Source organism: Pelophylax lessonae (genome assembly GCF_965119305.1).
Source record: "Pelophylax lessonae genome assembly, chromosome: 11".
Classification (NCBI taxonomy): Eukaryota; Metazoa; Chordata; class Amphibia; order Anura; family Ranidae; genus Pelophylax; species Pelophylax lessonae.
The window spans coordinates 70,796,278-70,916,834 of NC_138778.1; the positions used below are offsets into that span (position 1 = coordinate 70,796,278).

Genomic DNA, 120,557 nt, shown 5'->3' on the forward strand with positions numbered 1-120,557 from the left:
AAAAAGTTAAAATCAGCTACTCACAAACATGCGTAAAGGTCAAGCATTTCAATTCCATAAAGCAGCATCTTTGTAGGAGTCCAATATCTCGTAAAGATGCAGAGCTGACGCGTTTCGAGGCCGTGCCTCTTCCTCAGAGCCTCAGAGAGTTTTTTTTATCTAAAAATGTTGCCAGAACCAAAGACCAGAGCAAGGAAATAGGTCCCTACTCCTGACTAGGCAGAAGAAGAAAAAAACTTAGTGGTATAGCAAAGAGAGGGAGTATTTCCCCTGGGACTGGCCATGGGTGTAGCCAGAGTTATTTTCTGCCTTGTGTCCTTCTTCTGTAGGGGGCAGTATAATCCAAAGGTTATGAATATCAGGAGCTGTGTCTGTCAATGAACGAAAGAGAAAGCTCTATTTGTGGGTAAAAAAAAAAAAGACATCAATTCTATTTGGGTACAGTGTTGCACGACCGCGCAATTGTCAGTTAAGGTAATGCAGTGCCGTATAGCAAAAAATGGCCTACTAATGAAAAAAAGGGGGGGGGGTAAACCTTCCCGGAGCTGAGGTGGTTAAATATCTACATCTATATTTGCTAATTACATTTGTAGTCTGTGGTATTGCAAAATGGTTGTGCGTTAGCGTTTACCTTTAGAATGCAAGTTTAGGGGTCAGGCCTAGCTGAAAGAAAACAATGCACACGCACTCTCTAGAAGAGACTTTATTACAGTAAACAATTACAGAACGCTAAATGGTGGCAGTAAAATGCAAAACTGAATATTATAGTACACTACACATGTACATTTGTAAAAGAAAGAAAAAATAAAGTAGCTGTTGAAATGAGACCAAATGTGTATATGCTAATATTCTAATGACCTTAGAAACATTATGTGCTACAGGGCCATGCTGGCCACTTGTGCTGTTTGATTCATGGTTTTTCAGTTTTTTTTTTTTTTTTGTAGGTCGTCCATCATTTGGCATATTTGCTCTTGGTATGGCAACAAAGGACAAGTTCCAAGAGCTATAATGAATGAAGTGTCACCAAGGCACATAATTGGGAAAGTATCTGTTATTTGTACCACTGTCCTGATGCAGGCTCTTTCTTCTCTAAATCGAAATCTTCCAGCTCCTGCCAAGGTTTTAATTCTGGACCTGGTAATACCACTGTCTGCAAAAGAACAAATAACCACATCAGTTATTCAGTAAAGCTGGCTGAATTTCATGTATGATGCATACAATTCTTAAAGTGTCACTAAACCCAGATCAAGAAAAACTCTCATTACATGCTATATAACAGAGTGTTCATACTGACAAATGCAAGAAAGGAGAGAGCGGCGCCAGCTTAGTATAGTACAAGTTTATTTAACACTGTTAAAATTGGTGACTCACTGTCCGAGGTTGGGTGAGACCGGTACACAAAGACTGTTAGGGTCATCCATCTTCCTCTTCCAGGATAGTGGTCATAGGAGAAGGTGGTGAGGTTCCAGAGGTATAGCCGAGCCGCTGTGGGGCTGCTAGTTGTCACTGGCCGCGGCGGAGCATGCACAAATAGGGGTTGCACGCGTTCAGAGCATCCGTGCTCCTTCGTCAAGCATCGCCTGACGAAGGAGCACGGATGCTCTGAACGCGTGCAACCCCTATTTTTCTCCTGCCAGGAAGTGATGTCATCAGGGATCAGAAGTCGGCAGCCGGAGCCCTGTTGTGCATGCTCCGCCGCGGCCAGTGACAACTAGCAGCCCCACAGCGGCTCGGCTATACCTCTGGAACCTCACCACCTTCTCCTATGACCACTATCCTGGAAGAGGAAGATGGATGACCCTAACAGTCTTTGTGTACCGGTCTCACCCAACCTCGGACAGTGAGTCACCAATTTTAACAGTGTTAAATAAACTTGTACTATACTAAGCTGGCGCCGCTCTCTCCTTTCTTGCATCTCTCAGGGCTTCTCCACGCTTCAGCCGGCTGCCGCGGACTATAGCTTCCCTACAGTACCAAACTTTGTTCCCCCCCACGCAGCCCCATAACCCCCCCCCTCCCATCCACCCACATTCCTTGTACCACCTTGGGATATTAGAAGAGCGCCATGACACCCCCCACTTTCATGTTCATACTGACAAAGCCACTAAAGCATTTATGTGTAGAGTAAAATATACCTGGTTGTGCCTGCCTTTAGCTGTCCCTCCCACCTTCTCTGTCCCGAGTACAGCCTGAGATTGTGTAGGTCAGCTGTTATTTACTGAGCATACTCCTAGTTTCAGTTCCCCTCTAAGCTCTTAAAGGGTAACTCCACTTTCGGGGGGGGGGGGGGGGGGGAATTAGCAAATAAAGAAAAAACAATATAGCGTATACAATTGCGACACAAATCATATTGTAATTGAATGTTATTAAAAATGACCTTTCTTTTTCAATCTGCAGCTGTGGTAATTTTCTAAAAATGCAATGCATAATGGGTTACCAGGAGCTGTTCTGTACACAGAATGTGTACTGACCACACCCCAGAAACATTTTCTGCTTGTGTGATTGGCTCACCAATTTTCCCAGAATTCTGCCTAAGATACGTCAGCCTAAGTCAGTGGTTTAGACATTAATGGCTGTGTGTTGAGTTATTTTAAGGGGACAGCAAATTTACACTGTTATATAAGCTTTACACCATGGGTGTCCAACCTTTTGGCTTCTCTGGGCCACATTGAGTGTAGAGAAATTTTCCCGGGCCGCATATAAAATATATACTATAGTTAAGGTATATAAGTAATAAAATGCCGCCGTGCCCTTCCCACGACACCCCACCCCGTACTAATTTAACACAACTAGAGGATAATCAAATGAAATGGAATCAGTATACAGAGGTTTACTTCTTCTGAGAGATATTAAAGGAACACTCTAACCATTATGACCACTTCAGTGATTTAAAGTCATGGTGGTAGGAGTCAGAAACACTGCACATGCTGGGATATTTACAGTTATGTGCTGGGGGATAGTTGCACCCCTAGCACATGTGACTTAGGCAGCCAGAAAATGTCATGTCCTTAATCATACATGTATGAACAAGAACATGACATATGACAAAACACAACTACTGTAGTTATTGAAAAACATATTGCAAAATTTTACACACGCTAATGCACAGACCTTTTCTACTTATTTTGCAGACTGTTGGCGGTTACTGCTGGTGCAGTTACTGCTGGTGGGTAATGCTGGTTGGTACTGCTGGTGGATAATGCTGGCGGGTACTGCTGGTCATGCTGGTACTGATGGTCATGATGTCGGGTACTGCTGGAGGAAGCAGCGGCTGCAGTAGAGAGCAGAGCCGCTGCTTCCTGTATGGCTCCTGTCACAGGCGGAGGAGGGGTGCATTTCATATCACTCCGCCTGTGACAGAGCCAGAACTATACAGGAAGCAGCGGCTCTGTCACTGACTGCAGACATCCTAAGTCTCCCGCGTCAGCCGGGAGATCCCACGGCACTTGCAGCCTACTGCGTGCCCATCCAATGCAGCCTAAACAACGCCCATCCAATGCAGCTTCACCAGTGCGTGCCCATCCAATGCAGCCTCATCAGTACCCATCCAATGCAGCCTCCCCAGTGCATGCCCATCCAATGCAGCCCAATCAGTGCCCATCCAAAGCAGCCTCACCAGTGCATGCCCATCCAATGCAGCCTGATCAGTGCCCATTAAATGCAGCCTCACCAGTGCGTGCCTATCCAATGCAGCCTCACTGGTGCATGCCCATCCAATGCAGCTTCACCAGTGCGTGCCTATCCAATGCAGCCTCACTAGTGTATGCCCATCCAATGCAGCTTCACAAGTGCGTGCCCATCCAATGCAGCCTGATCAGTGCCCATGCAATGCAGCCTCCCAAGTGCATGCCTATCCAATGCAGCCTGATCAGTGCCCATCCAATGCAGCCTCACCAGTGCATGCCCATCCAATGCATTCTGATCAGTGCCCATTCAATGCAGCCTCACCAGTGCCCATCCAATGCAGCCTCACAAGTGCGTGCCTATCCAATGCAGTCTCACTAATGCATGCCCATACAATGCAGCTTCATCAGTGTGTGCCCATCCAACGCAGCCTGATCAGTGCCCATACAATGCAGCCTCACAAGTGCATGCCAATACAATGAAATATAAAATGCAGCGCTGTAAATTAAATCCTGTGTGTGTACTATAGGAACACAAGTTCAATTAAGGATAATATTGTGGAACAGTCCAATCCACCAAAAACACCATGGTAATTGAAGAAATCCGTCAACTTGGTACTGGAATAGTGAGAACCTCCACCACACGTAAAGTGACCAAATGGCCTCTTACCAAATACAGGTGACCAATGCTCTCACACTGGTCGCCAAACGCTTTTGCTCAAAGCAGGACGGTCAGCTCCAGAAAGTGTCAGTAGAAGCTCCCAGGATCCATAATTCACCTCCCAAGGACAGGATCAACCATGTAACGTCCCTCTCAGATATGAAATGTAAAGACAGGGAAAGACCATGGTGCAGTATGTTCCAACATAAAATTTTATTTAAAATTAGGCGCACTCACCACATATAAGAGCATAAAGGACCTTCAATGAGAAATCCAACAACCGCTGAAAAGCAGTACGTTCAATCCGGCTTGTGACGTCGACGCTGGTGACTCCGCCTACATGTTTCGCAGGCAACTGCGTCATCGGGGGGGAGTGAGCGGCGTTACGGATGTCTTTTAAATGCTAGTCGGATCCGGAAATGCAGGAGATCATCAAACATGCCAATACAATGCAGCCTGATCAGTGCCCATCCAATGCAGCCTCACCAGTGCATGCCCATCCAATGCAGCCTCACCAGTGCGTGCCTATCCAATTCAGCCCATCCAATGCAGCTTCACCAGTGCGTGCTCATCTAATGCAGCCTGATCAGTGTCCATCCAATGCAACCTCACAAGTGCATGCCCATCCAACGCAGCCTGATCAGTGCCCATCCAATGCAGCCTCACATGTGTGTGCCTATCCAATGCAGTCTCACTAGTGCATGCCCATCTAATGCAGCTTCATCAGTGTATGCCCATCCAATGCAGCCTGATCAGTGCCCATACAATGCAGCCTCATAAGTGCATTCCTATCCAATGCAGCCTGATCAGTGCACATCCGATGCAGCCTCACCAGTGCATGCCCATCCAATGCAGCCTGATCAGTGTCCATCCAATGTAGCCTCACCAGTGCATGCCCATCCAATGCAGCCTGATCAGTGCCCATTAAATGCAGCCTCACCAGTGCGTGCCTATCCAATGCAGCCTCACTGGTGCATGCCCATCCAATGCAGCTTCACCAGTGCGTGCCTATCCAATGCAGCCTCACTAGTGTATGCCCATCCAATGCAGCTTCACAAGTGCGTGCCCATCCAATGCAGCCTGATCAGTGCCCATGCAATGCAGCCTCCCAAGTGCATGCCTATCCAATGCAGCCTGATCAGTGCCCATCCAATGCAGCCTCACCAGTACATGCCCATCCAATGAAGCCTAATCAGTGTCCATCCGATGTAGCCTCACCAGTGCATGCCCATCCAATGCAGCCGCACCAGTGCGTTCCCATCCAATGCAGTCTGCAATGAAGAGAGAGGAGAGCCGCTGGATTACAGAGCGGGGATCTCCCGCTTACCTGGCGACCAAAGTCATACGAAGTCCTGCCTCCTGGACCTACTCCTATGATAGACATCACCAATGTGCTGTCTATCATAGGAGCCGGTCAAGGAGGCGGGGCTTCGTATGAAAGAGGCGGCTGGGTAAGCAGAAGATCCCGCTCTGTTTGTAATCCTGCGGCACTCCCCCCGAGGCAGCCTCTGCCTACAGTTAGTTGGAAGCCGCTGTGGCCATGCCCCCGACTAGACTGACTTCCTCCCCAGCAAAAAAAACAAAAAACTGTCAGGTGGCAGTGGGCCGCATTGCCTGCAGTCCTGGGCCGCATGCGGCCCCTGGGCCACAGTTTGGACACGGCTGCTTTACACTCACTTCTTTACATTGTATTTAAGTGTCATTTCTTCAGTGTTGTCACATGAAAAGATATAATAAAATATTTACAAAAATGTGAGGGGTGTACTCACTTTTGTAAGATACGGTGTGTGTGTGTGTATATTATATATATATATATATATGTATACACACACACACACTACACCCTGAACAAAATTATAAACCCAACACTTGGTTTTTGCCCTAATTTTTCATGAGCTGAACTCAAAGATCTAACACTTTTTCTATGTACACAAAGAGGCCTATTTCTCTCAAATATTGTTCACAAATCTGTCTAAATCTGTGTTACTGAGCACTTCTCCTTTGCTGAGATAATCCATCCACCTCACAGGTGTGGCATATCAAGATGCTGATTAGACAGCATGATTATTGCACAGGTGTGTCTTAGGCTGACCACAATAAAGGCCACTCCAAAATGTGCAGTTTTACCGTATTGGAGGGTGACCACCATTTGCCTCACGCAGTGCAACACATCTCTTTTTCGCATAGAGTTGTTCAGGTTGTTGATTGTGGCCTGTGGCTGTGCAAAGTTGCTGGATATTGGCAGGATCTGGAACACGCTGTAATATACGCCGATCCAGATCATCCCAAAACATGTTTAATGAGAGACATGTCCGGTGAGTATGCTGGCTATGCAAGAACTGAAATGTTTTTGGCTTCCAAGAATTGTGTGCCTTGCAACATGGGGCCGTGCATTATCATGCTGCAACACAAGGTGATGGTCGTGGATGATGAATGGCACAGTAATGGGCCTCAGGATCTCGTCACGGTATCTCTGTGCATTTGAAATGCCATCAATAAAATGCACCTGTGTTCGTTGTCCATAACATACTCCTGTCCATACCATAACCCCACCGCCACCACGGGCCACTCAATCCACAACATTGACATCAGCAAACCGCTCACCCGCACAATGCCATACAGACTGTCTGCCGTCTGTCCTGTACATTCATCCGTGAAGAGAACACCTCTCCAAAGTGCCAGAAGCCATCGAATGTGAGCATTTGACCACTCAAGTCGGGTACGACGACGAACTGCAGTCAGGTCGAGACCTCGATGAGGACGACGAGCGTACAGATGAACTTCCCTGAGACAGTTTCTGCCAGTTTGTGCAGAAATGCTTTGGTTATGCAAACCGATTGTTGCAGCAGCTGCCTGGGTGGCTGGTCTCAGATGATCTTGGAGGAGAAGATGCTGGATGTGAAGGTCCTGGGCTGGTGTGGTTACACGTGGTCTGCAGTTGTGAGGCCGGTTGGATGTACTGCCAAACTCTCTCAAAAACGCCTTTGGAGACGGCTTATGGTAGAGAAATGAACATTCAATTCAAAACTTTCGACATCTGTTGTGTGCCGTGGGATAAAACTGCACATTTTAGAGTGAATAGTGGACCGTTCCAGGCGTCATCATACCCAGAGCTGGCTGAATAGACTGGGAACAGTCCACGGCTGTACGTGGGGGGAGCGATGCGTAGAGTAAGTAGTGCTGCGTAGAGGAGGAGGCGCTGCGAGAAGCCGGAAGCAGGAACTTGTGTGTGTGTGCGGGCAGGCAGCGTGCAGTGCGTGCTGTGTGCTGAGAGAGGAGGAGGAGAAGGAGCTGCGGGAGGAGCCGGTGCGGGAGATCTTGGGGGGAACCGAGGTGACCGTTGACTGAAGGGGTGTATCATCTGAACGGCGGTGGCAGCGGCGGAGGACCCAGAGGGACTGAAGGAGGACCAGGACGTGAGTAGGTGACCGATCAGCTCATCGGCCGCTGGGGGGAAGTCAGATGGAATAGTTTGCGACTGTGATTAACTGTAACTGTACTGTGACTGACTATAACTGTAGGTGTAGAGTAGTACCTGAGTATTTGTGAGTACCTATTGGTACCTGAGTGTGAGTACTTATTGGTACCCGAGTGTCTGAGTACCTATTGGTACCCGAGTGTCTGTGAGTACCTATTGGTACCTGAGTGTCTGTGAGTACCTATTGGTACCTGAGTATCTGTGAATACCTATTGGTACCTGAGTATCTGTGAGTACCTATTACTACCTGAGTATCTGTGAGTACCTATTACTACCTGAGTATCTGTGAGTACCTATTACTACCTGAGTATCTGGGAGTACCCGATTGTCTGGGAGTACCTGTGAGTGTCTGGGAGTGTGAGGGTAGCGGAGTACCAGAGGGTGAGAAAGTAGAGTTAAGAAGCTAGGAAACAGCCACACAGGACAGACTTAAATTACTGAATCCTCATTAGATTAGATTAGTAGGTACAATGCCCGGCGGGAGTGGAGATGCGATTCGGTGAACATCTTGTGGCATGTATACGTCCGTTGATCATGCAATCGAGGGCGAATACAGATGCCCAAAATGTAAGCACGTTGCTTCCCTGGAAGCTCAGGTCCTGAATCTAGGGAAGCAGCTGGCAACACAGACGAATGTCCATACTGAAGGAGAGCTGGGATCGTACCCGACAGGTGCAGGCCGGGGCCTGCACAGAAGAGGGTGGAGAAACGGAGGTGCAGGCATCAGAGCAGAGTAGATGGGTGACAGTTAGGAGGTGTAGAAGGGAACAAGGTACGGAGGCCGGTGCTGTGCTGGAGCACCCCAATAAATACGCCCCGTTGCGTGATGTTGGGGAAACCAGTCAGGGACCAGCATTGCTGGAGCAGAGCGACGCCCCTATCTGCCAGGGGAAGAACTCCTCCAGTGAGGCCGGGAGAAAGGGAAAGAAAAGACAGGTGCTGGTGGTAGGGGACTCAATCATTAGAAGGACAGACAGTGCAATCTGTCACAAAGACCGTGGGCGCCGAACAGTCTGTTGTTTACCGGGCGCTCAGGTTCGGCACATCGCGGAACGGGTGGACAGATTACTGGGTGGGGCTGGGGATGACCCAGCTGTCATGGTACAAGTGGGTACCAATGACATAGGCAGAGGAAGATGGAGAGTCCTATAGGATTTCAGGGACTTAGGCGCTAAGTTGAGGAGTAGGACCTCCAAGGTAGTATTTTCAGAAATACTACCTGTACCTCGAGCCACACCAGAGAGGCAGCGGGAGATTAGGGAAGTTAACAAGTGGCTGAGGAGCTGGTGTATTAAGGAGGGTTTCGGGTTCCTGGAGAACTGGGCCGACTTCTCAGTCGGCCACGCTCTTTGGTAGGGACGGATTTCACCTAAATGGAGAGGGTGCAGCTGTACTGGGTGAGAGGATGGCCATAAAGTTAGAGGGGCTTTTAAACTAGGTGATTGGGGGGAGGGTACAGATCTAGAATTAGCCAGCGGGGAGCAAGATTCAGAGGGCACAAATGGGGACATTAGTGGTAGGGTCTCTAGAGTACCTAAATCCAAGGTGGGTATGGGGAAAAAAAATCACAAGAACAGCCTAAAAACAACAACATCAAACGAGGATATATGCAACCGGTCAAAATTACGAGGTTTGTATACCAATGCCAGAAGCCTGGCTAATAAGATGGGAGAGCTGGAGCTGCTGATGTTTGAGGACTTAGATTTTGTGGGGATAACAGAGACTTGGTTTGACAACTCTCATGACTAGATGGTGACCATTCAGGGGTACTCCCTTTATCGCAGAGATAGAGAAGGTAAAATAGGGGGAGGGGTATGTCTGTATATTAAGAACAGTGTACAGGTAAATTTGAGGGATGATATTAATAATGGAGCTATGGACGAGGCAGAATCCCTATGGGTAGAACTTAAAGGGGAAGGCACTATAGGGAGGGTAATATTGGACATATGTTATAGGCCCCCCAACCAGAGGGAGGAGGGGAGGCGGACCTCCTTTTACAGATGGGATTGGCAGCAAGGATGGGAAATGTCATAATGGAGGACTTTAATTATCCAGATACAGACTGGGCAGAAGGAACCGTGCATTCAGCCAAGGCTCAGCAGTTCCTAAATGTTTTGCAGGACAATTTCATGGGTCAAATGGTGAACGCACCGACAAGAAACAATGCGGTACTTGACCTACCTGCTTACGGATATAGAAATACGGGGCAACTTAGGAAACCGTGACCATAGGTCAAAAAGTTTCAGTATTAATTATAGTAATAGGAAACACAAGGGTAATATAAGGACACTGAATTTCAAAATATCATATGGGATAGAACCCTGGGAACAAAGAACACTGAGGAAAAATGGGAGTGCTTCAAGAGCATACTAAACAAAGGGATTGGCCAGTGATTGGCCAGTGCATTCCAAAGGGAAATACATTTAAAAAACTAAACCCTGGGTGGCTAAACTCCAACATAAAAATGCATATTAATACTAAAGAAAAGGCCTTCAAAAAATACAAGGCTGAGGGGGTCATTGGCAGCATTCAAGCATTACAAAAAGTGTAATAAGAAATGTAAAGGCGAAATCAGGACGGCTAAAATTGAACACGAGACACATATTGCGGAAGAGAGTAAAAAGAACCCCAAAAAATTCTTTAAGTATATAAACAGTAAGAAAGCGAAGCCAGAACACATTGGCCCCATAAAAGACAACGAAGGAAATTTGGCCACAGAGGACAGGGAAAAGGCGAAAGTGTTAAATAATTCTCTTCAGTCTTCACAAAAGAATTCGGGGGGGCTACACTAACCCAGCTTGTAAAGCTAAAGTAAATAATACACCTCAGGAAGTACCGCCATGGCTAACAGAAGATAGACTTAAAACTAAACTAGAGAAACTTAAAATAAATAAATCACCGGGGCCGGATGGCTTGCACCCGAGGGTTCTTAAAGAGCTCAGCCAGGTGATTGCCAGACCATTATTCTTGATCTTTAAGGATAGTCTACTGACGGGTATGGTGCCTGCTGATTGGAAAAAAGCCACAGTGGTACCAATATTTAAAAAAGAGCCGAGATATATCCCGGGTAACTATAGGCCAGTCAGCCTAACATCAGTAGTCTGCAAGATTTTGGAGGGGATGTTAAGGGACCACATAAAAGACTTTAATAATGAAAACGGTATTATTAGTAGTAATCAGCATGGATTCATGAAAAATCGTTCTTGCCAAACCAATCTATTAATCTTCTACGATGAAGTGAGCTGCCACCTAGATAAAGGTAAGCCTGTGGATGTGGTGTATCTGGACTTTGCAAAGGCCTTTGACACCGTTCCCCACAAACGCTTACTGTACAAACTAAGGAATGTAGGTATGGACCATAGGGTGAATACCTGGATAGAGAACTGGCTCCAGGGGAGAGTCCAGAAAGTGGTGATTAATGGGGAGTACTCGGATTGGGCAGGTGTGGAAAGTGGGGTGCCCCAGGGTTCTGTCCTGGGGCCAATCCTGTTTAATTTATTCATAAATGCTCTAGAGGAGGGGGATATCTAGTACAATCTCAGTATTTGCAGATGATACTAAACTAAGCATGCCAATATCTTCTATGCAGGATGTGGAAACCTTACAAGCGGACCTGAACAAAATAATGGGGTGGGCATCTACATGGCAGATGAGGTTTAATGTTGAAAAATGTAAAGTAATGCACTTGGGTGCCAGAAACCAGAAAGCAAGCTACTCGCTGAGGGGGGGGGGGGGGGACCTCTGGGTGAGTCTAAGATGGAAAAGGACCTGGGGGTACTGGTAGACAACAGGCTTGGCAGTGGCATGCAATGCCAAGCCGCTGCAAGCAAAGACAACAGAATACTGGGATGTATAAAAAAGGGGATTCACTCCAGAAATAAAGAGATTATTCTCCCTCTCTACAAGACTCTGGTCCGGCCACATCTGGAGTATGCTGTCCAGTTCTGGGCACCGGTCCTCAGGAAGGATGTGACTGAACTGGAAAGAGCCCAGAGAAGGGCAACAAAAATAATTAGGGGAATGGAGGACATCAGCTATGAGGAAAGACTACAAGCACTGAACTTATTCTCTCTGGAGAAGAGAAGCTTATGGGGGTATATGACATCAATGTACAAATACTGTACTGGCAACCCTAGCATAAGGAACAAACTATTCAGAGAAAGGAAATACAATAAGACACGTGGCCACTCACTAAACTAGATGAAAGGCGGTTTAACCTTAAAGTACGTAGGGGGTTCTTTACTGCCAGAGCAGTAAGGATGTGGAATTCTCTTCCGCAAACAGTCGTATGAGCAGGGAGCATCCAGAGGCGTAACTAGAACCTTCAGGGCCCCGATGCAAGAAACCATGAAGGGCCTCCCAAACCCCTGGCCGGGGCCCTTCCCTTCAAGCCCGGGGCTTTTCCCACTAATCCTGGGGCTCTTTACTCTTGTTGCATGGCCTTTCATTATGGTCCCGCAGCAGGATCCTTTCACAAGTTCTGCAGTGGGCCCCCTTCCTGCAATCTTGGGGCCTCTCCACAGTGGTGCAATGCCAGGGCCCGGTTGCAAGTGTGACCTTTGAGATCCTGGAAGTTCACCCACTGGTTTGCTACTGGGCCCCCTGGAGCATGGGGCCCGGTAGCAATTGCAACCCCTGCAACCCCTGTAGTTACACCCCTGGGAGCATCGATAGTTTCAAAAAACTATTAGATGGGCACCTTAAAGACCACAACATACAGGGGTATACAATGTACAGTTAACAGCAAACACACACACATTATAGGTTGAAACTGGATGGACTGATGTCTTTTTTCAACCTCACTAACTATGTAACACTAGCAATAAAATTATTAATACTTTGTACATGCTTGTTGAAGGCTAATGTTTGCAGCCTCAAATAAAAGGACAAAGATGCACAGGGCTTTATGAACAGCAACTATTTAGAAATCTTTTATTTTATTTTTGGCTGATCCTGGGTTCACACTTGTGCATTGTGAACACTGCATGTGATTCCCACCACATTCCTGTGCAAATAGAAACAAAATATTCCCCACGTACACATTCAAGATAACCGGCAGTTCAGTGATGCTGGGTGCTGTAATGACCATAGGTTGGAAACCGTGGATACTCAAAGTGAAGAAATGTCATCAGCAGACCAGGGATCCCTCAAAATGGTGAAAAGCTTTATTCCATGGGCACATAATAGATAGGTGACTTGCCTGATGAAGGGGCCCTGCATAGCTCCGAAACGTTGCTACATATCTATTATGTGACCATGGAATAAAGCTTTGGACCCTTTCAAGGAATATTTGGTGTGCTGATGACATTTCTTCAATTAGAGCATTCCTGTGCAAATCACATGCAATGTCGGTGGGGTGTGATTTCAGCTATACATTTTGTATGGCTGAAATCGCATCCGCACCAAAATGGTGCAGGATCCTTTTTTCCCCGCACAAATAAATCGCATCGCATAGGTTTTCACACCCATGCAATGCGATTCTGGCAATCGCACTGCATTTTGTGATCTGTTTCGAGGGGTCGTTAAGATAACATTGACATCTGCAGCAGCTCGCATGGACGCTGTGCAACTGCAATGCGATGCGGGAAATGCACAGGATTCGCTGCATTTTCCGCATAGCATAAGTGTGAACCGGGGCTCAGCCACAAAATTATTGCACTGCCAGAGTGAACTAGCTCATGAACCATACACTAAACATAACATGGAGGCCTCTCTCATGTTACCTTTACTTACCTTAACAATGGGCTCCTTAGGTGGTGCCCAGGCAGGAACGATTTTGCCATGCATTCTCCATGCCCCATATGGGTTCACCAAGTGACGTTCAAAAACAACATATTCTAACACGTCCCGTGGCTTGTCCTTTCCGCATTCAACCCGGCCAAATCGATCATAGATTATTAGGGTCTGTAATCACAGTTTAAACAGCAGAATGCAAGCAAAGGAACAGTGAGTGAAGTAAAATGATTGCTTATTTTCTATTCACTATAATATGTTCTAGGCTTTTTAAAAAGAGAGCAGCTAACTAATTATTTGGCCCTGAAAATACTTTGATCGCAAAAATTACAAAAATACAATAGGACAGTCCAACAGACTTTGAGCCTACTCATACTATGAGTGGGCTGAACAAAATAAATAACAGGATTCCTCCCATCTAAACTAAACAGATGGATGACTCTACCCTGCTGGCTTTTGTATTCTGACAGTCAGTACCTGTCAAAATACTGCTGACTGGCTGCAGTTATTGTTCGGCCACCCACAGATCAATTCTCATCCTATTCAGCAGGAATTGGATGAAATTTGATTAGTGGATGGCAAGCTCAGCCTCAGAATACCTCAAAACACATTCCTCCCTGCTAACCTTTTCTCAGCTAGTCTCACCGCATGCTCCTTTCATTTAAAGTGGAAGTAAACTTTTAACATTAAAATTTTACCTATAGGTAAGCCTATAATAAGGCTTACCTATAGGTAGTATAAATATCTCCTAAACGTGCACCGTTTATGAGATATTTACTGTACATGCAGCCAGTAACATCACTGGTGCATGCGCTCTGAAGGAGTGGCCACCTGTGCCGTGAACAGCAGCTCCCGCGTCACAGATACGGAGTCTGCAAACCCGAAAGCAAGACGGGTGAAGATGGAGGTGGCCTCCAGCGATGACAGCGCATCACTGGAATGCTAAGTTTTACATAATAATACGCTAATTCCCATGAGCTATCTTAGCACCACAATTAGCTGCAAGACATTATATTGATTACTTTTTAAGCAGATAAGTACTTCTATCACACTTGGGAAACACTAGGTAAGCTGTCTCTGCATTGAACACCTTCACTGCTTGGGCTCCCTATACGTTAACCGAGGTATGTGCTTTGATTATCTGATCACAACTATGGGATTGGGGTGCAAGCTGACACCCCAGTCACAATGTCTTTTTTTGGAAACATTGTGGTCATCACTTTGACCAGGTAATCCAAATTAGGGCTGCAACTAACGATTATTTTAATAATCGATTCGTTGCCGATTATTTTTTCGATTAATCGGATAAAATCATAAAAAAACTCAATATGCCTTTTTTTTAATTTATTTAAAATAATAATGAACAAACAGAGAGTTAGTGCCGGTTCACACTTGTGCGGTTTGCGAAATCGCATGTAATTCGGAGCGCACTGCTCCTAAATTACATGCGATCCACATGTGCGGATGCGAGTTCAGCCATATACTTTGTATGGCTGAATTCGCAGCGCAACCACAGTAAACTCGCACATGAGGCTTTTTTTGAGCCGCCTCAGAATCGGATCGCACAGTGGTAAGTGGTTCACACTTGTGTGATCTGATTCTGTGCAAACTTGCAGATCGCACTGCAATATGCAATTGCAACTGGGCGTGTCGTTAACTTTTAATTTGCACCCCCTGTGTATCGCATATGGCAGTGTGAACTGCCAGATGTGCGGATGCGATGCGGGAACACGCTGCATATTCGCAGCGTTCCCGCATCGCACAAATGTGAACCGGCATTAAGGCCATCGCATCCACACATCTGGCAGTTCACACTGCCATATGCGATACGCAGGGGGTGCAAACTAAAAGTTAACGACACCCCCAGTTGCGATCGCATATTGCAGTGCGATCTGCAAGTTCGCACAGAATCGGATCGCACAAATGTGAACCACCTACCACTGTGCGATCTGATTCTGAGGCGGCTCAAAAAAAGCCTCATGTATGGCTGAACTTGCATCCGCACATGAGATCGCATGTAATTTAGGAGCAGTGCGCTCCGAATTACATGCAATCTCGCAAACCGCACAAGTGTGAACCGGCTCTTATACCAAAACTTTTTTTTTTTTTTTTTTTAAATTAAGCTGCTATATACTGTAAATAATATAATAAATGCTTATCTAGAGAAGAGTTAATATTCCTTATAAAGTGCAATATTATAATAGAAAAATAAGTGAATAAAAACGTCCATGTCAGCCATAGATATGAAATAGGCAGCATAGAAAGACCCCCTATATGTGTTATATGGACGTTTTTAATCACTTATTTTTCTATTATAATATTGCACTTCATAAATAATATTAACTCGTTTATCTGGATAAGCTTTTATTTTGTTTTTTGGCGGGCTGCATTGCATGGAATGGACACTGTAACTAGTACTAAGCTCGGCACACTCACATTTTGCTGCTTCTCCCTCAGCTCGATATGACTCACTCCCTCACTGACTCAGCAAGAAGGCAGGGAGCAAAGGAGGGGGGAGGAGGGAGGTCACGGAAGCCGTGCTGCGAGATAGAGACAGTGAGTGCACACTGCATTTTCACAGAGGAGACGGAGCTCGCTGACAGTCGGGGAATGTCAAAAAAGCAGCACAACTAATCGACGGAGCAACTAATCGATAATGACAATCGTTGACAACGATTGTAATTATCGATTATTATCAATTTAGTCGATTAATTGTTTCAGCCCTAATCCAAATAGCAACTTGCCTGACGCCGCTTAGGCCATCCACCTATGACGGTCTTACTTGGCTACAGGTATATATACTATTATTACATCATGCAAATTTGAATAGTTCTAATCACTAGATGCATTGGTCAATTACATACTATATATTTACATAAAACTCCTTTCTCTTTGGCATTTTAGTGTTATAAGGGCACAGGTGTTACACACCAGCCCTGGGTCCCTGTGACTCGCACAATATAGTTGGCTTGTGAATTGCACCATGCAGTTCCCTGCAACATCCTTCCAACATTGGCGCCTGTCATCTCTATAAGCAGTACCCTATCATCAGCTACATTCTGAGTTGGTATTGGAGAAAATGTATACATACCAATCCCTCACGGATACGTGAGTACTGCAATGTACAGTTATACGCAGCATTATACTGCATGCATTGTTTACATCTTGACATATTGTATTTACATTACATTGTTCTCATTTAGATATATATGTGTGAATTGGGATACAGCCTATAAAGAAGGACGTCACCCCCTTTATGTCCGAAACATGTCAGGCATAATTCACATTCCATCACCATAATCTAACATTCACAATATGTTTTTTAACATTTTATATACATATTTATCATCTCTTTCATAGTGACATAATCTGTATTGTGTACTTTTCTGTATACCTTTTTATATAAAATTCTTGAATAAAATACATTTAAATTTTATGTATGGTATTTGTCAATATAGTCCATGAGGGGGCATATAGGACATTGGCCTTTTCCTTTTTTCAAACGTAAGTTTCACATAATGTGCTAGTATGAGATGCATACTAGCACAATATGGCTTTACCTTGCAGGTAAGAAAAAAAAAAAAAACCTCCAGTGGTTTACAACCCGCTTTAACTCATCTACCTGCCACCTCTATCTTCAGATTTATCTGTCCAACTTGTACAGCACTAAAGCCCTGCCATCTTTCTTGTGCCTTAGCTCATGCCATTCTTAGGGCAGGTTCATAGCAAAACGCAGTGCAGGAAAGGTGTGCTTCATGTGCATTTCCCAAACCGCATGTGAACGCACTACCATTGTGATCTGCATGCAGGTGCCAATTAATTGTTAATGCAACCCCAAACGTAGATTGCAAATGCAGCCGTATCTGAAGCCACCAAATTGTATGCTTCTGCAGTGCTTGCACTACTTTTTCCGTGATTCAGTGCGATCTCCAACCCATTCAAATGAATAGGCAGTCAAAACTGACTGTACAGGAATGGGCGCATTTCACTGTGAACTGGTCCTCAAAGTGTATTTCCCATTTTGCAGTTATTTTGAGAAAACCCACGTTTGTTTAGTATGTGTCCCTTTTTGCAAAGCATGGCAAAAAAAAAAAATTTTTTAAATATTTCTACCTCAGGAGGTGGTGTCATTGCCTATGAAAAGGTTTTTAGAGAGAGAGACTGTCCTAAGTCTGTTCTCATTAACATACTGCGCATTGCAGCCTCTACACATATAACCTTTCTGTTAGGACAGACAAGTGTTCAAACCTAGTTACAATTGATAAGGATATCTGAGAGGGTTAATTATGGCAAACACCGCTGCCGAGCCCTCTCAAAAAGTACCTAGGCTGGAAGGTCCAAAATTGAGCATCTAAAAAAAAAAAAAATAGGTAAGCTGCAATTTTTTTTTTTTTTCAAGGTATGTTATGTGAATGGGAACATGTAACAATCATAAAGTAGGTTTTATCCCAAAAGTGGAAATACAATAGGTTCCAACACCATCTTATGCCCCACAGTCTCATTTCCCCCTTATTGCGTTACAAATCATTGTGATATACTGCATATAGATATTCCTTTTACTAAATATTAAGTACTAAATCCATTTTTTTAAACAAAATAATTCTATATTTTTCACTGTTTTTTTTTTTTTTGACATGCATGTTATTGGAGCCCAGAATTGGCTGCATACCTCTACCATGAACTAAGCTTTGGCAAAGAAAATGCATTCTATCTTTGAAGCGTTTGAATTAACCTCCACCCACTGTAGTTCATCGCTATCACACATATACCAGATACCCTACACTAAGGAGGTTTGTCACTCACCTGCTTGCTGTGCATTCGAACAGTCACTTGACCGTAAAGATTTCCCTTAGAGGCCATTTCAGGGCATCGGACCTGCACGACTCTGGGAGGCTCAAGAGACTCTACAAATGACCAGTGTATTGTGCGATATCTATTACCTCGCACCATTTCCTAAAAGATGAGAAATAGAAAATAATCTGGAAGTTAGAGAGCTATCGAGAAACAAATGTATGGGTTAGCATTACATGCTGCATTGTTTGTTTTTTCGCAATCACAATATAAACTTGTACCTTGTAAAGGAGGAGTTGGTTTTTGTTATTTTAATAATCTTTTAGCACACATCTGCCTGAGCATGGTTAGCCTCCCCACTTGTAACATAGTTACATGGGTTTATGTGTATCTTTGTAGCCTTTGCTGTATCAGGAAGGTTGTTGGGTCTGGTCTCTTCAACCACCTCTCCTACAGTTGCATACATTTTTGTTAACAACTCCTATATATTTGATATGCCAGGCTTTTTTTTTTTTTTTTTTCTATCAACTATTTCTATAACTGGAATGCTGGTGGAGTAAACAATAGCCAAAACACTATGGTGTCTAAAATTTCCTAACAGTACCTAAATAGTGTTGGGCATTTCTGCACCATATGTACTATGGTGTCTTGCCCTATTTCACATCTAGCCCAGGTCGGCGATTGCCTACGCCCCCAAAAGTATAATTTTTGTGGTGTTCGGCTAGTTCTGTGCAGAATGAATAATAGGTCAAGTTTTTGCATAGGTGAAGTGGAAGGTTTAGTTACCTGGTTACTATAGTTTGAGCATTTGATCATTCAGTTTGTCAATGGTTCTAGGTATTCTTCACAGTCTCTTCCACAGAGCAGTGTATGAACTAGGGTTACACCCGATGACGTCAGTACGACGAAACATGTAGAGTGTGCACCGCATCACTTCCGCTTTTGTTGTTTGGTCGGCTTGGAACGCAGATCGGGTCGGTGGAACGCACGCCGTTCACCACTACACCGCTAGAGAGGACCTTGCGGCTCCTAAGCCTTATGAATGATTGTTACCGCTGCTATTTATGTGAGTACCTGTTTTTACCTTTGATGCAATAAAGACTGTTAAGCGATATTTCACTATTGGAGGCATTTTTTTATACATGTCCTGGGATGGCTTTTATGGAGTACTAAAGCTGGGATATCCTTACCAATACGCCAATGAATTGTGACCCGGGGAATCGTAGCAATTAAAGTGGACCAGGTGACGGGACCCCTCTTCCTTGGGAGCGATCCCTAAAATATCGACCTGCGCTCTACCCCTGTGCGAGGAGCTTTTTCTGGTAAGCTCGGTATTTTATTAGAAAGGGGAGCACCGGACCCACTGGACAGGGGAGCACCAAATTTTCTCACCCTATAATTATCCACCCCGCGGCACCAGGGATATTGGCACCTTATTATAACTGTGGACTGTTAAAATTGTATGCGTTTTTGAGGACTTTTTTGTGCATCTTTTTGAGCATTTTTTGACCATATATTCCTGCGCATTTCTTCCATTGGCACGCTATTGTTTTGGAGGCATCTTATACAAGGACACATATCTATATTTGAGTTTTTTGCATCTTATATTTTTTATTTTTCCACCACCATTTTTATTGGTGCACTCAACTTTTTTCTGTGTACCCCACTAGGTCCTCTGACCCTTTTGGGACCGAGACCACTGTAGATCACTTTTTCGAGCACCTTACACTTTAGTCACTTAGGCCACTTTAACCAATATTTCTGAGTCATTTGTTTTACTTTTTCTATTTTGGCTTTGCACTTTATAGGGTATTTATTGCACCATAATTTATCCGGCTCATTTCATATCAATTTGCACACCTATACACTTAAAATCTTGCTGGCACAAGTATTATTTCTTTTTTTCTATAGTGGTGCTTACCACCTGTGTTGCACTATCTATTAACGTCACCTTCTCACCCTCACTCGAAGGGCACTAGTTCTATTTATATATTTTTTAAAAGGTGTTTTATGTTTTATATTTACGCTACCGTATAGATTTTATGCTCACGTATTGTTGTCCTTTATAGGAAAGGTTTTTATACCATATAATTGAATTTTACCTTCCTTTTAACAATCTGGGAATCAGTATACCACGTATTTATTTATATATTTATTGCTTTTCATTTCCTGTTTTTTTCCTATTTATTGCAATCCATTTTGTGATATTCACACATAGTATCTCCCAGTATTGATACAAGCACCTATTTCATTTTATACACATATTGGCAGCGCCAAGCACTTCCTTCTTCTTCCACATGAACTAGGGATCGACCGATTATCGGCAATGCCGATATATCAGGGGCCGATACGCACTTTCCCCGATATATCGGAATCAGCCCGAGGTTACCGATAAGTGCTTGTACCGGAGTGTTGCCTGCAGCTAGAGGCATCACCCCGGTACCGGCGTCCATAGCCGACAGTCGGCTGTCTGATCGGGTCTCCATTTAAAAAACCCAGAAGTGATGTCATGACATCACTTCCGGGTACTCGGCGGCAAATTCAAAAAAATGCGAGCATTCAAAACAGCTAAACTTGGCGTTTTGAATGCTTTTAAGTGCAGAGGAGGGGTTTGGGGTCTTTTAGATCCCTCCACCAGAGTACCTGTGAAAAATAAAAAAAAATTAAAACATTTTAAATGTTCAAAAATATCGTCCGACAACGATATCCGATGACCAAAATATCGGTATAGCCACTAAAAAACGACATCGGTCAATCACTAGTATAAACAGTTAAAAAGGGATTTTGAGTGACCTTAAAATTGTTCATCTTTTTTTTTTTTTTTTACAAACAAGGTTGCTCTTTATTGAAAAAAATCAAAATTAAACAACAGTATACAACAAACGTGTAGCCATTGGCCAGCATCGTAGACAGATGGGAGAAACCAGTGCGCTAGTAGCGCCCGAGTAAGCGTGGTGGGGAAACATTGCATACATACAGTAACAGAAAATACAGAGAGAAGTAAACAGGTACAAAACCGGCAGACAAGGGAGCCAAATAGCAGCAAGGAGAAGTGGAGCTAAACCGCACCCATCCACCCGGGGCTGCCAAATCTTTTCGTATTTGTGGGGACAGTTTCGATTAATGTAAGTAAGTTTGTACAGAGGGAGAGCCCCGTTCACAAGGGCCACCCACACAGTCAGCGTGGGGGGGGGGGAGGGAGAACCCCAGCGAAGAATGATTTCCTTCCTAGCATAATACAGCAACAAAGAAATCATCAGCCGCGAGTACTTAGAGCGTCTAACCTTATCAGGAATGCCCAAGAGTGCCAGCTTCGGGGTGCGTGTGACAGTGAGATGGAGACGAGTGTTCAGGAGGTCAAACACAGCACCCCAAAACTCCTCCACCCGTGGGCAAGTCCAAAACATATGCAAGTAAACATTTAGGGCAGTCGGCCAATCTCGTAGATCCATTCTGTGCAGTCTCAGTGGAGTGAAATAAATTCTGTGCAGAAATTTAGTATGGATAAGTTTGTCTCTAGAGGCAATAACCGATCTGGTGCCATTTCCCCGGCAGTCCTCCCATTCCTCCCTATCTAGGGCAGGCAAATCCGAAGACCAGCATTGTCAAAGACGCTCCAGGGCAGGAGAGTCCGTAACCAACAAGGTAGCGTAAAGGACAGAAAGAGGCTTAGGGAGCTCAGCCTGCGCGAGCACATCCTCCACACGATCGGTCTGTAGGACCGGGGTGGTTGGGAACAGGGCACGAACCGCATGTTGCAGCTGGAGGTAGCGGAAACCTATCCAGTGAGGCAGGGTGAAGGAGCCACGCAAGTCCGGAAGCGTGCGAAGTGTGCCAAGTGGCATAATGTCTTTTAGCCGCTGGATGCCACATCGGGTCCACACCTGCGGATCAGGAAGCATCCGCAAATGAGGGAGCGACGGGTTGCCCCAAAGGGGCTGATAAGGAAGTATTAGGCTGGAGAAACCGCACTCTGGCCACTTGCCAAACCGGGAGAGTAGTCCTGGTGGGGAGGGGAAGAGACGGATAAGCACCCGCGCCACGGTAGGCCAGGTTGCTGAGACCCGCCAGGGAGCCCAGACAAGCAGCCTCCAGGCACGTTGTCGCATTTGACCTAGACCCCGCAAGCCACCAGTGTATGGTAACCAGGACGGCCGCCCAAAAATAAAATTTGAAATGAGGAAGGGCCAGTCCCCCCCCGAGGACACCGAGAGTTGTAAAGTAGAGCGCGCCAGCCGGGGATGCGAGCCAGCCCACAAAAAAGAGCAGATACAGGCGTCCAGGTCACGGAAAAAAAAAACGGCGGGGATCCACAACGGGGAAGGGCGAAAATCAAAGAAATTTAGGCAAAAAAATAATTTTGATGATGTTAATGCGGCCCACGAGAAGTCGGTTCAGGATAGGAGCAACATTGCGAGAGAGGTTATCTCTGGGGTCTTTAGTGATCTTGACACCCAGGTACTTAAATTCGTCAACCTACAACAAAGGGGAAGGGACCGCCAGGGTCCTCGCATCCGGATCCAGAGGGAACAAAACCGATTTGGTCCAATTAATACGAATCCCCGAAAACCCGCCGAAGGATTCGAAAATGGCCAGGGCAGCCTGAAGGGACGAGGATGCATCAGCTAAATAGAGCAGGGAATCATCGGCATACAGGGATACCCTTTCCTCAAGGGGACCAATCCGCCAGCCGCGTACAGCCTCCGAGGAGCGAAGCAAGGCCGCCAGGGGCTCCAACGCCAGGGCAAAAAGACCCGGCGAGAGAGGGCACCCCTGCCTTGTCCCCCTACCCAACGGAAAGGCAGCAAAATTGTTCATCTTTAAGTATGGCACAGTACATAGGATTTCAAAGAAAATGTGATTTCTGACGCATCGTAAAATCCATTTCTCTGATGTTCAATTGACAGACACAGCTCCTGGTATTCATAACCATTGGGTTATACTGCCCCCTACAGGAGTAGGACACTAGGCAGAAAATAATTCTGGCTACACCCATGGGCAGTCCCAGGGGGTATACTCCTCTCTGCTATAGCAACTCAGTTTTGTCAGGAGAATAATAACGCTGCAGAGGGGTGGGTGCTGTGTCCGTCAATGAACATTGGAGAAATGGACGGTAAGTCAAAAATCCCTTTTTCTCTTTCGTTCATTGACAGACACAGCTCCTGGCATTCATAACCATTGGGAGGTCCCAAAGTGGTAAACATAAGGGGTGGGAATAAACAAAAAATTCTCAAGGCTAAATATTCGCTAACCAGGCAACAGGAGCTCAACCAAACAACTGAATCCCACCTGAAAAAAAAACAATACACCCTCAAAGAGGATCAGGGTCTCTTAAACGCCAGCCTGCAAAACCTTGCAGCGAAGGAAAGTATCCGCAGATGCCAACACATCCCCTTTATAAAACTTTGTAAAAGTGTGCACCGATGACCAGTTTGCCACCTTGCAAACCTGCGTCACTGACGCCTGATGACAGAAGGCCCAGGAGGCACGAAGCGCCCTAGTAGAGTGCTTTTTTGACAGGGAAAGGAGGAACCTGACCCCTGATAGAATAGGCCTGAACCACCGTCTGTCTGATCCATCTGGAAATGGTTGCAGAGGAAGCGGACAACCCTTTTCGAGGTCCATCCGTGAACACAAAGAGTCTGACTTCCTGAAAGACTCTGTAGCTGCTAGGTACACCCTTATTGCCCGGACCACATCCAAGGCATGCAAAGCAATTTCATGCAAATGTTTAGGTCTGGGACACAGGGAAGGCAACACAATGTCTTCATTCAAATAAAAAAATCAGAGACAACCTTTGGAAGGAACGAGGGACAGGGGTAAAGAACCACCTTATCCCTGTGAATCCCCAGGTAAGGTGAACAACAGGATAATGCCACCATTTCCCGAAACCCTGCGCGCAGAAATGATAACCACTAAAAAGGCCACCTTCTGAGACAATGTAAGCAGGGGAATCTCCCTAATGTTTTCAAAAGGAGATCCGAGCCACCAAGAAGGAGCGAGGATGAACCCAAGACACTAACACCACGCAATGTACGTCTTCCATGTCTGATGGTAGATCTTCCTAGAAATAGATTTCCTAGCTTTCAACAGGGTAGGAATCATCGGCATCTGGCGTTCAACAGCCAAGCCATCAAAGCCAGTGACTGTAAAGCAGGATGGAAGATCTGTCCATGGGACAGAATATCCTCCCTGAGAGTAAGGTGCCAAGAAATGCCGGCGACCAGCCACACCAGATCGGCGTACCAAGCACGGCGAGGCCAGTCCAGAGCCACTAAGATGACCGTAATCCCTTCTGCCTCGATCCTGCGTAGAAGTCTGGGCAGAAGCTTGACAAGAGGGAAGGCGTAAATCAGGCAATACGGACCCCACGGGTAACCAGCATGTCTGTGGCATCCACCAGAGAATCCCTTCACATGGCCACAAACCTCTGCACCTTCCTGTTGAGCCGAGACGCCAAAAAAGTCCACCTCGGGGGGTACCCAAAGGGAGACAAAGCTGATGAAAAATCTCCAGATGAAGAGACCACTCCCCGTGGATCAACGCCTGCCGACTGAGATAATCCCCCTGCCAATTTTCCAACCTGGAAATGTGTACGGCGGAGAGGGCTGGAACGAACCGTTCTGCCCACCTTAGAATGCCTGCTACCTCAAGATCTGCCAGGTCACTTCTTGTGCTCCCCTTGATGATTGACATAAGCCACGGCCGTGGCATTGTCCGATTGAAAGCGCACTGGACAAACCTGAAGATAATTCGTACAATGATCAAGACACAGTCTGGTCGCTCAGAGTTCCAAGACATTGATCGGGAGTGTGGACTCTTCCAGAGTTCAGATCCACTGGCAAAATGCTTGCCGAGGACGCCTCCCCAGCCAGACAGGCTTCCATCCGTGGTGACCACTGTCCAATACAAGGGGAGGAAGGATTTTCCCAGCCAAAGCGTCAGAGAATGAAGCCACCATATCAAGGACTCCTTCGACTCAGCCGGATCTGATATTCAAGAGACTGGGGAGTCTTGTCCCATTTAGTCAGAATTTCCCTTTGCAGGGACCTCATATGGAACTGTGCAAATGGAACTACCTCGAAGGTAGACACCATCAGGCCCAGCACCCACATGCAAGTCCGGAGGGACTACCATCTCTTGAACAGCAGGAGATGATTTGCAGCCTGCAATTTCTGGAGTTTGTCCAGAGGAAGGAGCACTCAGGCTAAGGCAGAGTTCAGAGTCAGGCCCAGATAGTCCAACTTCGTGGAAGGAACAAGAGCAGACTTCTGAAAGTTCAGAAGCCAGCTGAACTCCCCCAGAGTCCGGATTATGAACTCCAGGTTGTCCACAAGAGCAGAGGGAAACACCGCTCGCAAAGGAGATTGTCCAAGTAGCTCAGTACCACAATCCCCCAATGGCGTAGCAAGGCTAGCACTGGGGTTAACACTTTTGTGAAGACCCAAGGAGCAGAGGCAAGACCAAAGGGTAATGCCACAAACTGATAATGCTCCTCTCCCACAGCAAAGCGGAGAAAATGCTGGTGACTGGCACATATTGGAATGTGAAGGTAGGCATCCTTAATATCTAAAGGAGGCGAGGAAATCCCCCTGAGGCAGGGATGTCACCATTGTTCGAATAGACTCCATTCTGAACTTCTGTACCCGCACAAAGCAGTTTAGCGCCTTGAGCTCCAGGACTGGACGCACTTTGCTTTCTTTCCTGGAACTGTGAACAGTTTGAGTAAAAACCCTGAAAACTTTCTGAGATCGGAACAAGGACAATCACCCCCTTTGCCGGGAGACCAGAATGAAACTTGATCTTGCAGCCGGACCGAATGACTTCGTCTTGCACTAGGGAAGTCCACGGGTGCAGAAACCAGTGAAGACGTTCCCCCACCATGCTTCAGGAACCTTGTCCACGGGTCTGGAGAAGCCCGATCTTGGCTTGCCAGACCAGGTTAGTTTGGATCCACCTGAAGAGGCCCTGAAAGGCTTCTTAAGAAAGGCCCTGAAGAGTCCTTGTCAGTCGACCTTGAGGGACCAAAAAAAAAACAAAAAAAAAAAAAAACTTATGAGCTGGGGAGGAAGGCCCACGTCTACAACAAGGTTCCTTGCCCTTAGTAGCTTGCGGAAGAAAAGTACTCTTCCCCCGTGAGACCTGTAATGATGTCATCCAGGGTAGCTCCAAACAGGCAATCTCCTTGCAAAGGAAGATCAGTCAAGGCCTTTTTTTGAAGTCTGATCCGCAGACCAGCACTTGAGCCAAAAGAAACGCTGAAGGACCACTGTCGAAAACAAGGAGGCGAGCCACATCCAAAGAGGCATCACAGATAAACTGCAGCCCCTGGTCACCAGCTTGGCAAAGGCGGGGGGGTCTAACGCCTAGTAAAGCGCATAGGGACCACACGGGGACGCTTTGGTCGTCCCAACACTTTAGCGACAATTCTGTCAAAATAGGCAAGGAAAAGGAAACCCCTTTGCCGCTCTGGATGGCTCGTGAGTGCAAAAGGGTACCTGCACCTCCATCGCAGCTTCAGCTGCATCCTCCATCTCCAGGGTCTCACGCACAAATACAATCAGTGCATCCACTAGCGCCTTTTCGTGTGCGGTTGCAGATGTGGAGGAATCATCCCCACTATCAGAGGATTGCAGAGGCGTGGTTGCAGACCCAGCAGGGTGACCCACGTCTGCGGCGGCTGAATCATATTCAGAATCTGATATATGAATCACCAGGGGGACCCCACCAAAAAAGTGCAATACACTGCTAAGGGACAAGCCCCACTGCGCTGGCAGCACCACCAAGTCGCCAGGCACAAAGCACCAAGCGATCCTCAGCAGAGAGGGAGAGGACCCCACCAGACTCACCACTCACAGAAACAAGCACCTGCAGCCATCAGGATAATCTACACTACAAGTGTGGCTATCAGGAAGTGAAATGATACCAGAAGTCAGCATCAGGGAATGAGGGGCTCCCACTGCCGAAATCACCGCCCACAGGGCTCCACTGTCATGACCGCCGATATTTTCAATGGTAAACCATAGTAAAATGGCTGCCGGACTACACAAATATGGCCGCTGTGTATAGAACACACAAGCTACAACAAAATGGCGGCACCACGAAGCATACAGGGACCGAAGATCGGGAGACCAGGCCTCAGGACAGATCCAGGCAGGATGGGGAGCTCTGGCAGGAGCGCTCACCAGGTACAACTCCCCCCCCACAGTCGATCGTCTGGTCGCCGGCAGCGCACCCCCCTGGCCCTCATCGCCAGTCAGTGCCCTGCCCCCACCCCAGAAAAGTGGCCAGACCACCCAAACAGCCCCAGCATATGTGGAAGAGGGGGGTGCAGGATGAGGGCCTTGGCAAGAGGGGTGCCTGTGGGAAGGAGGGGAATCCAGGGGTCTGACCATCCCAAGGAGGGGCCTATGTCCACCCCAAAACCCTTCAGGGGGAAAGGGGGGGGGCAGTTATTTACCATACCAGGAACCAAGCGGGCACTGCTCCAGACAAAACCCCTCTCTATTGAAATGGGGGGGGGGGGGCTGTCAGCCAGGAGGAACTCTGCAACTCGGGCCAAGACCCGGTCATATGCAACCTTGTGAGGTGTTTAACTCACAGGCCAGCCCTCGTCCAGTGAGGCTATGTCGCGGCCGACCTAGTACAGAGGTCTGCACGTACGCGCTGGCCAGACTGGGGTGACCTTTGGATCTACATTAACCAGCCTGTCGCACCGTCCGGCAGTTGATTGTAGATCTAACATGAAAAATACAGGAGGAAAAAAATTTATATCCAAAACATTTCTGCCAGAACCAAAGATCCCAGCAAGGGACTAGGTCTTTACTCCTGACTAGGCAGAAAAAACTGAGTGCCTATAGCAGAAAGAGGGAGTATACCCCTTTGAACTGCCCATGGGTATAGACAGAAATGTTTTCTGCCTAGTGTCCTACTCCAGTAGGGGGCAGTATAACCCAATGGTTATGAATACCAGGAGCTGTGTCCGTCAATGAACGAAATAGAAAATGGGTTTTATGCTCCCACCCTCAGGTGATTAGCCACAGGCAAAAACCTTTGCTAGGGCCGCCCCCAGATCATATCCACATAATCCCACCAACTCAGGGAGGCTCCAGTTTTTTTGGCAAGCAATAAGTCATCAAGATCTGGGGTGTTACTCAAGGATAAAAAAAAAAAAAATTACCAGAAGTCAAAACTTCTGTTATCTTAATTGTACGATACAGGACTTTTATTCATAGACCACTGAAAATAGCCAATAATGAGTGGGCAACAACATCGCAACAGAGAACTGCCAACGGGCCCACAAGAAACACAAGTGTTTAACCCCTTCCTGCTGCCTATACAAATACGTGAGTGTCTTTCTCTGGCCACCCTGGCCCTTGAAGGGTTTTCCTTTGTCCTGCGCCTTGAAGGCACGAAAAGGACCTCTGGTTTGGTTTAAAGGAAGGGCCCCGCTTACCGCGGAAGAACTTACCCTTAGGATTCTGGGGTAGCAGAGTGCTCTTGCCCCCAGTGACACCTTTAACCAATTCATCCAATGAGTCTCCAAAAAGACGAGTTCCCGCATAAGGGATGTCAGACACCTTCTTCCTTGAAGTCTGGTCGGCGGACCAGCTTTTTAACCAAATCAATTGACGGTTAAGCACCGCGACTCCAGAAAGGCGAGCCGCCAAAGGGGCCTCATCCAAGGCCGCATCACACAGATACATGACCCCATGGTAAATCTGGTCCACCATCTCCAAAGTAGTCAGAGGGGCAGAATCAGCCACAAGGGTGCGTTTTAGCGCCTTAGCCCAATCTGCCACAGCCTGACAGAGGCGAAAATAGGTTTTAGCACGGAACCCGCCACCATATAGGAATGGTGGCCAAGGGATTCCAGCCTCCTATCCGTAGGATTCCGGAACACCCGTGAATCCTCGGTGGGTACCAGAGTGGCCCTGTTCAACCTAGACACCGTGTGATCCACCTTAGGAGCCACAGTCCAGCGCGAATCCGTAGGAGACGCAAAAGGGTAACGGAGTTGAAACCGTTTTGGCACCACAAAATTGCGCCATTGTTCATTCACAGTTTCATGGAACTCAGCGGGGCAAGGAAACACCTGAGCCACCTTGCGGGATCTGCGGGTATCAAAAGAGGACCGCTTGCCCGGAGGATTGGGCTCATCCTCTAAATGTAGTGTATCTTTTATAGCAGCAATCAGCGCAGCCATTGTCGCGCGTTCCTGGCGGACCGGCGGTATTTCAACCCGCGGCGGTCGTTACACATGTCTGCACCCACAACCACATACCTAGTGGCACTCAGGAGAGGGACCCCCACATAGCGATCCCGCTGCAACAGCGCCCACGCAGGGACCGGGAGTAAGGGAGCCCCAAAAGACACACAGACATGAGGGGATACCACAGACCATCAGACTGCCAACCCCAGACAGAGGCCCCACACAGAATGTACTTACCGTACCCGATGGCGTGGGTGCCTCTCATCGACGGGAAACCTCCCACCCCAGGCGGTGGGGGTGCCGTCAGCCAAAAACACAGGACGCTAGCAACGCACGGAACCGTGGGTGAGACGTCCAAGCGAGGTGGCCACCTCGCAGGCTTTCATCCCTGAGGACAGGGACAGGTCATTTGCGAGGCCAGGGCGTACACATAGCCTGCTAAACTCTCGATGGGGGGCTGGGATTCCATAAGGCCCTCTGTCCTGGAACACCAGGACGACCAGTGCGACTCCCAGCTCCGCAACGCCGTCGTCATCCGAAGAATCGACTAACTAAACGCTGAGAAATAAACAGCTAGTAGTATAAGAAAACACACTGGAGAAATAAAATCATAAAATAGAAGAAAGGCTGAGACTGTAGTCCCAGCACAGGGAAGCCTATCTTACTCCTTAACTAGGCAGAAGACAAACTGAGTTGGGATGGCTGATAGCAGGGGGGGTATTGGACCAGTGGGACAGCCCCCATAGGTGTGTCTATGTAAATTGCTTTGTTTTTAACAAGTCGTATGCCTAGCTTGCTCCTATGGATAAGAGTAGGGCTGCAACTAACGATTATTTTCATAATCGATAAGTTGGCCGATTATTATTTCGATTAATCGGATAAAAAAACCTAAAAAAAAAGTTAGCGTATAATTTAGTTAATATTCTTGAATATCTATATGCAGTGGTAAATATAACTATCCAGCTTTATAGTTGGATATTTAATCCACTCTGAGACAGATATATTTATTATTAGAGGTTTTAAATGTGGTACATATCAGACTCGGAGATCGATATTTTTAAAAGACCTAAAACACTGTTTTGCAAATGTTCAGACCGGAATGGTATATAATATTCATGACAGACTCCCTTATTAATAGGCAGGTAGCTGGATACAAGCTGCCTGCACCTGCTGTCACTTATGCTGGCCATACACAAACTAAATTCTTTTTAGAAAATTTTTAAAAACATTCATTTGATTTTTCTAACCATTAGTGGGGTCTATTCGGTGTTAGTTGTCAACCACAGTGACAGGAAAATTTGAAGGAGCAGAATAGAAAACTTCTCGATCAAACAAATCTTCAATAGTGTATGTGGTTTTTACTCAGAAGTTATATTCTTTTTAAAATTTATTGTTAAAAACAGGTTGAATTTTCAAACAACACTCGTCCATTCAACAAATTTACAACATTTTTTTGACCAAATACAGATGCAAATATTTTTGTCCAAAAATCCAATACATGTATGGGCCGCAGAAGACCTTTAGTAGCAGCAGTATGCTTTTTTTTTTTTAATCACCTGTCATGATGGGGTTAAAAAAAAAATCTAGCCCTTTATAGTAAAAAAACAAAAAAAACAGCAGATATCGCTACTGTAATATAATTATAATTTCTACTGTGAAACAGTGAAAGTATTTATATCTTGTGTATGTATATAAAAAAATATGCCCAGAAGTCAGATATACAGGATATTTTAACTGGGAGTCAGACATGAAGCTATATGAAGGGTAGAGGGGGGGAAAATAAAATTGTTATATTAAAGTAGTACTAAAAGCTGAGACTTTTTTTTTTCATGGATATAATAATTTTAAATATAATGCACAATACTAGCAAACTTTTACTTTAAATGTAATTGTAATGCCTTATATCACCTCTAGTCTATCAGCCTTCACCTTCTCTGGGTTCAGATGCTCATCTCCCCTGCACAGAGCCCTTAAAGTGATTGTAAATGTTGGATTTTTTCTTTTTAACAAAAATCTTGTCATACTTATCCTCTGTGTAATGATTTTTCACAGGGCAGCACTGATTCTCCTCTTCTGCCCCCCCCCTTCCCCACGGCACTTCTGGCCCCTCCTGCCTTCAAACTGCCCCATAGGAACCAGCAAAGTATAGTAGTGAACAGAGTGTCCCTATAGCAAGGTAAAAAAAAAAAAAAAAAAACTCTGCCTTTAGAATCACTTGGTTCCTTCTCTTTCCCAGGACTACATTTCCCATGAGCAACAACAAACAAACACAAGGGCGCACCGGCCTAGTGCATTATCATTTAGATGGTTTATTTAAAAAATAAGATTAAAAATACTTACAAACGAGTTCTTGTTAAAAGCATGTCACAAAAGGAGCGCAGTCCTCAGTAAAGGTATCCGAGGATGAGTAGTCCCTTAGATTCTTGAAGGCTAACGCGTTTCGAGGCCTAGCCTCTTTCTCAGAGCCTCAGGCTATGAATCTAAGAATCTAAGGGACTACTCATCCTCGGATACCTTTACTGAGGACTGCGTTCCTTTTGTGACATGCTTTTAACAAGAACTCGTTTGTGAGTATTTTTAATCCTATTTTTTAAATAAACCATCTAAATGATAATGCACTAGGCCGGTGCGCCCTTGTGTTTGTTGTTGCAGTGTTTCCAGACTTCCCTGGTCGTGTAAGGGGCAGCAAGGCCGTAGCATTTTTCCTGGGTTGACGTGTCCACAGCTACAGAAATACCTTTAATACCTTAATAAGGTGGACTAAAGTTCACACCACTCCGAGCGCAGGTCACGGGTGCTTTGCACCAAACAACTGTATGTACTGTTACATTTCCCATGAGGCATTGCTCCTCACACTTTCACAAGTTCTCTGCCATCTACATACATGTATGGACGGTGTACTAAGCTGTATGTGCGTTGCACTGTATTTTCTGATATGTAAACAAATAATGCGTTCTGTATGCAGGACAACTAAACGGCTGACCGATTAATCGATTATGAAAATAGTTGACCTACTATTTGTTATATTGGGTAATATTGACTATTACCACCTTCTAAAGCGCTCTGGTCTCAGCCTTTGGTGATTACACAAGTAATCATTGAGTGAGATTTTATTCTAGTATTTTCATAATCGATTAGTTGACGATTAATCGATTAGTTGTTTCAGCCCTAGATAAGAGGTCAATACCCATTGGTGAAGACTGTATGAGTGGACGGCGACTGTCAGAGGACGTAAGAGAAAACACTGTTCCTTTAATGGATTAGCTGCAGTGCACGTCTTACTGCCCACCAATTATGGGCAAAAGCAAACAGAATCCTGGGCACTCTATTGCACAAGATGCTCCATATGAATCCTTATATAGTGCTTCTAAATCGGAGACCCACTGGGATTTCCAAACACCAATTTACACTCAAGACCATTGTCCGGACAGCTACAAAGCAGAGGAGTGCAAAAGCTTGCTATCAGGAAAGCTATTCCTGTCTGAGGTTAAATCTCAGATACAATGAACACAACTTCATGAGATGGGCATTCACTTTACTTTTTACGACTTTAAACGTCACCTTAATGAAATATGATGAATGATACCCGCAGATATCGCTAATTAAAACGGCGAATCCTCAGTGGCCACAACACCTTCTTTCCCCTTGGCCTACTACACATTAACCTCTCTTCTCTTTCCCTGAATCTCACAGTCTCTTCCTCATCACACTTCTTCTGTAACACTTTTTCTTTAAACCCGTAATGTTTATGTTGTTAGCATTACATGACATTAACATCATCAGTTGTGACCATCAGATACCACCACTGTTACCATGGTTCTAATGTTCATGTAGAACGTATGGTATTGAATATATAAACTTTGTACTGCCTTTAAGTTGAAATGTCTAATAAAAAAAAAAAAAAAAAGAAGAATGAATGAGAAAACATGTTAGCTGGAGCTTTCATCTAGTCACCAGGTGATAATAAATGAAATAAATAAAAAGAAAAAAAATAAATATGCCACCCCATCTAAGGGCAGGCAAGTTGCAATAAGACATTTTTGTTTTAAGGTTTAAAGACATGTTAAAAAGGGAGTATGCAACTTTCCAACCATTCAATTCTCTTCTTTCCGTTTTGGTGTGCTAAATATACAATTGAAACAGTTTTGTTATACATGTTCGATAAATGCAAAAAAAAAAAAAAAAAAATCTGTTAACCACTTAAGCCCCGGAAGATTTTACCCCCTTCCTGACCAGGGCCTATTTTGCAATTCGGCACTGCGTGAATTTAACAGACAATTGCGCGGTCGTGCGACGCTGTACCCAAACTAATTTGACGTCCTTTTTTTCCCACAGACAGAGTTTTCTTTTGGTGGTATTTGATTACCTGTGCGATTTTTTGATCATGTGCTATAAACAAAAAAAGAGCGTCAATTTTGCAAAAATAACAATATTTTCACATTTTTTTTTATATGAAATTTCCCCAAAAAAATGTAAAAATCAAAATTTTTTAACATTTTCGGCCAATTTGTTTTATGCTACATATGTTTGGTAAAAAAAAAAAAAAAAAAAAAAAAAAAAAAAAAAAAAAAAAAAAAAAAAAAAATCGCAAAAAGCGTATTTTGATTGGTTTGCGCAAAAGTTTGATTGGCTGTGGCTTGAGGTGTATGAACAGTGATCAACGGTCCTACATAGTAGAACCGTATGATCACTATTCATACACAGGGGAGAATGATAGGTGGCTTGTTTACATTAGCCGCCTGCCTTTCTCCCGCTCCAACGGACAATCACGACATCGGGTCCGCCGGTCACACGCGCGGGGGTGCCGTGACCGCGCGGGAGCGCACCTCCGGCAGCGCACGCGCGCTCGCTCCCTAGACCCTCACAGGCTACCGACGTAGTACTACGTCGCTTTGCCTGTGAGGGGCTGACCGCCGCAGAAAATAGTCGTACGGCGGTCGGCAAGCGGTTAATCCTGCTAGAAATTCAGCGAGCTATTCACTTCCAGTAATGGGTTCACAATGCTGCACTGAAAATCTCAAACAAAATCATCCCTGCCCAATATATTTCTGTGAACTATAAAATACTCACCCCTGTGTTAAGAAAAAAAGGGGAGGTATTCTATTGTTCTAAGACTTCCTGTTCTAGGGTGATTACGCTGCTATTCCACAGAGACAATGCAGTGAGAGCGTTGTCATGCTAGAGAAAGAAGTGTGTAACTGGCAGAATCACCAGGTGATACTGTAGGGGAAGGCTAAAAGAAAAAAGAAACCAAATACAACCACCACAAGGTGGACTGGTATGCAGCAATATTAAAAACTTTTGTTCTTGGGTTCAGATACAATTTAACCACCTGCTGAACCCTCACAATAAATATACTGCATGAGGGTCGCAGATGCAAGCACAATCACATACCTGTACGTAAGCCCTTTCTTCCGGATACAGTGACGCGTGTGCAAGCACTCCCTGCCAACCCGTGCTGTAAGTTGGACACAGCACGAATTTGGCAGCTAATTTCAGCCAATGATTTTGGCTGAAGTCAGATGAACGGCCAATCACACATAGAGTCCTGTGTTGACAAACACAGAGAACTCTGTGCATAGGATTGGTGTTCTGGCTGTTTCAAAGCAGGGAGAAAAAACAGCCAGATGGAGCAAAAGCAGCACACATTAGACATGGTTAGCCGCACAGTTAACCCCTTGATTGCCCCTAGACGTTAACCACTTCCCAACCAGTGTCATTAGTACAGTATTATCAACGATTACTGTATTAGTGTCACTAGCAACGTCAGTGACCCTCAAAGATAGTGTCTGTTAGCGGTAGACTGCCTGCCATCCCTGCACAGTCCCACTAGAAGTCGCTGATCACCGCCATTACATTATAGCATCTATAGCTGCTTAAATTCCAGTATATATACACACGCTATAGAGATTGTAGACGCTACAACTTGCACAGACCAACTTATATACACTTACTGTTTTTTTCTTTTTAACCAAAAGACATGTAGCGGAATACATTTTTGCCTCAATTTATGAGGAAATTTGATTTGTATTTATTTTTCAATTGGACATGTTGTATAAAAGAAATGAGAAAATATCAGGTTTTTCTTTTTTCAAATTTTTTGGTCTTTTTCAAAAATAAAAAAACCCAGTGATGATTAAATACCAACAAAAGAAAGCTATATTTGTGTGAAACAAAATCATACAAATTTAATTTTGGTACAGTGTTGCATGACTGCCAGTTAAAGTAGCACAATGCTGCATAGTAAAAAAATGGTCTGGTCAAGAGGGAGGTAGAACCTTCCAGAGGTCAAGTGGTTAAATTACACACAAGCTTGTTTACATTCTGATGCTGTGCCACATCAGTATTTACAGCAGTAAAAGGGTTAGGAAAAAAGTTCCTCTTTAAGTTTACTTACAGGGTAGCAACGCTCTGTCACCAGAGAATGTAACTTGTGACGATCAAACCTAGAACAGTAGAAAAATAAAAAAAAGTTTACCACAAAAGCTTTTTTTTTTTTTTTTTTTAACACAGTTATTACACCATAAACTGTAACCAAAATCTCTTAAAACCTTATGCTTTTTATCCTCCATTCTGTCATAGTCGGAATAGAAAGTATTGGGGACATGAAGATAAAACTGCAGCCAGGCTATGGGCATTCAAGCAATTACGTATTCCTAAGCAGCAGTAAGTAAACTTGAGGGCCACTGTCAGCACTTTACAAACTGTGTGCAGCATCAACCACAAACCATACAATGCTGTGTACCAGTAGCGGGACTGGGGCTTCCAATCTGAGATGGGCTGAGTTCTTTTCACAGGAAGCCTTGTATTTTTATCAATGAATACTAGGCTTCCTCTGATTAGCAATGTTGGAGATCATGTCGTCATCTGCCCACCGTTCCAGCTATTCAAAGGAAGCCAAAATACAAGGCTTTCTATGAATGGATGAGAAGCAATCCACCCATTTCAAGTTTGATCCGCCAACAGATCGAAAACCCCCATACTGCTGTCAAAACAAAGAACTGTATCCTGCTTGTAGCTGACGCTACATATAGTTTATAGAATGCTGCCAGTGGCTGCATCAATTAGTAAAGGAAATTGTGGGCAACTTGGCCTAAACAAACTAAAGTTAAAGTAAACCCAGGGTTTGACTTTTAGGCTCCATCAACATTTAGCATTTTGGGATCTCAGGCAGTATCGCTAAAATTCTGCTCGCAATCTCAAACCGCACTGCAATCGCAAAACTATGTTCCGGTGGCATTCATTTTCAATGGCACCTAAAACAATCTGCAGTTTTGCAGCGATTATCGCGCAAGCAGAAACTTTTTGAGCAACAAGCTTTGTGCGTTGTGGTTTGCCGTGCAATAATCAGGACAAAATTGCACCACATTTTAGGTGCCATTAAAAATAAATGGTACCTGTACATGCATATTACGACTGCAGTGCGATTTGATATAGGTGGCACAAATGCAGAAATTCTGTCTGAGTTTTTAAAATGCCAAATGTGAACGGAGTCTAAAGCCCAACTTCAGAGTGGACAGGAAAATTCAGATGTTCAGCCCCTGAGAATCAGGTGGCTGAACATGAAAAAAAAACGGGGGGCTGAAAAAAACCCAAAAAACAACAGTCATCCTCAAACTTGCCAATACAGCTAAACCTCTTCCATGTTAGATTATGTCCAGCCTCTACTAACCCACTTTCTGTGAGTCAAGTGCATGAAGGTTCTGTTCAGCACTACTCTTTAACATTTAGAATCTGCCCACCACCACACAAAGCAAGGTGATGAAGAGGACCTGTGACATCATAGGGTGGAGAAAAGTCACATGGAAGAGATGTCTAGAGCTTTTTTTTTCCCCAAAGAGGGAAGTGGCCGGAGATACAGAGCCTTGACTTAGCCTTTACAGCAGTTCTTTAGCCACAGCATACACTTTAATTTTAAGACATTAGCATTATATAGCAATACAAACTATAGTTATTGACAATCCAAAATAAGTTTATTGAAAAATCTCCTTTTATATTGGGAAAGATTGTTGCCTGTCTGCTGGCCATCTCTTTCCACAGCTTTCTGGATTCCCTGCATGCTTTGCAGCTTTTCTCTGCTGCGATTCCTGTACTAACTCCCCCTTTCAAAACTACTCTAATCAGCACCTAAGTAGTTCAGAAGGCAGGCAAGGCATAGTGAACATGTCAAAGAATTCAAGGAGGTAAATATGTGGGGACTCTTCACAAATTAAGTTTACAAACTTCATCATTCAGATTAGCACGAGTAGGCCAAAACCATTACATCACAAAGTGCAAATATAATGATTCTTAGATTGTAAGCTCTAATGAGCAGGGCTCTCTGATTCCTACTGTATTAAGTGTATTGTATTAGTACTGTCTACCCTCAAGTTGTAAAGTGCTGCGTAAACTGTCGGCGCTATATAAATACTATATAATAATAATTTTACATTTTGACCATAAATAAATAGAACTAAAAGGCAAAGCTCCCCCCCCCCCCCCCCCCATGGTGAGCGATAACCCCCGTAAAGTTTATTTTTGCCATCTGAGTCCTATTGGGCAGATTTCCCATCACCTTCTGTCCCACAACCAAAACAGGAAGTAAACAAAAATCCCTCCGAAGTGAGGAAATCCCTGGTTGTCATCAGGGTCACCAACTAGTGTCTCCATTGGAAAATATCCACACTATTCCTGTTTTAGGGACAACCCTAATTCAGGATTTTCTTTTACTTGCACTTTCATTGAGGTATACTTTATGGATGGATAAATTGTCCCACAGTGGCTGTATCTACAAAGGACAAAAGGAGGATTATTTTAACCCCTTCACACCGACGGAACGCAAATCTGCAGCTTCAGGGGATTGTACCGCGGTGCAGCTAGAGGCATTACCCAGGTATCATTGTTTAGAGCGGACGGTCGGCTTTCTTGTAATGACAACTGATGGGGCTCAGCAGCAGTCCCACCAAGAGACCCGAGTGACCAGCCAGAACATCCGCCGGCTGGCCGAAGACCCGAACAAAGCCGGCTTTGGCTCTGATCGCTTCTCCGACATAAAATCTCAGAAGCAATGTCATTACATCACTTCCGGGTACTGGAGCCTTAAAAGCGTCAGCTATATTTAAAAAAAAAAAAAAAAAAAAAAAAGAAGACCGCAGATCCCTCCATAAAGAGGACCTGTCACTGCCCATTACGGTCACAAGAGATGTTTACATTCCTTGAGACAGCAATAAAAGTGATCAAAATATAAATAAATAAAAAAATTTAAATGGAAAAGTGTAGAAATAAAAAAAAAAATGTTAACAGTGCCCCGTCCCTCCATGGTCGCGTGCAGAAGCAAACGCATATGCAAGTTGCACCCACAAATATAAACAATGTTCAAACCACACATGAGGTATCGCCCCAATCTTTAGAGCGAGAGCAATAATTCTAGCAGAAGACCTCCTCTGTAACTCTAAACAGGTAACCGTTCATAGGCGTTGCCTCTGGAGCTTTTTAAGTACCGTAGTTTGTCGCCAATCCACGAGTGTGCGCAACTTTAAAGCAGGATATGTTAGGTATCTATTTACTCAGCGTAACATCTTTCACATTATCCAAAAATTTTGGGATAACTTTACTGTTAGTTTTTTTTTTTGTTATTTATGAAAGTGTATTTTTGCCCACAAAATTGAATTTAAAAGACTGCTGCGCAAATACCATGTGAGATAAAATATTGCAATGATCACCATTTTATTCTCTAGGGTCTCTGCTATAAAAAGTATATATAATGCTTGGGGGTTCCAAGTAATTTTCTAGCCGGATGACGGAAGGCCCAGGAGGCACTAAACGCCCTCGTAGAATGCGCTTTAACAGGGAAAGGAGGAACCTGACCCTTGATGGAATAGGTCTGCACCACCGTCTGCCTGATCCACTTGGAAGCGGTCACAGCAGATGCGGCCTGCCCCTTACGAGGTCCATCCGTAAGAACAAACAAAGAATCAGATTTTACCCCGAATCGTCCTGACCATATCCAAGGAATGCAAAGAAACTTCCTTAGGATGTTTCGGCTTAGGACATAAGGGCAATACAGTATCTTCATTCAAATGAAACCCCGAGACAACCTTAGGAAGGAACACCTGACAGGGTTGCAACACCACTTTGTCCCTATGAATCACCGGGTAAGGTGACCGACAGGACAATGCAGCCAACTCCGACACCCTACATGCGGAAGTAATAGCAACTAAGAAGGCCACCTTCTGCAACAGAGTGAGCAGAGAAATTCTTGAATACTTTCAAATGAGGCTTTTGAAGCACCGACAGTACCAAATTGAGGTCCCACAGAGGCACCAGGGATCTCACCAGTGGAACCAGATGGCGAACTGCCTGCACAAAAGTGTGAACCAAGGACATCGGCACCAATGGTCTTTGGAAAAATATAGCCAAAGCGGAAATCTGGCCCTTAATGGTGCCCAGAGCTAAACGCTGATCCACACCTAGTTGTAAAAACTCCAACAGGCGAGACACAGAAAAGGAATGGAGAGAAACCCCCCGAGACTCACACTAAGTAATGTACGCCTTCCATACTCGATGATAAACCTTCTTCCTGGAAGTAGATTTCCTAGCTTTCAACACCGTAGGAATCACCGACTCAGACAGCCCTCTGTCCTTTAGCACCTGGCCTTCAATAGCCAAGCCGTTAAAGCCAGCAACTGTAAAGCAGAATGCAAGATTAGTCCCTGAGACAGAAGATCTTCCAAGGGACATCTGCTACCAGCCTTACCAGGCCTGCGTACCAAGACTGGCGAGGGCAGTCTGGTGCCACCAGAATGACTGGAATCCCTTCAAACTCAATTCTGCGTAGCAGTCTCAACAGAAGTTGTATAGGAGGAAAGGAGGAAAGGCATAAATCAGACGATACTGATCCCAAGGGGCCACCAGGTTGTCTGTGGCGTCGACCAGAGGATTCCGAGATCTTGACATGAACCTCAGCCGCTGAGTCTTCCAACTTTAAAGTTTCCCGTACTGACACAATTAGGGGCCTCAACCAGTGCTTTTTCATGTGCAGCTGCGGAGGAGGAGGACTCATCCTCACTATTAGTGCATTCAGCGTGTGCAGACACAGACCCAGTGGGCTGACTCTCGTCTGCGGCGAGGATACAAGTGAAGGCGCGGGGGGGGGGGCTTCTTGCAAGGCCATAGCTACCTTGGATACAAGTGACTGCAGGGCAGACAGAGACCCAGAGAGTCCTGCAGCTTCCAGGAGTGGGTCAGGTGGTGATACACGCTCCAGAGGCTCCATTGCCAACAAATGTTTTTTTGGGAGGTTTTTTCAAAAAATGGGAGACCCCCTGCACCATCACAAGAATCAGTGCATCCGCGGTGCTGTATACAGCAGAAGAAGGATTGCATGCCCCAGAGACTCACCACCCCAGAGCTGGAGAGTGCCAAACAGCCTGCCACACTGCAATGAAAAAGGAAGAGGAAGCGCTGACACCGACACTAGCGGCCCCCACAGCACATCACCACACTCAGACTACAAGAAAATGGCAGCCGTTATTCTCTATGGGAAAACCCAAAACATGGCCAGTGGACTACACAAACATGGCCACCAAAGCCAGGAAAGAATAGACCATGGCAAAATGGCGACGCCACGTGGAACTGCACGGGATTCGGGACCCCACTGGACCCCCCACCCCGCAGCACCCAGTCCTGGCACCCACCAAAAGGAAGGCCGACAGCGGCACCCACCCACCACTCTATACGGCCCAGCACCCGACAAGCCCCCCTACCCAATGCACCCTAAGAAGGGCTAAGGAGGGGAGATAGGGGGCAGGTGAGGGCGCCTACGCGGGAGAACCCCGCTGTGGAGAAGGAGGAAGAACATGAGGGGGAGGGAGGACACAGGAAGGGACCTACCATCCCAAGGTAGGGCCCGCGACCACCCCATCAATTCCGGAAGAAAGGGAGGGGGAAACTACTAACCACACCAAGGCACCAGGCTGTACTTCCAGCAGTCCACCGCACCATCTTGGAATGGGGGTGCTGCGGCCTAAGGTACGCTGTGACTCTGATTGTGACTTCTGTCGTGACGAGGTCTATGCAACCTCGCGAGGGGTTTCACTCGCCGGCCAGCCCCCGTCCAGTGAGGCTATTTTGAGGCCAACCTAGCACGGAGCTAATAGTTGCGTCGCATTTACAGGCCAGACTGGGAAGATCATAAGGATCTAGGATATTCAGTGTTTCACCCAGTCCGGCTGTTGATTGTAGTTCAAACAGGAACAAAAAAAAAATTAAAGAAAAGTAAAAAATTCCAATTAAAAAGGAAAAAAATGCCAGGATCGCAGATCCCAGCAGAGACTAGACAGAAAAAACTGAAGTCCTATAGTAGGAAGTGATGGTATACCCTTTGGGACTGCCCCAGGGGCATAATCAAAAAGGTTTCCGCCTAGTCCTACTCCTTGAGAGAGCAGCATAAAGCCCAATGGTCTAGAAGACATGGAGCTGTGTCCGTCAGTGAACGAAAGAGGAAAAAAAGGAATTTTTGTAAAATCTTACCTGTAAAATTCCTTTCTCTGAGTCCTCCGACAGTCGCCGCCTCTTCATATTCGTCACATATGGGGTATTAGACTTTGCTCCGAAGGAGTAGCTAGGCAACAGAATATGTTAACATTAAAGCTTTTAACATATCCCACCCTCAAGGGGTGGTCCCCTCAGTCAATACCCTCCTACTTCCTGCAACCATATCTCAGTTTTAGTGGAATAGCAGTAGAGTATACAACCAAACCCCAAAAGAGGGGCGGGGGCGGCGACTGTCGGAGGACTCAGAGAAAGGAATTTTACAGGTAAGATTTTACAAAAATTCCGTTTTCTCTTACGTCCTCCGACAGTCGCCGCCTCTTCATATTCGTCACATATGGGGACGTCCCAAAGCAGTGCAAACATGAGGGGTGGGAAACGCATCCGCGCCGAAAGGCAACGCAGTCTCCGCATCAAAGAAAGGAACCTTACCAAAGGAAGGAACCCAGCTGGGCAACAGGAAAAAACAGGTGCTCAACAGGAGCAACAACCCAGGAAAAGACAAATAACCAGGGGATAAAAAACGTATCCCAACAGCCAGTGGTCCCTACAAGGGACCCTAGGGAATCGCCGCACTAAGAACCTTGAGGCCAAAAGAAGCATCCGCCAATGCCTGAACATCTACTTTGTAGAATTTTGTGAAAGTGTGCACGGTCGACCAAGTCGCCGCCTTACACACCTGGGCTACAGAAGCCCCATGACGACAGGCCCAAGACGTACTCAGAGATCTAGTAGAGTGTGCCTTCACAGGCACAGGGGGAACCTTCCCCTGCAAAGCATAGGCCTGTTCAATGGTCTGCCTGATCCATTTGGCGATGGTAGAGGCCGACGCCGCCATGCCCTTCCGAGGACCCTCTGGAAGAACAAACAAGGAATCCGTCTTTCGAAAAGACTCAGTCGATTTAAGGTAAACCCTTATCGCCCGAACAACATCCAAAGAATGCAATCTCACCTCCTTTGGATGTTTAGGCTTCGCGCACAGCGAAGGCAAGACAATATCCTCATTAAGATGGAATTCCGAAACTCGTTTCGGAAGAAAAGAAGGATTAGGTCGCAAGACCACCTTATCCAAATGAACAACCAGATACGGAGACTTGCAGGACAAAGCTGCCAGCTCCGACACTCTGCGAGCCGAAGTGATCGCCACCAAAAAGGCGACCTTTTTGGACAACAGAGACAACGAGATCTCCCTGATCTGTTCAAAAGGAGCACGTTGCAACACAGATAGAACGAGATTCAAGTCCCAAGGGGGCAGAGGATCCCTCCTAGGAGGAACCAGATGCCGCACACCCTGAACAAAAGTGCCAACCAAGGAGTTGGAAGCCACGGGACGTTGAAACAGAACGGCCAGCGCAGATACCTGACCCTTTATCGTAGCCAGAGCCAAACGCTGATCGACACCCGTTTGAAGGAAGGACAGCACTCGGGAAACCGAGTATGTGCGGGGAGAAAATCCCCTGGACTCACACCAAGCAAAATAGGCCTTCCAAGTACGGTAATAAACCTTCCCCGAGGAAGACTTCCTCGCGTTGATCAAGGTATGAACGACCTCTGGGGAGAGACCCTTCTCCCTCAGGACCTCGGTCTCAACAGCCAGGCCGTCAAAGCCAGCGACTGTAAAGCAGGATGGTATATTGGACCTTGAGACAGGAGATCGTCTCGAAGAGGCAGACGCCACGGGGTGTCGACCGCCAGATTCACGAGGTCTGCGTACCAGGACCGGCGAGGCCAGTCCGGTGCCACAAGAATCACCGTGCTGCGTTCCGAGTGTAACCTGCGAAGGAACCTGGACAGCAACTGAATCGGTGGAAACGCGTACATCAGCCTGTACTGATGCCACGGGGCCACTAACGCGTCCGACGCGTCTGCCCGAGGGTCGCGCGTCCTTGCCACGAACCTTCTCACCTTGTTGTTGAGACGAGACGCGAACAGGTCCACATCTGGAAGATCCCACTTCGCGCACAACATCTGGAAGACAGTCGGGTGGAGAGACCACTCCCCCTGATCCAGGGTCTGGCGACTCAGATAGTCCGCCTGCCAGTTCTCCACCCCCGGAATGTGAACCGCCGTTATCGCCGGGACATGAGTCTCGGCCCAAGTCAGAATGTCGGCCACTTCTCGAGCCGCTCGGGCACTCCTGGTGCCCCCTTGGTGGTTGATGTAGGCCACCGCCGTGGCATTGTCCGTCTGCACCCGAACCGGGCAGCCCCGCAGCCGGTCCGTCCAGCGATGAAGACAGAGATTTATCGCACGCAATTCCAGAATGTTGATCGGAAGGGAGGACTCCCCCTCCGACCAAGTCCCCTGGGCGGACAGAACGCCCAGAACACCACCCCAGCCCGACAGGCTGGCATCCGTGGTGATCACCGTCCACGAGATAGGACGAAACGACTTGCCCCCGGACACCATCGGGGACTGGAGCCACCACAGAAGGTCTCTTCTGGTGCGATGACTCAACGAGATTTGAAGATCCAGAGACTGAGGTCACCCGTCCCACTTGGACAGGATCTCCGCTTGGAGACCCCGCGTGTGAAACTGGGCGAAGGGAATCGCCTCGAAGGCCGAGACCATCAATCCCAGACATCTCATGCACGTCCTTAGAGACGAGTGCGGAACGTCCCTGAGGGACCTGACTTCCTCCTGAAGAGTTCTGAGTTTGTCTTCCGGCAGGAAGACCTTCGCCTGTACCGAGTCCAGAATCATTCCCAGGTAGGGAAGACGAACCGACGGACTCAGCGTCGACTTTGGAAAATTTATCGTCCAACCAAACTCCTGTAGAGTTTGCATCGTGACAGACAGGTCCTCCTCCAGACCCTGGCTGGTCGCAGACCGAACCAGAATGTCGTCCAGATACCCCAGGACAGAAATGCCCTGGGCCCTCAACAATGCCAGAACCGGTGCAAGCACCTTGGTGAAGACCCGCGGACCAGAGGCGAGACCAAAAGGCAACGCCACGAACTGGTAGTGATCCTCCGCAATGGCAAATCGAAGGTACCTCTGGTGACCCTCGAAAATGGGGATGTGAAGATACGCATCCTTCAAATCGATGGAGGCCATGAATTCCCCCGGAACCAGGGCAGCCACCACCGACCGCAGGGATTCCATGCGGAACTTGCGAACCCGCACAGAGCGGTTCAGAGCCTTCAAGTCCAGAATTGGACGAACCTTGCCCTCCTTTCTGGGCACAGTGAACAGATTGGAATAAAACCCCCGAAATCTGTCCCGATGAGGCACCGGAACCACCACTCCCTGAGCCCTCAGGTCCCGCACCGCCAGGTGTAGGTCCCGCAAACGCTCTGGAGACAGTTGAAGATTTGAGGGAAAAAATCTGCTCTCCGGCCGAGAGAGAAACTCGATCTTGTAACCAGATCGAACGATCTCCTGAACCCATCTGTCCCGCACACGGGCCAACCAGGGCTGAAGAAAACCGAGCAAGCGTCCCCCCACCCCAACACTGGGTGAGGGCACCACTTCAGGCCGCACTGTTATGGGCTGCGGATCCGGATTGACCGGACTTCTGTTTACCAGACCAGGGCTTCTTCTGAGAGCCTTGACCTTTGAACGGCTTGCCCTTGTAGTGCGGCCGAAAGGCACGAAAGGACCCCTGAGGGGGCCGAAAATTAGCATGCTTCTTCCCAGAAGCCCCCTTAGCCTTGGGGAAATGGGGCAAGAGAGTGCTCTTACCACCGGTGATCCCCTTAATCAACACATCCAAGGACTCCCCAAAAAGGCGAGACCCATCATAAGGCAGATTGGCTAAGGTCTTACGTGAAGACTGGTCCACCGACCAACATTTCAACCAAACCAGGCGGCGAGACAACACCGCCACGCTGTGCACACGTGCAGCCAACGGAACCAGGTCCAGGTCCGCATCACACAGATACACAGATACATGACACCCTGGTGGATTTGATCCACCATATCCAGGGTCGCCGGCGAGGCCGAATCGGCCACTAGGACGCGCCTAAGCATCTGCGTCCAACTTGCGATCGCCTGGGCCGCCATGAGAGAAGCAAACAGAGCCTTAAGCATAGAACCCGTAACAGAATAAGTATGACGGGCAAGAGACTCCAATCTTCTATCCGTGGCATCACGGAACACAGGGGAATCCTCTGCAGGAATCGCAGTGGATTGGTTTAAAACCGCAATTGCGTGATCCACTGGGGGAGGCACACACCACCGTTCATCAGTGGAAGGCGAGAAAGGATAACGCAGCTTGAACCTACTTGGTACAGCAAAAGGTTTGCGCAGATTGCGCCATTGTTCCTTAACAGCGCGCTGAAAATCATTATTGCAGGGAAAAACCTGCGGCGTCCTGCGTTTTCTCTGCGTCCCATAAGCCGCCAAGGCAGCGGGGGGACACACTTCATCCTGCAAACGCAGCGTTTGCTTTATGGAAGCAATCAATTCATCCATGATTGCAAGCTCTTCAGGCGAGCCAGGGGGAGAATTATCAACCCCTTCAACTTCAGCCTCCTCCTCGGACCCCACTAGATCCAGGGAGGAGCGGGACCCCGATAAGGAGGCCCCCGCCATAACAGCCCCATCACCTTCACCCTCAGAATCAGAGGAAAGAGCAACTCTGGGTCTTTTAGTAGATTGAGCAGCCACCAGCATCTGCACCTGAGCAGCAAGGCCAGCCACAATAGTGGCTAAATCCCCCCCTGGGGGGGAAACAGCGGTCCCCTGGCTTTCCACCAAGGCGGTAGGAAATTTGCCCTCCTGAGAATCCATTGCCCCTATAACAAATGCCGGATAATAAAGGGTTAACTGCCCCTTTAATCAAGCGCGGCGAGCGCAGCCCACCGCACCGCACCGCACACAAGCACAATGAGACCCCCACAGAGAATATCAAACTTAACACAGGCAATGGATAGCAAGAACAGAAGGATAAAACCTGAGGAGACCCTCGCCGCTGCTGCTGCCTCGATCGGTGTTCCTGGAGAAGAGGAAGTGATGCTGCCAGGGCGCTCTATGAAAGCCTATGGGAGGCTACAAGAAAATGGCCGCCATGCATGTAGAACATGCGGCCGGAGCGAGTGTAGGCAAAATGGCGCCGTTTGGCGCCGAAACCGCCGCTCCACAGTACAGTAATGCACACATGTCATCCATGTATAAAAAAAACACATGTCAGATCGCCGCAGCGATCGCTGTATAATGCCCAAACATGCCACAAAACATGCCCCACAGCACACAGCTTCTCACACTGACAAGGCTGACACACACAGTGTCACACAGCTCCCCCCCCCCCCTTGCAGCCCACAGCATGCAGCCGAGAGATAGGGAGACAAACAGTGTGAATAGAGGCAGGTTACACAGTCCCAGACTGACACCCCCCCAGACAGACAGGTCCCCACATAGATACACTTACCTCACATGGCGTGGGGGACCCGCACAGGCGAACAAGCCGCTGCACATGAGGCAGGGAGAGTCGCATACAAGACGCACAGAATGGGGGTTAAGAAACCGCACAGCGTCCAGTGAGGTAGCCACCTCACCAATCATCCCTGCACCGAACAGGGATGGGTCGTTCACTGTGCCAGGAGCGTTACCTGGCTGAACGCTCGATGGCAGGCTGGGAAGCCACTGACCCACGACCTGCGAACAGGGGGATCAGCCCGAGACCCAGCCCGCATGATCCTCTTCATCCGAAGAACTAACTAACGCTGACAAAAAGAACAGCTAAGTAAAGGTAGAGAGAAAACTCAAACAAAAATTCAAAAAAGAAGAAAGAGTCTGGGGCAGAAAGCCCCAGCACAGAGAGAGCCAGCCACTCCTGACAAGCTAGACATTAAAACTGAGATATGGTTGCAGGAAGTAGGAGGGTATTGACTGAGGGGACCACCCCTTGAGGGTGGGATATGTTAAAAGCTTTAATGTTAACATATTCTGTTGCCTAGCTACTCCTTCGGAGCAAAGTCTAATACCCCATATGTGACGAATATGAAGAGGCGGCGACTGTCGGAGGACGTAAGAGAAAAAAGGGTTTGTTTTTTTTTAAAAAGTTTTTGCTCTTTTTTCACTAAGGCTGCATTCACATGTCAGCGTATTGATCGCGGGCAGAATCACCACGATTCTGCCCGCGATCCGGAAATCATTGCAAATCGCGGGACGCATGTGCGTTGCCCGTGGTTTGCAATAGCACCCCAAACGCTGTGCGATGTTGCCGGTATTTCCGCCTGCCGAATCGCGGTAACATTGCGCAAAAAAAATCGCGGGACGCATTACGCTCCAAAGAAGCTCTTGTACTTCTTTGGAGCGTAATGTGTCCCGCGATTTTTTTTGCGCAATGTTACCACGATTCGGCAGGTGGAAATCGCGGCAACATCGCACAGCGTTTGGGGTGCTATTGCAAATCACGGGCAACGCACATGCGTCCCACGATCAATATGCTGACATGTGAATGCAGCCTTATATCGCAAAAAAAAAAAAAAAAACAGTGGTGATTAAATAGAACAAAAAGAGCTTACAGACACACTGAAACCTATAGTAAGCACCCCCAAGCGCTTAATGAGGACTCTTATCCAAATAATATAAACTGCAATGCTGCTACTTAACAAAAAGTTATTAGTGATTATTAGTGATTTTATGGTCTTTTATGATATTTTATCCAGTTTTATAATTTTAGTGTAAATTTTACTGTAACATTATTGTATTTTAGTTACCAGTATGGCATATTCATTTTAGATGTGCCCACATATTTATATTTACACATCTTGGAATGTATGCTATTAATTTAGATGGAGTGACTGGGTGTGTGAACTGTGCTTCACCCCAGCCTTCACCTTGATTTTATTGATTATTTATTGATCATATATCTATTGATCATACATGTAATCTACTGCTTGTGACCTGATAGTAATTTATCACTCAGTAATTTATTACCTATTAATTGAGAGGTGTAAGACGCTTATTGTATTTATTTATGCTCTCTAGTTTATGTATATATCACCTAGATACACAGATCTGTATATTCAGATGTCGATTTTTTCTGTTATCAGTGAAGCATAATCCCATTGGTACCAAGTGCCGCCTTGCTCGTATTATTCACGGGAATGTGATTTGTTAGTCAATGGCCCTTTTACAACCAGTCCCGACCGTTAGTGCATTTACCGTGGTACGGTGAAGTTATGCTCTACATAACTGTTTACAGGGCAATATTTTGATTCCGGGTGCATAGGTGAGGGTGGCGGACTAAACGGAAGTAATTAAGAGGGTTGCTAAGACAACTGAGTCTGTTGTAGTCCAGAGCAAGACGCACGTGACCAATGGAAGCTGACGTACACCCCGACTCCGCCCTAATTGGGCGGAATGTTGGAGGTATTTAGGTTACCGCCGAGCCGTCATGGTCACGCCCCCGGTGAAGAAGTCGGAAGTACGAAACGCGTCGGGCGTGACCAGGCGGCGTAACCATACTTGCAGACTAGGAGCTCAGGACACCCGGACGGCGCGCGGTCCACGGTGTGGAGCCTGGACTTGGACTCCCAAAGGGTACCCTCCTCCTATTTCGTTATATGTGGATGTTCTATGGATACCATGTGAGTTGATTACCTATTTTGTGTGTGCAATAAAGTTTTGAAACGGTATCACACTAGTGGGATATTGCTTTTTCTCCTTATATGGCCTCACAGATGAGGAGTCCACCAATGAATGGTACTCATTTTTTCATAGAGCAGGCATTGAATTACAAACTCTTATCCTCAAAAGGAAAAAACGTAAAATGGAGATTATTAATGATAAAATTAAGGAATTGCAAAAAAAGATTGAAAAAGTTCAGGAAACAGCAGAGATTAAAGATTTTAATGACAAAACTAAGTCCAAGTTGGATAAAATTGATAAAGAAACACAACAAAAGAAAGTGAAGAAATTTAATAGGGACCTTAAAGACTAAGTCTAATCAGGTATATTGTTGGCAGGCGGATCCAAGCTTGTTTGGAGCCACCTTTCCTCCCCCCCAGTGCCCCTGGGGATGAGCTATCTGGAGCTTCCTTGGGCGAAGCATCACATGTGGATGAACCTAGAACGCCGAATGTGGCAAATAGGGTTCAGGTTCGACCAAACACCCCCTTTGAGGTACCACAATGGACAGGTCCCCCGAGGAAGGGACATCAGAGGGAACGGGGTAAGTCCCGTGGTAACCATAGGGGGGCCATGAGAGGTTATCCCCAACCTAATTATGTCAGCACTCAGAATTACTATCAACCTTTAAGTGGGCGGGATGGTAATGGTGATGGCACCCCACGGAATCAACCTTTTTTAGGGAAAGGCAGGGGCAGGGGGAGACATCGGACCCAACCCCGAGGACAGCAGGGAGACCATCATGGAAACCCAAACCCAAGTTCAAATCACAGCGAGGAGTTAGAGCGGGAAGGCGAATCCAACGCCAGAAAAAGAAGGAGGGAACGGTAGGACAGGGTATCTACAACATTAGTTCAGTTACCCTGTCAGACAAGGAACTCCATGTGTTGGATCAGGGTCTGAAGTGTGCTCCAAGACGAACTCTCAATAAATTCAGCATGTATATTGATACTCCTAATACATACGGAAACTAAATATAAAAAAATCTCATCAATAACCCCATCACCTCTGTTAGTAGTACTACCCTCAGTGGAGCGGTGAATAGCGGTTTAAAGAATAAATCTACCTGGAATCCTCCAGTTAGAAATAACCAGGCGGTTGATGTGTTTAAGAACTTAGTATTGAAGGACCTCCAAATACTTCCCATTGATCACTCTGTGAAAAGGAGAAGTAGACATATACAGGAAGGATTGGACTCCCTTGAGCAAAGGAAGGATATTATTATCCGACCAGAGGACAAAGGAGGGGGAGTTGTCATAATGAACCCAGAACTCTATCATCAACAGTTACAAGATATGTTGGCAGATGAAGCAACCTATAAATTACTACCCAAGGATTCAACAAATGATTTCGAGATGGATCTTAGGGTTTTGGTTGATCAGGGCTATAGGAATCACGTACTAACTAAGAAGGAGAAACATTACCTAGTACCGAGTGCGTGTAGAATACCTATAGTGTACACACTACCCAAGGTCCATAAGGATCCTATATGCCCTCCCCCACGCCCGATAGTGAACGGGATTGGTCTGTTTGTGCCAGACTGGGTCCAGTGCCATCTTAAGAGCATTATAGGGCCCCGGGCAATGCAGTGCACTGGGGCCCCGCCTACACAATCACCCATGAGAAGAAAAATGCAAATTATTGATAAGACGATATTTATTGGTACAGTAGTGCCAGGCTAATAACAGCTTCCAAGTTCAGCGGCTGGGTTCAGTGAACACACACATGGACAGGAGTCAGACTTAGCTGTTCTGTGTGTGTCTGTTCCCGTTTTGGGGTTTCCCCTACACCGTGGAGGCGGACAGGCATTCCTGCAGTTGTAGGCTCCCCCTCCACGGCCCAAGTGGCCTGACAGCAGCGCAGGGCAGACAGGCACTTGCCACCTGCTAAGTTCAGCGGCGGAATGCACATAGGAATTGGGACTAATGCTTACCTGAGGCTTGGTCACTGGGCAAGTGGGGCCCCCTGGGCAAGTGGGGCCCCCGGCAACTGCCCACCATGCCCATTCGGTAAGATGGCCCTGACTGGGTCAGTATCTGGACACCTTTTTACAACCCAGTGTTGTGACTACAAAAGCATACCTGAAGGACACGAAGGACTTACTCATGTCTTTGGATGATGTGGTTTTGGGGGGACGACTCGTCCGCCTTTCTTGTTACAGCGGACGTGTCGTCCCTCTACACCATCATTCAACATGAGGATGCCCTATTAGCTCTTAACTGGGCTTTAAGCAAATGGGAGGATCTGCCACATAACCAGAAAGTGTTCATCCGGAATGCCCTAGACTTTTGTCTAGGGCATAACTATTTCTGGTACCAACAATCCTTTTATAGCCAGAGGAGAGGTGTGGCAATGGGAGCAAAATTTGCTCCCAGCCTTGCCAACGTCTTCATGGCTGAATGGGAGGATAAATATGTGTTCTGTAGAGAGAGACCTGAGTTATTATTTTATCGCAGGTTCATTGATGACATCATATTCATATGGAATGATACGGAACAATCTCTACTGAACTTTATGAGTCATCTAAATACGAACACTAACAACATCAAACTGGACTTCCATTGGAGCCAAACAGAAATTCACTTCTTGGATGTGAATATTAGTAAGCGGTCGGGCAAGCTAACTACTACCGTCTTCTTTAAATCCACTGATCGTAACAGCTACCTGTCCATACAGAGTGGCCATCACCCGAACTGGTTACGCAATATCCCGCGAGGCCAGTTCATGCGGGTAAGGCGTAACTGCACGTTCGATGGTGATTTTATTTCTCAAACAAGTGTCTTGAAGGAGAGGTTTGTCCAAAAAGGTTATAGTGAACAGGACCTTGACAATGAAATTAAGAGTATTTTAGAGATCCCAAGATCCACGTGTTTACAAAATGTGAATAGATCACAGAAAGAGTCTGATGATAAACAGTGGAGTTTTCTATCAGATTACTCAGAGGACTACAAGAAAGTGGAAACTATTTTTAAGTCACATTGGCACATATTACAGATGGATGCAACGCTAGGCCCTGTTCTACCAGAGGTCCCATCGTTCATTTACCGAAAGGCCCCCAGTTTTGGTGATAGGGTGGTAAAGGTGTTGAACCCTCCTGATACATCTTTCTTCCCAGGCCGACGAGGTTTCCACAAGTGTGGTAGGTGTAGGTCGTGTTCTTTCACTCCTTTAAATAGGAGAAGACGCGATTCTTTTTATGTGTCAGCTATTGACAAGGAATGTGACATTAAACACCAAATCACGTGTGATACTACACATGTGGTTTACGCACTGATGTGCCCTTGTAAAATTATCTATATTGGCCGCACTAAACGCACCTTAACCATAAGAGTCGGTGAACATATCACTAACATTATTAAAGGCATACGAGAACATAGCGTCCCGGCTCACTTTCGCTCACACCATCAATGTGACCCAAGTTGTTTGCAATTTTGGGGTATTGAGCGAGTGACACCCCCATGGAGAGGTGCAAACTGGGTGAGGGAGTTCTCTAAGTGCGATACCAAGTGGATCTTTCTGACACAGTCCCTGAGTCAGACAGGATTGAACATAGAATTGGACTTAAATAGTTTTATTAGTGATTATTAGTGATTTTATGGTCTTTTATGATATTTTATCCAGTTTTATAATTTTAGTGTAAATTTTACTGTAACATTATTGTATTTTAGTTACCAGTATGGCATATTCATTTTAGATGTGCCCACATATTTATATTTACACATCTTGGAATGTATGCTATTAATTTAGATGGAGTGACTGGGTGTGTGAACTGTGCTTCACCCCAGCCTTCACCTTGATTTTATTGATTATTTATTGATCATATATCTATTGATCATACATGTAATCTACTGCTTGTGACCTGATAGTAATTTATCACTCAGTAATTTATTACCTATTAATTGAGAGGTGTAAGACGCTTATTGTATTTATTTATGCTCTCTAGTTTATGTATATATCACCTAGATACACAGATCTGTATATTCAGATGTCGATTTTTTCTGTTGTTATCAGTGAAGCATAATCCCATTGGTACCAAGTGCCGCCTTGCTCATATTATTCACGGGAATGTGATTTGTTAGTCAACGGCCCTTTTACAACCAGTCCCGACCGTTAGTGCATTTACCGTGGTACGGTGAAGTTATGCTCTACATAACTGTTTACAGGGCAATATTTTGGTTCCGGGTGCATAGGTGAGGGTGGCGGACTAAACGGAAGTATTTAAGAGGGTTGCTAAGACAACTGAGTCTGTTGTAGTCCAGAGCAAGACGCACGTGACCAATGGAAGCTGACGTACACCCCGACTCCGCCCTAATTGGGCGGAATGTCGGAGGTATTTAGGTTACCGCCGAGCCGTCATGGTGGTGGCGTAACCATACTTGCAGACTAGGAGCTCAGGACACCCGGACGGCGCGCGGTCCACGGCGTGGAGCCTGGACTTGGACTCCCGAAGGGTACCCTCCTCCTATTTCGTTATATGCGGATGTTCTATGGATACCATGCGAGTTGATTACCTATTTTATGTGTGCAATAAAGTTTTGAAACGGTATCACACTAGTGGGATATTGCTTTTTCTCCTTATATGCTGCCGAGTCTGATTGAATATCTGGTGTGGAGTCCTGTAAGGGTTTGCTGATCAAAGACCTATACTTCATGCTTATATTGCTCATTCACGAGAGTGTTTTGAGCCACAGCAGCTGGTGAGTGTGCATTTCTCCTCCCCCCCCTTGGAGAACGGTGGTGGTGGTGATCCTTGAAAACTGCACGTGGTGACCTAACATCCCAGGATTAATGTTTAGTGATCATGGACTGATTAGTATTATTACTACTACTATATTACTCCTGCTGCTTCTGTGACATCTGTTGATCATTATTGGACTGTGGTGTATACTAGCAGTCGAGATTGTACATCTATGCAGTAGTGACTTCTGGTTACTATCTTTTGCGCTCCTGGATTATTTAGAGTGGTGATTAAATACCACCAAAAGAAAGCTCAATTTGTTTGAAGAATATGATAAAAAAATTTGTTTGGGTACAGTGTTGCATGACTGAGTAATTGTCATTCAAAGTGTGAGAGCACTGAAAGCTGAAAATTGGTCTGGGCAGGAAGGGGGTGAAAGTGCCCTGTATTGAAGTGGTTAAGAATATGTAATTATTTGAATGCTCATAGCCAGAGCTCTGCTCTAATTTAAAGTGAACATTTAAGGAAAGATTTAGGACAGCTACCACTGCTGTCTTTTGTAAGTTGCATTCTGCAAAACAGGCGCCGAAGCATTTTTTCTTCCTTTTATTTAAAGGCTAGGTTCAAACTAGTGTAATGCGGGAACCATAGCGATTCCTGTGCAAATTCCTGCACCACATCAGAATCGCAGGTAGTTCACACTGCTCTCTGCGAAGCACTGCAGGTGTCTATTTAAAGTTAATGACACCCCCAAACCGGTTCGCAGGTCGCAGTGCGAACTGTGGAATTGGATCACATATGTCTAAACACCCATGCGATCCGATTCAAGAAAAAAAAAAAAAAAAAAAAGGACCTGCACCATTTTGTTCGGAATGCGATTTCAGCCATACTAACGGTATGGCTGAATTCACACTGCACAGACATCGCATGTGATGTGCACAGGAATGCGGTGCAAATTACATGCCATGTCTGCAATAGCATTAGTGTGAACCCAGCCTAAACAATGTGCAATTACAAAGGCTGTTCCCTATGCTCGTTTGATCACACCCAAGCAGTGTTCTTCCCAGGAGAGATTAACAACAAAAACCATAGAAACAAAAGAAGTGACCTTTAAACAGAAATAAACTGTGTTGCGTTACCCCTCAACTTAGGTTACAGAAGGAACATAAGAATAATTAGTAGGACAATCAGTCTGGAGGCTGAAATTGTGGCTCATTGCAATTAAATTGCAAAGTGTATAGGTTTTAAAGATATAAATAGAACCTTGTTTCCTCAGGAGGTAGGAACAAGGGAAAAACACACACAAAACATGGACTTGGAGAGTCAGAGTCCCAGAGATAAATTAAAACACGGGAACTGCAATGTCAAGATTGGGGCAGGGGTAAACCAAAAAAACGGGGGGAGGTGGAAGTAATCCAAGGGGGTGGGAGGGGCAGGGAAGAAAAACATTTCTCCGTGCATCTTCTCCCTCAAGGAAGACCAGCATGGAAAAAAAAGTGGATAACAGAAGGTACAGTTCGGCTCACGATGCATAAAGGGTTCAACAAGAACCAGGGGTGGCAGGCATTAAATCCTGTTACTGCGAGGAACACATGTAGGCCATCCAAGACAGCCAAGTATCCATAAATGTGTCTTCCCTATTACAAGGCATAGCTGTTCCATGGATCTAATTTCGTTCAGCCTAGAAATCCAATGACTCACGGTTGGTGGGAACGCTTTGTTCCATAAATCGGAGAGGCAAGCAGAGCTGCCTTCAGTAAATGAACAGTTAGCGTTTGTAGTGATGTAAAGGCACTGAACTGGGGTGTAACAAATTGGGCACAGGATCTGTGCCCAGGTCTACAGGGGTCAAATGAAAGACTAGATTCTTGACTTCCATGCATAACTGACACAACAAAGGGCATTGGCAGAAAATACAGAGAGGTGTGCCTGGCTCTTTAGGACATCGCCAACACATCTTGGAGACTTGAGGATAGCATTTATTCAGTAACACTGGTACCCTGTTCATGAAAATGGTTTGGGATTGAAGATTTGTATGCCAGTTGGATAATTCTGCTATTTGTTCTTTGGTGAGGGAAACCTATAATTCGGCTTTCCATTTTTATATGCAAGAAGGCACAAAATCCCCCTTAAGTGTGTTCCGTATCATGTAAATAATGGAAAGAAGATGGAGTGTGAATTCTTTTCTCATTACATAAAATGTTTTGAATTGAGTCCATGGTCTAACATAAAGGCCAGAGTCTGGGATCATTTGCAGAAAATGGCACAACTGACAGGCTGACCATGAGCTCAGTGGTGGCTGTACCAAGATGCGGATATTCTGTAGGGATATCCATCCCTGTGAGATTGCGTAGTGCATGCAACCTGTCTGGCCCGTCTCCACCAGACATTGGAGCTGTATATTTTCAGTGCCTGGTAGGAACGCAAGATTGTTTTTTGCTGGAGTTAGTGGGGAGGGATAAAAGGGATAACCTTTTTAAAAGAAGAGTTTGACACAAAACCGCCATAGTAGCTCTAATGGTGAGGTGACTTTTAGGAGATCGGTAGTGTTTGACTGGTATCCAAGACAGTGCTGATAAAGGCATTGGTGATGACTGTTGTTTAATCCAGGCCCATAATTAAATTTACAGCGAGGTATACCACATCATGACCCTGGACAAAATGTAAGGTTTTGTAGTATAGTGCCAGATCAGGTAGGCCAACACTGCCACTTATTTTAGGAAGGGTAAGGAGAGACAGTCTTGTCAGGCTACTTTGTCTCACAGGATAAACTTAAAGGAGTTGTAAAGTCAGAAGGTTTTTTTTATCCTAATGCATTCTATGCATTAAGATAAAAAGACTATTTTGTGAAGAAGCCGCCCAGCACCCCCTAATACTTGCCTGAGCCCCATCTCCATCCACCGATGTCCACGAGTCCCTCGGCGGCCCAAGACTCTCCCTCCTGATTGGCTGAGACACAGCAGTGGCACCATTGGCTCCTGCTGCTGTCAATCAAAGTCAGTAAGCCAATCAGGAGAGAGAGGGGACAGGACCGAATGGCAGCTCCTTGTCTGAATGGACACACTGAGCCAAAGCTTGGCGCGGGTGCCTCCATAGCAAGTCGCTTGCCGAAGGAGGGGCCAGGAGCAGCAAAGTAGGACCCGAGAAGAGGAGGATGCGGGTTTTTCTGTGCAAAACCACTCCAGAGGAGGGAAGTATAAAATGTTTGTTATTTAAAAAAAAAAAAAAAACACAAGACTTTACAATCACTTTAAGTAACATGGTGCGCAGAGAGACAAAGAAAGATTGAGGCATGGGAATGGGTAACGCTTGAATTAGAAATAGAACCCCATTGAATACAAACCCAATTTGAAAGATTGTCTAGAGACACCTACTGCCCTTTTTCGATACAGCTTTTTATTTTTCTGGAGATATATCTCTGACCTTTCGTTTTTCAGCTTAATATATAAGAGAGTCTGGGTCCTTGTAACGCAATAATTTTTTTTTCCAGTAGTTAGACACCATTTTTCCATCTCTCATTCTGAGGTGGATCCTCTTTGTTGTATTTTTTGCAGCCTTGAACCCCGGTTAGGCTGGTCTGAGTTTGAGACTATATTGTCTCTCGTTAATTTTAATGTTGTCTGGGTACTTTCTTTACCCTAGACCCGAAGTTCAACTTCCTTTCTAGATTTGTTTATACAATTTTTTTTGTGTGAAAAGTGATGAGATTATATTATTTTAAGATTTTTTTGTGGTACCATATATTGGAATGTTCTTGATTTTAGAATACATGGTATTTATTTAGCTTTAATTGCACCAATTTATGGCTGACACCAGATTTGATAATGAAATGGATTCTTGCCTTACCCTTTCTGTACAATATTCTTACCATAGCCACAAACTCAGCTGTACTTTTGATTAATAACTAACTACCCACCATGACAGTAATTTTATCACATACATGTCCAAGGATTTAACTCCCCTAATAAATGAAAGAAAGCCTTTAAACAATATAAAAAACTAAATGCTACAGTTATTTTCTCAAAGATAAATCACCCTACCTAATTTCATAAAACTTCTAATCAATCCTTTTATATCAATGCTTCTTCCAAAATGAAAAGGTGTAGCAATCTTTTTGCATCACTCATTTCCAGAGGTTCAGCAGGTAGACACTGAAAGTAGATTTATTATCATTAAGGGACATCTTGCAGGTCGGGAATAGAACATAGCCAATAGGTATGCCCCCACTGACACTCGAGCATCATTTTTTGCAAATTTCTTTGATACTCTGCAACGCTATCATTCAACACATATCATACTTGGTGGCGATAATAATTCTGTCTCTTAACCAAATTAGACCATAGTAAACTTACCTCAAATTCTAATGCTTTTTCTGAAACCACAAATACACACATCCATTCTCTACAACTTGGAGGTCACCGAATATTGGTGCTCGGGAGTATACGTTCTATTCACATCCGCACAATTCTTTTTCATGTCTAGATTATATTTTTTTGCACTCCTATGATTCTAGCAAACTCAATAGATGCATCTATACACCCCTGGTCATGGTCTGATAACTATATAAACACTCTCTCTACCCTCCTTAGTCATAGAACCTCTGGCTATTGCTATTCTAACTCATCCACATATTAAAGAATGCCCCTAATCCAATCACACGTACAAACTGAGTATGTACATCGACGATATGCTTCTTTTTATTACTCTATCACCTCTCTTCCAAATTTATTAAAAACATTACAAGAATTCTCGTTCTTATCCGGTCTGTTAACATTTCAAAATCCATTGGAATGCCAACAAATATATCCACTTCAGCGTCCTTCACCTTCACGTGGTCCATTAACTCCATCTCATATTTAGGGATCTATCTTACACCAGACATTAAACTCCTATTTTCCAAAAACTATACCCCATTACTTTTAAAATTAAGAACCCTTAAGTTATGGAAGTCTTATCATATCTCTATTTAGGCAGGATAACTGCAATCAAAATTACAATTCTCCCAAAATTATTATACTTATTCAGAGCAATCCCCATTAGAAAAAAATCTTCATAACAAATTTTCAAAAGTAAATTAAGAAATTCATCTTGGCCGGTGCTCATCCACGCTTCTCAATAATGGTTTTATACACTTCACAACATAAAGGAGGCCTAGGCCTTCCCGATTTTTGGCTATATTACCTAGCCTCACGCCTATCACAAATATAGCATATAGCAAATTCTAAAATCCCCTGGGTCAATTTGAAAACAACTTCATTTCCCCATACTCTCTCTCAGGTATCTTATGGTCTAAAAACATTTCAATAAATATTGTATCTTCACTTAATCAATTTGTTTCTCAATCCCTATCTTTATGGAGACAATATAAAAATAACTAAAAAATTTATTTAGAATACACCACCTAATGCTACATACTTAGGTGATCCGAAATTTCTCCCAGGCTTACATAAGAAAGATATTTTTATCACTTGGGTTTATAAAGATTTAACTACACTTCATACATTTATAGAAAACTCAACATTCACCTCTTTTACATCCCTACAAACAAGACATGATATTCCCCACAATGAATTCTGTAGATTTCTACAAATCAGACACTTTTACACCACTCATTAACAAATTTCAAACAAACATAGATCCCCAAATTTCTGCGCTACAAATGTGACAATTTCATAATGTGATGTAAAAGGTATAAGTGGGTAAGCAGCTTTCACAAACCTACAGAAAAAAGTCCAAATCAAATATATAAACAAACATGTAGTGCTCACAATAATGTGTCAAAGTTGGACACTAAATCAGTGAAACCATGATTCTAAATAAGTGACCAAGTCTATAGAAATCCATATGCAAAAAACTGGGAATCAAAAAAAAAAAAAAAAAAAAAAACTTTTGTATAGAGAACAACCACAATTCCCAGCATGCAGATGAGAGTATCAGTCCCTCCATGACAGACAAGAAGAAGCCACCAGTGGGATAACACAAAGGGGATTGTTCGCTTACCAGAGGCTGTTGGTTATCCAAATGAATGGAAAAGCCAAATAGCTCTTGAAACTAATTGTAGACCACCGGATATAAATCATCTAACACGTCTGCTCAGGTCAGCTCATAGGAGGGCACATAGTTCACATAGGATCCTTATATAACTGAACTTTTTTTTCTGCTCTTCAGTCCTTCTCATTCCCCATTCTTTCTCAGTCTAACAGCTGTCACATGTCCTTGTGTGCATCGAGACCTGACCAGATCTCGTGTGACCCCCATTAGAGTGGTCAACAAAAAATGCCTGTATACTAGCTCACCAGCCACAGTGGTAAGATAAGGTAAACGTCAGGTAAAACCAGGAAGTGCTAGTATATCCTGTGGTCTACAACTGTTCACAAGTGTTTTTTTGTTTTTCCATTAATTTGGATAGCCAACAGCCTCCGGTAAGCGGCCAATCCCACTGGTGGCTTCTTCTCGTCTATCGTGGAGGGACAGATACTCTCATCTGCATGCTGGGACTTGTGGTTCTCCTCTTTAAAAAAGTTTTTTCGATTCACAGTTTTTTGCATATGGATTTCTATGGGCTTGGTCACTTATTTAATGTCTCACTTTGACACATTATTGTAAGCACTACACTTTTATTTATATAATTTATTAACCTTAGTAAATGCACTAGATCTCTCACAATATGCAAAACCACTACAAAACTCTTTACAAGATGGTATCTAACTCCAACCAAATTACATGCCATTTTTCCTTCAATTTCCTCTAATTGCTTCGGGAGGTTGTGCTGCTCCAGGTTCCTTCACACACTTTCTGGGAATGTGGAAAAATCGCCTATATTTGGCATCAACTAGAAAAATTTGCTTCCACCATTTCCAGCACTCCTAAAACTCTCAATGTATCTAATTGCCTACTATTCTCTTCCATTACGAACCTATCTATCCCTCATATGAGACTAGTGTATACAATAAGCGTTGCCATGCAATGGTTGATAGCAGTACACTGGAAACTATTGGGATCCCTGCCTTTACACACACAAACTTTAATGGCATCCCAGTCTTAGTCCGTGGAGTTCAATATTGAGTTGGCCATTGCAGCTATTAATAGTTTTAACTCTTCTGGGAAGGCTGTCCACAAGGTTTAGAAGTGTGTTAATGGGAATGTTTGACCATTTTTCCAGAAGCGCGTTTGTGAGGTCAGGCACTGATATTGGACAAGAAGGCCTGGCTTGCAGTTTGTGCAATAGGTTGTTTGCATTGGCTGTTGACTGTAAAGTTTATGCATATGAAAATATGGATGCATTTGGAAATCTGGCTTGGGGGGGGGGGGGGGGGTTCTGCTGAAAATATACAGTTTATCCCTCTTACCTCAACCTCTTGGACACTTTGGCTATGTCACCCCCATACACACCTTCTAAGGGCAACACAAAAGCTGAAATCTACAGCTCTGGAGCTCTTAATTTTCCATCAAAACAATGCTCACATAACAAATCATTCAATGACGTCAGATCAGAACTACGATGAAGGAATAGGAACAGAGTAGACAAACATTGTTAAGTACTTTTAAGTTCATATATTTTACTATGGTTTTGACGTCTATTTTTGCAATAACTTTAATGAAAATATTCTTCTATTCATCTTTTTGCTGATCTTTTCATTAAGTAACATTTAATCATCATTGTTAAACTATTTATATATATATATATTTATATTTATTTATTAGTCAGGTCCATAAATATTGGGACAGCGACACAATTCTAATCTTTTTGGCTCTATACACCACCACAATGGATTTGAAATGAAACAAATAAGATGTTCTTTAACTGCAGACTTTCAGCTTTAATTTGAGGGTATTTACATCCAAGACAGGTGAACGGTGTAGGAATTACAACAGTTTGTATATGTGTCTCCCACTTTTTAAGGGACCAAAAATAATGGAACAGATTAATCATTACAAATCAAACTTTCACTTTTTAATACTTGGTTGCAAATCCTTTGCAGTCAATTACAGCCTAAAGTCTGGAATGCATAGACATCACCAGACGCTGGGTTTCATCCCTGGTGATGCTCTGCCAGGCCTCTACTGCAGCCGTCTTTAGTTCCTGCTTGTTCTTGGGGCATTTTCCCTTCAGTTTTGTCTTAAGCAAGTGAAATGCATGCTCAATCGGATTCAGGTCAGGCGATTGACTTGGCCATTGCATAACATTCCACTTCTTTCCCTAAAAAAAAACTCTTTGGTTGCTTTCGCAGTATGCTTCGGGTCATTGTCCATCTGCACTGTGATGCGCTGTTGAATCAGTTCTGAAGCATTTGGCTGAATATGAGCAGATAATATTGCCCGAACTTCAGAATTCATCCTGCTGCTTTTGGCAGCAGTCACATCATCAATAAATACAACAGAACCAGTTCCATTGGCAGCCATACATGCCCACACCATGACACTACCACCACCATGCTTCACTGATGTGTATGCTTTGGATCATGAGCAGTTCCTTTCCTTCTCCATACTCTTCTCTTCCCATCACTCTGGTACAAGTTGATCTTGGTCTCATCTGTCCATAGGATGTTGTTCCAGAACTGTGAAGGCTTTTTTAGATGTTGTTTGGCAAACTCTAATCTGGCCTTCCTGTTTTTGAGGCTCACCAATGGTTTACGTCTTGTGGTGAACCCTTTGTATTCACTCTGGTGAAGTCTTCTCTTGATTGTTGACTTTGATACACATACACCTACCTCCTGGAGAGTGTTCTTGATATGGCCAACTGTTGTGAAGGGTGTTTTCTTCACCAGGGAAAAAATGATTCGGTCATCCACTACAGTTGTTTTCCGTGGTCTTCCGAGTCTTTTGGTGTTGCTTGATTTGGCCACACCTAATGTTTTTGCTATCTCTCTGATGGGTTTGTTTAAGCCTAATGATGGCTTTGGATATCATATTGAGAGTTGACAGCAACAGATTTCAAATGCAAATAGCACACTTGAAATTAACTCTGGACCTTTTATCTACTCCTTGTAAATGGGATAATGAGGGAATAACACACACCTGGCCATAGAACAGCTGAGCAGCCAATTGTCTTATTACTTTTGGTCCCTTTAAAAGTGGGAGGCACGTATACAAACTGTTGTAATTCCTACACCTTTCACCTGATTTGGATGTAGATACCCTCAAATTAAAGCTGAAAGTCTGCAGGTAAAGCACATCTTGTTTGTTTCATTTCAAATTCATTGTGGTGGTGTATAGAGCCAAAAAGATTAGAATTATGTCGATGTCCCAATATTTATGGACCTGACACACATATATATATATATATATATATATATATATACACACACACACACACACACACACACACACGGGACCGGAACTTAAAGAATTACGATTGAGGAAAACTACCATATGCTGAACTCTGTTTCATCCCCGGTGCGCATTTCAAGAGGGAAAATTGCATTAAACATCAAACTGCATTAATACTAAAGAAAAGAACTTCTTACTGAGTCAGGTGATTGTGCGCAGCAATGAAGATTTCCATAGCCTTCTCTGGAAAGGTCTTGGTACTGAAATCCTCATCATAATTTTTTACTTTCCGAATCCTGGAAAAAATGCACAAGCTTAGAATTTGAAAGTTATGGAATAGTCAAAGAAATATACGTGATTGCCAGCATAGGGCCCTTGAATTTGTTTACAGATCTGTGCTTTTGTCAGCTTGCATTAGGATGTTACCCTAATGGATGCAATGATATCTACATTGGAGTAAAAACTATCCTGCCTGTTCCAACCCATTAAAAAAAAAAATAATATTAAACACATTCTACCAACACAAAGTGTTTAGAATCAACACAGAGCACGAGCACTTTTATAACCATGTCCTTTGTGGTTGGACCAGGGAATAATGGCATTTTTGACTTACTATAAAATCCATTTCTCTGATGTTCATTGACGGACACAGCTGATATTCATAACCATTGGGCTATAGTGCCCCTACAGGAATAGGACACCAGGCAGAAAATAATTCTGGCTACACCCATGGGTAGTCCCAGGGGGTATACTCCTCTCTGCTACAGCCACTTAGTTTTGTTACAAGCAGTGTCAAGAGAGTTATAACTTCACAGAGAGGTGGGTGCTGTGTCCGTCAATGAACATCAAAGAAATGGATTTTACGGTAAGTCAAAAATCCCATTTTCTCTTTCGTTCATTGACAGACACAGCTCCTGATACTCATAACCATTGGGACATCCCAAAGCAGTGTTAAACATAAGGGGTGGGAACAAAAAAAAATTCCCAAGGCTAAACATTAGCCAACCAGGCAACAGGGGCTCAACTAAACAACTGTAGCCCACCTGAAATAAACAACACACCCTCAAAGAGGATCAGGTGCTCTAAACCAGTGGTCCTCAACCCTGGCCTACAGGGCCCACTAACAGGCCAGATTTTAAGCATTACCTTGGGGAGATGCAGACTAGAGTACTGCAATCACTGAGCAGCAAATTATATCACCTGGGATGTATTTCAGTTATCTTGCAAATCTGGCCTGTTAGTGGGCCCTGTAGGCCAGGGTTGAGGACCACTGCTCTAAACAGCAGCCTGCAAAACCTTGCGGCCAAAAGAAGTATCCGCAGATGCCAACACATCCACTTTATAAAACTCTGCAAAAGTGTGCACCGACGACTAGGTGGCCGCCTTGCAAACATGAGTCACTGATGCCTAATGACGGAAGCCCAGGAGGCACTAAGTGCCCTACTAGGGTGCACCTTGACAGGGAAAGGAGGAACCTGACCCCTGTTGGAATAGGCCTGAGTCACCGTCTCTCTGATTCATCTGGAAATGCTCACAGAGGAAGCAGACAACCCTTTTCGAAGTCCATCTGTGAGCACAAAGAGAGTCTGTTTTCCTTAAAGACTCCGTAGCTGCCAGGTACACCCTAATTGACCAGACCACATCCAAGGCATGCAAGGCAATTTCCTTCGGATGTTGAAGCTGGGACACAGGGAAGGCAACACAATGTCTTCCTTCAAATGAAAATCAGAGACAACCTTTCGAAGGAACGACGGACAGGGGCGAAGAACCACCTTATCCCTGTGATTTAACAGGTAAGGTGAACAACAAGACGCCGCCGCCAGTTCCGACACCCTGCATGCAGATGTGATAGCCACTAAAAAGGCCACCTTCTGGGACAGCGTAAGCAGGGGAGTCGCTCAAATATTTTCAAAGGGAGGCTTCTGTAGAGCTGAAAGCACCAAATTAAGATCCCAAGACAGCAACTGAGCCCGCATTGGAGGAACCAAATGTCGGACACCCTGAAGAAAGGTATGCACCAGGGAGTGTGAAGCCAAAGGTTGTTGGAAAGAAAGACAGCCAAAGTTGACACCTGGCCCTTGATGGCACTTAAGGTCAATTTCTGTTCAACCCCCTGTTGAAGGAAGGTCAAGATCTGAGCCACCGAGAAGGAACGAGGAAGAACCCCAAGAGACTCACACCACACAATGTACATCTTCCACGTACGATAGTAGATCTTCCTAGGAGTAGATTTCCTAGCTTTCAACAGTGTAGGAATCACTGACTCAGATAAACCCCATCTTTCAGCACCTGGGGTTCAACAGCCAAGCAGTCAAAGCAGGATGGAAAATCGGTCCTTGGGACAGCAGATCCTCCCTGAGAGGAAGCTGCCAGGGAACATTGGCAACCAGCTGCACCAGATCAGCGTACCAAGCTCGGCGAGGCAAATCCGGAGCCACCAAGATGACCAGAATCCCTTCTGTCTCAAACCTGCGTAGAAGTCTGGGCATAAGCTTGAGAGGAGGCAAGGCGTAAATCAGACGATACTGACCCCACTGGGCCACCAGCGTGTCTGTGGCGTCCGCCAGAGTATCCCTTGACCGAGCCACAAACCTCTGCACCTTTCTGTTGAGCCAAGACGCCAACAGATCCACCTCGGGGGTGCCCCACCGAAGACACAACTGATGAAACACCTCCAGATGAAGGGACCACTCCCCGTGGTCCAACGCCTGCCGACTGAGGTAATCCGCCTGTCAATTTTCCACCCCGGGAATGTGTATGGTAAAGAGAGCTGGAATGAACTATTCTGCCAACCTTAGAATGCCGGCTACCTCCAGAGCCGCCAGGACACTTCTTGTGCCCCCTTGGTGTTTGACATAAGCCAAGGCCGTGGCATTGTTCAATTGAATGCACACTGATCGCTCAGGAGTTCCAAGCCATTGTTCGGGAATCTGGACTCCAGTGTCCAGATTCACTGGGCAGAATGCTTGCCAAGGACGCCTAGCCAGCCAAATAGGCTGGCATCCGTGGCGACCACTGTCCAATGCAAGGGGAGGAAAGATTTTCCCAGCCAAAGCGCCGGGGAAGGAAGCCACCATATCAGGGACTCCTTTGTGACCCGACTCAGCCGGATCGGATTGTCCAGAGACTGCGGAGTCTTGTTCCATTTGGTCAGAATTTCTCTTTGCAGAGACCTTGTATGGAACTGTGCAAATGGAACTGCCATGAAGGTAGACACCATCAGGCCCAGCCCCCACATGCAAGTCTGGAGGGAAAACCATTTGTTGGACAGCAGGAGGCGAATTGGAGCCTGCAATTTCTGGAGTTTGTCCAGAGGAAGGAGCACTCTGGCTAAGGCCGAGTCCAGAGTCAGATCCAGATAGTCCAGCTTTGTGGACAGAACCAGAGCAGACTTATGAAAATTCAGAATCCAGCCGAATTCCCGCAGAGTTCGAATTGTAGCTCCAGGTTCTCCACCACAGCAGAGAGAGACTCGGCTTGCAGAAGGAGATTGTCCAAGTAGCCTAATACAGCAGCCTAATACAGCAATCCCTCGATGGCGTAGCAAAGCTAGCACCGAGGCTAACACTTTTGTGAAGACCCGAGGAGCAGATGCGAGACCAAAAGGGTAACGCCACAAACTGATAATGCTTCTCTTCCACAGCAAAGTAGGGAAAACGCTAGTGACTGGCACATATAGTTGTTCCCTCTCCAGGACACGGTGTAGGAGCTTAGCCCACTCAGTCAGAGTGTACATAGTGTGGGCCACAGCCTCCGCCTTCGGGTCAGCCTGATCCTTAAAGGCCAGGGACTCTTCAACCGGAATCATGATTGCCTTGTTTAATCTGGAAACCGGAGGGTCCACTACCGGTGGCACAGTCCACTTCTTAAGAAGTAACTCCTCATAGGGGTAACCCCTAGTAAAGCGCTTTGGGACCCCACAGGGACGCTTTGGTCGTCCTCACTCTTTAGCTACTTTTTAAAAATAGGCAGGGAAAGGAAACACCTTTGCCGCTTGGGAAAGGGGGGGGACCGGGATACTGCTTCTGGGGTTGACCCAGAAGCTGGAGCCCTAGGTTTGCCAACTAAGTTGTTGGATAGATTTAGGAGTGGATCTGCAAACATTATACCTGAAGCATTGGAATGTTGAGATCATTTTACTTCACATGGATACTATTATGCAGGGTTATGTAACCTGTGGCCCTCCAGATGTTGCAGAACTACATGTCCCATGAGGCATAGCAAGACTGACAGCCACAAGCATGACACCCAGAGGCATGATGAGACTTGTAGTTTTGCAACAGCTGAAGGGCCACAGTTTGCATATGCCTGCTATAAAACCTTTCATACAGACAGCTGATTCTGAGCCTGCTATAAGAATAATGCATTTTTTACAAAATCATTTTTTGCAATAGTCTGGGAGCCTGGTTTTGCATTTACCACACTTCCTTTTTACTCTAAGTGCCAGTTAACAACACATGCAGTCCAGTGCGTTTTTTTCTGCATCAAAAACGCATGGAAAGTAGGTTATATGGTTTTCAATTGCATAGTTCACACCAGTGCTTGCAGTTCCAGAAAAAAAAAAAAGAAGAACATGCTGCATTTTCCCTGCACTGGACTGTACTGGAATGCTGTAGAATGCATCAAAACACACATGTCCCTATTTAAGGTTAAGAAAAAAAAGGAGGGGGAGAAAATCCACTGGACTGCATCAAAAACGCACCAAAAACACGCATGCAGAAAAGCATCTGGACTGCATTTCTATGGTGTGAACTGGCCCTCACAGATATATCCACACCCTAGAAATAAGGGGGATAAGCCATGATCAGTATTTTAGTAACTTTTGCTATATAGCATACCAACAAGGGGTTACAAAGGCATAAGTTTACCTCTGGAGGCACTAATCTGATAGTTGCAGAAGACCCAGATTTTTCCCGCATAGCTCTCTCCATAATCTCTGCAACTTCCCCACCCTCCATCATGGGAGCAGAGGGAGATCCTGGCTGTCTGTAGCTCCAGGCTTAAACAGCTTTATAACTTATCTCTAGCATTTAGTGCAGTTTAAGTAGTTTGTTTGAACCAACGTGGTCCAAATAGGTTATTACTCTGACTAACAGGTGCAGTAGCTGTGTGTGCTGTATACATGTAAACATTTAATGTATACAGTCACTAAAAGCTAGAGTTAACCCTGCTTAATTCCCCAGAGTCCTCCTGCAAATGGCACTGGGAGAAGGGACTCCCTGTATTATATGCTCATGGGCCAGAAGTTCACCATTGGTGCATTGAAACTCTGTCATCCCCAAGAGTAAGGAATAACCACTGCCATCTTGACCCTCTCAGCTATCCATGTGCCTGGGAATGCGACCTAGGAGTCCTAAATAGCCTAGATTGCCTAAAGTTGCCATCCAATCCCCCTGTCGACCAGAGAGAACAAGTGCAGCAAAGCAGGGATGTCGGATTTACCCTTACCCCCCACACGGGAAGGCAAGGTCATGCTGGGGAACAGGTAAGGTGGGAACATATTGCAGGACTGTGACCCGACTACCTTTAGGGGTGCCCTCTCGATGAACACAATTACCAAAGTTAAGGAAAGCATACCAAACACTGCAGTGTGGGCTCCTGGACATCAGTAAAACAAATGAAACTAAGGCCAAGGGTGTGAGAGGGGCCTAATTGCTTTCTAATTTGTTTTTCCTGAAGGCAGAGCCAATCATCTCTCCAAAAGCTGCCCTAGAATAGGAGGATTTTGGAAATACAGAATGCTTAATGAGACATTGGGGTATACATACAAGACAATAAAATACCAAAAACACTAGAACATGAAAAGAAGAGAAGAGAGAGTAAAAAAAAAAAAAAAAAAAAAAAAAATCACTGAAGGTGGGAACATACGCCAAATGAGAGGCTGCTGTTTGCTTTAGCTGTTCTGTTCTCTGTTTCAAACCCTCCTTGGAAAGTGTTGACAGGCGGGCATCCCCTTCTGGGGGTACATAAGGGTCGAAAATTCCAGCTAGAAAAAAAGAATATAATTTAATGGGCATGCAGCCTGTGGCTGGACAGTGAAAGAGAAACAACGCAGTGCTGCTGTAGAACAGTATATAGGATGTCAGTAGTCAAACAGGTTCAGGCATTTATGCTAGTTCATTAGAAAATTATTAAATGGTCCTTTACATAGAAAAAAAGTGTTCTCTTTAAAGATCTGTCAGTTTAGCTTTAGCACAAGGGAATAACATTTGTGACACATGCCAAAAATACTTATACAGTATTCTAATTCTTGAAACTGTCCTATGTAGCCAGAATTAGCTATGCCCAGGTTTACAAAAGTAGATCATTTTTTTTGTACCACTACTTAAAGCCCAACTCTGGGTGACAACTCCTCTCCCCATCATCTCTCCTCTAACCCTTCCTTTCCTGTGCCCCACTCCCTCCCCAATCTAGGTCCTTCACTGATGCAGTTTTCTCCTCCAAAGTGTACTAATCAAGCACCGTAGATTAACCCATGCTGGTGAACAACCAATGGGAATTGTCCACGTCACACAGGCAGCGACAAAGAACACCCAGGACCCCACCAGGAAGTAACAGAAACATCTCCAAAATACGTCCCTTCCTAACCAATGATGCCACAAAGCTTCTAATCCATTCCCTGGTCATCTCTCGTCTCGATTACTGCAACTCCATTCTCATTGGCTTACCTTTGAAAAGACTATCCCCCCCTTCAGTCCATCATGAACGCTGCTGCCAGGCTCATCCATCTTGCAAACCGATCTTTGTCTGCTACCCCTCTTTGCCAATCCCTCCATTGGCTGCCACTCAACCAACAAATTAAATTCAAGTTACTAACCATAACCTACAAAGCCATCCATAACTTGAAGCACAGCTACATCACTAATCTGGTCTCACAATACCAACCAAATTGCTCTCTTCGTTCCTCCCAGGACCTCCTGCTCTCTAGCTCCCTTGTAACCACTTCCCATGCTCGCCTCCAGGACTTCTCCCGAGGTTCTCCCATCCTCTGGAATGCTCTACCCCCATCTGTCCGACTATCTCCAACTTTGTCTACTTTCAGGCGATCCCTGAAAACACATCTCTTCATAGAAACCTATCTGGCAACCACCTAACAACTGTACTCTTATTTTCTCCATCAGCCCATCCCCCACAGTTATTATCTTTTGTATCTCTTGACCGTCCCTCTTAGATTGTAAGCTCTAACAAGCAGGGTCCTCCGATTCCTACTGTATTAAAGTGTATTGTATTTGTACTGTCTACCCTCAAGTTGTAAAGCGCTGCGTAAACTGTCGGCGCTATAAAAATACTATATAATAATAATAATAATAATAATAATAATAATAATAATGTCCCATGTTACCAGATACCCCTGCAGCGGTGATCTTCTGGTGCTGCACCCGTGACAGGCACTTATAAAAAGTGCAGACTATGCTCCACTCATAGCACCCATACTATAATTTAAGACGTTGCTAAGGCACTCTCAGCCAATACTGCTCACCTCCATCATCACAGGAGTGAGCTCTCAAACCGTCACATGTGTGATTCACCATATCCTTAATCACATTGCTAAGCTAAGAGCTACTGCTAGAGGAGAGAGACAGCGCATGCTAGTGGGGTTGAATGTAAGCAATGTCCTAGAAACAAGGCAGGACAAGATGATGCGGTCTCCAGGGCTGGGCTTTAAAGAAATGCTTTGAGTTCATCTTATATTAAATTGTACCATATTTAGTGATAACAAGGAAAATAGCAGCGCTTAACACAATTTTATATAAACATAAAAACACCTGAGGTGTTCGAATAGTACATTAAGGTGAAAATGTTCAAACACAAACATAAAAAGAAGTTCAAGGTAAGTCTTTGCCTAAAAAGATTTGAGGTGATGTATTTCAGGTGGTCTGGGGGCGTGGCTAGACTTTCCATGTGAGCAGACACTGACTACTCTGCTCCCGCCGACTATCAGCTTAGAAGACCTTCCCTGGGGCTGGTTCTGCCCTTTCCTGCTTCCACTGTTTGCCGGCCCACTCCCAGCACGCTCCCAAGCTAGACAGAGAAGCGGTGGCAAAATTGCAGTCCTTCACATGAGTTTCAGCCATGGACTCTCCTGTACCAAGCTGCTCATAGGCATCTGCTCCTGAAAAGGCTGGAAATGCAGGACAAACATCGGCATCAGCCCAACCTGATGTAATGGGGGGAGCTGGGCACACAGACTGGGAAACAGCAGCTAGAAAGGAGGAGAAAGCCTGCTCTGCCAGCACTCAGCACATGCAGTCTGTACAAGAAGGTGAGCCAACTCGAAAATATGTGTCCCTAGCTGTGCAGATCTGTAACACTATATTATCCCGACTTTCAACTCAGTTCCAACACTTAAGTGAGGAGGTCACTATTATGAGACATGATACGCAGGTGTGGGAGCGCACTTCTGCCCTAAAGGGTCGAGTCAGCAATATTGCAATATTGAGGACGAGATGGCCCCCACTGCAGTGTGATCTCAAAATGGTGGGACTTCAATCTAACCATCACCCTACTTGCATAAATGACCTTGAAAATAAGCTTTGCTAAAACAATGTGCGGATTCTTGGCCTCCCTGAAGGCATGGAGGGTAGAAACCCCACTGAGTTTATTGAGCAATGGCTCCTTGAAATCTTTGATAAGCAGAACTTTACACCATACTTTGCTGTTGGACACGTCTATAGGATTCCAACTAGACCACTCCCCCCTGGGAGAAATATCTGCGCCCATTCATCCTCAAGCTGCTACATTATAGAGACAGAGATAAAATCCTAGCTCCAGTGCGCACGAAGGGCAATATTAAAGTCAAAGGATCCAAAGTTTTTTTCTTTCCGGATTATTCTGTTGAAATTCAAAAGATGAGGGTTCAATATGCAGATGTCAAAGGGCACCTCTTCACTCTTCAAATACCACATGCCATGCTATATCCTGCCACTCTCCGCATCGTGGCTAAGGGGGAAACTATGTTCTTCGATAACCCCAAGGCGACCGTCTCTTGGCTAGACCAGAATGAGCAACACTTGACACCAGATCGTAACAATGCTGCTTCTTAATGCTACGCTGTTTCGTCGATGGGAGTTGGGAGTCGAGGTCACGTCTACTAGTATTGGATTTTCTACTGGGATTGGGGGTAGGTGGATTCCGAGGAAAAAGGTCTTTAGTTTGCTTCACATTTTGTTCTGATGGCTTCACATGATGTGGGTCGGATGCCTGGGTGGCAAATCCACAGTTTTTCCTGCTGGAATTTATCCGTGTCTAGTTCAAGTTTGTTTGACTAGTTTGGGTGTTTTTTTCCCTTCTCTTTTGGCTGCATGGCAGTATCTGGCCCCGCTGCTCTACCTTTTGCCATGCCATTTCAGGTGGTCTCTAACCTCCAGTCACCCAGTTCAGCCTTCACTAACAACAGAAAAATGCAGTCACCAGATGTAGTTGCGGTCTAAGAATTAGAACAGCAAATATGGCATGCTAGAGGATCCCAATCATCAGAGGTATCGTGCAAAGGTAGTAAGCTTACCTTCGATAACGCGCCTTCAATCTGGAACAGAGTAGCGGCCAGGACCTCAGGCGTTGTATCAAATAGCCTGAGGTCCTGGCCGCCACTCTGTTCCAGAATGGCGGCGCTTTATGCAAGATAAGCTTACTACCTATGCACAATGCTTTATACCCGAGGTCCTGCCACCACTTTCCCTCACTGGATTGGAGGCTTTTTATGTAAGTGCATTTGGCACAGTTTTATAGGTTTGTCTTTTTTTTTTTTTTTATGTTTCACCAATTAATCCTGCACCATGAATTTTTTTTTTTGTCATTGGGGAGCTGAGCTGTTCACATTAAAGAAAAGCCTTTCAGGTTACAACCCATATATAACACATTTTAAGAGACAGTTCCTTGGATTGGATAGAGGTGGATAGTGTGAGCAAAGGATGACTACATACCTCTGATAACTGGGATCCTGTAATATGCCATATTTGCTGTTCTAATTATTAGACAGCAATTATATCTGGTGAGGGCGTTTTTCTGTTGGTGAAGGCTGCACTGGGTGACTGGTGCACTGGAGGTTGGAGACCACCTGAAATACATCACCTCAAATCTTTTTACACAAAGGCTCATCTTGAACTTCTTTTTAGGTTTGTTTTTGAACATTTTTACCTTAGGCTGCATTCACACTTGAGCGTAGCGTTTTTGCGTGTTTTTTACCGCATTTTTTACCACGATTTTCAGGCGTTTTTGCAGGCAGGCATTGACATTTATCAAAAACGCTGGTAATCAGCCCAAAAAGAAGCTCATCTACTTTTTTCAGCTACAGGCGTTTTGCTTCAGGCGTTAAAACGCTCAGATGTGAACAGGGGCCATTTAAATGAATGGGGTTTTACTTGTTGGGCGTTTTGGAACTTTTTTTTTGAGCGTTTTTGGAGCTGAAAAACGCTCAAAAATGCCCAGGTGTGAATGGAGCCTTAAAGTACTATTAAAACACTTCAGGTATTTTAGGTTTATATAAGATATGTTGAGCACTGCAATTTTCCTTGTTATTTTTTTAGGGGTCTATTTATCTGCACTAATTGCAAGTAGCTACTTACACCAATAGGCACTGACAACCTTTTTATTTTACCATATTTAATATCCACAAGACCAGCAATGCAACTTCTAATACTGGTCCAATTTAAAATTTTCTGTTACTAAAACCAGGAACATCAAACCAATACAGGCTGTGGCCCAAGTAAGCCAACTAAGCACTGTCAATGCATAAGAACCTTGCATATAGCTGTGCATTACTTTGACAAGGAGGGGACATCAATGAACATTAGGACTAGGGCTGCACGATATTGGGGAAAAAAGTACATTGCGATATTTCGTTTTTAACGATATATATCGCGATATTTCTCCAGACAGTCTCCGGAGGAGGGATCAGTTAGCAGAGCTCAGCTTTCTGCCAGGGGATCCACCACACTCCTAGAACTTCTCCCGCCCGAGCCTTGTGTCGGAGCCAGAGTGTAGAGGAAGCGGGCTGTCGGTAGCAGCCTTTGTAAGGAGCACACTGATTGGCTGGGAAGACTCTAAAGAGGAGCCCGTGTGGTGCTATGAAGAGTATATCTTCGCTCAGTGTATATACTGTATACAATGATCAGCTGGGGGGTGAATACACCGTACAAATGCCAGTCACATCTCCTGTACAGCAGGCGCCTCCGCTCTGCCGCAGCACACACCGCCATCCCGCCGCACCGTGACACGTGACCACTCACCTGCTGGAACGATGACAATCAGGAACTATAAGATTATCTCAATATTCCTCCGTGTTCCAATTATTATCATTATTTCCCCCGAATCCCTAACATCCCCGCCCACTCCTTCCACACTTCCGCCAGACTAAGTTCAAATCGCACGGGCACGTCCGAACGTAGCTACTGATTGGTCAGAGGTTCTCCGCTCTAATTGGTGGGCGTAAGGCAAGGCTGCGTACAGACTGCTATGCTACGAGTTCAGTGCGGGTTAGCATTGTGTTGTTGCTGGCCAAGGTGATGTGTGAATAGTGTGGGGATGGCTTGCACACATCGTTCTGTGTTTGGCTGCTCTTACTTCTGGCAGTAATATAATTGTATACAGGATGACGCTGCTGTCGGAGCCAGAGTGTAGAGGAAGCGGGCTGTCGGTAGCAGCCTTTGTCCCGCAGTGCTCCTCCACCATGCTCCGGACATCTGTCCCCTCTCCTGCTGCAAACACTGTTCCGCCGCCATGCAATCCGCCCCGTACTCCAGCCCTCCCTCTTTGTCAACAGCCGACCATTACTCCGCCCATTGTCTCTCCATTGAAAAACATTACAGCCTGATCCCGCCCCCGATGCAGCCAGGAGAGACAATGGGCGGAGTAATGGTCGGCTGGATACTAGAGGCAGAGCTGGGAGGGAAGTGTGGGACGGACGCAGTCACTGTAAGTCCTCCTCCTCCCCCCGAGTCCGGACTTCTCCCCGCTCTGCCTAATGCCTGAATATCGTGGCTTAGGCGATATGAATATCGCCTGTGCCTGCAGAACGATAGTCGATATCACATCGACTATCGTTCAGCCCTAATTAGGACTGTACAGCTCTGAGCATTACAGGCTAGTTTGTATTAGTAGTAAAAGTGTTGAAAAAAGTTGAACTTTTGCAGGCAGCAACATACATGAATCATCCGTCCTCTGCAGAGGACTAGTTTGTCATTAATAAATAAAGTAAACATTTTAGAATATACATCTCCCTAATATAACAATAAAGGATTTCACTACCTGTGCAGGAAACATTAATTGGACGTTCCAGGATTTCTTCTGGAACAATTATTCCAGCAGCCCTTGCTTTCTTTGCCATTTCCTCAGTACTGTTATATTTGGCTCCCACTGATTTTGGAATGGAGAATCTTTTCTTGGTTCTTACTGGGTGAAGTAGAATTGGAACTATCAAACGACTTGGGTTCAGCAGAGAAGCTAGACCCTAAAAGGAGAAAATTCTTATGAAAGGAATCCCAACAAAAGGTCACAGGATGATTATTCTATATTGATAATCACTGCATTGTCATATGAGTAGACAGAAATTATTTGTACTACTAGGTCTTGTAAATGTCACAGCTTTAAGTAAATGGGAATACTTTTGCTAGTTCTGATCAAAAGACTGTAAAGAAGTGCAAATAGGATGTATAATGTGGCAGTAACAATTGAAAATTACTTCTTGCTGGTTCTCATGAGTTGCTGTACTCTACAAGCCAAATAGTATAAAATAGTGCTCAAATGTACACATCATTAAAAAGAGTGAACAAGCTAACAATGTATACATTAGGATAAAGTTACACTTACCTTGCTACATAAAAAAAAATGTAAATAGATTTGCTACAGTAGCAGTGCACACGTAATATTGACTGTGCAATATGGAAAAAATCATGCAACAACGGTTTGGTGGGTAGTTCCTGGACGCCAAAAACAAGTATAAAGACTTCCACCATAATCCAACACTAAGGCCTCTTTCACACGGAGCGGACCGTATTGCGATCCGCTCCGGCACTTCTTTTTTTTTTTTTTTCTACGGACACGGATGACACTTGTGTCATCCGGTCCGTATGTCCGCATATCATCCCATCCGTTTGCGGATGATATACGGACATAATGTATGTCTATGGGATTGCGGATGTCAGGGGATGACACCGCTGACATCCGATTTTGCGTCCTTTCCGTTTTTTAAATGAAAGAAAAATAGGGTTCTGTTCCGTTCCAAAAAGCGGAACAGAACTGAAAGGATGAAAATCGGATGTCCGCGGATGGTCACCCGCTGACATCCGCAATCCCATTGATATGCATTATGTCCGTATATCACCCGCAAACGGATGGGGTGATATACGGGCATACGGAACGCCCGTGTGAAAGAGGCCTAACCCTAAAATGCAAATCTTACAAAAAATAAATAAAAACAACCTAACCCTGAAACGTAACCGCTTCTGAACCAATCCCATTTCTGACACATGTTGTTTACAAGATAAATTCAGTATTTTTTACTAAAAAATTACTAAATCCCCAAACATTATATATATTTTTTTTAGCAGAGACCCTAGAGAATAAAATGGAGATCGTTGCAATACTTTATGTCACACTGCATTTGCGCAGCGGTCTTATAAACACAATTTGTTTAGAAAAAAATACACTTTTTTTAACCACTTGCCAACTGCCTAACGCCGATCTACGTTGGCAGTCAGCCCCTCACAGGCAAAGTGACGTAGGGCTACGTCACTAGCTTGTGAGGGTCTAGGGAGCGAGAGCGCGCCCCCGGAGGCGCGCTCCCACTCCCACGTGGTCACGGACGCCCCCGCGCGTGTGACCGGCGGACCCGATGTCCGCCGGTCACTCTGCGATCGGCTGGGGAGAGGGAGAAAGTCAGGCAGCTTGTGTAAACAAGCTGCCTGTCATTCTCCCCTGTGTATGAAGGATGATTATACGGTTCTACTATGTAGAACCGTTGATCACTCTTCATACACCTGAAGCCACAGCCAATCACAGTAGAAAACACGCCCCTAGGGACACACATAGCCCCTCCCTTTCAAAAAGAAAAGTTAACCCCTTCACTGCCAGTGTATTTTTACAGTAACAGTGCATATGTATAGCACTGATTACTGTAGAAATGTCACTGGTAACCCCAAAAGTGTCAAAAATGTCAGTCAAGGGTCCGATCTGTCCGCCGCAATGTCGCAGTACCGCAAAAAAAAAAAAAAAAAAAAAAAAAAAAAAAAAAAAAAAAAATCGCAGATCGCCGCCATTACGCGTTAAAAAAAAAAAACAACAAAAATGACAAAAATCTTTCCCTTTGTTAGTAAACGCGATAACTTTTGCGCAAACCAATCAAAATACGCTTTTTGCGATTTTTTCTTACCAAACATAGGTAGCATAAAACAAATTGGCCGAAAATGTTAAAAAATTTTGATTTTTACATTTTTTTGGGGGGGAATTTCATATAAAAAGATGTGAAAAATATTGTTATTTTTGCAAAATTTACGCTTTTTTTTGTTTATAGCGCGTGATCAAAAAATCGCACAGGTGATCAAATACCACCAAAAGAAAGCTCTGTTTGTGGGAAAAAAAGGACGTCAAATTCGTTTAGATACAGCGTCGCACGACGGCGCAATTGTCCGTTAAAGTCACGCAGTGCCGAATCGCAAAATACCCCCTGGTCAGGAAGGGGGTAAAATCTTCCGGGGCTTAAGTGGTTAATTAAAAAAATAAGAAACAGTAAAGTTAGCCCATTTTTCTATATTGTGAAAGATAATGTTACCCTGAGTAAATTTGGTAACTAACAGGTCATGCTTCAAAATTGCGTATGTTCGTGGAATGGCGAGAAACATTGGTATTTTAAATTCTCCATAGGCAACGCTTTAAATATTTCTTTAGGTTATTAGGTTAGAGTTACAGAAGAGGTCTAGTGCTAGAATTGTTGATCTCGCTCTAACAATCACGACAATACCTCACGTGTGGTTTGAACAACATTTACGTATGTGTTCGCTTCTGCGTGCAAGCTCGGAGGGACGGGGTGCTTTAAAAAAATGTTTTCTTATTTATTTTACTTTTTATTTTTACACTGTCCCTTTAAAAAAAAAAATGTTTTGATCACTTTTACTCCTATTACAAGGAATGTAAACATGCCTTGTAATAGAAATAAGCATGACAGGAACTCTTTAACGTGAGATCTGGGGTCAAAAAGACCTTGGATCTCACATCTCCCCTTAAAGCAAGAAAAAAAAAAAAAAAAAAAAAAAAAGGTCCTTTAAGGCCATTGGGGGGAAGCAACGTCTGACGTCGCTCCAGTTCTCCAAGGCCATAGAGTTGAGTAGGGGCCATCCTGCCCTCATTCGATTTCCTGCCTAGGACCTGAAAGATTGGATAGTTTTCCCCGCTACCGACAGCTCCAGTAAGTGGAGAAAATGACCGGGAAGCAGCGAGAGGGGGTGGGCACCTCTCCCGCCGCCCATAAAAGTGATACCTGCTGCTGGGGCCACTGTTATGCAAAAGAGGACCACCAGCGCTATCTTCTGCCATAACTCCGGTATTTACCGTCAAAGTAGCGACGTAAATACATGATGGGCGGTTCCGTGCTAAAGTTCTGCAATACAGTGAAGATTGAAGACACTGCCAGCTGTAAAACTAATATTGTATCTGCTTGTTAAGGCCTTAATTTAACTTTGTTTGTTAAAGTGATTATAAAGTCTCTTTTTTTTTTTCTTTTTAAAATAACAAACATGTTATACTTACCTCCTCTGCGCAGTTTTGCACAGGGCAGCCCGGGTGCTCCTCTTCTCGGGTCCCTTGTTGCGGTTGGTAGCCTTTCCCTCCTGTTGAGTGCCCCCAAAGCAACCATCTTGCTAAGGGGGCACCCGAGCTCTGTGTGTCCATGCAGACACAGAGCTGCCATTCAGCCCCGCCCCCTCAGCTGATTGGTTGTCAAAATCAGCCAATCACGGAAACCAATGGCGTCGCTGCTGCGTCTCAGCCAATCAGAAGAGAGAGTCCCAGATGGCCGAGGGACTCGTGCATATCGCTGTAAAGAGATGGGGCTCACGTAAGTATTAGGGGGTGCTGGGGAGGCTGCTACACTAAGAAGGTTTTTTATCTTCCTTATGCCCCGTACACACGTGCAGATTATCTGAAGACTTTTGTCTGCAGACTTACCAAAACCATATAATATGAGGTCAAACCTAAACACTTTCAATTTGTATGCAATCCGGCAGGCCCTTGCACTACATAGAAAAGGTAAATCTGAAGACAAAAGTCTTCAGATAATCTGCACGTGTGTATGGGGCATTAGGTGGAATCTCTTGTTAAACTTGCCTATTGGAGTCAAAGGGACCATACCACAACTCCGAGCCACATGTCTGGCTTGCGGTTGCTGCACGGTAGTTCAATCCATTATCCCCGTTCAGCAAAAAAAAAAAAAAATGTGCTCAGGAGGCGGCAGTATCACCCCGATTGCCCGAAAGCATCTGCTCTAGCATCCTCTGAAAAGGGATGGCAGACATTGCCACCAATGTTACATAGTTACATAGTTAGTGAGGTTGAAAAAAGACATCAGTCCATCCAGTTCAACCTATGATGTGTGTGTGTGTTTGCTTTTAACCGTACATTGTATACCCCTGTATGTTGTGGTCTCTAAGGTGCCCATCTAATAGTTTTTTGAAACCATCGATGCTCCCTGCTCATACGTCTGTTTGCGGATGAGAATTCCACATCCTTACTGCTCTGACAGTAAAGAACCCCCTACGTACTTTAAGGTTAAACTGCCTTTCCTCTAGTTTTAGTGAGTGGCCATGTGTCTTATTGTATTCCCTTTCTCTGAATAGGTTTTTCCATATGCTAGGGTTGCCAGTACAATATTTGTACATTGATATCATATCCCCCCTCAATCGTCTCTTCTCCAGAGAGAATAAGTTCAGTGCTTGTAGTCTTTCCTCATAGCTGATGTCCTCCATTCCCCTAATTATTTTTGTTGCCCTTCTCTGGACTCTTTCCAGTTCCAGCACATCCTTCCTGAGGACCGGTGCCCAGAACTGGACAGCATATGTAACCCTAGATAAAGGGTGGACTGTTTTTGTTTAACACCTTCACGTCAACCGTACGGAAATATGCGGCCCCACTGGACTGGGCTTTTTGGTGTGGGGTCGCATATTTGCGTATCTCCCGCACAGTGCGCTGCCAGCACAGAGACCAGGGTCTTACCTGAGAGCCCCAGCCCCAGTCTAAAGATTGGGACCTGGAAAGTCCGATACTGGGTCACCTGATCACTGTGATAACCACAGATTGGTCACTGTAAAGCCCGCCTCGTGTTTTCTGTCTTAGTAAAATGGACAAGACAAAAACATTGCATCCTTCTCTGTCCTTGCAGAGATAGAAGAAAAAGAAAAAATGTGTTGGGGGGGAAATTTAAAAAAAATACATTTTTTTAAAGCAGAATTTTACCCATAACAACTTGCTTTTTGCTGAAGGGTGCCCTTTTGCTGAAGCCCAAAGCCCCCAAACAGCAGTAAATCATAAACCTATTGATTTCAAGTTCCAAAGAAACAGTTACTTTCCTGGAATGCCAACATTGCTGTTACATGTGCTTGTGTCCTCAACCAAACTATCAAACCATCAAATGGGCTGGTGTCATAAATGATCACATGTGCAGCACAATGGCAGTTGCAGATCAAACAGAAGCAGCTTTCTTGGCTGAAAAGGATAGGGGGCTTCATTCTGTGTTAAGGCTGTCGGCAGATCGGCCTCTACAAACTCAGCAGTGCCTAAAAATGCCTAAAATAGGGAGAAACTGAGCATGTGCAGAGCAGAATGAGACAGTGTATTACTGGATTTTAAACAGTATAGGCACTTATTTTTAATGTTTTACAAAATGCGCAGTATTGTTTCTGGGCCATACTACGGGTACAAACAACTAACATACACATATGTGGTATTCCTGTGATCGTCAGAAAGAGAATTTATAATTTTTTTTACTATTTTGGGTCAGTTTTTATTAAATAATAATAAAAAAAAAAAACGGAATTTTTGTAAAATCTTACCTGTAAAATTCCTTTCTCTGAGTCCTCCCACAGTCGCCGCCTCTCCATATTCGTCACTATGGGGTTATTGACCTTTGCTCCGTAGGAGTAGCTAGGCAACAGAATATGTCAATATTAAAAGCTTTTAGCATATCCCACCCCCAGGGGGTGGTCCCCTCAGTCAATACCCTCCTGCTTCCTGTATCCATACCTCAGTTTCAGTAGAATAGCAGTAGTGTACATAAACAAACCCCAAAGACGGGCGAGGGCGGCGACTGTTGGAGGACTCAAAGAAAGGAATTTTACAGGTAAGATTTTACAAAAATTCAGTTTTCTCTTACGTCCTCCGACAGTCGCCGCCTCTCCATATTCGTCACTATGGGGACGTCCCAAAGCAGTGCATACATGAGGGGTGGGAAACGCAGCCGCGAGAAAGGAACCTTACCAAAGGAAGGAAACCAGCTGGGCAGCATGAAAAAACTTTGCTCAACAGGAGCAACAACCCAGGAAGAACAAATAACCCAGGGATAAAAACATTCCAAAACAGCCAAGGGCCCAAAAATAAAGGACCCTAAGGTACTGCCGCACTAAGAACCTTGCGGCCAAAGGAAGCATCTGCCGATGCCTGAACATCCACTTTGTAGAACTTTGAGAAGGTGTGAACGGACGACCAAGTCGCCGCCTTACACACCTGGGCCACAGAGGCCCGATGATGACAGGCCCAAGACGTACTCAGAGATCTGGTAGAGTGCGCCTTCACAGGCATAGGGGGAACTTTTCCCTTCAAAGCATATGCCTGCTCAATAGTCTGTCTGATCCATTTGGCGATGGTAGAAGCCGACGCCGCCATGCCCTTCCGAGGACCCTCTGGAAGGACAAAAAGAGAATCCGTCTTGCGAAAAGATTTAGTCGCTGACAGGTAAACCCTGATCGCCCGAACAACATCCAAGGAATGTAAATCCACCTCCTTCGGATGCTTAGGCTTCGCGCAAAGTGAAGGCAAGACAATGTCCTCATTGAGATGAAATTCCGATATCCTTTTCGGAAGAAAAGAAGGGTTAGGTCGCAAGACCACCTTATCCAAGTGAATCACCAGATACGGAGACCTGCAGGACAAGGCTGCCAGCTCCGACACTCTGCGAGCCGAAGTGATCGCCACCAAAAAAGCGACCTTCTTGGACAACAGAGGCAACGAGATCTCCCTGATCTTTTCAAAGGGAGCATGTTGCAACACGGACAGAACGAGGTTCAAGTCCCATGGAGGCAAAGGCTCCCTCCTAGGAGGGACCAGGTGTCGCACCCCTTGAACAAAAGTGCTAACCAAAGAATTAGACGCCACAGGGCGTTGAAAAAGAACGGCCAGCGCAGAAATCTGACCCTTAATCGTGGCCAACGCCAAACGCTGGTCCACACCCGTTTGAAGGAAAGACAACACCCTAGATACCGAGTATGAGCGAGGGGAAAACCCCCTGGACTCACACCAGGCAAAATAGGCCTTCCAAGTACGGTAGTAAACCTTCCCCGAAGAAGTCTTTCTAGCGTTGATCAAAGTATGAATGACCTCCGGGGACAGACCCCTATCCCTCAGGACCTTTCAACAGCCAGGCCGTCAAAGCCAGCGACTGTAAAGCAGGATGGAATATCGGTCCTTGAGACAGAAGATCTTCTCGAAGAGGCAGACGCCAAGGAGCGTCGACCGCCAGATTCACGAGGTCTGCGTACCAAGACTGGCGAGGCCAGTCTGGCGCCACCAGAATCACCGTGAGCGCTTCCGAGGACAACCTGCGAAGGAACCTGGATAGTAACTGAATCGGTGGGAATGCATACATCAGTCGATACTGATGCCACGGAGCCACTAACGCGTCCGACGCGTCTGCCTGAGGATCGCGCGTCCTTGCCACGAACCTTCCCACCTTGTTGTTCAGACGAGACGCGAACAGGTCCACATCTGGGAGACCCCACTTCGCGCACAACTCCTGGTGCCCCCTTGGTGGTTTATGTAGGCCACCGCTGTGGCATTGTCCGTCTGCACCCGAACCGGACGGCCCTGAAGCCTGTCCGTCCAACGTCGAAGGCAGAGATTTATCGCCCGCAATTCCAGAATGTTTATCGGAAGGGAGGATTCCCCCTCCGACCAAGTACCCTGGGCGGACAGAACGCCCAGAACACCACCCCAGCCCGACAGGCTGGCATCCGTGGTGATCACCGTCCACGAAAGAGGACGAAAAGACTTGCCCCCCGACACCGCCGGGAACTGTAGCCACCACAGAAGATCCCTTCTGGTGCGAGGGCTCAACGAGATCTGAAGATCCAGAGATTGTGGTCGCCCGTCCCACCTGGACAGGATCTCCGCCTGGAGACCCCTCGTGTGAAACTGGGCAAAGGGAATCGCCTCGAAAGCCGAGACCATCAAACCCAGACACCTCATGCCCGACCGGAGGGATGAGGACGGAACGTCCCGGAGGGACCTGACTTCTTCCTGAAGTGTCCTGAGTTTGTCTTCCGGCAGGAAGACCTTCGCCTGAACAGAGTCCAGGATCATTCCCAGGTAGGGAAGACGAACCGACGGGCACAGCGTCGATTTTGGAAAGTTTATCGTCCAACCAAACTCCTGTAGAGTTTGCATTGTGACGGACAGGTCCTTCACCAGACCCTGACTGGTCGCAGACCGAACCAGAATGTCGTCCAGATACCCCAGGACCGAGATGCCCTGGGCTCTCAATAAAGCCAGAACCGGTGCAAGCACCTTGGTGAACACCCGCGGAGCCGAAGCGAGACCAAAAGGCAGCGCCACGAATTGGTAATGATCCTCCGCAATGGCGAATCGAAGGTACCTCTGGTGACCCTCGAAAATGGGGATGTGAAGGTACGCATCCTTCAAAATCGATGGATGCCATGAATTCTCCCGGAACTAGAGCAGCCACCACCGAGCGCAGGGATTCCATGCGGAACTTGCGAACCCGCACAAAGCGGTTCAGAGCTTTTAAGGCCAGAATTGGACGTACCTTGCCCTCCTTTCTGGGCACAGTGAACAGATTGGAATAAAACCCACGAAATCTGTCCCGATGAGGCACCGGAACCACCACTCCCTGAGCCCGCAGGTCCCGCACCGCCAGGTGCAGATCTCGCAAACGCTCCGGAGACAGTTGAAGATTTGAGGGAAAAAATCTGCTCGCCGGCCGAGAGAGAAACTCGATCTTGTAACCAGACCGAACGATCTCCTGAACCCACCTGTCCCGAACGCGGGCCAGCCAGGGTTGAAGAAAACCGAGCAAACGTCCCCCCACCCCAGAACTGGGTGAGGGCGCCCCTTCAGGCCGCATTGTTATGGGCAGCGGACCCGGACTGGCCGGACATCTGCTTACCTGTCCACGGCTTCTTTTTGGGGCCTTGACCTTTGAAGGGTTTACCCTTATAGTGCAACCGAAAGGCACGAAAGGACCCCTGAGAGGGTCTAAACGAAGCATGCTTCTTACCTTGAGCAACCTTAGCCTTGTGAGACTGGGGCAAGAGCGTGCTCTTACCCCCAGAGATCCCCTTTATCAGCGTATCCAAGGAGTCGCCAAAAAGGCGAGATCCCGTATAGGGTAGATTAGCTAAAGTTTTGCGAGAAGATTGGTCTACAGACCAACATTTCAGCCAAATCAAGCGGCGTGTCAACACCGCCACGCTGTGCACACGTGCAGCCAAAGGAATTACATCTAAGTCCGCATCACACAAATACATGACACCCTGATGAATTTGATCCACCATAGCCAACGTTGTCGGCGGGGCAGAATCAGCCATCAGGACGCGCCTGAGCACCTGCGTCCAATCCGCGACAGCCTGAGCTGCCATAAGGAAAGCAAAAATAGCTTTTAGCATGGAACCGGTAACCGAGTAAGTATGGCGGGCGAGAGACTCCAGTCTCCTGTCCGTGGGGTCCCGGAACACCGGGGTATCCTCCGCCGGAATCGCAGTAGATTTATTCAAAACCGTCACCGCGTGATCCACCGGAGGCGGCACACACCAACGTTCATCAGTGGCGGGTGTGAAGGGATAACGCAGCTTGAACCTACTTGGCACAGCAAAAGGCTTCTTTATATTGCGCCATTGTTCACTAACAGCGCGCTGAAAATCCTCAGTGCAAGGCAAAACCTGCGATGATTTTCGTCTCCGCTGCGTCCCATAAGAGGCCAGGACGGCAGGAGGACATGGTTCATCCTGCAAATGCAGCGTTTGTTTGATAGAAGCAACCAAATCATCCATGATTGCAAGCTCTTCAGACGAGCCAGGGGGGGAATCATCAACCCCGTCAACCTCCGCCTCCCCTTCCGACCCTGCAAGGTCCAGGGACGAACGGGACCCCGATAAGGGGATCCCAGCCATAGCAGCCCCATCACCATCGCCCTCTGAATCAGAGGAAATTGAAACTCTGGGCCGTTTTGTGGATTGAGCAGCCACAAGCATCTGCACCTGAGCCGCTAGGTTAGCCACAATGGTAGCCAAATCGCCCCCCTCGGGGGAAGCAGCAGACCCTTGGCGCCCCACTAAAGTGGGAGGAAATTTGCTTTCCTGAGAATCCATGCCCCAAAAGTTTGCAGGAAAAAAGGGGTACTGTCCCTTTAAGAGCACGGCAGCGTAGCCCACCGCACACACACAGCACACACCGACTCCCACAGGGAGAAGTACAACAAACTTAGGCAAGGAATACAGGAATAAGGAAGGTAAACCTGGAGAGATCCCTCAGGCTGCTGCATCGATCGCTGGTCTCAGGGCAAAGGAAGTGATGTAATACAGACCGCTCCTATAAAGCCTATGAAAGGCTCCACAAACATGGCCGCCGGTGGGGGACTGCAAAGGCAGAGCATGCAGTGCTGACATGTGGTCTGAGCGATCGCCGCCAAAATGGCGGCGCTTGGCGCCAAAAACGCCGCTCTCCAAACACAGTAATGGCCAGCATATGCTATAATAAAAAAATGGCGGACCGCAGCAGCGGCCGCCGCATGTATGCATAACATGTCTCACACCATGCCCCACAGCATACAGCCTGTCACACAGAGAAAATACCCCACTTGCAACACAGCACAGTGCAGGATGGCCCCCCTCCTTGCAGCCCACAGAAGCAGCAAACCAGACAGGGAGCCCAATAGTGTGTACAGAATGCAGGGTTACACAGTCCCAGACTGACACCCACTAAACAGACAGGTCCCCACACAGAGTACACTTACCTTGCGAACGGCGTGGGGAGCCCGCACAAGCGATCAAGCCGCTGCACAAAAGACAGGGAGAGTCGCAGCCAGGACGCAGGAGAACTGCGGTGCGAAACCGCATGGCGTCCAGTGAGGTAGCCACCTCACCGCAGCATCCCTGCAGCGAACAGGGATGGGTCGTTCACACATGCCAGGAAAAAACCTGACTGAACGCTCGATGGCAGGCTGGGAAGCCACTGGCCCACAACCTGCGACCAGGGGGGCCAGCCCGAGACCCAGCCCGCACGATCCTCTTCATCAGAAGAACTAACTAATGCTGAAAAAAGTAACAGCTAAGTAAAGAGAGAGAAAAAAACTCAAATAAAATCAAAAAAAGAAGATAAAGGCTGAGACAAAAAGCCCCAGCACAGAAACAGCCTGCTACTCCTGATAGCTAGACAATGAAACTGAGGTATGGATACAGGAAGCAGGAGGGTATTGACTGAGGGGACCACCCCCTGGGGGTGGGATATGCTAAAAGCTTTTAATATTGACATATTCTGTTGCCTAGCTACTCCTACGGAGAAAAGGTCAATAACCCCATAGTGACGAATATGGAGAGGCGGCGACTGTCGGAGGACGTAAGAGAAATATATATATCTATCAGGAGATATCCATTACCATTTATCACCAAATGAAAGCCCAATTTGTCTATTAAAAAAAAAAAAAAACACCAAGGTATAATCCACCTGGATGCACAAAGTAGTTGTGATAATATGTAGTTTTACTAAACACATGTCAAAGTTGCAAAATTGGGCTTAGGCGTTAATATTTTCTTTATTTTTGCTCCTAAGGCTACTTTCACAATGCTCCAGTACAAAAGTGCGGTAAAACGCGAAAGCGTTTTGGCGTGTTTCCAGAGACAAAAAGAAGTAGCTGCCAGAGAGGATCATCCTCGGGAAAGAGGATGCCAGGGAAAAAAAACTGGTAGCATGAGAAAGGGAAGGGAGGGACACCACCATCTCATGCTACCTATTTTTCCCTGCCTTTCTGTTCAGTATAGGCACACTGTGCCTTCAGGGGCTGACAGCAAGTTCCCTCCACATTCCCCCATATCACTGACGGATCCAACAGGCACACAGCGCCTCTGTGGATGCCCTGAGGTTCCCTCTCACATTTCTGTCAAGATCAATGGCACATAGTGCCCCCAGCAGCTCGTTCGGCCCCGTCCAAGCTCTGGCACACACACAGTGCCTCCAGCGGCCAAGGGCGACCCGCCCCATACCATCGCAGTGTCTGTCGACTCACAACAGTGACGTCATCCTCCGGCTGCAGCGTTAGGCTCCACCGCCATCGGTCTTCCCTCTGCCTCCTCACCCCATGGTATGCCTAACAGCCCACAGTTCCTGGGGTCAGTAACACCCATGGTATGCCTAACAGTCCAAAGCTCCTGGGGTCAGTAACACCTATGTAATGCCTAACAGTCCACAGCTCCTGGGGTCAGTAACACCCATGGCATGCCTAACAGTCCACAGCTCCTGGGGTCAGTAACACCCATGGAATGCCTAACAGTTCACAGCTCCTGGGGTCACTAACACCCATGGTATGCCTAACAGTCCACAGCTCCTGGGGTCAGTAACACCCATGGTATGCCTAACAGTCCACAGCTCCTGGGGTCAGTAACACCCATGGTATGCCTAACAGTCCACAGCTCCTGCGGTAAATAACACCCATGGTATGCCTAACAGTCCACAGCTCCTGGGGTCAGTAACACCTATGGTATGCCTAACAGTCCACAGCTCCTGGGGTCAGCAACACCCATGGTATGCCTAACAGTCCACAGCTCCTGGGGTCAGTAACACCCATCGTATGCCTAACAGTCCACAGCTCCTGGGGTCAGTAACACCCATCGTATGCCTAACAGTCCACAGCTCCTGGGGTCAGTAACACAGGGAGCAGCTTGTCCTTTTCCCTTCAGCACCCCCAGTTTTTTCTGTGACAGCTGCAGGATTGGCTCTTACTCAGCTCCATCCATTGGTCAGAGCACCCAGCTTGTTTTCAGGGTTAGGGAAGTGCACAGCACATGACGATTTTTCCCCGTTTATGTTAATAAACTGTACATTCCTTTTGACAATTTTTTGCAATGGGACTAGTATTTTTTTATCACAGCCCTAAGCACTTCTTGGTGAGAGTTTCTTTGTTAGATGCATTTTTGATGCAGTTTCTAATCATCTCAATAGGGAGGTGCGTTTTTTTTTTTTTTTTTTTAACCGCCAAACATACAGCAAGCAGGATTTTACAAAATGCAGCAAACCCACAACTGATCAGTGTGAAGGAATTTATGGGTATGTGTTTTTCTTTTAAAGGATAAGTTCACCTTTTGTAACATGTTACACCCATATTCAGGGTGTTAACACGTTATATATGCAGCAGCCGCCGGTCTCGCCCGTTCTGACAGCTAGCGGGAATTCTTCTCTCCCGGCTAGCTGTCACAATCTAAAAAAAAAAGACTTGGTTGTGTGCGGGTCTCCGCCCCCCCCTGCATCATCCATTCACAATGTTCTGTGAATGTAAAAACTACAGCCATGCAGATGTCAGCTTGTAGTTCTCAATGAACTACCACGGCGCTGTTGACACTGTGGTAGTTCATTGAGCTTCCTGTCCCAAGTGTAATTGCTTGCTCGTATCAGAAGTACGGGCAAACAGATACACAGCCAGTCTGCAGGACCATGGCATTACACCCACGATCTGCTGTGCTTTACAGGTCCCTAACAAAATATAAATAAATGCATATTTTTTTTTACCAGCAAAATAATGTGCATTTATTTAATTTTTTTTTTTATAAAGGTGCCCAAGTTTACATCAGCGCATGCCAAATAGCAGCCAATCGGTGCGGGCAGACTTTACATCGCTGCACCAATTTTCAAAAGTAGTCCCTGCACTACTTTTGGTGACTTTGGGGGCGATTTCAATAGACATCTGTATAACCCGCACAGATGTCTTTCAAATCGCCACTGAACTCGCACTGAAATGAGAGCTTGAAATCGAGTTCAGCTGAACTCACACAATTACAAACCCGCATTAAATGTGAACAAAGGCTTAAACCAGGGCTTGACAAATTTGCCTGAAATCTAGGAGCCAGCTAAAAAAGTTAGGAGCCAGTTTTTTTTTTTTAAACTAAGTGCCGGTTCACACTCATGCGGCGATCGCATGTAATATCGGAGCGCACTGCTCCTTCATTACATGCGATTGGCTGTGCGGTGCGAGTTTAGCCATACACTTTGTATGGCTAAATTCGCACCGCACCCGCAGCAAAGACGCTCAGGACCCTTTTTTGCAGCCGCATCAGGATCGGATTGCACAGCGGTTCACATTTGTGCGATCCGATCCTGTGCGAACTGCAAGATCGCACTGCGATATGCGATCAAACTGGGGGTGTCATTAAGATTACATTGACACCCCCAGCGTATCGCATATGGCAGTGTGAACTGCCAGGGGCGCGCTTGCAATGCGGGAACAGGCTGCGAATTCGCAGCCTTCCCGCATCGCATAAGTGTGAACCGGGGCTTACAACCAAGCTTTATTTAATAAAACGGATACTAAATTTACAAATAAATATGACTAGAACTCCACTCTCCTCTATAGCGCAATTGGGTGGAAACAGACTGTCTGTCTCTTTCCATCCGATGCCATCTGATCCGATCCACGGGATGGATAGAAAATAGAACCACCATCCGTCTGTTTTTGGCGGACAGGATCAGATGGCGGCAGATTACTGCTCCATAGAGGAGAATGAAGGGTCCGATCAGGTCTGCCTGAAAAACTGACAGGCGGACCTGATCAGACAGCCCGTGTGAAAGGGGCCTTCGGCTGTGGCATGGCGATGAGGAAAAAAAAAAAAAAAGATTGATAGATTGATATATATATATATATATAATCTATCTTTTTTTTTTTTTTTTTTTTTAATAAGAATTGGAAAAAAAAAACTTATTTTTTTTTAATAATTAAAAAAAAAAAAAAAAAGAAAAAATTATTTAATTTTTTTTACATTTAAAAAATAAATAAATAATAATAACCATACTCCCTGTCCACTTACCTTTAAGCAAAGGTAACTGGACAGAGAGATGAAGCCTTAAAAAAACTTTCCTCTCATTTCCTCTTTGGAAGGAGATGGAAAGGCATTAAGAACATGCATTACTCCCGGCCACCACAAGAGGGCGCCAGTTCCCCTAGCCTTTCTCATCTCACAGAAGAAGGCCGAAAAGCCGGGGCCTCAATTTTTGGACAGCGCGGAAGTCCGTGCACTCGAGGAGAAGGTGGGGGGCTCAAAAGGGACAGGACACCCTATGCAGGGCACCCCAGGCGCCAGGTCGCTAATTCTAGTCGCAAATGCGACCTGGCGCCCGGGTTTGTCGAGCCCTGGCTTAAACGCACAAGCGGAAGAAAAACAGATCAGTGGGATAGCAGCCTTCAGCCAGAGACTAACGAAAGTAAATCTATTTTGATGGAAACTTGGAGTTGGCCTTTCATCATCATCAGGTACCCTAGAAAATGCTTGTTGCCCAATTGTCACGCTAATCCTGTTACTTTAATATGGTTTGTCCCAGATCTCCAACAAGTGAGCAGATAAGTACTCCAGACTCTTCTCAGACTTTGCCCATCTGTATATTGCTCCAAGTCTATAGTTAACTAAAAAATTTGGGGTCAGAACAGCTACTACGCAACTGTAATTTTCATCAATGACTGTGGAAACATAACAGTGGACCTCATGCAGCTCGGATTCTGTGCCTCTCCACTCTTCCTCCAGACTCTGGGACCTTGATTTCCAAATGAAATGGAACATTTTCCAGTCAGTGATGATTTGGGGAGCCATGTCATCTACTAGTGTTGGTCCACTGTGTTTTATCAAGTCCAAAGTCATCCCAGCCCTCTACCAGAAATTCTAGAGCACTTCATGCTTCCCTCTGCTGATCAGCTTTATGGAGATGCGGATTTCATTTTCCAGCAGGACATGGCACCTGCCCACACTGCCAAAAGTACCAATACCTGGTTTAATCATGATGGTATCACTGTGCTTGATTGGCCAGCAAACTGACCTAAACCCAATCGAGAATCTGTGGGGTATTGTCCAGGGGAAGATGAGAGATTCCAGCTCCAACAATGCAGATGAACTGAAGGCCACTGTCAAAGCAACCTGGGCTTCCTTAACACCTCAGCAGTGCCACAGGCTGATCGCCTCCATGCCACACTGCATTGATGGCAGTAATTCTTACAAAAGGAGCCCAAACCAAGTATTGAGTGCATAATATATTGTACATGGACATACTTTTCAGTAAGCCAAAGTTTCAAGTAAGCCAATTTATGTAATATTCTAATTTTCTGAGATACTGAATTTTGGGTTTTCACTAGCTGTAAGCCATAATAATCAAAATTTAAAAAGAGAAATGCTGGAAATATCACCCTGTGTGTAATGCAGGTATATAAAATACACTGCTCAAAACAATTAAAGGAACATTTTTTATTTAGAGCATAGTATCAAGTCAAATAAACTCCTGGGATACTGATCTGGTCAGTTGTATCAAAGGGGGTTGTTAATCAGTTTCAGTTGCTTTGGTGTTAATGAAATTAACAGGCGCACTAGATGGGCAACAAAAAGATAACCCCCCCCCCCAAAACAGGAATGGTTTTACAGGTAGAGGCCACTGACATTTTTTCCCTACTCATCTTTTCTGACTGTTTTTCACTAGTTATGCATTCGGCTAGGGTCAGTGTCACTACTGGTAGCATGAGGCGATACCTGGACCCTATAGAGGTTACACAGGCAGTCCAACTCCTCCAGGATGGCTCATCAATACGTTCCATTGCCAGAAGGTTTGCTGTGTAACCAAGCACAGTCTCAAGAGCATAGGGGAGATTTCATGAGAGAGGCAGTTACTTTAGGAAAACTGGACAGGGCCGTAGAAGGTCCTTACCCATCAGCAGGACTGGTATCGGCTGCCTTCATGCCACAACTGAGTATAAAAGAGAAGAGAGGCGCCTCTGAGTGCCGGTTCACACTGGTACGACTTGTCAGGCGACTTGGTCAGCCTGACAAGTAGTGCACCGTCACGGTCCATTGTGTGCTATGGGAACGGTTCTAATAGGAGCGACACAAGTCGCTCCGACTTAGAAAAAGGGTCATGTACTACTTCGGGGCGACCTGGAGCGACTTGCATAGACATTCATTTTATGAAGTCCGTGCAAGTCGTGGTGCACGCGACTTCACAGGTCGCCCCCGAAGTCGTGCCACTTCAGTGTGAACCGGCACTATGGCTCCATTCACACCTGAGCGTATCGTTTTCAGGTGTTTTTTTGGGGGGTTTTTCAGGCCTTTTTTCAGGTGTTTTTTGCAGGTGTTTGGAGGCAGGCATTGACATCTAATGCCCCATACACACGTGCAGATTATCTGCAGACTTTTGTCTGCAGACTTACCTTTTCTATGTAGTGCAAGGGCCTGCCGGATTGCAAACAAATTGAAAGTGTTTAGGTTTGACCTCATATTATATGGTTTTGGTAAGTCTGCAGACAGAAGTCTGCAGATAATCTGCACGTGTGTATGGGGCATAACAAAAACGCTTGTAATCAGCCAAAAAAGAAGCTCATGTGTTTGAGTTTCGGGCAACAAAACGCTCATGTGTGAACAGGGGACATTGAAATAAATGGATTTTTGCTTGTTGGGTGTTTTCAGACTTCAGGGATGAGCGTTTTACGAGCTAAAAAATGCTCAAGTGTGAACGGGGCCAGGGCCTAAGGCCCTGTTCTTACCTGAGCGTTTTTCAGCTCATAAAATACTCACCTCTGAAGTTCCGAAATGCCCAAAAAAATGCCTGAAAACGATACGCTCAGGTGTGAATGCAGCCTAAAGCCCCTTTCACACTAGTGGACCGTTCAGACTATCAGGTGAAACGCGTTTGCTGAATGGTGTGTTGTCCTATGGTCTATGTCGGATTATTTTATGTGCAATAAACTCCACGATTTCCTACATTTGGAAGTGCCGCATCCGCTCTTCTTGCACGTTTGTACTTTCCGGGGCTTTGGACCTTAGCCAGCACCCTGCATGGGTTTTCCCTAGCCTTCTGGGATCACAGCTCTGCGGATTGTTTTGGAGCGGTGGGATCATCCCTTTTCCCTTTTTGCATATTGACCGTTCAGATCCACCTGTCAGTTTTTCAGGCGGATCTGAATGGATTCCCCATGCATCTCTATGGGGCATCGGATGTCAGCGGACACATGTCCGCTGACATCCGATCTTGTCTGTCAAATCTGGACGGATGGAAACTGGATCGGATCAGATCGGATGACAATGGACAGGCGATCCGTTCTCTATGGGGGAATCAGATGAGAACAGTGAGGACCTGACAGCTCTGTCTCCGCACACAGCGGGGAGACAGAGCTGCCATCCGCCTGCTCAGCGGCGGACCGGCGGATCGATCCCCCGCTGAAAAAAACCGAGTCCGCCGCCGGACTCCCTCTGTGAAAGGGGCCTAAGTGTAGCAATATGGTTACATTTAATGACGGTACAACATTTAGCAAATCACATAGTTGATGATTAAAGAGGCACATCTAATGCCCTGTCACACGTTCCGATAATCGTCCGATAAAATTCGCTTTCGACCTGATCACACAATAATCTGATCGTTAGTACACAGCTTTCCACAGCCGATCACGACAGTTGGTCCAACAAAATCTGAAGGGACAAACAGGAAAACTTCTGTCGTATGATAGCCCCGCGAACGACAATCGTTTCATCAGTAGATTATGCGTCCGCTAAAAATCGATCGACAAAGACCACGCATGATCAGAAACACTAAAATAGCATGGAAAAAGCCTGGCTGCCATTGTTTTCTGATACGTAGCTAAGCAACCAGGAAGCTTTTCCCGAATCGTACGTCAAAAATCATACGTTTAGTACGCATTGTTGAATTCACTGTTAGGATCATGCAACAAAATGCGAACGATAAGTCGTCCGATTATCTGAACATGTGTACAGGGCTTAAGTATGCAGGCATCCTGGATGTCCACATAGACCAGTGGTTCTTAACCTGGGTTCGATCGAACCCCAGGGGTTCGGTGAGTCAGTCTCGCGGTTTCGGCGGAGGTCAAAACACACACCCAACTCATATGATTCGTGATGACATGCCCCGCTCATCCCCCCGAGAAAATATTACTGATTGTGAGGCCGAGCGTACCCCGGGAAATCAGAGCTGCGGTCGGGACAACTCACAGCCATTACACATAGACACTTGACGCTCCGCCCCCTGTACCTCCCCCAGCAGATTTCCAGCCTATCTCCTGCAGGCTGCTTGAGTGGGCGGGATGGGGATGTACCTGATCATGGAGATCGCGCCCGCCTGGAAGAGGGAAGTGTGAACAGCTGAGCAGAGGGAGCCGAGTGAATGTTCCTGGAGGTAGGCTCAGCTAGCTGTACATGGTGGATTAGTTTACAAGCACCTCTATGCTACGTCTGCTGAGTTACTGCAGCTTAGCATAGAGGTGCTGTTAGCTGACAAATGTAAATGCATGTCCTTTTCATTTAGCTCAATAAACCATTGTGAATGCCCCCTGGTGTGTGCCCTCCTGACACCCCAAGGTATGCCCTCCCAACCCCCCCCCCCCCCCCCCAGTGTGTGCCCTCCTGACACCCCATGGTATGCCCTCCCAACCCCCCCGTGTGTGCCCTCCTGACACCCCAAGGTATGCCCTCCCAACCCCCCCCCCCCAGTGTGTGCCCTCCTGACACCCCATGGTATGCCCTCCCAACCCCCCCCCCCAGTGTGTGCCCTCCTGACACCCCATGGTATGTCCTCCCAACCCCCCCACCCCAGTGTGTGCCCTCCTGACACCCCATGGTATGCCTTCCCAACCCCCCCCCCCAGTGTGTGCCCTCCTGACACCCCATGGTATGCCTTCCCAACCCCCCCCCCCCCGGGGTGTGCCCTCCTGACACCCCATGGTATGCCCTCCCAACCCCCCCATGTGTGCCCTCCTGACACCCCAAGGTATGCCCTCCCAACCCCCCCCCCAGTGTGTGCCCTCCTGACACCCCATGGTATGCCCTCCCAACCCCCCCCCCCCAGTGTGTGCCCTCCTGACACCCCATGGTATGTCCTCCCAACCCACCCCAGTGTGTGCCCTCCTGACACCCCATGGTATGCCTTCCCAACCCCCCCCCCAGTGTGTGCCCTCCTGACACCCCATGGTATGCCTTCCCAACCCCCCCCCCCCCCAGTGTGTGCCCTCCTGACACCCCATGGTATGTCCTCCCAACCCCCCCACCCCAGTGTGTGCCCTCCCAACCACTGATGTGTGGCCTCCTGACTGATTTGCAGTAAACATTCACTATTATGTTTTTGTGTGAAAATCCTTTTTTAATGGTTTTGTTCATTTTGTGCACCTATGTATAATAAATATATACCTATGTTTTGAATTTGAAAAAAAATCATATTTTATTTTTCCAATTAACCACTTAAGCCCCGGAGGATTTGGCTGCTAAAGGACCAGGGGTTTTTTTGCGATTTTTTACTGCGTGACTTTAACGGACAATTGCGCGGTCGTGCGACGCTGTACCTAAACGAATTTGACGTCCTTTTTTTCCCACAAACAGAGCTTTCTTTTGGTGGTATTTGATCACCTGTGCGATTTTTTGATCACGCGCTATAAACAAAAAAAGAGCGTAAATTTTGCAAAAATAACAATATTTTTCACATTTTTTTATATGAAATTCCCCAAAAAAAAAAGTAAAAATCAAAATTTTTTAACATTTTTCGGCCAATTTGTTTTATGCTACCTATGTTTGGTAAAAAAAATCGCAAAAAGCGTATTTTGATTGGTTTGCGCAAAAGTTATCGCGTTTACTAACAAAGAGAAAGATTTTTGTCATTTTTGGTGTTTTTTTTTTTAACGCGTAATGGCGGCGATCTGCGATTTTTTTTTCGGTACTGCGACATTGCGGCGGACAGATCGGACCCTTGACTGACATTTTTGACACTTTTGGGGTTACCAGTGACATTACTGCAGTAATCAGTGCTATACATATGCACTGTTACTGCAAAAATGACACTGGCAGGGAAGGGGTTAACTTTATTGGGAAGGGAGGGGTTAAGTGTGTCCTAGGGGCGTGCTTTCTACTGTGTAGGGACATTGCTATTGGTGTAAAAGCAAAGATCAACCGTTCTACATAGTAGAACGGTCAGATCTTTACTTTTACACAGGGAGAACTGACAGGCAGCTTGTTTACACAAGCTGCTCTGTCTTTCTCCCTTCACAGGAGCGATCGCAGTGTGACTGGCGGACATCGAGTCCGCCGGTCACACGCACTGACTTGCCTGTGAACGAGCCGCGGCGGGCGCGCGCCTCGGCGGGCGCGCGCCCGCTCGCTATAGGCTCGCAAGTCAGTGACAGGCGAGTGACGTACCGATACGTCACTCTGCCTGGCCGGGGCTGACCGCCGCAGTATATAGTCGTGCGGCGGTCGGCAACCGGTTAAGAAGGGTTCGGTGAATGCGCATATGAAACTGGTGGGGTTCAGTACCTCCAACAAGGTTAAAGCGGAGTTCCACCCAAAAGTGGAACTTCCGCTTTATGTATTCTAACCCCCTGACATGCCACATTTGGCATGTCATTTTTTGGGGGGGGGGGGGGGAGCGGGTACCTAGTTTTGACAGGTACCCGCTCCCACTTCCGCTCGGAGCGCCGCCCTGAGCGGAAGTTCTCCTCTCCCCCTCCCTCCCTGCAATCTTCTGGGACAGGTCAGAGGTCCCAGAAGATTGCCGGCCAATCAAGACGCGCAGCGCGACTCGCGCATGCGCAGTGGGTACCCGGCTGTGAAGCCGCAAACTGTCACAGCCGGGTGCCCACAGCAGTGATGCCGGCGCCGAGAGAGAGGATCGAGGCTTCGGGCGGCCGCATCGCTGGACTGTTGGACAGGTGAGTGAAATGGCTGGAACTCCGCTTTAAGAACCACTGACATAGACCATCCTTCACACCGCTATCTACGTCATCTCTTCCACACTGCGGTCCAAGCCTCAAATTCAGATCGCTCTACTGCAGGGTAGTCTTCCTGGTCACAGACTGACAGCGGTGAGAGGCGGCCGTGCGGGGGATGGTCTATGTGGACAGCTTTACTCTGAATACCACCAAAAGAGCTCTTTTTGTGCGGGGGGGGGGGGGGAGACATGAATGTTATTTGGGTACAGCATCGCACAACCACACAATCGTCAGTTAAAAGATCGCAGTGCTGTATTGCAAAAAAAGCCCTGATCATGAAGGGGGGGGGCTTCCAGAGCTGAAGTGGGTAAATCAGTTATAAAAGGACCAAAATCCAGGAAAATCCCAGTAGGAGGCACATTATCCTAAAAGGAATCATTTTACAGATACGTGGCAGCTCTATTCTGTGGAACTACAAGCCCCAGCTAACATAGTTTAATCACACACACATAAAATCTATCTCCACCTATTCTCTGTATACACACACTCTGTACTTCACTCACTATGGCCACCCCACAACTATATCCTCACACACTGTCAGCTGGCACACATCAACCGGCACCTGCAGTCACTGCAAACCCCCCAACTGACCCACCAACAATCGTCTCCTATGCATAGCTGCCTATATTAACCTTCAACTACCGCTTCACCCACCGTTCTACACACGCTCCAGGAGGCCGCCATGTTTAAGACGCACGAATGCGTAACTCCGCCCCACTACGTTTCATTGGCGTAAATTTTAAAGCTACCCCGCCCACTGCCGAGTGACACACAGCCCTGTTTGGAAGCTACCCCGCCCACTGCTGACTGACACAGAGCCCTGATTGGAAGCTACCCCGCCCACTGCTGAGTGACACACAGCCCTGATTGGAAGCTACCCCGCCCACTGCTGCGTGACACAGAGCCCTGATTGGAAGCTACCCCGCCCACTGCCAAGTGACACACAGCCCTGATTGGAAGCTACCCGTTCACTGCTGACTGACACAGAGCCCTGATTGGAAGCTACCCCGGCCACTGCTGACTGACACAGAGCCCTGATTGGAAGCTACCCCGCCCACTGCCAAGTGACACACAGCCCTGATTGGAAGCTACCCGTTCACTGCTGACTGACACACAGCCCTGATTGGCAGCTTTCCCCTGGCTCTCACCCACTTGCTTTTTATGTGTTGCACCAACCAACACTAATCCGTAAGCACCTTTATGTGTTACATCCTTGCATCATGCCTTGTGTGTTTATCTAATGAGAACTCTTCATCCACTGACTAAAAGCAGTGTTCCAGACTCCCCCCTCCAAAAATTAAAAGTCAGCAGCTACACATACTGTACACATACTGCAGTGCAGCTGCTGACTTTTAATATTAGAACACTTACCTGACCTGGAATCCAGCAATGTCAGCACCGCAGACTATGTTTCCATTGTCGGTGAGGGAACCCGGCAGTGAAGCCTTGCGGCTTCATGGGCGGGTGCCTAATGCGTATCGCGCTGTGCATTCGGATTGGCTTGGCGGCGGGGGAAGGGGCCAAACTTCCGAAGGACAGTGTCGCGGCACCGTCTCCCAGAAGTGGGGAAGGGTACCTGCCAAAAACAGGTACCCATTCCCCCCTGAAAGGTGCCAAATGTGGCACCGGAGGGGGGGAGGAAGCAAATGAGCAGAAGTTCCTCTTTTGAGTGGAACTCCGCTTTAATTTCACATCCGCCCCGTTCTCCCATAACTGCACCCAAGAGAAATCAAGCAGCGAGAACACTTGGGACAATGAGAGGGGAGCACAGAAGCCTCAAATACTCAGCGCTTCCAACTGTCACTCATTTGGAAGGATGGTCCCATTTTTCCAATCAAATCTCTCATTGCCCCTCGTTTGTTCTGATATATATAGAGTTGGAGTGCATGCACTGTGATGTCATTACATGTCTGGCATTGTCAGTGTCCCTGCCCATAGAAACACGGACAGGCAGCTTCTGGGCACAATGCTGACATATTGGGATGTGTATGGGGGGGCCACAGGGTGTTTTTATGTAATTTTATTATAATTGTTTAACCACTTTACCACCGGAGGATTTTGCTGTCTTACGTCCAGGCCACTTTTTGCGATTCGGCACTGTGCGACTTTAACTGACAATTGCGCGGTCATGCGACACCGTACCCAAACAAAATTTACGTCCTTTTTTTCACATAAACAGAGCTTTCTTTTGGTGGTATTTGATCACCTGTGCGATTTTTCCTTTTTGCGCTATAAACAAAAAAAGAGCGACAATTTTGAAAAAATAACAATATTTTTCACATTTTTTTATATGAAATTCCCCCCCCAAAAAAATGAAAAAATCAAAATTTTTTATCATTTTAGGCCAATTTGTTTTCTGCTACATATTTTTGGTAAAAAAATTCACAATAAGCGTATTTTGATTGGCTTGCGCAAAAGTTATTGCGTTTACTAACTAAGGGAAAAATTTCTGTCATTTTTGGTGTTTTTTTTTTAACGAGTAATGGCGGCGATTTCCGATTTTTTTTGCAGGACTGCAACATTGCAGCGGACAGATCGGACCCTTGACTGACATTTTTGACACTTTTGGGGGTACCAGTGACATTACTACAGTAATCAGTGCTATACATATGCACTGTTACTGTAAAAATGACACTGGCAGGGAAGGGGTTAATTTCTATTGGTGATCAAGGGGTTAATGTATGCCTGGTGCTTACTGATGTGTTGGGGGGAGGGGACTATGTGACACAGGCACAGATAGCAGGTTCAGCTATGCTGAACCCTGCAATCTGACCCTGTCTGTCACTTAGGAGATCCGCCCGCTTGTGTTTACACAAGCGGGCGGATCTCCAGACTCGATTCCCCGACGATCGGGGAAGAGCGGCGGTGATCACCGCCACTCCTCCCCTGGCCCGACTCGCCGCCCACAGGGGGAGGAGTCCAGCGACGTAGGTCTACGTCGCTGGACGGGAACGAGCCACTTTGCCGCAGTACAGTCAATGTGACTGGTCGGCAAGTGGTTAAAAACTTTAATTTAAAATGGAGTTCCAGATTAACCCTAACTACTCTTAAAAATTATTGGATGCTCCATGCACCCCTATGGGCAGCGTATGTCAGCGATGACATGTCCGCTGACACCCGCCGCTATCCCGATCCTGTCCATGAAATCCAGACAGGTGGTAACCCTATTTTCCATCCATTTGGAGGATCGGAAATGGATTGATCCCCCGCTAAGTAAAGCAGCATCCGCTAGGCGGAACACCTGTGTGAAAGGGTCCTAACACCTACTCTGACTGTAGATGTAAACCTTCATGGTTTAGGAGATATTCACACTTCATGCAGCCAGTGATATCACCGGCGCATGCGCTCTGAAGTAACGGTATACCCATACTGTCACTTCAGAGCACCGTGACTCCCGTGCGCATGCACAGGAGTGATTCACAGCACGGCCAATCAGACAGCCGGAGGAGGATTTTGCGATGCATACTAGCACATTATGCCTTTACTTTTGTTTTTTAAAGAAAGAAAATTTGGTGCGGGTTACTTCCTCTTTAAGAAAGAAGTATATACTTATTTATTTTCAGCCCGCTCCAGTCACACGATCCCCTATGTCAGCAACTGGCACTGCAGGAAGGAGGTGGGAGCCCTCAACAGTGGCTGGTAAAGCCTGGAGCAGGGGGGCAGCAGGGCAGGTTTACAGTGATTTTGAAGTTTCAATTTTTTTTTTTTCCTATTAAAAAAACAAACATGTTATACTTACCTGTTATACTTATACTCTATTGCAGTGGTTTTGCACAGAGCAGCCTAAATCCTCCTCTTCTCGGGTCTCTCTTCAGCTGTCCTTGCCCCTCTCTCCTGTCGATTGGGGGCAACTCAGCTGCACCTCCCTGTATCCATTCAGACATGGAGCTGCTGTTCGGCCCCCTCTCTCTCTCTCTCTCCAGATTGGATGAGTTTGATTGAAGGCAGCGGGAGCCGAAGGGCGCCGCTGCTGTGGCTCAGCCAATCAGTCAAGAGAGTCCTGGATGGCTAAGGCACTCGTGGACAGCGCTGGATAGAGAGGGGCTCAGGTAAGTATCAAGGTGTGCTGGGGAGGCTGCTACACATAGAAGGCTTTTTATCTTAATGCATAAAGATAAAAAAAAAAAAAAAAACCTTCTGACTTTACAACCCGTTTAAGAGTAGTTTGGTTGTATACTGTGGCAGGAAAAAAAAAAAAAAAAAAACTTTCCCTTGTAAGGCAATTCCATAATGTGCTAGTATGCATCACATCAAAGACATCCAGCGGCTGTATAAGTGGCCGAAGCTGCAAGTGCGCATGGGAGCCCTCATCTCCGGCGTGGTATGCCAGACCTTCAGTGCGCATGTGCCAGTGACATCACTAGCTGCACCCAGTATGCACTCTGTATGTAGCGCACTCCTGAGCCCTGCGCTCTGTACATAGCACACTCCAGAACCCCGCACTCTGTACATATCACACTTCACATATCGCAGTCTGCACCCTGTGCATAGCGCATGCCTGAAGTCTGCACTCAGTGCTGGTGTTCTCCTGAACAGAACATTCTGTACATAACATGCTTCTGAACCCTGCTCTCTGTATGTAGCGCACTCCTGAGCCCTGCACTCTACATAGCGCACCTCTGAATTCTGCACTCTGCACATACCGCACTCCCGAACGCTGTACCTAGCCTACTCCTAAACTCTACACCCTGTGCATAGCGCATGCCTGCACTCTACATAATGCACGCATGAAGTCTGCATCCTGTGCGTAGCACACGCCTGAAATATGAACTCTGTTTTGGTGCACTCCTGAACAGTATACTCTGCACACAGCATGCCTCTGAATACTGCACTCCGTACGTAGCGTACTCCTGATCCCTGCACACTGTACGTAGCGCACTCCTGCATCCTGCACTCTGTACATAGCGCACTCCTAAACCCTACACTCCACTTCACTTCTTAAACCTGCAATCTGTATGTAGCCCAACCTTAAACACTGCAATTTGCATATTGCACTGCTGAACCCTGCACTCTATATGTAGAACATTCCTCAACCCTGTGCTCATGATATTTAGCAATGTCCCATTAAGACTCTTCCCCACAGTTATTGCAGTGTAGTCACACCTACCATTTGATGTGGTATGTTGTCCTCCTGTGGGGAGGTGGTGTTGATGTTGAATGGTGCAGTGGGGGTGTTGCTAAGTTCCTATGCCCTGGTGCACAAAGTTACCTCTGCCCTAGTACAAGCAACGTCCTAGCCAGTGCTGTATCTAGGCCTGGGCCGACAAGGCCCAGGCCCAGGGTGGCACTTTGCGGGGGGGCGGCAAAAAAGCCGCCCCCCCCCTGCACGAAACCCCCCCAACCCGTACTCCCGAATCCCGGGTAGCGGCAACGCTCTGCTGCCTTCCGCCGCCCGCGGCCGCCTGCCGCACACAAGCAGTCCCAGGCGGCCGGCAGCTTGAAGAAGACTACAGATTTGCCTTTCACTGAAGGCAGCTGAAAGGGCGGCGACGGCGGCGTACTTTGCCAGGGGGGAGGGAGGGGAGGGACAGTGCCACCCCCATAGATGCTGGTAACTTCACCTAATTTAGGTGGTGGGGCGGAGCCTAATTCTCCACCCACCCTCCCCTGTGCGGCCGCCATCCCTGCACATGATCCTTGGGCTGCCCTGCACAGTGCAACTGACTGTGCGTGTTGGACGAGGGGAGAGAGCAGGGGATAGAGAGCAGAGGAGAACCCGGGAACCCCCAGGCCAGGACAGCAGGAGCCAGTAGCAGGTACTGTAAATGAACCTAAATTAAAACTGTGCTCTGCACTGACTGCAGTACATACATTTTAACAGAATGTGAACTGTTTAATGATGTTGCATTGTGATTTTATCATGTACAAAGTGTTTCATGCATGCTAAAATCAATGAAAAATCATTAAACAGTTTACATTCTGTGAAAGTTCATGTACTGTAAAAAAAAAAAAAATGTAAAAAAACATTAAATATAAAAAAATATAAATCTAATAAAAAAATAAAAATGTACTGCAAAGTGTTCCATGCTCTAACTATTACTACGCTGTATCTTGGCCTAGGCCGACGGCTGTTCTAGGGATATTTTGCCACCCCCCCACACAGAAAACCCCCTGCCCTCCCTGACCTGTCCTCTGAGTACCGCCCCCCATGCTGCCTCCTGCCGCCACAGCCGCCTGCTGCACACATACAGTCCCCAGCGGCCAGCGGCTTGCTATACAGTGCCACTTGTCAGTAAGAGGCCTACTTTGCCAGGGGGGAGGGAGGGACTGGTTGCCCCACAGAGGCTAGAGCGGCCGGTGACTGGCCAGACCGGCTGCACTTACTTCAGCTGGTGGGGGCGGAGCCTAATGCTCCGCTTACCCTCCTCCGCACAGCATCACTACACAGTGTAACTGTGCGGGGGACAGGTCTGTCTTTGTCCATAGGAGAGAAAGGAGGACCAGAAAACCCCCAGGCCAGGACAGCAGGTACCGTATTTACTTTCCGGCCAGTCGGACAACCAAATTTAAACTTTGCACTGCAGTACATACATTTTAACGGAATGTGAACTGTTTAATGACGTTGCACTGATTTCAGCATGCATGGATGGAGCACTTTGCTGTACATGAGCTTTCACAGAATGTGAACTGTTTAATGCGTTTGCATTAATTTCAGCATGTGCAAAGTGTTCCATGCATGCTGAAATCAATGCACTTCTGGACCGGAAGGATTTTCCCCCTTAATGACCAGGCCACTTTTTGTGATTCGGCACTGCGTTACTTTAACTGACAACTGCGCGGCCATGCGATGCTGTACCCAAATAAAATTTACATCCTTTTTTTCCCCACAAACAGAGCTTTCTTTTGGTGGTATTTGATCACCCATTTGGTACCCACTTTTAATGTACAGAGAGGAAGAGGTTGGACCTAAACAGGAATGGGCGTGGTTTACAGACGTCAGGGCGGGTCTTAAACAGGAAGGGGTGTGGCCTTGATAGGAAGGGGTGGGTCATAGTTAAATTAGGGGGTGCACGAGATTAGTCAGGCCTAGGGCAGCACAAAACCTAAATACACCACTGGTCCTAGCCAGGAAAGAGGAGCACGTTCATTATCATTACCATGGATTAAGGATGGGGATTAACTTTCACTGCCACTCACCCCAACCAACCCCCCCCTTTTGCATGAGTGGTCATTATAGTGAGATTTTAACCAATTATCTCCCCTTCTGCATTTGTGGTCATGACAGTAAAAGTTAACCCCCTCATCCCGCCACACACACTTTTTGTTGCCATCTCACTGGTAGGGGCCCCAGTGTACTACTTTGCCCAGGTGTTCATGATGCTTTTAAGACCCCCCTGGCTCTGTGTGATGGGAGATGGGAAAGATTCCCCACTGACAGCTCTTCTTATAAGAGAAGTGTGAAAGCATGTGTGTGCGTGTGTGTGTGTGTATATATATATATATGTATATATATATATACACACACACTGTATGTATGTATATACATATATATATATATATATACACACACACATGCATGTGTGTTTGAGCTTTGGAGTGCACACCCTAATGCAATAGGCTGCGCACACCTATGATTACCTTCGTTCATTCACTTTTACACGCACCCCCCCCCCCCCCCCCCCCAGCCTTCTCTTATACTCCTGCCACTGTCAAATTCAGGGACCAGGAGGCTGGGCCAAGCCTGTGTGTGTCAATAGACGCATACAGCGTAGCTGAGGATCGAGCCTGCACAAATGCCCCCATAGGAGGAAGATCAGGGATGTGCAAAACCACTGCACAGAGCAGGTAATGTAAGTATAACATGTTTATTATTTTTAAAAAATTACTTGAACCTTTACAATCACTTTAATGTTTGAACAGTTTACTGTGGTCCTGGGTTCACTGGCAGAATGGTAGAGCAAGAAAAACATCAAGAGGGAACCTTCCTCCACCTGTAAAAGTAATCACTTTTGCCTGACAGTCAATAGCTGGCTGTAAAAATCGATACCTCACAGCTGCCACCTTTGGACGTATTGTCTAAGTTTATTATTTTTTTTAGGCTTTCTTTTATTTTCACCTGGTTATCTGGACTGTAAGTCTTTGTTTTCAACAGAACAAGCTGGCCTGCAGATGTTGCAGTTAAAGGGTTGAGATAAACAATTTACCACTGACATTGGTGCTTACCATGGTCAGCTTTTATTTATATGTATGCAAAACCTTTATCCCAAAAGGCAAAAGAACTGTTGCTGTAACTGTTTAAAAAGTGTGAGCTAGTGTTCAGTAGAGATGGGCCGAACACCCTCCTGTTCAGTTTATACCAGAACTCCCGAATATAGCAAAAGTTCGGACCTGAACTCCAAACCTTATTGAAATCTACGGGACCAGATTTTTAAAAATCAAAAGTCTATATTTTGAAGGCTTATATGCAAGTTTTTGGCCATAAAAAGAGTATGGGGACCCGGGTACTGCCCTGGAGGGCATGGACCAATGCAAAAAAACTTTTTAAAGGAGCAGTGATTTCAATGATGGGGGTCCCCTTAGTCATCCTTTAAAGTGGCGTATCTGTACCATGTATAGAACCTACTGCAACAAAACTGACATTAATAAAGAGAAAAAAAAAGACATTTAAATTGCTGGCAATACAATACCATTGACAGCAATAGAAAAATGTGAAATAAAACCATTTGGGTGTGGTATGGATTTAAGAGGAATCCCACAATGTTGTAGGGGGGCACCTTGCCCCTATGTTGATGGGGACAAGGGCCTCTTTCCGACAACCCTGGGCTGTGATTGTGGGGGTCTGTGGGCAGGGGGCTTTTCGAAATCCGGAAGCCCCCTTTAACATAGTAGACCTACCCATTCACCAAAAACAAGTAAAAAAAATAATAAAAACAGACACAGTTTTTTACAATTCCTTTATTTAAAATAAAAAAAACAACGCCCCCCACCCCCCCAATGTAGATCCATTGTCAATCATCGCCGGACCCAAAAAAAAACAAAAAAAAAAAACGCTTCACTGTCAACAAAGGCTAACCGCCTACTGCAGGCTCCACTGTTTGACAGTTCCTTTTTACGTAAGGGGCGGAGCCACCTGGCGGCACTGTCCCCTTGTGACATTACTGACCCAGCATGCACCAGTCAGTGACGTCACAAAGGGCAATGCCCACCTCTTACCTATATAAGAACTGTCAAATGGCAAAGCAGGCATTCGGTGGTCAGCCTTCTTACCGGGCAGGTCCGGCAGATCTACAATTTTGGCATGCAGCGCATTGTGGGGTGTTTGCAGAACGGGCGAACAGGCAATGTTGGGCCACAGTTTTGCTCGGCCTGACCTGTTCACTTAATACTAGTGTTCATTCAGCTGCAATTTGTTAGTTAAGTCCAGTTAGGAAATGGCAACTGCTACTGTCTCAGCCAATGAGGAGAGGGTCTCGTGCACAGCGCTGGAGGATGATTGGACTCGGGTAAGTATTGGGGGGGGGGGTTGGGGGCACTGCTACACACAGCAAGCTTTTACCTTCATGCATAAAATACAGGAAGGTAAAAAAACAACCATGAGCCCTTAGAACCACTTTAACACATGCCAGTGCCTTTCCAATATTCCCACAATGCCCTTCCAAAGGTAATTGTAAGGATTTTCTATCTTGCATCTATGTTCCTAACATCCCTTTTGTTTTTCTTTTAACCACTTCCTTACCGCCTCATTGGAAAATGACGGCGGCAGGAAGGCTTTACAGATCCGGGCGGACGTCATATGACGGCGCTCGGATCTCCCCGCTAATGCGTGCCCCCGGGGGCGCGCAGCGCGGCGATCGGGGATGAGGCTCGTCCCCCGGACATAGCCCATCCCCGATCAAGGTAAACAGCCAATGAAATTTGGCTGTTTACCACGTGATCGGCTGTGTCAATCACAGCCGATCACATGAGGAGCTCCAGCACGAGCCGCTCGTTCCCTCTGTAATGCGCGCCCCCGGGCGCGCGCAGAGCAGCGATCGGGGACGAGGCTCGTTCCTCGGACAGAGCCAATCCCCTATCTTGGTAAAGAGCCAATGAAATTGGCTTTTTACCACGTGACCGGCTGTATCCAATCACAGCCGGTCACAAATGTCAACAAACCAGTGGTAACTCACTGTTACCAGGCTCTTCTCCTCACACACCGATCCAGTGTGAGAAGGAGATCTGGAAACAGTGAGTTACCACAGTACTGTTACTATTACTGTGCCCTGATTGCCCCCACCAAATAAAGAGGACCTGTCACAAAAGTACCTGTCACCTGCCCATCTGAGTACCTGTCAGCTACCCATCAGAGTACCCGAGTACCTGTCAGATACCCATCAGAGTACCCGAGTACCTGTCAGCTACCCATCAGAGTACCCGAGTACCTGTCAGCTACCCATCAGAGTACCCGAGTACCTGTCAGCTACCCATCAGAGTACCCGAGTACCTCTCAGCTACCCATCAGAGTACCCGAGTACCTGTCAGCTACCCATCAGAGTACCCAAGTACCTGTCAGCTACCCATCAGAGTACCCAAGTACCTGTCACCTACCCATCAGAGTACCCGAGTACCTTCCACCTGCTCATCAGAGTACCTCCCGCCTGAAGTACCTATCACCTGCCTGTCACCTGCCCATCAGAGTTCCCGAGTACCTGTCACCTGCCTATCGGAGTACCCGAGTACCTGCCACCTGCTAATCAGTACCAAAGTACCTGTCACCTGCCTGTCACCTGCCCAGCAAAGTACCCGAGTACCTATCACCCTTCATACAGCCACTATGTCCGTGTCCAAAAAGTTTTTCACTGCCGAAGAGGCCTGTCAATTGTTATCCCTGACGGATGAGAGCAGCGGGAAGCTCTCACTTTCCAATGCCGAAACCAATTTTGAATCTGGTTCAGAATTTGAGCCCTTTGAAGGCTTTACATCCGGCACTGAATCGGAGGAGGAGGAAGAAGTTCGGCCTAAAAGACGCCGCACTGAAAACCAGGCGGACACCAACAGCGCCAATGGTCAATCGGCAAATGCCAATGGCGCTGGACCCCAGGAGGAAATGCCCAGTACAAGCACTGGAATTTCACACCGGCCCCAAAGAAGCAGAGCCCAAATGCAGCTTCCGGATGCCTTGGCAAACCCATTGTGGCTGCCTTCTAGCTCTGGGTCAGCTACAATCCCCCCCTTCACAGCACAGCCAGGTTTGCAGGTCAACACCGAAAATTTTGTTCTCATTGATTTTTTTTATTTATTTTTCCCTGTTGAGTTCCTTCAAGGCATCGTGGACCAAACAAATATTTTTGCCCAACAATTCATAGAGAACAACCCCACCTCATATCATGCCCGTCCTTTTCAATGGAGACCCCTAACATTAGAAGAGTTAAAAGTATTTCTGGGCCTTACCATCAATATGGGGGTTACAAAAAAAAAAACAAGCTGCATTCCTATTGGTCCACCAAACCCATCCACCATATGCCACTTTATTCATCAGTCATGTCCAGCTCCCGCTATGATAATATAATGCGCTTCCTGCATTTCAATGATAATTTGCAGTGCCCTCCCCGAGATGATCCCAATTTTGATAAACTCTTTAAAATTCGCCCCCTAATTGATTTCTTTTCCAAACGGTTCCCCGAAGTTTATGTCCCTGACTAAAACATCGCAGTGGATGAATCACTGGTCCATTTCCCAGACCGGCTGGCATTTAAGCAATACATTCCCAGCAAGAGGGCTAGGTACGGCTTAAAACTAAACAAGCTCTGCGAAAGCAAAACGGGATATGTGTACGCCTTTCGCGTGTACGAAGGCAGAGACTCCGAGCTCCAGCCCCCTGAGTGCAACTATTACACCAGTTTGCCCCTTTTCCGCCACCTGTACCTGAAGAAAACCTTGGCCTGCGGTACAGTAAGAAAAAAATGGAAGGGCTTCCCGCAGAGTCTTGTCACCACTCCATTACAAATCGGGGAATCCGCCAGCCTAAGGAATGATGAAGTAATGGCTTTGAAGTGGAGGGATAGTAGGGACGTTTACATCATGTCCACCATCCACGATGACACCTCAGTGGAAATTCAAAGACGACGCGGTCCAGTTCGAAGTCGCAAGCCTGCTTGTATCCACGAGTACAATAAGTACATGGGGGGGGGGGGGGTGTATTTAAACGATCAAATGCTGCAGCCCTTTCTCCCGACACGAAAGACCCTCTTTTGGTACAAAAAAGTTGCAGTTTACTTTTTCCATTTGGCCATGTACAATGCATATGTCACCTATCAAAAGTCAACAATAGCACCAATGCCCTTCCTCCGTTTTATTGAAGATATTGCCACTGCCCTGATTTACCAGCAAGGATCCCCCCCAGAAATCATTCGTTCTGATTGTGTCAGCAGACTTCATGAGCGCCATTTCCCTTACCATATCCCACCATCAGAAACCGGAAGAAGACGCCAAAAAAGGTGCTGGGTGTGTAGCAAAAAAGGAGTTAGGAAAGACACCGGTTTCCATTGTACCGATTGTCCCTCCCAACCTGGCCTATGCATCGGAGATTGTTTCAAAATCTATCACACTGCCCTAAACTTTTAGCCCATATATCAATCAGACTGCCATTTCCCCTTTTTCAATTTTTGTGCTGAATATTTTCCCGCTGCCTCAACCAACCATATCACTGCCTTCCTTGTGAACCGACCCTGGCCTGTATATCGACTATGCCTCTGCCTGCCGTCTGCATTGTTTATCCGCCATGTTGCTGCCTTTCACGTGAACTGACCCTGGACTGTTTATCGGTTATGCCTTAGCCTACCATCTATTTCTGCCTTTTACCTGCACTGACCTCGGCCTGTTACGACCATGTTTTTTGCCTGCCCCTTAGACTGATCTTTCGCCCTGCTACTGTAGTAGTGGGATTCAAAATGACACAGGGGTCTCACTTTTGTGAGGGGCTTCAGAATATAGTGTTCTGATATGAGAAAACCAGTTTTTGGTTTCCTCTGGGTTTGTAATCTCGGAACAGGGTCTGGAGTCCGGAGGCTTCAAAGCGATTTGGGTGGGAGAAGCCTCTACCCCTGTTTAAATTAGAGGGGCAAAGGTTTAAAAGTAATATGAGGAAGTATTACTTTACTGAGAGAGTAGTGGATGCATGGAATAACCTTCCTGCAGAAGTGGTAGCTGCAAATACAGTGAAGGAGTTTAAGCATGCATGTGATAGGCATAAGGCTATCCTTCATATAAGATAGGGCCAGGGACTATTCATAGGATTCAGATATATTGGGCAGACTAGATGGGCCAAATGGTTCTTATCTGCCGACACATTCTATGTTTCTATGTCCCCATTCTTTCCCGACCAAGGCCCTAAGCTTGAGGGTCTTGCCTGCTGCCTGGACCAATACTTTGGCTGTGCTGATCATATCCCTGCCTGCACTGACCCAGGACTTTATATGGAACATGTGCTTGTTGCCTGGACCAATACTTGGGCTGTACTGACCATATCTCTGCCTGCTGCCTGTTTATGGACAGGCCTGCTGCATGGACAATCCTTTTTCTGCTGCTGACCATATCCCTGCCTACTACCTGGACCATTGCTTTGGCTGCGCTGACAATATATCTGCCTGTACTTACTATGGACAGTATTCCTGCTGCTGCCTGGACAATCCTTTCACTGTCGCTGTCTACGTTCCTGCCTGCTGCCTGGACCACTGCTCTGCTAAAACCACAGGTAATTTTTTGTTTATCCTTTGCTCAGCAGAATGTATTTTGGTATATATTATGCTATGTGTTAGGGGCCTTCAACAATGTGATAGGTTGTCAGGAATTTATGTGTGTGATTTATGTCCCTAGCCACTGGCCAACCGGCCAATGTATATATACGTCCTCCGTTTAAACCTAAATACTGGTGTTATGGTAGCAGATAGCTGCCATAACCCTGGTATTTTTTTAAACGGAGGACGGTTGGCTTTCCGATAAGGGTGGTCCCAGCGGCGGATTCGCCGCGGGATCACCCTTCCAGGATGGTGGAAGAGGTGCCCCCCCCTCCCGCCGCGTCCCGGTCCTTTTCCCCACTTACCGGACCCGCCGGGCAGCGGGAAAAACAATCCGGTCCCGGATCCTCACAGACAGGATGTCGAGTGAGGGCAAGCTTGCCCTCACTCGACTCTATGGTCTTGGAGGACCGGAGCTACGGCAAACGTCGTTGCCTAGCAACCGGTTTAAAGGTCCCTTTTTTTTTTTTTTCTTAATTTTTTTCATTTTTTTCCTATCTTTTAGTGTACTTGTGAGATCTGAATACTTTTTGACCCCAGATCTCACAAAAAAGAGGTCCTGTCGTGCCTATTTCTATTACAAGGAATGTTTACATTCCTTGTAATAGAAATAAAAATTATAAATTTTTTTTTTAAACGGTGTAAAAATAAAAAAAAATAAATAAAATAAATAGTAAAAAAAAAAAAAGCACCCTGTCCCCATTAGCTCGCGCGCAGAAAACCCCGCCCACATATGTAAACGGTGTTCAAACCACAGATTTGAGGTATCACCATGATCGTTAGAGCAAGAGCAATAATTTGAGCCCTATACCTCCTCTGTAACTCTAAGATGGCAATCTGTAGAAATTTTTAAAATGTCGCCTATGGGGATTTTTAAGTACCAAAGTTTGTCACCATTCCGTGAGCGTGCGCAATTTTGAAGCATGACATGTTGGGTATCTATTTACTCAGCGTAACATTATCTTTCACATTATGGAAAAAAATTGGGCTAACTTTACTGGTTTCTTATTTTTTAATTAAAAAAAGTGAATTTTTTCCCAAAAAATTGCGTTTGGAAGACCGCTGCGCAAATACGGTGTGATAAAAGATATTGCAATAATCTCCATTTTATTCTCTAGGGTCTCTGCTAAAAAAAAAATATAACGTTTGGGGGTTCTAAGTAGTTTTCTAGCAAAAACAACTGATTTCAACTTGTAAACACCAAATGTCAAAAATAGGCCTAGGCAAGTGGCTAGGATGCATGATGTTGCTCCTTGGATGTTGGGCCCTCTATATGGCTAGGCTGTGAAAAAGTCTCACACATGTGGTATCCCCATACTCAGGAGGAGTAGCAGAATGTATTTTGGGGTGTCATTTTTGCTATTTACATGCTATGTGTTAGAAATATCCTATAAATTTACAACTTTGTGTAAAAAATAAAGGTTTTATTTTTTTCCCACATTTTCCAAAAACTTGTGGAAAAAAATGACACGTTCAAACGACTCATAATGCCTCATTTAATATACGTTTGAGTGTTTGCTTTCCAAAATTGGGTCATTTTGTGGGCGTTTCCATTGTCTTGGTGCTCTAGGGCCTTCAGAAGTGTGATAGGTAATTTGAAAATGATCTGTGTAATTTATGCTCCTAGAACGCCTGAAGGTGCTACTTGGATGTGGAGTCTCTTTATGTGGCCAGGCTGTGTAAAAGTCTCACACATGTGGTATCGCCATACTCAGGAGGAGTAGCAAAATGTATTTTGGGGTGTCATTTTTGCTATTTACATGCTATGTGTTAGAAATATCCTATAAATTGACAACTTTGTGTAAAAAAAAAATAGATTTTCTTTTTCCCCACATTTTCCAAAAACTTGTGGAAAAAAATTACATGTTCAAACGACCCATAATGCCTCATAGAATATACGTTGGTGTTTGCTTTCCAAAATTAGGTCATTGTGTGGGCTTTTCAATTGTATTGGTGCTCTAGGGCCTTCAAAAGTGTGATAGGTAGTATGAAAGTTTTATGTGTATTTATGCTCCTAGAACGCCTAAAGGTGCTACTTGGATGTGGAGTTTTTTTTTTTGTGGCCACGCTGTGTAAAAGTGTCACACATGTGGTATCACCATACTCAGAAGGAGTAGCATAATGTATTTTGGCGTGTCATTTTTGCTGTGTACATGCTATGTGTTAGAATTGGCTTATAAATTGACACCTTTGTGGAAAAAAAAAGGTTTTTCTTCATTTTCCCAAGAATTGTGGGAAAAAATTATAACTTCAAAAAACTCACCATGCCTCTTACTAAATACCTTGGACTGTCTACTTTACAAAAAGGGGTCATTTGGGGGGTATTTGTACTGTCCTAACATTTCAGGGCCTCAAGAAAGGAGATAGGCCGTAAGTACATCTGGTGTCATCAATTATCAGTAATTGGTACCATAGCTTTTAGACTAAATAACTTTCACACAGACTAAATAATATACACTAATTTGGGTTAATTTTACCAGAGATATGTAGCAGTATACATTTTGGCCCAAATGTATGAAGAAAAATTAATTTAACGCAAAATTTAATAATAGAAACTAAAAAAAAGTGTTTTTTTTTCCAAAAACTTTGCTCTTTTTTTGCTTATATCACGAAAAAAAAAAAAACCCGGTTGTGATCAAATACCACCAAAAGAAAGCTCTATTTGTGTGAAAAAAATGATAAAAATTTTGTTTGGTTAAAGTGTAGCAATTGTCATTCCAAATGTGAGAGTGCTGAAAGCTGAAAATTGGTCTGGGCAGGAAGGGGGTCTAACTGCTCTGTATGGAAGTGGTTAATAATTCACTACTGAATATTTCTCTGAGAAAACCCTTTCTTTTATTTATTTATTTTTTTTCCACAGTACCAGCCCTAAGATTTATTTTCATTTTCAAATCTCTTTCCCATGCGGTAATATAGTTACATAGTTACATAGTTAGTGAGGTTGAAAAAAGACATCAGTCCATCCAGTTCAACCTATGATGTGTGTGTGTGTTTGCTTTTAGCCGTACATTGTATACCCCTGTATGTTGTGGTCTTTAAGGTGTCCATCTAACAGTTTTTTGAAACTATCAATGCTCCCTGCTGATACGACTGCTTGTGGAAGAGAATTCCACATCCTTACCGCTCTTACAGTGAAGAACCCCTTACGCACTTTAAGGTTAAACCGCCTTTCCTCTAGTTTTAGTGAGTGGCCACGTGTCTTATTGTATCTCCTTTCTCTGAATAGTTTGTTCCTTATGCTCGGGTCGCCAGTACAGTATTTGTACATTGATATCATATCCCCCCTCAATCGTCTCTTCTCCAGAGAGAATAAGTTCAGGGCTTGTAGTCTTTCTTCATAGCTGATGTCCTCCATCCCCCTAATTATTTTTGTTGCCCTTCTCTGGACTTTCTCCAGTTCCAGCACATCCTTTCTGAGGACCGGTGCCCAGAACTGGACAGCATACTCCAGATGTGGCCGGACCAGAGTCTTGTAGAGCGGGAGAATAATCTCTTTATTTCTGGAGTGAATCCCCTTTTTTATACATCCCAGTATTCTGTTGGCTTTGCTTGCAGCGGCTTGGCATTGCATGCCACTGCCAAGCCTAGTTGCTTTCTGGTTTCTGGCCCCCAAGTGCATTACTTTACATTTTTCAACATTAAATCTCATCTGCCATGTAGTTGCCCACTCCGTTATTTTGTTCAGGTCCGCTTGCAAGGTTTCCACATCCTGCATAGAAGATATTGGCATGCCTAATTTAGTATCATCCGCAAATACTGAGATTGTACTAGATATCCCCTCCTCTAGATCATTTATGAATAAATTAAACAGGATTGGTCCCAGGACAGAACCCTGGGGGACCCCACTTTCCACACCCGCCCAATCCGAGTACTCCCCATTAATCACCACCCTCTGTACTCTCCCCTGGAGCCAGTTCTCTATCCAGGTACTCACCTTATGGTCCATACCTATCTTCCTTAGTTTGTACAGTAATCGTTTGTGGGGAACGGTGTCGAAGGCCTTTGCAAAGTCCAGATACACCACATCCACAGGCTTACCTTTATCTAGGTGGCAGCTCACTTCATCATAGAAGGTTAATAGATTGGTTTGGCACGAACGATTTTTCATGAATCCGTGCTGATTAATACTTATAATACCGTTTTCATTACTAAAGTCTTGTATGTGGTCCCTTAACATCCCCTCCAATATTTTGCAGACTACAGATGTTAGGCTGATCGGCCTATAGTTACCCGGGATATATCTCGGCCCCTTTTTAAATATTGGTACCACGTTGGCTTTTTTCCAATCAGCTGGCACCATACCCGTCTGTAAACTATCCTTAAAGATCAAGAATAATGGTCTGGCAATCACCTGGCTGAGCTCTTTAAGAACCCTCGGGTGCAAGCCATCCGGTCCCGGGGATTTATTTATGTTAAGCTTCTCTAGTTTAGCTCTAAGTCTATCTTCTGTTAGCCATGGCGGCACTTCCTGAGGTGTATTATTTAGTTCGGCCTTACAAGCTGGGTTCGTGTAGACCCCCGATTCCTTAGTGAAGACTGAAGAAAAGAAATTATTTAACACTTCCGCCTTTTCTCTGTCCTCAGTGGCCATTTTTCCTTTATCATCTTTTATGGGGCCAATGTGTTCTGGCCTCGCTTTCTTACTGTTTATATACTTAAAGAACTTCTTGGGGTTCTTTTTACTCTCCTCTGCTATATGTCTCTCGTGTTCTATTTTAGCCGCCCTGATTTCATCTTTACATTTCTTATTACACTCTTTATAATGCTTAAATGCTGCCACTGACCCCTCAGTCTTGTATTTTTTGAAGGCCTTTTCTTTAGCTCTAATATACATTTTTATGTTGGAGTTTAGCCACCCAGGGTTTAGTTTTGTTCTTTTAAATTTATTTCCCAGTGGAATGCACTGGCCCACCCCCTTGTTAAGTATGCTCTTGAAGCACTCCCATTTTTCCTCCGTGTTCTTTGTTCCCAGGGTTCTATCCCATTTGATATTTTCTAGCAGCGAGCGCTGTTTAGGGAAATTGGCTCTTTTGAAATTCAGCGTCTTAATATTACCCTTCTGTTTCCTATTACTGTAATTAATACTGAAACCAATTGACCTATGGTCACTGCTCCCTAAGTTTTCCCGTATTTCTATATCCGTGAGCAGGTCTGCATTGTTGGTAATCAGTAGGTCAAGTACCGCATTGTTTCTTGTCGGTGCATTCACCATCTGACCCATGAAATTGTCCTGCAAAATATTTAGGAACTGCCTAGCCTTGGCTGAGTGCGCGGTTCCTTCTGCCCAGTCTATATCCGGATAATTAAAGTCCCCCATTATAATGACATTTCCCATCCTTGCTGCCAATCCTATCTGTAACATGAGGTCCGCCTCCCCCTCCTCACTCTGGTTGGGGGGCCTATAGCATACGCCCAATATTACCTTCCCCACCGTGCCTTCCCTTTGAAGCTCTACCCATAGGGATTCTGCCTCGTCCATAGCTCCATTATTAATATCATCCCTCATATTTACCTGTATACTGTTCTTAATATACAGACATACCCCTCCCCCTTTTTTACCCTCTCTATCCCTGCGATAAAGGGAATACCGCTGAATGGTCGCCATCCAATCATGAGAGCTGTCGAACCAAGTCTCAGTTATCCCCACAAAATCTAAGTCCTCCTCAAACATCAGCAGCTCCAGCTCTCCCATCTTGTTGGCCAGGCTTCTGGCATTGGTATACAAGCCTCGTAATTTAGATCGGTTACATTTATCCTCATTTGATGTTTTTAGGCTGCTGTCTTGATTTTTCCCCGTACCCACCCTGGGTTTAGGAGCTCCGAACACCCTACCGCTAATGCCCCCATTTCTGCCCTCTGAATCTTGCTTTCCACTGGCTAATTCTACATCTGTACCCTCCCCCCCATTCCCTAGTTTAAAAGCCCCTCTAACTTTTCGGCCATCCTCGCACCCAGTACGGCTGCACCCACCCCATTTAGGTGCAATCCGTCCCTACCAAAGAGCCGGTGACCGACTGAGAAGTCGGCCCAGTTCTCCAGGAACCCGAAACCCTCCTTACTACACCAGCTCCTCAGCCACTCGTTAACTTCCCTAATCTCCCGCTGCCTCTCTGGTGTGGCTCGAGGTACAGGTAGTATTTCGGAAAATACTACCTTGGAGGTCCTAGTCCTCAACTTAGCGCCTAAGTCCCTGAAATCGTTTAGGACTCTCCGTCTTCCTCTGCCTATGTCATTGGTACCCACGTGTACCATGACAGCTGGGTCTTCCCCAGCCCCACCCAGTAATCTGTCCACCCGATCCGCGATGTGCCGAACCCGAGCGCCCGGCAAACAACAGACTGTTCGGCGCACACGGTCTTTGTCACAGATTACACTATCTGTCCTTCTAATAATTGAGTCCCCTACCACCAGCACCTGTCTTTCCTTTCCCTTTCTCCCGGCCTCACTGGAGGAGTTCTTCCCCTGGCAGCTAGGGGCGTCACTCTGCTCCAGCAATGCTGGTCCCTGACTGGTTTCCCCAACATCACTCAACGGGGCGAATCTGTTGGGGTGCTCCAGCCCAGGATCAGCCTCCTTGCCTTGTTCCCTTCTACCCCTCCTGTCACCCCTCTACTCTGCTCTGATGCCTGCACCTCCGATACTCCGCCCACCTCTGTGCAGACCCCTGCCTGCACCTGACTGGTACAATCCTGGCTCTCCTCCGGTATGGACATTCTTCTCAGTGTTGCCAGCTGCTTCCCTAGATTCAGGACCTGAGCTTCCAGGGAAGCAACGTGCTCACATTTTGCGCATTTGTATTCGCCCTCAATCACATGTCCGAGGAACGCATACATATCACAAGATGTACACCGAGTCGCATCTCCACACCCGCCGGGCATTGTACCTACTAATCTAATCTAATGGAATATGCAATTACGGGGGTGTTATCAGTTGTACATATGCCCTAGAAAGGCCTCATCTAGTGCTTTGGCCAGACATACATAATAGCTCGAAAGCAGTAGGCCCAACCATTATCGTTGGATCAAATGATAAAGATGTAAGATAGTGTTGTAGTTAGGTTGCCTGCCATAACAGAAGAGGTGGTGATATCATTGACTGAATATTAGCTATGGACTTCCATCTTCCCGAGTCCCTGAAATTTTGCATTCTGATTTTAATTATGATGAAATTAAGGATCAAATAATTCTAGTACAATATCTGGGTTTCCAATCACTGGTGTCATAGTTGACTTTACTTTGGTTAAGCACGCTACTTTACAGGAAGTGCCCATGATAGGATGTTCCCTTGCCTGGTTGGGGTTAGGGCTGCACGATATTGGGGAAAAAAGAACATTGCGATATTTCGTTTTCAACGATAAATATCGCGATATTTCTCTTTGTTTAATGCATAAAAACAAAAGCTGAACACTTGGTGGAAACATTCAATCAAGAGAGCAACCAGACCCATCTTTTCAAAGGGGATGAAATAGAAAGAGTGAGGACTCACAGTTGTGGTAGGAGCGAGGTAGAAAAGTACAGCCCGACGTGACATCTGTCCCACACTTTCCCTCTGCCGCCCTGGATGCGGAGCTAGTTCTCTTGAAGGAGCAGTGAGCGCGGCACAGCGAACCAATCACGTGATAGCGGCACAGGGAACCAATCAGATGTGCAGGCACGCGTGATTGGTTAGCTGTGTAGCTGCTTACGGCACGCTGCTCACCGCTGAACGTGTGGGACGGCTGCCAGCACTGAGAGTCCTCCTCCCCCCGACTTCTCTCTGCCTAATGGTAAATATCGCGTCTTCGGCGATATGAATATCGCCCACGCGCGCAGAACGATAGTCGATATCACATCGACTATCGTTCAGCCCTAGTTGGGGTAGTTATCAATTGCAAACAAAAGGAGGTTTGGGACTTTATATGAGGCATCGCCTAATTAAGGCTAGGTGCCTCCATCCCTGTGACGAGTGTGGACGAATCCATAACACGGTAATATGGTACAAAAAGCCGAAGGCCTAGCAGCCCTAACACTAAGGGAATACAAGAAAGGAAGGGGAACAAGTGGGACTTTATATGAAGTGTGTAATGGTTGGGGTGTACAACATGGCTTTAGTAGGTAAACAGATGGGTGCACAACAAGATAGCAAAAAGAAAAACAATTTAATGATAATTGTCATTATCCATACAGATATCCACAAGAGGCATATGTACATGTATATGGTATTGAGTACAATAATACAATTAAAACAGCATAAATGTAAGATCGTAAAAAAACTTGTAAGGCCTGAACAGATGAAGCCATGGCTAGAAATGGGCATATAAAGCCATAATGGTATTATGTAAATAGAGTAATATAAGGAATGCATTATAACAGGCTCTACGCGTTTCGTGGAGTAAATTCCACTTCTTCAGGAGCGGATGCATCCCATGTCACTGCAACGAGAGAAGAAAAAGAATCCCCCTTACAGACAACAATATAATGGAGATGGTAACAAGTATAAGAACATAGGTGAGGGAGGAATATATCAACCCAACTTGAGCCAGCTTCACCCATTGCACTTACAGCTTAATGATGAGGTGAATATATAATATATGGGCAAAACTCCGACAAGGAAAAACGTCTAGCGGGGAGCTGTGGGAGCCCAGTCTGTAGCCAGCAGGGAACGATGAGAGGACATCAAAGGAAGGAACTTGTGGACCCCGGTATATTGGATAAGTGGCATATATTGATAGCAATCTCCAGCGGATACTGCATACAAATAGTATGTGTAAAAAATAGTAAAAATAAGTGATTGATGCTAGTATAAGATGTATATTGTAGCCATACAGAGAGCCACATCCCAAGACAGAAACCTCTATTGCAAGGAATGTGAATAGACCATAATGATAGAATAGGGGGGTGCAGCAAATTGTTGATAGACTAAAAATAAAAAGTGTGCTGGAAGTGAATAGATGGTATAACCAAGATTGCCACAGAGGGAATAGACCATAGACCCGATAGTAGTGTGTAACAACCCGGGAAAAATTAAGAAACAAAACAGCAGAGAAAAAGAGGAAAGGGGAAAGGTGATGGTAAAAAAACAAAGAGGATGTCCTC

The 120,557-nt window shown here is 46.0% G+C and overlaps 1 protein-coding gene across 1 annotated transcript; it reads right to left on the reverse strand.

The window, feature by feature from the left end:
• Positions 1 to 952: 952 nt before the first annotated feature.
• MRPL45 (mitochondrial ribosomal protein L45) lies at positions 953 to 98,517 on the reverse strand. Its single transcript, XM_082272920.1, has 8 exons — positions 98,423 to 98,517; positions 75,802 to 76,003; positions 69,424 to 69,541; positions 63,753 to 63,851; positions 35,896 to 35,944; positions 18,299 to 18,448; positions 13,496 to 13,666; positions 953 to 1,150 (listed from the first exon to the last, which is right to left on the reverse strand). Exons 1-8 carry the CDS (start codon positions 98,450 to 98,452, stop codon positions 1,052 to 1,054), a joined length of 918 nt encoding a protein of 305 aa, XP_082129046.1. The 5' UTR covers positions 98,453 to 98,517; the 3' UTR covers positions 953 to 1,051.
• Between the last annotated feature and the right edge of the window lie 22,040 nt (positions 98,518 to 120,557).

What these genes read in the sequence shown, in the direction of transcription:
- MRPL45 (XM_082272920.1), bottom strand. Translation starts at nt 98,452, where the DNA reads ATGGCGGCCTCCTGGAGCGTGTGTAGAACG. An exon ending in AATTAATGTTTCCTGCACAG is followed by an intron (nt 69,542 to 75,801) that starts GTAGTGAAATCC and finishes CTTTTTTTCTAG; the next exon opens with CTGGAATTTTCGACCCTTAT. An exon ending in GCGCACAATCACCTGACTCA is followed by an intron (nt 35,945 to 63,752) that starts GTAAGAAGTTCT and finishes CTACTGTTCTAG; the next exon opens with GTTTGATCGTCACAAGTTAC.